The 144,179-nt window shown below is 39.4% G+C and overlaps 1 protein-coding gene and 1 pseudogene across 1 annotated transcript; both read right to left on the bottom strand.

The window, feature by feature from the left end:
* Nucleotides 1–19,457: 19,457 nt before the first annotated feature.
* LOC113185324 (growth arrest-specific protein 7 pseudogene) lies at nt 19,458–20,615 on the bottom strand (annotated as a pseudogene).
* Nucleotides 20,616–62,449: 41,834 nt separating this feature from the next.
* Barx2 (BARX homeobox 2) lies at nt 62,450–130,972 on the bottom strand. The gene is made up of 4 exons (XM_026392410.2): nt 130,445–130,972; nt 76,195–76,495; nt 73,275–73,359; nt 62,450–63,452 (listed from the first exon to the last, which is right to left on the bottom strand). The coding sequence occupies exons 1-4, from the start codon at nt 130,629–130,631 to the stop codon at nt 63,186–63,188; spliced, it is 840 nt and encodes a 279-aa protein (XP_026248195.1). The 5' UTR covers nt 130,632–130,972; the 3' UTR covers nt 62,450–63,185.
* Between the last annotated feature and the right edge of the window lie 13,207 nt (nt 130,973–144,179).

Genomic DNA, 144,179 nt, shown 5'->3' with positions numbered 1-144,179 from the left:
TCTTTTAAAAGATTGATGAAGATCAATAAAATTGACAAACCTCCAGTAAGACTATCAAAGAAAAAGAATAGAAGAAACAAAGTACCAGTTTCAGGAAAGATGTCAAATCATGTAGACATCAAAAGGTTAATAAAAAAAAGTACTAATAGCTCTACACACATGTTTGACAATTTAGACCAAATGAACTACTTAAACTCACCCAATATGAAAAAGAATATTTGAATATCCCTTTACCTATTACAGAAATTGATCTTGTAATTTAAACACTACCCAAAAAAAGAAGTCTTCAGCCCAAATGATTTCATTTGAGAAATATACCGTTAAAATAATTAACATGAATTCTATTCAATTTTTCCAGAAAAATTGAAGGAAAAGTAACAATTCCAAAATCAGTTTATGATACTAGTATTATTCTGATATCACCAAAGATAGTGCCTAAAAAGAAAAAGAAAAAAGAAGGAAAACTAAAAACTAATATTCCTCATGAATATAGACACAAAAATCCTTCCAAAATATTAGCAAGTGGAAATCAGCAATATATTAAAACAGAATTATACACCATGACCAAGTGGGCCTGACCTCAGGGATGCAAGGCTGGCCTAATATTAGGAAATTGATCAATATTATCTATGATATTAACAGGCTAAAGAAGAAAAACCACATGATCTTATACACGAAAATTACTTGATCATTCATAGTGAAATATCTTGGGAAAACACAAATAGGAAATTTCTCAACCTGATAAAAAAGCATCTACAAAAACCTACAACCAACATTTTACTTAATGGTAAAATACCAAATGCTTTCCAAGATGGAAAATAAGGCAACAATATCGGCTGTTATCACTGTTATTCAACAAAGTGCTGGATAACAGTGGATGTTTAAGCCAGGTGACACACAAATAAATAAATAAAAATTAATAATAAGAATTAGTAAAATAAAAGGAAGAAACCCAATAGTTTCTGTTTTCAGATTATGTAATGATCTATACACTCTCAAGGAATCTACAAAAAGTACTAAGGGTGTTCAGCAAGGTTGCAGAACATAAGATAAATATAAAAATTAGTTTTTTTCTCTCTCTTTCCTTCTTTTTCTTTCTTACCAGTGCCAGGGATTGATCCCAGGGGTGCTGTACCATTGAGTTAGATTCCCTGTCCATTTTATTTTTTAATTTTGTAACAGGATCTTGTTAAGCTGAGGCTGGCCTTGAATTTGAGATCCTCTGCCTCAGCCTCCCAAGTAACTGGGATTACAGCCATTTGCCACTGCTCCTGGCCAGAAGTCAAATATATTTCTATAAAGTAGCAATGATAACAAAATGGACACCAAAATTAAAACCACAATAACACTTCAATTACTCAAGGAAATAAAATATTGAGGTACAAATCTAATAAAATATGTTCTGGATTTGTACACTGAAAAGTACAGAACATTGATGAAAGAAATCAAAGAAAGTCTCAAGAAATGGACATACACAGCATGCTCATGGATTGGAACATTTAACAGAGTAAAGGGGTATATTCTCCCCAAATTGATATACAGTTTAGCACAATTCCTATCAAAAATCTCAGCAAGCTTTTTTTAATAGGTAAAAACAATTTTGAAAAAGAAGAACAAAATGGGAGGAATTAGTCTATTCGATTTCAAGACTAAAAGCTATATTACTCAAGACTTTCTAGTTCTGGTCATAGGAAAGAAACATAGGTCAACAGAAATTTAGTCAACTCAGAAATTAACCCACACAAATGTGTTCAACTGGCTTTTTCAAAGATGAAAAAACAATTCAAAACAAGTAACAAGTGGAGCTATAGTGATCGGAAATCCACCGGCAAAAACATGAGCCTTGACATAAGTCTCATACCATATCAAAACAATTCAAAATGGATCACAGACTTAAATATAAAACATGAAGCACAAAACTTTTAGAAGAATGAATAAGAATAATTGTAATGACCAAGAACTAAGCAAAGAGCTATACTTGATACCAACAGTATGACATGTAAAAGGAAAAATAGATTCAGCTTCATCAAATTTAAACTTTTACTCTACTAAAGATCATATTAAGAAGTCAGAAAGACAAATTACACAGTGCAAAAGTAAGTTGCAACTACATATCCAACAAAAGCCTAATATTTAAACCCTTGATAGCAAAAACTCAAACAATACAATTGGAACACATATTTCATTGAAGAAGATATATAGATGGCAAATAAATACATGAAAAGATGTTTAACAGAACTAGCCACTAGGGAAATGGATATTAATAATCACAATAAGATATCACCACATACCTATCAGAATGGCTATAATTAAAAGTGACAACACCAAACACTGGTGAGTATGCTGATAAATGATCATTTATACATTGCTAGTGAGACTGCAAAATAGTACTATAACGCTTGAAGAAAAGATTGCCACTGTCTTTTTTTAAAAATGCAACTATCATTTGACTCAGTAATTGCACTCCTGAAAACTTATGCCAAAGAATTGAAGATTATGTTCACACAAAGACTGTAAATGAATGCTAATAGCAGCTTTATTTGTAATATCCCCAGACTGAAAAATCTTGATGTCCTTCAACATATGAATGGACAAGCAAACTACAATAGATTTATATCATGTAATACCCATACAAAAAATAGGAACAAGGTATTGATACATGCAATAGCCTGAATGAATCTCCAAAGAAATATGCTGAATGAAAACATGGATCCCAAAGTTTGCATGATGTATTATTCCACTTATATAGCATTCTTAAAGTGACAAAATCATGGAAACATAGAGAACAAATGAGTACAAGGGGTTCTGAATAGGGATGGAGGCTGAAGGGACATGCATGTGACTATAAAAGGGTTATATGAAGGACCTTTGTGGTGGAATGTTCTGTATTTTGACTATAACCATATCAATAACTTGGCTGTGACATTGTAATTTTGCAAAACTTTTCCACCAGGGAATACTGGGTAAAGTTCATACAGTATTTTTCTGTATTAATTCTTAAAACTGAATGTAAATCAATCTCTCTCTCTCTCTCTCTCTCTCTCTCTCCAGGTATATATATACAGGTATATATATATACCTGTAGTCCCAGTTATTCAGAAGGCTGAGGTAGTATTGATTGAGCCCAGAAGTTCATGATCAATATATGCAACATAATAAGAACCCATCTCAAAAAAAAAGATTAAAAAATATTAAGTGCCTGATAAGCATTAAGAGGGCAAAAGGAACTTAACCTATGGTTAGGCAAGAAGTAATTATAGAATAGCTTCTGTAATAATAGCATCTCTTTATTGAACACTTACAATGTGCCTGTCATTGTTTAAGCTCTTTTTATGCATTCTGTAATTTAATCCTTTTAATAACCCCGAGAGATTTGGAGAGCTTAAGTAACCTGTGCAATTCATTAAGTGGTAGAATCAGGACTGTAAACCTGAATCTGTTTTACTAAAAAAGTTGTATTCTTCACCATTGTCTTGTAGATGGCAAAGAAATTGTGATCCAATGAAAACATCATGAGCTCTTAAGGTAGCCACACCTGAGTTCAATATGATTAATAGATCTTAACGAGTTATTTAACTTGACTGGGCCTAGCTTCCTGATCTGTAAAATGGGAACACTAATATTGCTTATAGGATTGTTATAACCATTCAGTATGACAATATAAATAAAACACCTGGCATTTGGTTGGTGCTTATTAAATGGTATCTATTATTATTTTCTTGCAACATGAAATGTCTTTAACAAGGAGAATATTTTAGTGACCAAAGGTAGGTATAGATTTGCTTTACTAGACTCAGAAAGCAATAGCCACATAAAAAATATTTGGTGGATTAGATATTATAAAAATTAACTTCTACTCAGCAAGGACACAACATGAAAAAATGGGTAAGCAAGTACCTTGACAAGTTCTTTATAGCCTAAGTCCTGCTATGCATCTGTTTTCTGAAGATTTTTTTCTTCTTCTTTTTGCTTTTTTTTCTTCAGTGTGAAAGCCACAGAACTCTGATTCCACTAAAGAGCTTGCTTAGAAATGTGTGCCTCAGGGTTTGTTGTTATATCATATCAGTCAGAGGTTGTTTTCAAACAATAGGATCCATCCTGGCTAGTTTACGCACAATTAAAAAAAATGAAAGTGTGGAGTTTGTTAAAGGTATTTAGCAGCTGAGGGAATTTCCAAGAGAGCCAGAGAGGCAGATTCTGAAGCTGGGCAGCAAACATGCTCCAGGGTGTCTCCAGAGAAAACATCCCTACAAATGTAGCTTGGCTTTAGTAATGCGGGAACCACCTGCCAGAAATTCTACCAGTACCTGCTCTGAAGAACCAGCTACCTTCACCAAACATGTCTGACAGATGATCATTTCCTCACATGAGGCCACCTCCTCACATAGCTCACTGGTGAATTCAAATCTCATCAAGGAAGATCGGCTGGGTAGAACCTAGATCACATGCCCACAAACATCATGGCTTCCACACTAGAATAATGTCATTAAAATATAGGAAAACTGAAAATATTGGAGGAATGTTCAAAATGCTGGCTACTGAGATGAGAAGTACTTATCCATTCCACTCTCATTGTAAAACAGAATCTGGAAAACTAAAAACAACATGTCTCAGACACCTTTGCAATTATGACTCAGAATGTAATTCAGGATTCAACAGTATGATGCTCTTGCATAAGATTTGGGAAGTGAAATTGAGGTGAAAGCCGTGCTCTTGCTATGTCTGTCAATTTGTCTATCAAGCATAGTCCTGGTGATGTTCAGAGGATTTTTGGTTTGTTTTTGGATAATTTTTTTTTCTATTTTTGAATTTGTTTCAGTTAGGGTTGCCAGAATTCCTATTATCTACTCTTTAACTTCATAGATGTTAAGAGGCAGGATTAAAAGTTGAGTATGGAGACACATGCCTGTAGTCACAGTTATGCTAGTCAGCTTTTCATTACTGTGACAAAATACCTGAGAAAAACAAGTTTAAGGAGGAAAGATTTACTTTGGTTCAAAGTTTCAGAGATTTTTAGTCCATGGTCACTTGGCTTAGTTGATTTGGGGCCTGTGATGAAGGAGAACTTCATGGTAGAAGGTTGTGGTGAAGAAAAGCTGCTTACCTCATGACAGCCAGGAGAGAGAGAGAGAGTGAGAGAGAGAGGGAGGGAGAAAGAGAGAGAGAGGGAGAGAGAGGCCAGGGACAAGAAATACCCTTCCAGAGCTTGTCCCCAGGCACCTGCCTCCAACTGGGCCCCACCTACTATAGTTTCCACCACCTCCCAAATCAATTATGAACCATCAATGGGTTAATTTGTTGATGAATTAGAATCCTCATGATCTACTTTCCCAAAACCCCACCTCTGAACATTGCTGCATTGGGGACCAAGCCTTCAACACATGAGTCTTTCAGTGACATGCCACATCCAAATTATATCACTAGATCTTCGGAAGGTTTGAGCAAGAGGACCACAAGTTAAAAGCTACCCTGGGTTGGAAATCCGTATACAACAAAATGAAATCAAACCCCTATCTCTCACCATGTACAAAACTCAAAGTGGATCAAGGACCTAGGTATTAAACCAGAGGCTCTGCGTCTATTTGAAGAAAAAGTAGGCCCAAATCTCCATCATGTTGGATTAGGCCCCAACCTCTTAATAAGACTCCTATAGCGCAAGAATTAAAATCAAGAATTAATAAATGGGATGGATTCAAATTAAAAAGCTTTCTCTTAGAAAAAAGAAACAATCAGTGAGGTGAATAGAGAGCCCACAGAATAGGAGAAAATCTTTACCACACACACGTCAGATAGAGCACTAATCTCTAGGGTATATAAAGAACTCAAAAACCTTAACACCAAAAAAAAATGAATAACCCAATCAATAAATGGGCCAAGGAACTGAACAGACACTTCTCAGAAGAAGATATACAATCAACCAACAAATATATGAAAAATGTTCGACATCTCTAGCAATTAGAGAAATGCAAATCAAAACTACTCTAATATTTCCATCTCAGTCCCAGTCATAATGGCAGCTATTAAGAATACAAACAACAGTAAGTGTTGATGAAGATGTGGGAAAAAAGACACACTCATACATTGCTGGTGGGACTGCAAATTGGTGCAGCTAATATGGAAATCAGTATGGAGATTCCTTGGAAAACTGGGAATGGAACCACCATTTGACCCAGCTATCCCACTCCTCGGTCTATACCCAAAGGACTTAAAATCAGCATACTACAGGGACACAGCCATATCAATGTTTTAGCTGCATAATTCACAATAGCTAAATTGTAGAACCAATCTAGATGCCCTTCAGCAGACGAATGGATTAAAAAAAATGTGGTATATATACACAATGCATTTGCAGGTAAATGGATGGAGTTGGAGAATACAATGCTAAGTGAAATTAGCCAATCCTAAAACATCAAATGCCAAATGATTTCTCTGATTTAAGGATGCTGATTCATAATATGCTATGAGGGGTGGGGGGATGAGAGGATTAAACGAACCCTAGACAGGGCAAAGGGGAAAAGGGGAGGGAGAAGAAGGGAGGGGAATAGGATTAGGAAAGATGGTGAAATGCGATGGTCATCATTACCCTAAATACATGTATGAAGACATGAAGGATGTGACTCTACTTTGTGTACAACCGGAGATTATACACACACAAAAAATTATGCTCTATATGTTTTAATAAAAATTGTAATGCATTCTGTTGTCATATATAACAAATTAAATTTAGAAAAAAAAACTAGCCTGGGAAACAGCAAGACCCTGTCTCAAATAACAACAACAAATACTGGGGGTACAGTTCTGTGGTAGAGCACTTACCTAGCAGGTGTAAGGGCCTGGGCTCAATACCCAGTACTACAAAAAAGAAAAAGAAAAAGAAAGGAAGTATTGGGGGCATGTATGTTTTGCTAGTGGATGTTTTGCTAGAAATCATCATTTAATTATGGGGCTACCAATTGCATATTGATGGCTTATTGTTCTGTTCCTGCTTCTTAAAAAGATAAAAACTTACCTGACTGACAAGCATGTAGTATTGTTGTAAAAGTCATTTCTTCAGTCCTCCCAATGATTTTCATCAGCACTCAACCCTATATTTAATCTCTTTCTGCATAAATAACTTTCCTAATATAGGCATGTTAATGCTATAAATTTTCTTTTAGTTACTGCTTTAGCTGCATCCTTCATATTTTTTGTTATATTTTCATTTAGTTTATTCAAAATATTAGAAATACTTTAGACCCATTCATTTGAAACTAACAGTTTAAAATAAAACTTATAAATACTTTCTAATTTCTTTTTAGTATATTTTTGTTATTGATAGCTAACTTAATTCTATTGTGGAGATAAAATATACTTTGATTTGAAATTTTTTTAATTTATTGAGACTTGTTTTATTGCCTTATCTTGAAAAATTTCCTGTACACCCTTGAAAATAATGCATAACCCTCTGTTGTTGGGTAAAGTGTTCTACAAATGCCAACATGTCAGCATATTAGTGTTGTTCATGTAATCTACATCCTTAATAATTTTCTGTTTGCTCCATCATTTATTAAAATACCATGTTAAACTCTACAATTATAATTGTGAATTTAAACAGTTTTTCCTTGAAGTTCTATCAGCTTTTGCCTCATGTACTTTAAAACTGTTATATTAGGTTATATTAGTTTCCTTCCAACTTGGAGGATTGCAATGTCATATGATGAATTAGCCCTTTTATTTTGAAAAAGCCCTCTTTTTCCCTGATAATATTCTGCCCTAAAATCTACTTTGCTTGATATCAATATAGTCACTTCAATTTTATTTTAACTAGTAATAGCATGATATAACTTTTCCTATTCTTTTACTTTGAATCTAGTTTTATCTATATATTTGAAGTGGTTTTTTTATGAGCAGCCTGTGATTGGATTTTGCTTCTGTGATCCAACCTTAACAATATCTGTTTTTTAATTGAAGTGCTAGAACTATTTACACTTAATTGGTAATTATGCTTGAAACTTTCATTTTACTATTGGTTTTCTCTTTATTCTACTTTCTTTTGTTTCATTTTTCCTCTTTCGATGGCTCATTTGTTTTTATGATTCTATCGGAGGGGCCTCTCACATGATAAAAGGGTCAATTCAATATAGGGCACTATAATCCTATGTATTTGTGAGCCTGATATATATTAATAATGTTTGATATGTTATATATAGTATGTTAAAATGTGTATGCACAATGATTTATTGTTTTTTAGGGGTTTCTTTAAGGCAAGTAGTACACCTCTTTAACTTACTACACAGTCTACCTTCAAATACCATTTTACTACTTCACACAAATTGTAAGAACTTTATTTTAATCTCCTTCTTCTTGGTCTTACAAATTATTTTTGTCATACATTTTCCCCCATACATGTTAGAAATTCCACAGCACATTGTTATTATTTTTGCTTAGTCCACTACCTTTTTAAGGGTTTTAAAAATAAGGAGAAAATGCCTTTTTTACTTATCCACACAGTTACCATCTCTAGTGCTCTTTAGTCATGTGTATAGATCCAAATTTTCATTTGGCACCCAAAGTTTTTTAATAGATATATTTTTTATTTGTTTTAATTAGTTACACATGATTTAATAGATATATTGTAAACTCTAAAATACATTATATTTTTGTTTTGCATCTCTTTTGTGGGGATTGGGGATTGCTGCGAAAGAAAAGTATATGCACCTTGTACTTACTAAGCAAAGCATGCAGCTATCACTGAGCTACATCCTCAGCTCCACATTGTCAATTATCTTCTTTTTTTGACATATTTTATTGATGCATCATAACTGTACATATTTATGGGATTTGTTGTTACACATCTGTACGTGCACGCAATATAAAAGTATAATTTTACCAATATCAACACCCAGCATTCCCTGTCTCCCTCAGGTTCCTTCCTCTACTTATCCTTTAAACACACTTAAGCAATAAGAAAAATATTTTTATTGATCTGTGAGGCTGCCATTTCCAGTGTTCTTCCTTCCTTTGTGTAGATCCTGATATTCATCGGGCCTCATTTTTGTGTCTGCCTGAAGGACAGGTTTGCTGGTGATAAATTCTTTCAGCTTTTGGAGATCTTAAAATGTCATTTTTGAAAGAGAGTTTATTTGCTGAGAGTAGAATTGAAAGGTTCTATGTTGTTTTGTTTTGTTTTCTTGTCAATATTTCAAATACACTGCTCCACTCTCATTTCTAACAAGAAATCTGCCATTGTTATCTTTGTTCATCTGTATATAATGAAGCATCTTTTAAATTTTGTTTTTAATCATGTTTTGATTAATTTAACCATAATGTGCCTTGTGCTTTGATTTAGTTTCCTTCATGTGTTTGGATCAATGGACTTAATGTTTTTATCAAAAACCTAAGGAAAATTTCTAGCCATTTTATCCTGCTGCACACCCACTCCTTTCCTTCAGGGGCTCTAATTACACATATATCATTCTGCTTGAAGTTTTCCCGTTGCTCCCTGATGTTCTGGTTTTGTTTGGTTTTGCAGTCTTCTTTTAATGTTAAGCTATCTTGGATAGTTTCTATTTCCATGATTTAAAGTTTGCCATCCTTTTCTTCTGCAATGTCTAACTTGCTATTAATCTGATTCAGTGAATTTCTCATCTCAGATATTGTGACTATTATAATGACTTCAACTGGTAAGTTTTGACTGAATGCCATACATTTCATGTTTTATTTGATGCAGTAGAGTTTTATATTTCTATAAATATTCTGTAGCTTTGTTCTGAAATTCAGTTAATCTGATCCCAAGTTGTTTTTTTTTTTAGTTTTCGGTGGACACAACATCTTTGTTGGTATGTGGTGCTGAGGTTCAAACCCGGGCCGCACGCATGCCAGGCGAGCGCGCTACTGCTTGAGCCACATCCCCAGCCCCATGATCCCAAGTTTTGCTTTCACCTTAATCTGGTGGTATCAGAGCAGCATTTAATCTAAGAATAGATTTTTTCCCCATTACTGAAGAAAAACCCTTCTGAATATCTGAAAACACATGAATTATGAAGTTTTCCACTTTGGCAGACAGGAATAGAATCTGTTGTTACCCCGGTGTTAGCTCTGAACGTTGACCTCTCTCATCCTTTTGTATGATTCCTGTCCCCACTGCCCCTCCACTGTTCTTTAGTAGTTTACTCACATGCATTCACTCACCTTTATTCTGGTGAAGACTCAGAGGGATCTTTGGAGATCTGCAAAGGTCTTTCCCTCCATGCAGCTCTTTTCTCTTGGTACTTTCCTTTACAAACTCAACTCATCTTCTCCCTACACTCCCAGCTGTGTCTTCTCAACTCAGGGACATCTTCAAATTTTTCCTGGTTTCTCCCTCCCTTTCCCAAGCGAGACTTCCACCAAAGCTCTCTCTATACTGTAAATTGATGCAATCATAGGACACTCCCCACTTCCATTAATTTCTCATTTTTAAGAATTACTTAACATCATTTGATTTTCAATTTTTAAACTCATTGTTTCTTACATTTTATTTCATTTTTTAGATATTTTGGGTGGGATGGCAAACTGGTCCTTGACGTTCCCTTCTGGCCAGAAATCAAAGTCTTCATTATTTGCTATTGAACCTTAACTGTTATATATGCCAACTGTTATATATGCCGTTGGTTGAGTGCTGCTACTTGACCTCAGCCTCCATAGTATCCCCATCATCCCCATTCAATGAGAGAGTTGCTTTCTATGGTTATATCTTCCACATACATCCTCAGCCTACAGAAAACAGCTGCTACAATACACGATACATCAGGCTCCCTTTTCTGAGGTCATATCTCAGGGATTTAGGAAATGGAGCATTTGGGTTCTCAAGGACATATTAATGGTTGTGTAAATGGGTCACACATTAAATTTACTACAACAGTCTTTTTCTTGCTGAACTAGTAGGATTTCTTCTTATCCACATTTTTCTCATGCTATTTAGCATCTCAATTTCAATTTGGCATAGATTCTACTAGACTAAGTTTTAGCAAACTAAACAAAAAAAAACATTAAAATCACTACTGTCTATTTCAACCAGCACATTATTCAAAATCTTTATGAAGTGAGTTCATATTAATGAATTTAATCAAATCTAAAATTTTATTTCTCCCCTCTATTCTCATCCTGCCCCTTATCCATTATACTGCTTATTTCCTGGATTTTGACAATATAAATTAGAAAATCCTTATATTGACTTTGTAATATCCTCTGCATATCTTCATATTTGATTTTAGGGATAGATCAGGAAAGTGCTTAATATAGTACATGGGGAAAAAAATTGGTTTCCACAACCATGTTAAATCCTTTAACAAGGTAATTACAGATATTCCATCAAGGAAAAAAAAAAACTCTCTTTGATGAAGAAGGAAGGAAGGGTTCCTCCTGTTGAGACTTGGGATTGATGTGCTCTCAAATGTCCCCAAACTAATTTTTTGTATCTCACTCTCAGTCAGTGCCCATTCATACAACAATTCATATGAATTCAACCTATCTTATAATTCAGCATTACACTCGGAGTTGGATTTTTAGCTGTTGCAGTCTTGTGGCTACAACAGGGACAGTAGAAGTAGAAGCTATCTGATTATAGGATAGTCTAAGGAGCTAAAATTTTTAACTTTTGACTTATCCTTTTTTTTCCTTTAAAACTCATAGCAGAAGGGCTGGGGTCCAGTTCTATGGTAGAGGGCATGCATGAAAGTCTGGGTTTGAATCTCAGCACCAAAAACCAAACAAACAAATAAACAAAAACAAAACTCCCAACAGAGTGAAAAGCAGCAAGTTCAATTCATAGTACTTGCATTCCCCAGCCCCTCCTTGTGGGAGGCCACCAAAGCCTTGAGCAGGTCAGTCAGGTGAAAATTTAGGTAATGTTTCATCACTGTCTGTCATAGGCTACCAGAATCCCATCCCTTAATGCTAATTGAAAATCATTGCCTTGCCTTCAAACACAGGCATTTCAGATTTCCAACCAGCAAGTCTCCATTTCCTTGAGGAGCTGTTGTTGGTCAACTTTCCAAGTATCAATAATGCATCTGTCAGGGTCTTTAGGTGCAAATAGCAGGATCTATTCTATCAACTTAAGAAGAAAAACTTAAGAATATTAGGTAACTCATAGATTCTCCTGGAGGCCAAGAGAGCCAGACTCTGTAAATAGGTAGCCAGAAAAAATGTGCAAACCCTTGGTCTTGTAACAGTTTACTGGATATTTGAAACTACACCTCTGCCACTCCCAAAGATAGGGACCTCTTCAACCACACCTGTTTCAAGACTCTTGGGTGGCTGTTTCCTCACATTGCTTACTTCCAAATCCAAGTCCCACGAAGGAGTGTCTGATTGCCAGAATCTGACTATATTATTTTACTCTATCTACATAAGCTCTGCAATTGTTAATTTTCTTGCTTCTATATTGGGAAAAGGGTATTCATAATATGGGAAGTTATCAAAATGCAAGGAGAAGTTCATAGTTATGGGATTTATAACCATTGTTACCCATAGTGTACACTTAGGAGTTAATGCATTTGTGTGTATACACACAGTAATTTCAGTTACCCAAGGGCTCTCAACTTTGGGGATCAATGAAAACCTCAATTTAAATTTTCAACCCACATGCTACTTTCCTTCACTGAGTAAAAGTGTAGAGGACATGGAAAGAAGCCAGATCAGCCCACAATACAGTCTTGCCTGAGACAGGAAGCCTATATCTGGTGCCAAAAATTCCCCTCCCCCTTGGAAATTCCATCACTTTGTCACCATGCAATATGCCTCAGTGACCCTTGCTACAATCTTGCGTACTAGGTCCTCTATTTATAAAACAGAATTTCTGGGTAGGAGAGCCCTGGCAAATATCAAGCTCTCTCTGTGCCAAGATAGGATTAGGGTTTTCTGCCTCTTGGTCATACCAATTGCTCTTAGAAGAGTCAGAGGCAAGCGGTGGCTAAAATTATAGTGTCCAGCCCCACCTGACCCCCAGCAACCAGCCCATTATGCCCCCTTTTAGAAGAGCTAATGTTCCCTGCCCCTTATGGGGGTCAGGTGGCTGAGGACTGAAGCCAGGGTTCTTCTGATGGTGATGTGGACTCCAGGGTTTGCAGCGGAAGCAATATCACCTGGGATTAAAGGATTGCCGCCTCTTTAAATCTGATCTGAGTTATTAGTAGGCTGTTCTTTGGCCCATTCTTCTACCATCATTCATTCAGGACTATCATTTGATCCAGAGAAATAGATCTCTGGGTTCAGGAGAATCTTTCCTAGTGAGTAGGCCTATGTGGAAGGATCATCATTAGCAAGACACATTCATCAAATACCTTATTATCATCTGCTCTGCCAGGACTCTATAAAAGAGAAGCAGGAGGCACAGCTCTTGCCTTGGGGGCACATAACTCAACACAGACATGGGGGCTTGGACAGTTCTGAAAAGGACAAACATGTGGCGAAAAAGAAGAACAGGAAGCAGCTGACACATAGAAGAAGCACCAGCTATGGTGCTGACATCAAACCCTCTGTCCCCCCCTCCATCCAGGTCCTCATGAGCTCATCAGGGAGCTATTTGAACAGCCTCCTCACTGTGTCTCCACCTTCAGCAGCTCCCTTCCTGGGTCCACCCTGTGCATACATTGTCTTTTACTCAGAAAGCATAGGGACCCCCCCCACCACCACCCACCCCCTCCACCACCACCCCCCCCGCCTTCCCCCTCCCCCCGCCCTCCCCCTCCCCCCCGGCTTCCAGGAAACTTTCTTAACCTTTTGGTTAAAATTTTCAGAGCCTCCCACAAAACGCAAAATAAATTATAATCTTGTGATTTGCTAAAAATAATGAAAAGCCATTTATAATTTAGGAAATCTTACAATTATATTTTATTGATTCATACAGTACCTATGTCCATTCAAAATGATACATATTTAAGTAGGATTTTATTTGTTTTGCCCAAAGACAACAGATCGTGGCCTATTAGAATTTCAGGAATCTCTTTTTCATGTCCCATTCTCCCCTGGTGTTTCTACTATTCTCAGTATAAAGTTGAAATCTGTCACAATTTAGTCATCACTTCTCTTTCCAATTCGACCTCCTGTACTCTTGTTCGCAGCCATTTATCCCATTTGGATAGTCATTCGTAAAGCTTGTGTCTCCACATCCACACTTTTGTTCATACTGCTGATGTTCTGAGAATCTCTTCCTGCCACTCTCTTCCTCCCATCACTAGTTACCCAAACTTCCCCTTAGTTTGGAACCATAACTTAAATGCCGCCCACCATCCCAATAATCTGTGGATCTCGTTAAGAAAACATGGATTTCCTGAGCTCTCGGCTCCTAGTTCCTTACATCTGAGACAAAGCCCAGGAATCTGTATTTTTAATCTCCCCTAATAGTCTTCATGGACCACAGATTTAGGAAACACCTTCTAGAGCTTTGGATTCTACACTGCTGGATTTCATTATTCGGATGACTTGAACATGTATGCATCTACCTCACAATGAGGAACTCACTGTAGCTGCCAACTTCATATTTTGCTTAGTGAGGATATTATAAAACACCAGAAGAAAAAGGACATTGCCCTTTATGTCTCCATAATAAAAGAAAAAAAAAACTTAACTCCATTAGCATTACTTTAAAGAGCCCAGTGCATGGGCATAGCCCTGACCCAAGTACTGAGAAGTGGAGAGTGTGCAGTCACAGACTGGAAGAGGAAGCACAGGGTAAGATTCACCAACTAGGAAACAACCAAACTCCATTTCAGGAGGTGGTAAGGTCAGAGCAGGAGCTGGTTCTCAAGATCCAGGCGTGTCTGGACGTCATGGAGAAGGTGGAATCCTAGCTGAATCCACTAATGGGCACACCAGAAGGCGGGGGGGGGGGGGGGGGGTGCAAAGTGATGGTGAAGGGGCAGCCTGAATTCACATGAGAAACCAAAAGAGCCTGTCCTCTCAAAAGAGAGCTTCATTTGCCTTGTCCTGAGAAGGAACGGAACTAACCAGGTAAAGAGGGAATCAGAGGCAGATTTCAGTTTTATCAACGGAACTCTAAGTTTGAGCTCTGTAACTCTGCTGTGTACTTTCCGTTTAGCCACCTGCATGACCTGAGTGCAAGTGTAGAAGAGCAGAAAGTGCAGGGGCCAGGGTCTACGCCCAACTCTGTGTGGATGAGTCACATGGCTTCACTGAACCCCAGGTTCTTTGTCTGAATGTTGGGAGTAACATCTACCTCCCGGAGATGTCAGACTTAGATAAGATTTGTGACTCAGCTCAACCATGTCCCCTTCTGTGAACCTATACAGATCCCAGCCTTCTGATCCCCTGGTCAGAAACCATCATGTGGCCCTTTGTGCTCTAGCATTCTACAGACCAATTTCTAACCCATCTTTTTTTACATGCTTCTATCCTTGTACTGGACTAAGAGCTCCTTGGGAAAAGAGCTGTCTTACTCATGTTAAGTTCTAGTACTTAATGTTCTGTCTGGCTGGCACAACTGAAAGGTAAATAAACACCCATTGGATGACTGAAAGAATTAATGCATTTTAAAACACAGGTAAAATATAATAATTCATATAAATAATATGGTATAATCAATTATATATTGTAATATATGATTATCATAATTATTATATATAATTATATGTCACATATAATTATATATAACATAATTTATTATGATATAATTAATATGACAAATATATATTATATAATTATATATTGTATAAAATATAATTATACATAATAATTTTATTATATAATATAGAGATATTAACTATTATAATCAATTACATAATATATAAAATAATATATTATTGATTATTCATTATAATAATTCATCATAATTAGTATACTAATTCATTATAATTAGTATAATGAATAACCGATGCTTTATTGATTATCCATTATGCTAATTCATTATAATTAGCATAATGAATAATCAATGCTAATATAACATGTAGTTGATGATTACTATGATTAATATGTCAATTATATTTATTTTTATTAATATATCAGTATAAATAATGTATATATGTCAACATAGTAATATTATATAAATAATACAGAATAGATTATAATAGATTGTGATATATAATATATATTATATAAATTATACAGTAATTTATATCTATAGTATATGACCACTTCCACTCCTATGAACTTCCCCTTTGTGGTATTTTTTTATGCTCTTAATGGCTGACTGAGTCTTTAAGAACCAACTTTTCCAAGAAAAAGGGAGATCTTTCCATCTTCTAAGGTCTTCTTTAATTTCTTTCTTTAGTGTTTTATAGTTTTTCACTGTACAGGTCTTTCACTTCTTTCATTGATTCCCAAATATTTTTTTTGAGGCTATTGCAAATGAGGTAGTTTTCCTCATTTCTCTTTCAGAGGATTTGTCACTGATATACAGAAATACCTTTGATTTATGGGTGTTGATTTTATATCCTGCTACCTTGCTGAATTCATTCACTAGTTCTAGAAGTTTTCTTGTGGAATTTTTTGGGTCTTCTAGGTATAGAATCATATCATCAGCAAATAGTGCTAATTTGAGTTCTTCTTTTTCTATTTGTATCCCTTTAATTTCTTTCATCTGTCTACTTGCTCTGACCAGTATTTCAAGAACTATGTTAAACAGAAGTGGTGAAAGAGGGCATCCCTGTCTTGTTCCAGATTTTAGAGGGAAAGCTTTCAATTTTTCTCCATTTAGAATGATGTTGGCCTAGGGCTTAGCATAGATAGCTTTTATAATGTTGAGATAAGTACCTGTTATACCTAGTTTTTTCTAGTGTTTTGAACATGAAGGGGTGCTGTATTTTGTTTATTACTTTTTCTGCATCTATTGAGATGATAATATGATTCTTATCTTTAAGTCTATTGATGTGATGAATTACTTTTATTGATTTCTGTATGTTGAACCAACCTTGCATCCCTGGAATGAACCCCACTTGATCATGATGCACTGTCTTTTTGATGTGTTTTTGTATTCAATTGGCCAGAATTTTATTGAGAATTTTTGCATCTATGTTCATTACAGATATTGGTCTGAAGTTTTCTTTCTTTGATGTGTCTTTGCCTGGTTTTGGAATCAGGGTGATATTGACCACATAGAATGAGTTTGGAAATTCTTCCTCTTTTTCTATTTCATGAAATAATTTGAGGAGTATTGGTATTAGTTCTTCTTTAAAGGTCTTGTAGAAATCAGCTGTGTATCCATCTGGTCCTGGGCTTTTCTTGGTTTGTAGGCTTCTGATCCCACTAACCCATTCCTTGGTTTGTACCCAAAGGACTTAAAAACAGCATACTACCAGGACACAGCCACATCAATGTTTGTAGCAGCACAATTCACAATAGCTAAATTGTGGATCCAACCTAGATGCCCTTCGGAGATGAATGGATAAAGAAAATGTAATATATATATATATATACACACACACACACAATGGAATATTACTCAGCATTGAAAGAGAATAAAATCATGGCATTTGCAGGTAAATGGATTGAGTTTGGAGACTATAATGCTAAGTGAAGTTAGCCAATCCAAAAAACCAAATGCCAAATGTCTTCTCTGATATAAGGATGCTAATTCATAATGGGGATGGGAGTAGCATGGGAGGAATAGACAACCTTTAGATAGGGCAAAGGGAAGGGATGGGGGAGGGGGAAAGGGAATAGGAAAGATGGTGGAACGAGATGGACATCATTACCCTAAGTACATGTATGGTGTGACTCTAATTTGTGTTCAACCAGAGACATGAAAAATTGTGTTCTATATGTGATATGAATTTAATTTCATTCTTCTGTCATCTATAACTAATTAGAATAAATAAAAATTAAAAATTAAAAAAAAGGAACCAACTTTTCACCTGATAAGGAAAGTTCGCTAGTAAGAATTAAGGGTGAGGACTGTGACAATAAAATTTCCCCTTAAAGAGGAGCTCCTTGAATCTCTGGGATGATGAAAGACAATTTTCTATATGAAATACACCTGATATTTTGTAAAATCATTTGAAGGAGAAATATAGTAGCTGCCTAGCCATGAACACCCCATTGAACTGTTACTATGACAAGAAATAAATCTTGTATTCGTTATCAAGGTGCTAAAATTTAAGGATATGTTATACATGTCAACCTACCCTGATTAGTTTACTTCAATTATCCCACCATTCATTTCCCTTCCACCCTGTAAGCCTAGTTCTATTTTTTTTTTCTGGTTTGCTTTAGTATATTGAACATCTTTCTAAAATAAACTATGAGAAAGCCATTCTAATGGAAGAGATGCTGAAGGATTCAAGATTAACATCCATTCTTAGCAATTAAAACGGAGGGAAAGATTCTGCCCCCATGGGAGACAGAAGGGTCAAGCCGAAAGCCATCAAGGGAAAAGATGAAGAAAGAGCAGGGGTTTCTGGCTAGAAGCTGTTCCTTGCTCACTGTGTCAATTTTTTCTCCCAATCCCCTCAGGCTGATTCTCTAGGCTAAGATGGTGGAGATGGTGTTTGCTGTAGTTGAGAAAGAAAGTGGCAGGCTGAACCCAGGGATAGTGCTGAAAAGCTTCCCGAGTCATGCTTGGCTCAGGCTTCTCCAGGGAAGATGGACAGAGGAGCTGGTCCAGGCGGCAGGACACGCCTGGATAGCAAAGAGAGTCTGCAATGCTCATACAAGGGACAGCAGTCCAAACCCTATCTTGCATAAGCAGATGGAGTCTTGACAAAGACTTGCCCCTAACCTGTCTCCCATGTGGGACTGACCTAGCCCTATTAAATCCTTGGTGGGCAGCCTGGGAGAGCGGGGGTCAGGGTAGCCCAGTGTTGGACAGGACACCATGGGAGACAGACCCCATGTGGTTTCTGGTTCATCTCCATCTCTCAAAGCTTTTGGACATGCACACAGCTGGAGGAGGTCTCCCTGGCAGAGAACTTTGGAAAGCTCCCTCTAGTGAGACTGGGCAGGGGTGGCAGGGTGGGGGTGGGGACTCCCTTGAGAAAGCAGCTGAGGAATGGAGGGATCGGGATTTCCAGAGACTTCAGAGATGATGCCTGGTCTGATAGGAACCGTGATTCAATGCTCCGACTTGGGGCTAATTTGCCAAATGAGGTAGTTCCATCCTGACCTCTCTGGGCAGGGTTGGTCAGGGAAGACAGAAAACAGGCCTTCCCAAGACCCATGGGGATGAAAAGTGGCCAAGAAAAGCCAGATTTGGGCTCCCAGAACGCAATGAGAAAAATAGAGGGCCATAAAGGATTCCAGGTGCAGGCTGAGCTGACGGCGCCTTCTATCCATGACTCTGATCCTGACATTGGCTTGGAGGCAGAGACAGCCCTTCCCTGATCTTCCAAAGCCCCAGGAGACAAAGGTGAAGGATGGGCTTTGGGGCATCCAGGGGCACAAGTGTGTGACGGCCACCCCTATGGAACTCAGCAGGGACCACAAAGTTCCAGCCTCAGTTTGTTCTCAGAGCAACAAGCACGGCACGGGGTTTGGGGGGGGCTTCAGTCTTGGAGACAAGGGCAGGGTTGCAGGTCTGTCTTCTTGGCCTGGGAATATTTGGGATTCCCCAGCTGAGCCATCCAGATCACCCTTCTGGAATTGCCAGCTCTCTCCTCTCTCCTCAGTGGACAGGAGAGTGGGTGGGAGGGCAGCTTGACCCCGGGGGAGCCATCACACCCTCTCCACAGGACCCCCAGCCCCTCTCCTGGGCAGGACCTCCTGGGCAGGACACCTGGGGCCGCACAGGCGTATCTAGGTCTCCATGTCCTGGGGCAAATGTTGCCCGTTTTGTGCTCTCTGACCCACGGCTCTCTGTCTTTGGCCGGGTCCACTTTTTGAAGCAGTTGGTCCACAGGCTCCACTGTGCTTTGGTTGAACATGTCTGTCTCATGCCGCAGCTGTGTGTACTGACACAGATGTTGCCGGATCATCTCCACCCTCTCCACCTCCAGCCGCTCCAGCTCCAAAGTGGTGGTCACCATCTCTTCAAACCACTTGGACTGCGCTTGGTTGTAGAGGTCCACACAGTGCATGAGGTCATCGCCAGCCTGTGTGGACTTTCTCCATGCCTTCTTGATGTCCTCCTCTGTCTTGTTGCTCAGCTTGATCTCCAGCTGCTGGGTCTTCATCTCCAGGTCTCTCTGCCGCTCTGTGAGGGCTTTCCGGGCCTTCTCCACCGACGCGTAGCGGCTGGCGAGCTGCTTGCGGAGGTCAGCGATACGGTGGTCACACTTTTTCATGTCTTTCTTGAAGTTCTCACAAAAGTTCATTAGGGGCTTCTCTGCCTCGCTGTGAAGCTTGGCGGAGAACTTGAGATGAACTTCTGCTTCATCTGCCAGACTCTTCTTCACCTGGGCTCAGGCTTCTCCCAAGGAGTCTTCCTCCTGTGCAGCCAAGGAGTTCTGAGAGAGCTTAGCCAAGTTCTCTGCATATTCTTCTTCAATCTTTATCCTCTCTCAGAGGAATTCAGACATTTCTTTCTGCATTTATTTGCCCTTCAGTAGCTTTTGGAGCAGCAGTTCGAACCCAGCCACTATGCCATTGCCTTGGGGATCCTTCTTATCAGCCCAGAAGTAGTCACAGTAGCTCCACTCGGTTGGCTTTAGCAGTTGCTGTTCAGGCATGGTGTCTGGGTGAGGGAATGTCACGCAATTTATCATCTTCTCTGTGGTGTCAACTTTATTTTCAAGATTATATATTTTGTCTTCATTGCCTGAGGTTCTAACTTCCAAATGGTCTTGTCTGTGGGTGATACTTTCCATTGAACTTTTAAGTTGGTGTAGTGATTCCTTCACTTCAAGGATTTCTTCTTTATTTCTTTTCAGGACCTCTAATATATCTTTACAGAAGTGATCTTTCATCTCCTGAAGCGAATCTGTTATTTTACTGAAAAACTCCTGTGCCTGCTCTCTTATATAATTCTTTAAGTTGTAGAACAGTTTTACCAAACACATCCTCAACTCCTTCTCTGATATTTCTTCGATGGATTCTCTTATGGGAGCAGCTTCGTTTGTTTGGAGCACTTATTCCCTTGTTTTTTCATTTTGTTTGTGCGTCTTCCCATCTAGCCGTGTGGTTCTGAGGCAGGATAGTTTCTACTCTGTAGATTTGAAGTGTCCCTGAAGGTTTCCAGAAACTAGCCTTCATGCGCTTCTCTAATGCGCAAACTTCAACATGCAGGGAAGCAGGACGCGTGACCCAAGATCCAGCCTCCAGTTTCTGCACTTCCCACTGGATTGCTAGGCTCAGGCCGATGCAGACCTAGCTGCAAACTCACAGATCCAGGCTCCGGTTTCTGCAGGCTCTGCCAGACTGCAGGACCCAGAAGACTCACCGACCGAGGGCGATGGATGAACTCCGGGAGAGAGCAAGCCTAGTTCTATTCTCTGGTCTCCCCCACAGCATCCAATCTTTAACGTGCAGCAGTTCAGACACTGGAAGACAACCGCCATGCCTCAACGCACTCTTTTTCCTTTTTTCAAACTAAATATCCACAATTTCCTCATCATATTTTCCATCTCTTGTGTTTGAAATCTGCTTTTTCTCTATGAATATGAAAGATGAGAGGAACTGATTCTTTGGGTTGGCTAGAATTTTTCAAAATGGTGTTATAGAAATTTTGGCTAAATAGAATACCTTCTTTTTTTTTTAAAGAGAGAGAGAGAGAGAATTTTTTTAATATTTATTTTTTAGTTTTCGGCAGACACAACATCTTTGTTTGTATGTGGTGCTGAGGATCGAACCTGGGCCACATGCATGCCAGGCGAGCACGCTACCGCTTGAGCCACATCCCCAGCCCAATAAAATACCTTCTTAAAAGACAACTTTCTGATTTTTTATCCCCTCAATTTCCATTTGAAGAAAAAAAAACCTGGGTTGATTGACACTCTCACAGCAAAATCAAAGCAAACAAGGATTCATTGTTTGAGCAAAACAGCATCAAGTTTATTTTTATTTATATATGACAGTGGAATATATAACAATTCATGTAACTATATACAGCACAATTTTCCGTATCTCTGGTTGTATACAAAGTATATTCACACCAATTTGTGCCTTCATACATGTACTTTGGATAATAATGTTCATCACATTCCAACATCATTTCTAACCCCATGCTTCCTCCCTTCCCCTCCAACCCCTCTGCCCTATCTAGAGTTTGTCTATTCCTCCCATACTCCCTCTCCCTATCCCACTATGAATCATCCTCCTTATATCAAAGTAAACATTTGGCATTTAGTCTTATGGGATTGGCTAAATTCACTTAGCATTATCTTCTCTAACTCCATCCATTTACCTGCAAACGCCATGATTTTATTCTCTCTTATTGCTGAGTAAAATTCCATTGTGTATATATGCTACATTTTTTATCCATTTATCTATTGAAGAGCATCTAGGTTGGTTCCACAATTGAGCTATTGTGAATTGTGCTGCTATAAACATTGATGTGGCTGTGTCTCTGTAGAATGCTGTTTTTAAGTCCTTTGGTTATAGACCAAGGAAAGGGATAGCTGGGTCAAATGGTGGTTCCATTCCCAATTTTCCAAGAAATCTCCATACTGGCTGCACCAATTTGCAGTCCCACCAGTAGTGTATGAGTGAGTGTACCTTTTTCCCTACCTCCTCGCCAACACTTATTGTTATTTGTCTTCATAATAGCTGCCATTCTGGAGTGAGATGAAATCTTAGAGTGGTTTTGATTTGCATTTCTCTAATTGCTAGTGAGAATGAACATTTTTTCAAATATTTGTTGATTGATTGTATATCATCTGAGAAGTGTCTTTTCAGGTCCTTGGCCCATTTATTGATTGGGTTATTTGTTTATTTTGGTGTCTAACTTTTTGAATCCTTTATATAGAATTAGTGCTAGAGATTAATGCTAGAGATTAGTGCTCTGATGTGTAGGAGTAAAGATTTGCTCCCATTCTGTAGGCTTTCTATTCACCTCACAGATTGTTTCCTTTGCTGAGAAGAAACTTTGTAGTTTGAGTTCATCCCATTTATTGATTCTTGATTTGAATTTTTGTGCCAAAGGAGTCTTATTAAGGAAGTTGGGGCCTAATCCCACATGAAAGCATCAAGTTTTGAACAAACAGAATCATATTAAGCTCTGTGATGCCTTGCAGAAACTTGAGTTGATTTTTTGCAACTATGTCAGATAAACCAAACAACCAGTGCACACAGTTCTAAGGTTATTTGGTACACTGTATAGTCAGCAAACGACAGTCCATAAGATGGATGAATAGCAAAGCCTTTGGTGTCAAGAAGATCGGAGTGGCAATCTTCTTTAAAATCCCTTCTCCACATCTCCCATATTAATAGAATTTTAGCTGGGTGTGTAGCCTCTCAAACAGTCCCTGCTATAGTTTGGATCTGGAATGTCCACTAAAGGTCCATGTGTTAAAATCTTGTTACTGAGCCCACAGTGCTGCTGGAAGGTAGCAGAACCCTTAGGAGGTGGAGCCCAGTGGAGGGAACTTAGGTCATCGAGAGTGTGCCCTTGAAGGGGATTTGAGGACTCAACTCTTCGTCCTTCCCTCTGTTTTGCTTTCCCAGTTGTCACAAGGTGAGCAGCTTCCTCTGTCCTGTGCTGCCACCATTATATGCTGCCTCACCACAGCCCCAAAAGAACATCCCATGAACTATGAACTGAAACTTCCAAAACTGTGAGCCAAAGTAAACCTTCTCACTTTTTATGGCAAATAATTTAAGAATGAAAAATATCATTTAAAAATGAAATACAACTAAAAAAAAATAAAGATACTGCTTAAGACATCAGCAAAAACTATAAAATATCAAGGAATTATTATAATATTGATGCAGTTGATGTTATAGAGAAAATATTTTTAAATTATTAAAAATAACTTTTAAAAGAAGACTATATTCTCCAAATTAATGTACAGGTCCAATACAATTTCAAATTGCCAATGCTTTTTTTCAGGTAACTTAGATCAACTAACTTTAAATTTCTTTTTTTTTTTTTTATTTTGCCCAACCTTATTTTATCCAAGCTCTTTGTAGATAACTGGATTGATTCAACCAGTTTTATTTTTTTTATTTTTTTTTTATTGGTCGTTCATAACATTACATAGTTCTTAATACATCATATTACACGGTTTGATTCAAGTGGATTATGAACTCCCGCTTTTACCCCGTATACAAATTGCTGTATCACATCAGTTACCCTTCCATTGATTGACATATTGCCTTTCTAGTGTCTGATGTATTCTGCTGTCTGTCCTATTGTCTACTATCCCCCCTCTAAATTTCAAATTTTAAAAAATACAAAACAATTGCATAAATGAAGAGGCTGTAGGGGAGAATTAATCTTACTAATTAAATGAGCATGTATCGTCACAAAAATAGATGAAAAATAAATGAAGTGAAATGAAGCTCACTACAGACCTAAAAATACATAGAAGCTTGGAACAAAATAGAAGTGTCATTACAAACCAGTGAAAAAATAGATTGGCTATTTAATGAATACTTATCCATCGGGAAAGAAACTGCCCACCTCATGTGATACACAGAAAAGTATAATGCACAGGTAATAATTCATTCAAAAGAAACATTTAAAACGTATAAAAGAAAATAAAGAGTGTATAAAACAGAGTGAAAAGAAAAACCACAAACTGAAAAAAATGGCAACATAATTATGACTCAAAAAACAAGGATTATTGCTTGTAATATGTAAGAACTACTCAAATTGGGAAAGTGGAAAAAGGACATACATGGACAATTCTCAGAGAAATAAATCTGAGCAATAAATATGTGAAAATATGCCCTACCTCACTAATAAACAGAGAAGTGCAAATTAAAATGACCACTAAATACCATGTCACACCAATTAAATCGCAAAACGTTAAGCCTGATAACACTCTCATTCACTACTGTGAATAGGTACACTTTCCAGATCGAAAAACTACCAGGTACTTGGTAGTACCTACTAAGCTGAAGATATGAATGAATAACAGCAGACGACAGGCGGTTCTTCTGGGTGGTGCTCTAGAGAAACCTGCAAACATGCTCAAGCAGACACACCCAAGCATCTTGTCTGGATTCTCAGTGATCTAAATGTGTTTGACCATCGCTTTGATATGGCTCTTGTCTTATTCATGAGCTCGGTAAACAGTAACTTCTTACTCCAGAAATTTAAGTTCTTAAATTCTTGGCAATGCCTTGTATTATTTCTGATAAACTCCTTCATTTCAGAGTCTGTGTCCACCCCTGTCCTGGCTGCCCTGAGCTGACAGTTTTTCTTCCCCACACCCTTCCACCGTGATGTTTTGCCTCACCTTGAGCCCAGAGCACTGGAGTTGGACTAAACTTTTAAAACTGTAAGTCCAAAATAATTTTTTTCTTCTCTATTAAAAAAAAATTCTTCACTTCAAACAACTTAGAAATACAGTTTTTCCAATTAAAAAAAAAAAAAAGAGGTCAGGTCCACACCTGAAAACTTTAAAAGTCCAGCAGTTGGTAATCCTATTTACAATTTCCAGTTAACTACCAGGTGCATCATTTACATAGATGGTCCAACATTATCCTCACTTGAGGAAAATTCCCCAACAAGAAAGGTAGAGAGAAAGCAAACCAAAGAAGGAAAGAAGGCAGAAAAACACAAATTCTTCCCCTTTTAGCCCCAAACTGGCAGCTGTGCATGGGACTTGGGGCCTGTTAGTCTGCTTCTCCAGAGAAACAGGATCACAGGACACTTTACATATATGTGTAGATATTTTGTGTAGTTATATATGGTATATATGATGTGTATCGTTATCTATCTTTCTATTTATAGGTGGGAGGAGGGAGAAACAATATAAATAAAATCTCCCCTTTGCATCTGTTCCTCTGGAGAATCCTCACACACACACACACACACACACACACACACACACTCTCTCTCTCTCTCTCTCTCTCATTCTCTCTCCACACACACACACACACAGAGAGATTTTAAGGAACACCTAAATCTGCAGTCCAGGCTGGCGGACTGGAAATTCAAGCAGAAGTTGATGTTGCCGTCTTGAATTTGAAGGCAGACCAAAGGAAGAACTTTTTTTCCCTTTCAGGAATGATCTCAATGGTTTTTCTTAAGTCATTCAACTGATTGGATTGGGCCCACCCATGTAATGAAGATAAAAGGCTTCACTCAAAGTCTATTGATTTAAACGTTAACCACACCTAAATAATATCTTCATAGCAATGTCTAGACTGGTATTTGATCAAACAACTGGGTACCATGGCCTAGACAAGTGGATACACAAAATCCACCAGTATAGAGCCTCACCATTATTAATGTCCGAAGGGGAGAAAATACGATTTTTGTTTAATTCTAAGTTTGCAGTTTAAATGGATTCTTGCTACAAAAGAGATTAACAAGAGGAAAAACAAGCAAGAAAAACAAGTACATATTATTAACATGTGCCATGCTCATCATGGAAGAGAAAAGTGACTTGGGGCAGTGGCTTAGAAGGCTGCCTTAAATAGTATTTCAACAAAGAACAATAAATCTCAGAGAAGTCACAAGACAAAGGAAGCAGTCCCAGGCCTCAGAGGCAGGAAAACTGTGGGAAGGTAAATTTATGGGACGAAAGTCTGCTGGCAGATTCCTCTGGCGCCACGTCCCTGAGCTGAACAAGCATTGTAAAAAGAATGTGCATTTAGTCTTTCTGTGAGAAAAAGGAGGAGGGACACAGAAAGACCTTTTGTCTTTGTGAATCTCTGTCCTGCTTTTACACGAACACAGAGAAGGGCGAGAGTTCTCCTGCATCTTGATTGCCTTGCATTCGACAATTTGGGCTGAAATTTTATATTTATGTTACATAACTTAAATCGGGAAAGAGATGTTTTGATTTCTTTTGGGTCCCACTGAGCAAACACACAGCATGTACTCAGCATTAGGCACTTTCCTAAACACTTTACAAATTCTTATAACAAATCCCTGGGGTGGAAGTTGAGCATCCCATCCCTCGTCTGAAAATCTGAACTTCAAAATGCTCCAAAATCTGAAAGTTTTTAATTATTCCCATGTGACAGCCTGAGTGAACTTCACATCGTCAAACTTTGTCTCACACACAAAATTATTTACAATATTATATAAAATTATTGATAGGTTATATGTGTAATGTGTGTATGAAATATAACTGAATTTCACCTTTAAACTTGGGTTCATCCCCAAGATATCTCATTATGTACATGCAAATATTCCAAAATCCAAAACACTTTTGGTCCAAGGGAGACTCCATGTATATTTACTATTATTATGCCACTTTTCAGAGAAAGAAACTGAGGCACAGAAAGTTAAAGTTATACAGCTAGGTATGCCCAAGGTGTGAGCGCCTATTCTTAACCTTCAGACTATGCTCTTTCTAAAAGGATGAGCCAATTCTTTCTGTAATGGATAGACAATATCTCTTTTAGACTTTGTAGGCCACATGCAATCCCTGTTGTAGATTTTCCTTCTTTTTCTTTTCTTCCTTTTTTTTTTCTTTACAACTCCTTCAATATGTAAAACTACACTTAGTATGTGATCAATACAAAAAACAGAGGTCCAGGGCTGGGGACTGTAGCTCAGTGGCAGAGTGCTTGCCTAGCATGTGCAATGCCCTGGGTTTAATCCCCAGCACCACAAAACAAAAAACAGGCCCAGACTTCACCCACCAAAGATTTGTATCTTTTATCTTTTATTTAGAAGGTCTGGCAGTTATATGCACCTTTAATGTGCTTGTAGGTGATTTTGTGGTGTTTGTTTGTTTTTGAGCGGAGTCTCACTGTGTTGCCTAGGCTGGCCTCAAACTCATGATCCTCCTGCCTCAGCCTCTGAATCACTGGGATTACCAGTGTGCACCACTAAGCCTGGCTTCAACCTGTATTATTGAGCTTCTGTCTGAGGCACACACAAGTGAGGAAGGCAGACATAATCCTTGCCCTGCAGTTGGCCACCTTGTCAGAGAGACCAGGCTTTCAACATGAGAACTTCTTCAACCTGGAGCTTCAGACCATTCAGGACTCAGCCCATGTGGACTGTACTCCTGAGGTGTCAGGAGCTCTTCAGGCCACCAGGATCCACACTCAGGCCCTGCTAGATTTCTGCTGCTCCCTCACTGTTCATGTCGCGATTTGCATCTATTATTTTAATACATAGGGTTCTGGGATCTTCCATTCCACTTTGCTGTTCAACTTGATCTCCATTTCAGATCTGCCATAAGCCTGAAGGTGGTATGGTATGATTTGAAAAGAATTCTACAGAGTGTGTGTGTGTGTGTGTGTGTGGAAATGGCCTGAAGTAAATTCATGTGAGATGTAGAATTTAAAACCAAAACACCTCATTTGTCCTGTTAACTGTGATCACTTCTGTTCATCCTTGGTAGTCAGGTTTTCATCCATTTTCTTTCAGTTCTGAATAAACCAGGTAAAAAGACCCCACATAGCTTTCTGAGGGTCTCATGAAGGTGGCTTCTAAGCAGAGTAAAGTACCTGGTTATAACTTTCTAAGCCCTTGCTTTACCCAGTCTGCCCTAAGGCTAGCTTTGAAAATCACCAACTTCCCCTTTAAAACGTGTACATTAATTATAGCACATATGTAGTCTACACTCTCATCCAACTGAGGGACAGAAAGGAACATCATTTCATTCGACTTTGTTTGAACAGACAGTCTGGAGAGTGAGGTCAAAGAGACAGAGGGACCTCACTCTGCTGGAGATGCTTCCAGAAGAGCTATGTGCAAGTCAATTTCTTCTCAACCCAGGGTTCTTTTTCCCTTGACTGTAGAGTGTCAGGGTCATCTTATTCTTTTATCTTCACGTAAAATCCCTAAGTGCTCAGGACACAATGGCCCACAGTGGGGTCATGGTAACTTGGCTCTGTCTGGTTGTCTTTGTAACCTGACCTTTATTCTTTGTCTGCAGTATTCACCTGGCTATTAGTCAGAAGGTACAGCCCAGGAAGGTAGCCAGTGGCCAGTGCCTCACATGCTACATTAACTGCTTGTTATTCACTGAAGGTAAGTGGTCAGTCTGTCCGGGAGCGAAGGGGAGAGCCTGCTTTTAGTTCCCTCTCTTTAAGTTTTGCTGTTTCCACTACAAACAACATTAGCACCGAAACAAAACAAAAACCAACATCACAGCGTTCCGTTTCTGTGCTGCTAGTTCACTATCCTTTTCACCAATTAAATTTTTAAGAACTTCCTCTTCTTCCACCCAATCTCATTTTAACCTTTTCTCCGTCTTTTTTTTTTTTTTAATTAAAGCATCAAAGGTGTACGTAGTAGCTGGGTTTATCCCAACAAAATCATACACACGTGGAATCGGTCCCCTGCCCCACCACTAGTCTTCTCATTCTTTAATCCATCCTTAATTGGTGCTTTCCACATACATACAGATCTGCTCCTAAACCTGTTTTGAATTCAAACTATGTCTTTCTCTTGCCTCAACCCTCACTTGCCTTCTGCAGAACAACAAAAATATCAAACCTTTATCACTGCATGTATACCTCCTTTCTTCCCTCTCCCTTCTAATTTCTTTGCCCTTCTATATGGTTCACATCTGAGCCACATTTCTCTCTTCTGTATCATTCTGTTTCCTGTTACAGAAAAAAAATACACTGTCGTGATCGAAATGGAGCTAAGAGATTCACTGGCCCAATCTCCTTAGTTTAAAATGAGGGCTCTCAGGCCGCATGACAGCCACCACTTTTAGGCAGGTAATTGGTGGAAGCAGGATCAGCATTCCCGTGTGTGTCCTGACTGCCATTCTGCCCCAGGCTCTCTCTGCACAATCAAGGACTGGATTTAGAAGGATGGGATATGCTGAGAAAGTGTGGGAGACTCTTCCCAGTGCTCTTCCCACGCCTCTGCCCAAAATAATTCACCATCTCTCATCTGACATCAACACCACTTTTGTCCTCAGTAAGGGGTATCACTGTCACCTTGTCCCATTCACTTATTCATTATTCCTTCAGCAAACATTTCCAGGCATACACATGTAAATAAGTAATGGAGACACTGGAGCCCAGCAGGTATTTGAGGCAAGTCAGGTATCTTAAGATAATTGAGAAGCAACTTAGACCTGAAACTATATGGATATTCAAGGAACTCCAAATAGTTTAGTGTGGCTGGATCATGGTGCGGGTTGAGGAGTGGGATGGGATAGGCAAAGTATATAAATCCAGGAACAGGAAGCAGGCAAATCATGAAGGCCTCATGAGTCTTGCATGGAAATCTAGACATTACCTTGCAGTGTTTCAGGAGCCTTAAATGTATTTGAGCTTTAGAGTTATGTATCCAGATATGTATATTAGAAAGATTACTTTGGGGGAAGAGTAAAAAATGAATGAAAAGGCAGTGAGACCAAAGGCCACAAGACAAATTGGCAGGATACTGTAACACTGAAAATTAATGAAGGTCCAGATAGACATGAGAACCAGCAATTGAAGGTATATTTAAGAATAACTGATGGCATTTGGTAGCAATTTGGATTTGAAAATATAATAAGTAAAGAGGATTTGAGAATAGTACCCAGGAGGGGAAGAAAAAAATCATCTCAAACTTAGGTACCTGTGGGACATCCAGCTGAAGATATCTAATGAACAGATGGACACAGTCTCTCAAGAGCATGATCCAGATTGAAGATGCTGAATTTCAGACTCATTGTAAAATGGATCATTACTGTAGTTTTGGAGAAGAATGGAATTATCCCATAAACAGAATATTAAGGCTGAAAGGGCCAACATTTAAGGTGCAAATCAAAGGATAAGATTTAGAGAGTGTGGAGGAGAACTAGGAGAGTGTGGGTGTGGAAGAGTTTCAGGAAAGAGATTGCTGCCAATGATGTGCAAGGAACTAGAAGAATAGATTTGAGCATTAGAAAATCACACATGACCTAAGTAAGAACTCTGACCCCTGGGATCTTGGGAGCAAAAGGCCAAATGTAGTAGATTTTACAATGGAAGGGATATGAAGATGTGGAGACAGGGAATCTAGGCAACTCAAGAAATTCGGGTTTAAGGGGAGAAATGAGAATCATAGCAGGAGTATAGAGGCAAGATCAACAAGTTCTTCTTGAAGCAAGACCACACCCTGGAGCACTTCCCTAAGGTCTATGTTCCCCCCAACTCAGAGACACTTAACTAATAATAAATACAGCTTTGGCCTTCATCTTCAAATTTAATGGATCACCAGAGATCTCTCCATGGCCATTAGTACACTCTTAAAAACTTCCCAACAGATCAATCCTTAAAATTCCTCTTCATATTTAATCTTTGTCATTTACAAAAGCAAGAACCATACGTTTATCCATAGGTTCAATGCAATCCCAACCAAAATCCCAGCAAGCAATTTTGAGGATATTACCAAACTGATTCTAAAGTTTACATGGAGAGGAAAAAAGAATAGCCAACATATATTAAAAGAACAAAGTTGGAGGACTGACACTTCTCAATTTTAAGACTCACTGTGAAACTGCAGTAATCAAGACAATGTGATACTGGTGAAAGAATAGACAAAATGGAACAGAAATGGACCTGCACACATGTAATCAACAGATATTTGGCAAAGGAGCAAAGGCAACACAATGGAGAAAAGATAGTATTTTCAAGAAATGGTGCTGGACATCTGCATGCAAAAATATAAAAGGAAGAAAGAAAAAGACCATTCACAAAATCTAACTCAAAATGGATCACAAACTTAATATAAAATGTTAAACAAAAAGCTCCTAGAAGGTAAAATATGGTTACCTAGATAACCTGACATTTGGCAATAGCTTTTATATGACACCAAAGGCATGACTCATGGATCAAAGAATTGAGAAGCTGGATTTCATTCATTAAAATTAAAAACCTCTACTCTGTGAAATACTGTCAAGAGAATGAGTAGATAAACCACAACCTAGGGGGAAAATGTTTGCAAAAGATGTAACTGATAAAAGAATGTTATCAAAATATATAATAAACTCTTGAAACTCAGCTATAAGAAAACAAAACAAAAAATAATTAGGGGCTGGGGTTGTGGCTCAGTGGCAGAGTTTGATCCTCAGCACCACATAAAATAAACAAATAAAATAAGTAAAAGGTATTGTGTCCATGTTCAACTAAAAGAAAAAATTTTATTTTATTTTTTTTTTTTTGAAAAAATTTTAAATAATAATTAAACATGGCCAAAATACCTGAACAGGCATCTCACCCAAGAAATTAATATAATTTACATTTAGCCATATGAGATACCCAACACCTCATAAAATTTAAAAATGACAGTCTAATACACACTTATTAGGATGGAAAAAAATCCAAAACACTGACAACCCCAAGTGCTGACAAGGATGGAGCAACAGGAACTCCTATTCATTGCTGGTTGGAAAGCAAAATTATATGGTCACTTCGGAAGACAGTTTAACAGTTTCTTACAAAACTAAAAACACTCATACCATATGCTCCAATAACCATACTCAGGAACTGAAAATTTAGGTCCACACAAAACCTGCACATGAGTGTTATAGCAACTTTATTCATGGTTGCCCAAACTTGGCAGCAATCATAATGACCTTCAGTAGCTGAATATATGAACTGTGGTATATCCAGATAATGGAATATTATTCGGTGCTAAGAAGAAATGAACTGTCAAGTCATAAAAAGACATGGAGGGAACTTCAATGCATATTCTCAAGTAGAAGAAGCCAATCTGAAAAAGACACATGCTGTGTGATTCCAACTACATGACATATTGGAAAAGGCAAAATTATGGAGACATCAAGAAGGTCAGTGGTTGCTAGGGGTGAGGGGAAGGGACAAATTGAATAGGTGGAGCACAGAGAATTTTAAGGCAGTGAAACTACTCTGTATCCACCATTAGGATAAAATTTCTCCAAACTCATAGGACACACAACACCAAGAATGAATCCTAACATAAACTATGGATTTAGGTGATAACTATGTGTCAGTGTAGATTCATCGGTTGTAATAAATGTTCTGTCCTGATGTGAGATGTTGATAGTAGGGAAGACTGGTAGGCAAAGGAGCACTCTCCATAATTGTCATTCAGTTTTACTGTGAACCTAGAACTGCTCCAAAAAATTTAGTCTACTTTTTAAAAGTAAACAAAAAATGTAAAGCAAACAAATAAATAAAGCAATTACCAAGTAGACAAGATGGTAGTGATTTTCTAACTTCTAGTTTCCTAAATGTTATAATTTAGACCATATGAAATTATATTGTTATATCATGTGCATGTCCAAAAATGTAACCACAAATCCCATCAATATGTACAATTATTATACACCAATTTAAAAAGTGAGAGTGGAAAAAAAGCAACTATGCTATCCCTCTATAGGAAATAGCAAAAAAAGCCCTCTATTCGAGGTATTGAGACTATAATGATAAGTTAGTAAACTTTGATGCAAGATACTGATTTGACATTTCTTGGGGAATCAAATTTGGCTGAAGATAGGAGATCAATGGTAGTGTGACCTGCCAGAGATTATGTCTTCTCATTTGTTTCCACTTTTTATAGAAAGACTCACATAAAATACCTTGGACCCACTAATGTTAGCTTTTATTGAAGAGGGTGGAGCACCTTAAAGAACAAACATTCACCGCATATAGAAGGTTGGATTCACAGTGAGTGACCCCTTTTTCTTAGGGAAAGGTGTAGCAGAATCTCTCTGCTCCCCTTAAAAAGGCAAAATCATCCTCAATGCACTGAAGGGGGTTCAGATAGCTGGGTGAATAAAGGAACACTGGTCTTAAGGAAGAGTTTTTTTTTAATTTTGAGAGCTTAAAGAAAATAGATGTCTTTGTTCAAAGGGAAGTCTGAAGTGGAGGACATAAGTTGAGTCTTTGAAGTAAGTGCATTGAACTTGGCTGGCATTTTAGGATAGCATTTTAGAACCCAAAGCAATGCCTGGAATAGGATCTTCAGACTCACCTGGTTTTGCCTGGCTCTTGCATGTTACCACCAGGCCACTAGGCTACTCCCCAATGTGCTCTTTAGGGAACAAAACTTTCTAAAACCTCTCATCTCCATGCAGGTCTGATGCATGACCCACGTTGGTGCAATGAACATGACTAGTCCTGATTGACTTCTGCTAGCAGGAAACAACCTGCTCTATACAACCATGAACACTGATAAACACTGTGGCAGAGCCTCAAAGCCATATTTTCTAGAGAAACTGACTCCCTAAAATAATTTTAAATCAAATATATTGAGAGACACTTTAGATAGCTTTAAAAATCATTCACATTGAAATATAATTTATATATAACAATATAAGATTTATATTGTATTTTCATTCTGATGACCCTGGATATAACTTGCTGTGGGTGCTGATATGTGATCTCAATGGTCATGGTTTTTTTCATGGGTGTTTACTTTTCGAAAGCTCTATGGTGCCTAATTAATTGCCTGTCATTCCCTCTATCAGTTATAATCAATTTTTAAAAGTAGTCACAGGGACTAGTCTGGATTAAAATAGTACCATCTTTAAACAGAATGGATAGAAGCATAGAAGTCTCAGAAAACTTGCCATGAGACACATAATGGGGAGGTGAGTAGTTCTTTATTTCCTGGAATTAATGATAATTAATGGGAGGCCTTAGTATTCACTCTCTGGGAACAGATGGAGGCATTTGGTTTCATTCTGAACAGTGGTTACACGTGGGGAGATTCTGATATTGTTATAATCTGGGAAACTGTGCAATTCAGGATGCATCATAGTCACAGTAAAATCAATTTCTAGACTGAAACCAAGACTATAATTACCATTTGGCTCGAATTATCAAAAGATGGGTCCTAAATTCTTATTCATTCACTTATTCAACAGAACATTAAGAGCCTACTATGTGTTGGGGACTATTCCAGTTATTGAGATTATAATGATAAGCAAAAGCAGATAGGTTGTCTGCCATCAGGGCCCTTCCAGCTGATGGGAGACAGAAATTTAAGCAAGTACACATACATATATAATTACAAACCATGTTAAGTAATTCAAAGGCAAGATGAACAGCAGATGAAAGGATGGCCTGGTTTGTGAAGTCTGTGCTGGTTTCCCTGAACTAATGAAGACTGAGCTGAGAGACAAAGCATGAGTAGGGCTTAGCAGGGAAGGAAAGACGGAAGGAGGATCCTAGAGGAGGGAATGGCATGCACAATGAAGAAACAGAGCATGGTACTTCCAAAGAATTGAGATGTGGTTGGAGTGCACAAGAAAGGGGGAGAGTTGTAGAAGTAGGAGCCGGAAGTGTGGCCAAGCCAGGTAATGCCAGGCTTTGTAGCATTTTGGTCTTTTAAGAACAACTGGAAGCCACAGATGTGTTTAAAGCAAGAAAGTAATGTAAAAAGAGTTATACAGACAACTCTTCTTGGATTACCATTTGGAAAGTAGATTGCAAAAGGAAAAGAAAAAGTTGATGTGGCTACACAGAAATGCAGATGAGAGAAAATGAGGCTTTGAAGTACAGTGGAGGTGCAGAGTAGGTACATTGGACACAGGAGAAAGGGTTGAGAATGCTTTCTGGATTTCTGACCTGTGTAACTGGAAAGATGATAATGCCATTCACAGAAACACAGAAAGATTTACCTTTGTTATCTTTTTTTTTCTTTTTAAGAAGGAAGGAAGTGGGTTAGGGTTGTGGCTCAGTGGTAGAGCAATTGCCTAGCATGTTCAAGGACCTGGGTTCAATCCTCAGCACCACACAAAAATAAATAAATAAAATAAAGGTATTGTGTCTAACTACAACTAAAAAAATACATATTTAAAAAAAGAAAGGAAGGAAGGCCAGGTTGGGGGAAATATCGTGAATTTAATTTTGGATGTGGAGTTTTTGATACACTTTTCAACAGCTAAGTATACATGTTGAGTAGACAGCTAGATTATCTTTGAACCTGGGGCTCTGTAGAAGATGGCTCAGGAAATAAATACACATTATAGAGAAAACAGAAGACTCAGAGAACTGCAAGAATTTAATGACCTTGGTATATGAGGGTGAGCCTTCAAAGAAGCACCCCCTCTGCAAAATATGCCAAAGTGGGAGAAAAGAAGGAAGGTCATCAGATCCAAAGAGAGAGGACTCAAGAATGAGGGGTGTTCAGACATGCAGAAGGTCACATAAGTTGAGGACTGGGAATTGTCCCTGGCTTTAACGTCATTGCCAGGAGCTCGCCACTCTCTCGTGAGTGTGCCTGCGCGCGAGCCGGCGAGCGGCACAAGGGCGGCCTGAGCCTTGGAGGCGGCAGCAGCGGCACTGACACCTCCCACCATGGACAGCTTCGACTTAGCCCTGCTCCAGGAATGGGACCTCGAGTCGCCGTGTCATTGTTTCAGAGGCAGACCTGCGACCGAGCAGCAGAACAGGCCCAGCGGCCCGCCAGCATAGTAGACACATCACCCCAATTGGAGGAAGGGCCCAATTGGAGGAGGAGCACAGCCGCCTCCTGCGCCTGCAAGGGAGACTTTGCAACTATACAAGAGCAATATAAATATATAGGGGGAAAATTCAATAACACAACAGTTTCATCAAGCAGAAAGAAACGCGAGCAGTATGAAAAGACAAGGAAAGAAAGGACCACAAGCAATGCAGGTCAACTCAACTTTAGAAGAGGTAATATCTGCAGCAAATGGAATGTCAGATAAAGAATTCAGGATATACATGCTTCAGATGATCTGGAGTCTCAAGGAAGACATTAGACAGCAAAATCAGACAATGAAAGATCACTTCGACAATGAATTACATAAACAAATCCAAGAAGCAAAAGATCAACTATACAGGGAGATAGAGGTTATTAAAAACAAACAAACAGAAATCCTAGAAATGCAGGAAGCAATAAACCAACTTAAAAACTCAAATGAGAATACTATCAGCAGAGTAGAACACTTAGAAGATAGAACATAAGACAATGAAGACAAAGTATTTCAACTTGAAAAGAACATAGACAGCTCAGCAAGACTGTTAAGAAACCATGAGCAGAACATCCAACAAATATGGGATAACATAAAGAGACCAAACTTAAGAGTCATTGGGATACAGGAAGGTATAGAGGTCCAAACCAAAGGAATGAGCAATCTATTCAATGAAATAATATGAGAAAACTTCTCAGACTTGAAGAATGAGACAGAATCCCAAATCCTAGAAGCCTACAGGACGCCGAATGTGTAAAATCATAAGAGATCCACACCTAGACACATTATAATGAAGATGCCCAACATACAGAATACGGAGAGAATTTTCAAAGCTACAAGAGAAAGGAAGCAGATTACATTTAGGGGTAAACCAATCAGGATAACAGCTGATCTTTCAACACAGACTCTGAAAGCTAGAAGATCCTGGAATAACATATTTCAAATGCAGAAAGAAAATGGGTTCCAACCAAGAATTGGGTATCCAGCAAAATTATGCTTCAGGATGGAAGATGAAATTAAAACCTTCCACGATAAACAAAAGTTAAAAGAATTTGCAGCTAGAAAACCATCTCTTCAAAACATCTTCGGCAAAACATTACAGGAAGAGGAAATGGAAAATAACAATGAAAACCAACAGTGGGAGATAGTACAGTAAAGGGAAAAAATAATCAAAGAGGAAAAACAAACCATGTTAAGTAACATAAATAAACAAATATGGCTGGAATAACAATCCATATCTTAATAATAACCCTAAATGTTAATGGCTTAAACTCACCAATTAAGAGACACAGGCTAGTAGAATGGATAAAAAAAAAAAGATCCAACAATATGCTGCCTACAGGAGACGCATTTGATAGGAAAAGACATACATGGGAAAAATCATATCACTCATATGGACTTCGGAAACAAGCAGGAGTGTCCATACTCATATCAAATAAAATAGATTTCAAGCCAAAGTTAATCAAAAGGGATAAAGAGGGACACTTCATACTGCTCAAGGGAACCATACACCAACAAGACATAACAATCATAAATATATATGCCCCCAAAAATGGTGCAGCTATGTTCATCAAACAATCTCTTCTCAAGTTCAAGAGTCTAATAGACCACCATACAATAATCATGGGAGACTTCAACACACCCCTCTCACCACTGGACAGATAATACAATTAATAACCTAGACTTAATTGACATATATAGAATATACCACCCAACATCAAGCAGTTACACTTTTTTCTCAGCAGCACATGGATCCTTCTCAAAAATAGATCATATATTATGTCACAGGGCAACTCTTAGACATTATAAAGGAGTAGAGATAATACCATGCATCTTATCTGATCATAATGGAATGAAACTGGAAATCAACGATAAAAGAAGGAAGGAAAAATCATGCATCACTTGGAGAATGAACAATAGGTTACTGAATGATCAATGGGTTATAGAAGACATCAAGGAGAAAATTTAAAAATTCTTAGAGATAAATGAAAACACAGACACAACATATCAGAATCTATGGGACACATTGAAAGCAGTTCTAAGAGGAAAATTCATTGCTTGGAGTTCATTCCTTAAAAAAAGAAAAAACCAACAAATAAATGATCTCACACTTCATCTCAAAATCCTAGAAAAAGAAGAGCAAAACAACAGCAAAAGAAGTAGAAGGCAAGAAATAATTAAAATCAGAGCTGAAATTAATGAAATCAAAACAAAAGAAACAATTGAAAAAATTGACAAAACTAAAAGTTGGTTCTTTGAAAAAATAAATAAGATCGACAGACCCTTAGCCATGCTAACGAAGAGGAGAGAGAACTCAAATTACTAGCATACGGGATGAAAAAGGCAATATCACAACAGACACTTCAGAAATACAGAAGATAATTAGAAATTATTTTGAATCCTTATACTCCAAAAAAATAGAAGATAGTGAAGGCATCGATAAATTTCTTAAGTCATATGATCTGCCCAGATTGAGTCAGGAGGATATAGACAACCTAAACAGACCAATATCAATTGAGGAAATAGAAGAAAAGCCATCAAAAGACTACCAACTAAGAAAAGCCCAGGACCAATTGGGTATACAGCAGAGTTTTACAAAACCTTTAAAGAGGAACTAATTCCAATACTTTTCAAGCTATTTCAGGAAATAGAAAAAGAGGGAGAACTTCCAAATTCATTCTACGAGGCCAACATCACCCTGATTCCTAAACCAGACAAAGACACTTCAAAGAAACAAAACTACAGACCAATATCTCTAATGAACCTAGATGCAAAAATCCTCAATAAAATTCTGGCGAATCGGATACAAAAACATATCAAAAAAAAATTGTGCACCATGATCAAGTAGGATTCATCCCTGGGATGCAAGGCTGGTTCAATATACGGAAATCAATAAATGTTATTCACCACATCAATAGACTTAAAGATAAGAATCATATGATCATCTCGATAGATGCAGAAAAAAGCATTCGACAAAGTACAGCATCCCTTTATGTTCAAAACTCTAAAAAACTAGGAATAACAGGAACATACCTCAGTATTGTAAAAGCTATCTATGCTAAGCCTCAGGCTAGCATCATTCTGAATGGAGAAAAATTGAAGGCATTCCCTCTGAAATCTGGAACAAGACAGGGATGCCCTCTCTCACCCCTTCTGTTCAACATAGTTCTTGAAACACTGGCCAGAGCAATTAGACAGACAGAAATTAAAGGCATAAAAATAGGAAAAGAAGAACTTAAATTATCACTATTTGCAGATGACATGATTCTATACCTAGCAGACCCAAAGGGTCTATACAGAAACTATTAGAGCTAATAAATGAATACAGCAAAGTGGCAGGATATAAAATCAACACGCATAAATCAAAAGCATTCCTGTATATCAGCGACAAATCCTCTGAAATGGAAATGAGGACAACCTCTCCATTAACAATATCCTAAAAAAAAAAAAATAAAATACTTGGGAATCAACCTAACAAAAGAGGTGAAAGACTTATACAATAAAAACTATAGAACCCTAAAGAGAGAAATTGAAGAAGATCTTAGAAGATGGAAAAATATACCCTGTTCATGGATAGGCAGAACTAACATCATCAAAATGGCGATATTACCAAAAGTTCTCTATAGGTTTAATGCAATGCCAATCAAAATCCCAAAGGCATTTCTTGTAGAAATAGATAAAGCAATCATGAAATTCATAAGGAAAAATAAAAGACCCAGAATAGCAAAAACAATGCTAAGCAGGAAGTGTGAATCAGGCGGCATAGCGATACCAGATTTCAAATTGTACTACAGAGCAATAGTAACAAAAACAGCATGGTACTGGTACCAAAACACGTGGGTGGACCAATGGTACAGAATAGAGGACACAGAAACCAATCCACAAAATTACAACTATCTTATATTTGATAAAGAGGCTAAAAGCATGCAATGGAGGAAGGATAGCATCTTCAACAAATGGTGCTTGGAAAACTGGTAATCCATATGCAACAAAATGAAACTGAATCCCTTTCTCTCGCCATGCACAAAAGTTAACTCAAAATGGATCAAGGAGCTTGATATGAAATCAGAGACTCTGTGTCTGATAGAAGAAAAAGTTGGCTACGATCTACATACTGTGGGGTCGGGCTCCAAATTCCTCAATAGGACACTTATAGCACAAGAGTTAATAACTAGAATCAACAAATGGGACTTACTCAAACTAAAAAGTTTTTTCTCAGCAAAAGAAACAATAAGAGAGGTAAATAGGGAGCCTACATCCTGGGAACAAATCTTTACTCCTCAGACTTCAGATAGAGCCCTAATATCCAGAATATACAAAGAACTCAAAAAATTAAACAACAAGAAAACAAATAACCCAATCAACAAATGGGCCAAGGACCTGAACAGACACTTCTCAGAGGAGGACATACAATCAATCAACAAGTACATGAAAAAATGCTCACCATCTCTAGCAGTCAGAGAAATGCAAATCAAAACCACCCTAAGATACCATCTCACTCCAGTAAGATTGGCAGCCATTAGGAAGTCAAACAACAAGTGCTGGTGAGGATGTGGGGAAAAGGGTACACTTGTACATTGCTGGTGGGACTGCAAATTGGTGAGGCCAATTTGGAAATCAGTATGGAGATTTCTTGGAAAGCTGGGAATGGAACCACCATTTGACCCAGCTATTCCCCTTGTCGGTCTATTCCCTAAAGACCTAAAAAGAGCATACTACAGGGACACTGCTACATCAATGTTCATAGCAGCACAATTCACAATAGCAAGACTGTGGAAGCAACCAAGATGCCCTTCAATAGATGACTGGATAAAAAAAATGTGGCATTTATACACAATGGAGTATTACTCTGCATTAAAAAATGATAAAATCATAGAATTTGCAGGGAAATGGATGGCATTAGAGCATATTATGCTAAGTGAAGCTAGCCAAGCCCTAAAAAACAAATGCCAAATGTCTTCTTTGATATAAGGAGAGTAGCTAAGAACAGAGTAGGGAGGAAGATCATGAGAAGAAGATTAACATTAAACAGGGACGAGAGGTGGGAGGGAAAGGGAGAGAGAAGGGAAACTGCATGGAAATGGAAGGAGACCCTCGTGGTTATACAAAATTTCATACAAGAGGAAGTGAGGGGAGGAGCCCAACATGGCCCCCGGCGAAGAGGCAGCACATTCAATGCGTCCGTGGTAAGGGGATCAGAGAGACTCATTAATACACCCACATGCGTCAGGCTGAGAAACTTCAAGCAAAATTCCACTGAAAGGAGACCTACCGGGAACTAGTAAGTTTAATTGGAGGTGTCTGCTTGTCACAGACTACTGAATCTCGGCAACGCAGAGCAGGGGCACAGCCCCGCCAGCTGCCGCCAAATGGCTGCTGCTCACTGATAGCAGCAATCTTAGGAGCGGGCGTGGCCTGCCTGGGCCCACACCGGCCGGCTCCGGGATCCACCACCGGCCGCTGCTGGGTGGCTGCAGCCCACACGTTGCAGCGAACGTAGGAGCAGACATTGACCACCTGGGCCCCCGCCGCCCGGTTCTGTGAACCGCAGCCAGCCGCTGCTCACACGTAGCAGCAATCTTAGGAGCGGGCGGGCCTGCCTGGGCCCACACCGGCCTGGCTCTGTGAACCGCTGCTGGCCGCTGCCAGACGAGCGGCCCACAGGGTGCACCGAGCTTAGGAGCGGGCGCGGCGTGCCTGGGCCCACACCGGCCAGGCTCCGTGATCCACCACCGGCTGCTGCCGGGTGGTTGCAGTCCACACGTCACAGCGAACATAGGAGCAGACATTGACTGCCTGGCCCCCCGCCACCCGGCTCTGTGAACTGCCGCCGCCCACACGCTACAGCAAACTTAGGAACGGGCGCTGCCTGCCCGCCGCGGCTTTGTGAACCGCCGCCGGCTGGCGCCAAGCAGCCACTGCCTGCAACCTTGCAGTGAGTGGGGGAGCGGGCGCTGCCTGCTCGGCCCCGGCCGGCCCGACTCTGTGAACCTCCTCTGGTGGTTTGGAGCTACAGACGACCACCCCCCACCTGCCAGCCCAGTGCTGCAAACGACCCCTGACCAGCTCTGCAAAAGGCCCCGCCCACAGCAGGAGTGGAGACTCGCCTAGTCCGGGAGGAAGAACTGCTGCACAGTGATTGACTCCCGCCTACTGAGAGGAGAGACTTGGCCCGGTAGGCATAGCTCCATCTACTGGAAGAGCAGTTAATCGAACTCTAGGACTACATTTATAGTTTTTTTTTTTTTTTTGCTTTCCTTTTAAATGTTTTTTTAATCCATCTTATTTTATTTTATTCTATTTTTTTAATTTCATTTTTCATTTCTACTATTATTATTTTTTTAAATTCTTTTAAATTTTCTATTTTGTTCGTTCCTTCTTTTCTCCTGCCTTTACATTTCTTTTCAATTTTCTTATTCCCCCTTCCTTGAATTCTACCTGCTTACTCTCATTCTCTTTAGTGACTTCTTCCCATCCCTTCTAATACCTTTCCTCCCAAGCATCAAATAAATTTATAGGAGTAAACAGTAACTCAGCAGTCAAACAGAACAAGAAACAATATGAACAGCATGAAAAAGCAAGGAAGAAAAGGAGTGCAAACAATGTAGGGCAGCCTAAATATTCAGGAGGATATAGAGTCACCAGAAAAATGGTCATATAAAGAACTCATGGATCACCTGAGACAGATGGAACAGAACCTTAAAGAGGATACGAGACAGCAAATTCAAGCAGCAAAAGAACACATTGAGAATGAATTACATAAACAGATAAAAGAAGAAATTAAGCATCTTTATCAGGAGATAGAGACTATAAAAAAGAATCAAACAATGATCTTAGAAATGAGGGAAATTATAAACCAAATTAAAAACTCAAATGAGAGTATCATTAATAGAGTGGAGCAAGTAGAAGCCAGAACGTAAGATAACGAAGACAAAATATATCATCTGGAAAAGAGTCTAGCCAACTCAGATAGGCTGGTTAAAAATCACGAGAGAAACCTACAAGAGATATGTGATAATATAAAAAAAACAAATTTAAGAGTCATTGGGATAGAGGAAGGGATAGAGATTCAAACCAGGGGAATGAGTAATCTACTAGATGAAATAATTGCAGAAAACTTTCCAGAAATAAAAAAGGAAACAGATATACAAATTGTAGATGCATACAGGACACCGAGCATACAAAATCACAGTAGACCAACGCCAAGACACATTGCTATGAAGATATCCAATATACAGAACAAAGAGAAAATATTAAAAGCTACAAGAGAAAAGAGAAAGATTACATTCAGGGGTAAACCAATAAGGTTAACAACGGACTTTTCAACTCAGACTCTGAAAGCGAGAAGATCCTGGAACAACGTATTTCAAACACTGAAAGACAATGGATGCCAACCAAGAATTCTGTACCCAGCAAAATTAAGCTTCAGATACGACAACGAAATAAAAATCTTTCACGATAAACAAAAACTAAAAGAATTTGCAGCCAGAAAACCAGTGTTGCAAAGCATCTTGAGCAAAACACTTCATGAGGAAGAAATGGAAAACAATAACCAAAGCCAACAGTGGGAAGTACCTCAGTAAAGACAGACGGAGCGGGGAAAGCTAATCATGGAGAAACAAACGAAATATTGAAAAAAAAAAGGAGATAAATAATCAAACATGGCTGGAAGTACAAACCATATATCAATAGTAACTCTAAACATTAATGGTTTAAACACTCCAATAAAGCGACATAGGCTGGTAACATGGATTAAAAAAACAAATCCAACAATATGCTGCCTCCAGGAGACACACCTGACTGGAAAAGACATACACAGGCTGAAGGTGAAAGGTTGGGAAAAAATATACCACGCACACGGTCCGCGCAAGCAAGCAGGTGTGGCCATCCTCATATCGAATAAAATCGACTTCAAGACTAAGTTAATCCAAAGGGATAAGGAAGGACATTATATACTGTTAAAAGGAACCATTAAACAACAAGATATAACAATTATCAATATTTATGCACCAAATAACGGTGCTGCGAAATACATAAAACAAATTCTCCTCAAGTTCAAGAATCAAATAGATCACAACACAATAATTATGGGTGACTTCAACACACCTCTCTCACCATTGGACAGAACCTCCAAGCAAAAGTTGAATAAAGAAACTATAGAACTCAATACCACAATCAATAACCTAGCCTTAACTGACATATATAGAATATACCAACCATCATCGAATGGATATACTTTTTTCTCAGCAGCACATGGATCCTTCTCAAAAATAGACCATATATTATGCCATAGGGCAACCCTCAATAAATATAAAGGGGTGGAGATTATACCATGCATTTTATCTGATCATAATGGATTGAAACTGGAAATTAATGATAAAAGAAGGAAGGGAAAATCCAATATCACATGGAAAATGAACAATATATTACTGAATGATCAAGGGGTTACAGAAGACATAAAGGAGGAAATCAAAAAATTCTTAGAGATAAATGAAAATTCAGACACAACATATCGGAATCTATGGGACACAATGAAAGCAGTTTTAAGAGGGAAATTCATCGCCTGGAGGTCATTCCTCAAAAAAAGGAAAAACCAACAAATAAATGAGCTCACACTTCATCTCAAAGCCCTAAAAAAGGAAGAGCAAAACAATAGTAAATGCAGCAGAAAGCAAGAAATAATTAAAATCAGAGCGGAAATCAATGAAATTGAAACAAAAGAAACTATTGAAAAAATTAACAAAACTAAAAGTTGGTTCTTTGAAAAAATAAGCAAGATTGACAGACCCTTAGCCATGCTAACGAAGAGAAGAAGAGAGAGAACTCAAATTACTAACATAAGGGATGAAAAAGGCAATATCACAATAGACGCCACTGAAATACAGAAGATAATTAGAAATTATTTTGAAAACCTATATTCCAATAAAATAGAAGATAGTGAAGACATCGATAAATTTCTTAAGACATATGACTTGCCCAGACTGAGTCAGGAGGACACACACGATTTGAACAGACCAATATCAATGGATGAAATTGAAGAAGTAATCAAAAGACTACCAACCAAGAAAAGCCCAGGACCGGATGGGTATACAGCGGAGTTTTACAAAACCTTTAAAGAAGAATTAATACCAATACTTTTCAAGTTATTTCAGGAAATAGAAAAAGAGGGAGTTCTTCCAAATTCATTCTATGAGGCCAACATCACATTGATTCCAAAACCAGACAAAGACACTTCAAAGAAAGAAAACTACAGACCAATATCTCTGATGAACCTAGATGCAAAAATCCTCAATAAAATTCTGGCGAATCGGATACAAAGACACATCAAAAAAATTGTGCACTATGATCAAGTAGGATTCATCCCTGGGATGCAGGGATGGTTCAATATACGGAAATCAATAAATGTTATTCACCATATCAATAGACTTAAAGATAAGAACCATATGATCATCTCGATAGACGCAGAAAAAGCATTCGACAAAGTACAGCATCCCTTTATGTTCAAAACATTAGAAAAACTAGGGATAACAGGAACTTACCTTGATATTGTGAAAGCTATCTACGCTAAGCCCCAGGCTAACATCATTCTGAACGGAGAAAAATTGGAGGCATTCCCTCTAAAATCTGGAACAAGACAGGGATGCCCTTTATCACCACTTCTATTCAATATAGTTCTTGAAACACTGGCCAGAGCAATTAGACAAACGAAAGAAATTAAAGGCATAAAAATTGGAAAAGATGAACTTAAATTATCACTATTTGCAGATGACATGATTCTATACATAGAAGACCCAAAAGGGTCTATAAAAAAAAGTACTAGAACTAATAAATGAATTTGGCAAAGTGGCAGGATATAAAATCAACACGCACAAATCAAAGGCATTTCTGTATATCAGTGACAAAACTTCTGAAACGGAAGTGAGGAAAAACACTCCATTCACAATATCCTCAAAAAAAATAAAATACTTGGGAATCAACCTAACAAAAGAGGTGAAAGGTTTATACAATGAAAACTACAGAACCCTAAAAAGAGAAGTAGAAGAAGATCTTAGAAGATGGAAAAATATACCCTGTTCATGGATAGGCAGAACTAACATCATCAAAATGGCGATATTACCAAAAGTCCTCTATAGGTTTAATGCAATGCCAATCAAAATCCCAATGGCATTGCTTGTAGAAATAGATAAAGAAATAATGAAATTCATATGGAGAAATAAAAGACCCAGAATAGCAAAAGCAATTCTGAGCAGGAAGTGTGAATCAGGTGGTATAGCAATACCAGATTTCAAACTATACTACAGAGCAATAGTAGCAAAAACAGCATGGTACTGGTACCAAAACAGGCGGGTGGACCAATGGTACAGAATAGAGGATACAGAGGCTAATCCACAAAGTTACAACTATCTTATATTTGATAAAGGGGCTAAAAGCATGCAATGGAGGAAGGATAGCATCTTCAACAAATGGTGTTGGGAAAACTGGAAATCCATATGCAACAAAATGAAACTGAATCCCCTCCTCTCACCATGCACAAAAGTGAGCTCAAAATGGATCAAGGACCTAGATATCAAATCAGAGACTCTGCTTATGATAGAAGAAAAAGTTGGCTACGATCTACATATTGTGGGGTCAGGCTCCAAATTCCTTAACAGGACACCTATAGCACAAGAGTTAACAGCAAGAATCAACAAATGGGACTTACTTAAACTAAAAAGTTTTTTCACAGCAAAAGAAACAATAAGAGAAGTAAATCGGGAGCCTACATCATGGGAACAAATTTTTACTCCTCACACTTCAGACAGAGCCTTAATATCCAGAGTATACAAAGAACTCAAAAAATTAGACAATAAGACAACAAATACCCCAATCAACAAATGGGCCAAGGACCTGAACAGACACTTCTCAGAGGAGGACATACAATCAATCAACAAATACATGAAAAAATGCTCACCATCTCTAGCAGTCAGAGAAATGCAAATCAAAACTACCCTAAGATACCATCTCACTCCAGTAAGATTGGCAGCCATCAGGAAGTCAAACAATAACAAGTGCTGGCGAGGATGTGGGGAAAAGGGTACTCTTGTACATTGCTGGTGGGACTGCAAATTGGTTCAGCCAATTTGGAAAGCAGTATGGAGATTCCTGGGAAAGCTGGGAATGGAACCACCATTTGACCCAGTTATTGCCCTTCTTGGTCTATTCCCTGAAGACCTTAAGAGAGCGTACTACAGGGATACTGCCACATCGATGTTCATAGCAGCACAATTCACAATAGCTAGACTGTGGAACCAACACAGATGCCCTTCAATGGATGAATGGATTAAAAAAATGTGGCAGTTATACACCATGGAGTATTACGCAGCTCTAAAAAATGACAAATTCATGGAATTTGCAGGGAAATGGATGGCACTAGAGCAGATTATGCTTAGTGAAGCCAGCCAATCCCTAAAAAACAAATACCAAATGTCTTCTTTGATATAATGAGAGCAACTATGAATAGAGCAGGGAGAAAGAGCAGGAAGAAAAGATTGATATTAAACAGAGACACGAGATGGGAGGGAAAGAGAGAGAAAAGGGGAATTGCATGGAAATGGAAAGAGACCCTCATTGTTATAAAAAACTACATAAAAGAGGTTGTGAGGGGAATTGGAAGAAAAAACAAGGAGAGAAATGAATTACAGTAGATGGGATAGAGAGAGAAGATGGGAGGGGAGGGGAGGGGGGATAGGAGAGGATAGGAAAGGTAGCAGAATACAACAGACACTAGTATGGCAATATGTAAGTCAGTGGATGTGTAACCGATGTGATTCTGCAATCTGTATACGGGGTAAAAATGGGCGTTCATAACCCACTTGAATCAAAGTGTGAAATATGATATGTCAAGAACTATGTAATGTTTTGAACAACCAACAATAAAAATTAAAAAAAAAAAGTCATTGCCATCCTTCACAAACTGCTTCAGTGAAGTGGTGGAGTACAACCAGATTAGAGTTAACTAAGCAATAATTGGAAAGGAAAGAAATGGAAACTGTAAGTACAGACAACTATTTGGGGGAAGAATGGATGGGAAAGAAAAATCCATGATAGAGATAAAGTTATGTTTAAGATGGTTATTCCTTACAGTGGGAGAATTGATATTTAAATATTTATGAAATAGAATTTTACTTTGGCCCAAGATAGATTATAGGGACCAGATTTACCCTCCTGCCTGAAATGACAAAAACAACAATCAGACAAAATACAGGTGGATGTGCCTTATCTGAAATTCTTGGGATCAAAACTGTTTCAGACTTTGGAGTTTTGGGGTTTTGGAATATTTGTAAATACATAATGAGATACTGGGGATGGATCCCAAGTCATTGAGGCAAAAGCCAATTATGTTCAAATACTTCATACATACAGTCTCAAGATGATTTTATACAATATTTCAGTATGCCTGTATTTTGACTATACATGAGGCTAGGTGTGAAATTTTCCACTTTTCAGGGTCATGTTAGTGCACAAAATGTTTTGGATCTTGGAGAATTTCAGATTTTGGATTTTCAGATTTGGAATACTCAACCTGTATATGAAACAAAGGTTTTCCAGATGTTGGAAATTGGAGAACAAAGGACAGAGGGCTCTGAAAGATGAGAAAATAAACATGTTGAGTTATGGATTGCCCCAATTTACTACCTTGAGAGAGTTTCCAGACTGTGGTGCAGAGAGGGTATCTCCATCCAGGTGGATTTCCTGAAATAGCCAAACAAATTCTGCAAAAGGGTGAATGTTATTTCAACACTTATTATAAAGCTACAACAATTAAAACAGAGTGGCACTGGCTTAGTGATGGAAAATAGATTGTGAAACAGAATAGTGAGTCCATAAATAGAAAGTCTAGACATATACAGACAACTGACTTTTGACAAAAATCTAAAGGCACTTAGTGGAATAAGTATAACTTTTTTCACCAAATGGTTATGGAACAATTAGCTCTCAGCACACAAAAAGAGAATGAAAGTAAACAACTTTGATCTATTCCTTGCACCTTTACAAAATGATTTAAAATAGATCAGAAACTAAATTAATATCTAAAGCTGCAAAACTTCTAGAAGAAGACAGGATAAAATCTTTGTGATCTTCAGTGAGACAAAAATTTCATAGATATGATACTAATCCATAATAATAAAGCTTCTGCTTATCAAAACACAGCTAACAGAATGAAAAGACAAGACATAGATTAAGAAAAAGTATTTGCAAAGCACATGTTTGATAATGAATTTGTACATAGAATATAAGAACAAAAAGAAATCTCAATCCTAAGAAAGCAAGCAACCCCATTAAACATGGCCCAAAAGATTGAACAGTCATTTCACAAAATATGGTACACAGATAGCAAATGGCCACATGAAAAGATGCTCAACGTAATTAGTCATTAGGGAAATGCATATTAAAACCACAGTGAGAAACCACTACACAACTAAAATAATCAAAGTAAAAAGAGTGACCATCCAAAGTGCTAGTGAGAACAAGGAGGAACTGGAACTCTTGCCCACTGCTGGTAGGAGCGAGAAATGGTGCAGACACTTGGGGAAATGGTTGGGCAGTTCCTTAAAAAGTTAAACATAAGTTTATCTTTTAACCAGTCATTACCCATGAGAAAAGAAGCAGACATATTCATTCATATTCTAATCAGGCTTCAATTGTAATAGCATAAAACTGGAAACAATGTCCATCAGTGGGTAAATGTATAAATAAATTTTGTTTTTTACACACAACTAGAATACTATTTAGCAATTTTTAAATGAACTATTTGTATACACAACATAAGTGAATCTCTAAATAATTACACTGATTAAAAAAAGAAGTCAGACAAAAAAAGTACATAGTATATAACTCATTTATATAAATCTTTAGGAAACATAACCTATAATGACAGAAAGCAGATCAGTGGTTGCTTGGGAATGTGGGGCAGGAACAGGGAAGGATTAGAAAGGGGCAAGAAGAGACCTTTCAGGATGATGGATATGTTCACTATCTTGACTATGGTGAAGTTTTTTACATGTATATTCTTATATCAAAAGCTTATCAAATTATATACCTTGAATATTTCAAATCTGTTGTATGTCACTTATATATCAATAAAGCTATTTAAAATAATGCTTAGAGGATAGATGCAGAGATTAAAGAGGAGGGAATGAGAAAGTATCGTCTTTAAGGTAAGCTTCCAAAAGTTGGGGAAGAAGTAGTTCTGCTTCGGGGTATGAACACATCTTCAGTAACAGGAGAAATAAAAAGGGAACATGGGGCAGATGTGTGGGCTTGTCGGCTTGGTAACAGGGATTTGAGGGAGTCCCATCTACGGCCTGTTTTAAATGGAAAGCTGGAAGCAAAATCACCTGCCAAGGGTGAGGAGGAGAAGGTGGAAATGGTCACTGCACATGAAATGCAGTGTGTCTAGAAAGAGGAAAATGGTTTCCATGAAGCATCCAGGACACCGCAGAGGCTGCTCAGCCTGCAAGGATGGTGGTGCCCTGTGCTCTTCCACGCAATTTGATGAAGAAAATAGTCCAGGTCACCTGGGATTGGAGATTTTTCTAGACGGAAATGGATAAAAACAGAAATGGAAGGAAGTCAAGGTATCAATGTAGTATAAAATCTAAGGTGAATAAAGAGTGAAAGGAAGAAAGGAGAAAAATAATATTTCATGAGAAAATAAGCCTATGGAATGGAGTTTTGTAGGCATTTAAAAATAGTTGTAGGGTAAATAGTTGAATTAAGAATGGGAAGAATTGAAAGTCATGATCCAAGAATAAGATGTATAAAAATCATTTTCAAGGTAGATAAGTTTCAGATGTTGACAAGGTTCCAAGTGTGACTGTGGACTTCGACAATGCTAAGGTTTCTATGTGGTGTATGTGTGTCCCGAAAAGATTTGTATGTTGAAAGGTTGGTTCCCAGTTTAGTGGTGCAGAGGTGGAGAGGAAATTTTAACAGGTGCAGATGAGTCCTTAGGTCAACTGGGAGCATGTCTGTGGTATGGATTGTTGGACCCTGACCACTCTCTGGCTACAATGACTCCTGCCATTGCCATCCACTATGAGGTGACACAACCAAGGCAAACTCTTGAAAGGGCCTGCTTCAACTGTCAGCTTCCAAAACTGTGAACAAAATAACAAAATAAACTTCTTCATATGTATTCCACCTCATGTCTTTTGTTATAGTAACGAAAAATGGACTGTTACAGACCTCAAGGATGACTTACCTTATGAGAATGAAATTTAAAAAGTCAATACCCATGAGTTATTTGAAATATTATTCGGATATTGTTGATGTGTCCCTGTCTTTTGTCTTTTTATATCCTTATAAATTGATATTTGATGTAGAAGTGTGATCAAGGTTTGGCTTGATATTTTTTTCTTTTGCAAGATTCCTTCATATGTAGTGTTGTGTATTTATTAGGACTTACATAAAGTTTGATTGTCGCTCTGTGATGCTAAGATACACTGGTGATCATCACACAGATTCATTAATTCAGTGAGGTTCTGAATGGCAATATTAAAAATCAATCATTTTGGGCTGGGGTTATGGCTCAGCGGTAGCCCACTTGCCTGGCATGCATGAGACACGGGGTTCGAGTTTCAGCACCACATATAAATAAATAAATAAAGGTCAATTAACAAATATTTTTCTTAAAAAATCAATCATTTCTTGTTCAATTATTATCATATTTAAAGAGCAACTTCCCCTCATCAACTATTTAGTTACCTGAAAGCATATTTCATATAGGATAAATGCCTGATGCTTTCCTTTATTTATTAGTTTTCAAAATCATGACTTGATTTCCTAGCATCCTTCATAAAGTGGTGAATGACTTTTATTGTTAAAATTCTGAACACATGGATTTACACATATTTGATGTGTTTCACCCTATTGCACTTCTCTTTCTTACTGACACTTGCATTGTTTACTTTCAGTAATCGAAAGCCTCTTTGAGCCAGCTTGTGTGTCCGTAGGTGTCCTTTCCACAGGACCTACTAGTGTGCCATGGCTTCACTGCTCTCTGTACTGACAGGAGGATCCAAGCACACTTATACAGGTTCTGCCCCAGACCTAATTATTTAAGATAAAATATATCGTGAGTTCATATTGATGTCAGTGACTTAAATGTTCATGGAAACAACACATCTAGTTTACAAATAAATTACAAAGGGGGAAATTATGGAAGAGAAAGCTATAGATAAAAAGAGACTCAAGGACATAGCAGCTCTTTACTTAGGCTTAGCCCTTCTTCAGCCAAAAATAGCTCTATTTTGCTACCCATCTTCTAAAATTGATGTGGCTGCTTCTGAATGTCCAGAATTAATAAACCAAAAATAAAAATACCTTTTTCCAAATCTATAAAATTTTACTTCTTAGTTTTATTGACATAAATATAACTCAGAAAATATTGAGAATTCCAAATTGACTGGTTTGAAAAACATCTGAGTGATTTAACAAGATGGTGGAGGCCATTGCTATATTTGCCAATTCATGTTTTTTTGCACAAAACTGGAAAAAACTGTGAATGTCTTAAATATGGCCTAGGAAATATGGACACAAGAAAACTCTCCTTGGGAATAAAAAAAAAGATTTTACCTTGATCAAAGGTAAAAAAAAAAAGGGGGGGGAGGGGGGTGTACAGAATGGAGACTCAGTTTTCACTTTTTTCTCCTAAAATCTACAAAGTGATAAAATTATTAGATAATATGAAAAGTTTCCATATTTCTATGTACATTATAGTACAGGGAACCTCTAGGTTCTACTGAAAACTCTCTGTATATTATTTCAACAACTCTGATTTAATGCTGATGGATTCTGAAGTTTCTCATGGCTAAGCCCTCACTGTTCTCTTGGGAACTCAGTTGTCTGCTCTTGAACTTGACTTGGGACTTTGCACTTGACTTGCCATAAGTAATTGAGATATGCCAAGATATAATCATGACATCTTGCTTTTGTGCTAAAAAGATCAAAAGCTGGGCATTTCTCCTCACATATTCCCAAAGATCAAAAGAGAGTCAAATGTTTTAGCCATGGGAATATGACTCTAAATAACTTTAAATTTGTACTTTGTGTTTTAGTATTTGTAAAATTGTCAAAGATCCACTTTGAGCACCTATTTACAAATCTTAAAGAAATAAAAATTAAGGTGTATTGAGCATTGCAAACTCACCTTAATTAAGCTCACAAAAATTCTGTTTCTGAAATACCTTTTATTCACCATTATGAATGAAGCCAGCTGCCTTTGCAGCACTCTATAAGGTATTTTAAATAGAATCTGACACCAAGCCTAAAACTGGCTTGGTCCTGGAAAATAAGTTTTCCAGCAGCCTCTGTGTAAAAGCCTTTTTTAGAAATATGCACTCGTTGAAATCTCTGATTCCTGTGACCACACACTGTGTGCCAGGGTCCAGACAAGCACAGGAGCCTTGCTAACAAAGCCAGTGTTTGCCGTCCTTAGAAAGCAATACAAAACAACCAGCTCCAACACATGTCAAGTTTTCGTATATGTGAATGAACACCCCTTCTTGCTTCATATTTGCGTGCAAATACGTCTGTTTTGATTGGACATTGTGTGTGTTATAATTGTGCTTTATTCATAGTAACTTTTTCATTTTTATGGATTTTATTTGCACTGAACCCAAACTGAAAACAAAGTGCAAAAACAAAAAGAAAGAAACAGCTGAAAGAGAAACCAAAAAAGAAGAAAAGGTGGATGAGGAACAGGAACGGGAAGATTAACTCTGGGACTACTGAGGAGCAGAAGCAAGGTGATCCTGGTGCCAGAGTCGGGGCAGAGCACTAAGGCTCCTTGGACTTTAGATGTCACTCCAAGAATGGCTGAGAAGCAGCATCATCCACATCTGTAGCTAGGAGAGGGGATTTAGCATTTCAGCTATCCCTGAATATTCCTGGGTATGCAACAGAAGAGATGGCAGGGGCCCTGGACTCCGTGTTAGTACTGGTGGGTGGGTGGAGGCCTTGGTCATTTGCATTTGAGGATCAGACTGTACCCCAAGCTGTAATGGCATGCTGTGACAGATGCCCCAGTTTCAGTGGTATGGGAGCAGAGGCAAGGGGCACCTGCTGGGGAGGCAGAGGGTAAGGGGCCTGCCTGCCTTGATGCTTTGCCCTAGATCAGGCTTGGCCTCCTCATAAGTAAGTGTAGGTCCATTTGGGGGATACAATAGACCTTCAGCTATGATAAATAGCTGTGCAAGTGGCCTAACTACATTAGGTTTCAGTTTCCCCACCTCCAAAATGGAGACAGTAAGAATACCTCTGCTAAGTAAGTTAATACGACGATGTAAAGGCCTTAGTGCACTACCTGGAATACAGTTGGAAAGAAAGTCCTTTAACAGTGCCTGGCTTATGCATAGTCAGGATACATTAAAAAGACTGAAAATTGCTATTTTAGACTGAGCAATTTATATGTGTAAGGAACCAGGTGTTTGGAAAGAAAGGCCACCTGAAGGAGAGAAGCCCTGGCAGAACCAAGAGGGTTTGGCTCAAGGAAGTTGATTTCAGATCTCAAAGGGGCAAGGACTCGGCCTGACATGCCTTGAGGTTCTTGGCAATGGTTTTGAGCAGGTGCACGGTCGCCACTCGGCCTGCCCCAAACTGTGTTCTCTCTGGCAGCCAAGACAAAGGAATGAACTCTAGACCTCAGCATCCCGCAGGAGACATGACACATGTCTTGATGAACAGGGTACATTCAAGGCAACTCTGAGAGCCCTTGTTACATTCTTGAGCTGCAGGAGAAGCCACCACTGGGTTTCGGTTGTTCTTGGCCTCCTCACTGACCTGGGGCACTATTTCCTCCTCCTTGCCTCTCCTCTCCCCCATACCTCCCCCACCTTCTTTAAAAAAAAAATGTTTAAAGGGTTTTGTCAGTGAATGATCTTATTCATGAAGCAGGCATGATGACAGTTCACAGAGCTAAATGGGCACTTAACTGTGTGTCTAATAAATCCGCAACAAAAATAAACAGAAGGGAAGAGGGTTTGGGAAAGAAAGGAGGCAGGTTGGCAGGCATAAAAGGAGCCTGTCGTGGTGATTTACACAGACCCCCTCCGCAGACAGTGTCTGCCCCGGCACCTCCTGGCTACACCTGACCTGCAGTCCCTAACTTGACAGCTCAGAGCAGCCATGTAGAGGCCAACTCTGGAGCATACCTGGATGGGGCACAAACAGTGGGTGTGAAAGGCAGCAGGAAGGCCACTCCGTCCACTGTCATCCACTGCCTTCCACTGCCCATTGGTGAGGCAAGGTCAAAATGCAAAGAGGCAAAACAAGACTGGTACTGAGCTATACCTTCCCTTCGGTATCCACGCCCAGATTATAAACGGCATTACTAGGATCTTTCTACTCACCCCAAACTACCCTCCACCCAGGATTTGGGAGACAATCTGGGATTAGAGACATATTCAGGTGAACTTAACAAACACCTGTTGTTCCAGTGTTAATCACCCTTCCAGGTGTGCGAGGGGCCTACTTAAGACATTAACTGTCTCTTAGCTGGCCCAGCCTGGCAAGGGCATGCTTAGGGATGTATCTCCCATGAATCACCTTCCTTGCCCAGAAAGAACTCCATTTCACAGGGTTAAGGGAAGGTGACTGGAATCCCCAGCCCACCCCAAACTTACTAGGTTATAAATTTCTCCAATAAATATTTAGCTTGAGGGCAGAGACACATTATTTTGCCCTCTCTTTTCTCTCTCTTTCCCCCAGAACATCCCCGCAGTGCTAAATAAGACTAGGCACAAAACGGATGTTGAGGAAATGCTTGGTGACTTGCATTATAGCTGATACTTCTCATTCTTCTGTCCCAAGCATTCTCCTTCCTTAGGGCATGACTGCTCTTGTTTCTGACCTTGGAAGGCCTTGGGGACATATCTCAAGGCACTGCCATCTCTCCCAGCTTCCACTTCTAAAAAATGGAAAGGATGTCTCTGGCTACTGTCCTCCTGAGTTTTCAGATCTGACTCCAGTCCACAAAGCTGAGCCCCCAGGTACAGCACAGAGCTTCTTGCATTTGCCCCTTCAGCCACTCCACAACACTTAGACTAAACTCATCTCCCCTCAGCCACCTCCTAACATCAAGGTCAAACCAGCCTCGTGACCCACCACTACTGCCCTAAATCATTTTGGTCTACACAAGACTTTAATTTTAATTTTAGACAGAGGTTTTTCCCCAGGCTGCCTACTGCAACAGTATATAGGGTCCCCTTGAGAGACAATCCTACAAGGGCATCTTCAGAGCCCTGTCAGTACCTTTTCTAAAACTAGCACAGTCACATGTATGAATTAAATCCCACTACTATGTATAATTATAATGCATAAAAGTTTTGTAAAATAGCAAACGCTAAGAAAAATTCAAGTTTTTTAAAATAGCAAACTCTAAAAAGTGAAAAAAAAAAAAACAAACAAAATGAGCCCAACGGGTGGCAAATTGCCCCTTGCTCACAAAGGCCTCAAGCATGGACTCACCGACCACCCTTGGTTCTTTTGCGGCTTGCCTTGGGAAGACTGGCCCAGCCTTATTTCCCTTGGGTGCTATTTTGCTCTGCCATCCTTTTTGTCTCTGGAAAGTCCTAGTAATGACCAAGGCTCAAGAGAGGCATTTTATGATTGGGGGCCTCAGACTTTGTGACAGCTGTACCCACTATTCTGCTGAGAATGCAAACCCCTGGACCACCAAGAAAGAAATGGGCAGGAAACCAGGAGAATCCAGGTCTTCTAATTGCTTATGTATAGGCCTTTGGAGACCTCAGCAGAGAAAGAGGAACTGGGAACACACAAACTAAAAAATAGCCTCAAGGAATTCACGCTCTAATAGGGAAACAAAAGGAATCCAAGTCCTCTTTGGAAAGATGGCAGAACCACAAGGGCAGTTACAAAATGTGCATTAAAAGGAAGAGATGAGAGAGGAATTAACAGGTTGGATTGGAGAAGAGGCAAAGTTAATTGAGGAACACATGCAGGAAGAGGTGTCTTTAGAGTAGTAGGCTAAGAGGTGCAAGGAAGAGGAAAGGGGAGGCGAGCAGGAAAAAGGACTTTGTTTCTTGGACATGGAGCCTGTGGGGGCACAGCCTCCCAGAGCTGAATTCAAAGGGTCTACAGAAGAGGAGGGATGCCTCTGTGCCTGGAAAGGATCCAGTCGCAGCAAGGGCAACGAAGGAAGAGCAATGGGGGGCTTGGAAGGGAGATATTAATACCAAGAGCACCAGGCCCCCTGGGCTTCAGGCAACACAGACGGTGAAGTGCACAGAAATCGTGAGAAATGAGTTTTTGTGCAAAGCACATTTCAGTTAACCCTGCTTCTTGCCCCTCTACAGTTCCTTTCAAATAGAATGGGGGTAAGATTGAAGTAGCACCCACAGAAAATTTCCAGAGGATCCAGCAATTAAACTAGCCATTGACTTGGGTAGGGGAATAGGGAGAACCCTGGGACCGTCTGTCGTGCAGACTGTGTGGAACTGAGTGATTGCTACATGCCCATTTTCTGTGGAATGAACAATCCCAGAGTAGGCTGATATAGCACTACTTTTATTGAGTACAGACCTCCAGACACTCCAGTCCAGTTCCAATCCGAACCCAGCCCTTGGGCATGGGGCAAGGCCACACTGAAAATTTGAAAGGTTGGGATAAGGACAGTCAACTCTACACAGTGTGGAAGGAAATAAAACTCATGGAGGACTCAAACCTCCTCTTCAAGACAGTTCTAGAAGAACTCAAAACAGACCTCTTTGAGGCTTATTTCTTTAATTTATCAGTACATCATAATTATACAAAATAGTGTGACTCATTGTGGTATTTTCGTACATGTGCATATATGTCTGTGTAAGGCACATATTTGTGCACTCAGGAGGATTGCAAGTTCAAAGTTAGCCTGAACAACTTGGCAAGACCCTATCTCAAAATTAAAAATTTGGACTGGGGGGATAGCTCAGTGGCAGAGCACTTGCCTAGCATGCACAAGGCCCTGGGTTCAATCCCCAGTAAAGGAAATAGAGAAAATCTGCCTTCTGATAGGCTAGCTTCTGATAGATGTGTTCAAACTAGTTTGAGGGCTCTTGGCTCATACTTTGAGACATATTTGGTTACTGTCTGTGTCAAACAAGGGCTCAGTGTTGTGTTTTTAACACACCTTTGTAATTGACATGAAGCAATCTGGAGTGCACAGTGCCCCAGAACACGAACTCGGAGGCACACTTGGAAGCTTACTGAGAGTCAGGAACCTATACCAGGAATCCTTTGCTCTCTGACAGAGAAGAGGCATGGAGTCAGGGAAACCCCTTCCCTCTGAGCCCCTGCACTGGGACTGACGGCCCGCCGACCACAGGTCCGTGTGCAGAATAAAAGGCATGCCAGCAGTGAAGACTCTGTAGGACATCTGGCACCCGACTTGGTTCTCAGCACAACTCCTCAGTGACTGTGGGACCCAGGGAAAGGCATGTACTTCTTTCTGAATTCTGGACTTGTGTAAAATTGTAAGAAGTGGCCCATTTCACAGTCCAACAGAGCAGCAGGGGACCAAAGTGTGTGCTAAAGTGCTCACTTGCCATGCCTCCCAGAGCAGAGACATTCCTAAAAGAGAGAAGGCCAAAGTCTCTACCTGGTTAGCTTCTCAAAGCAGAGATTGAAGGACTTTCCTCAGTTCTCTCTCCTGCTCTGGAAAACTTCAAAAATTGGCCAATGATGGAACCCTCAAATAAAACCCTGAACTCTCAAGGGTCACCATCCTATGCCAGAAAAGGGAGAGAATGCTTTTATTTAGCAAGGCCTACAAAAAGAGGTGACCACAGGAGAATGAAAGTCACAAGTCCCCCAAGAAAGATGAGATGCTAAGAGACAGAGGAGTTCACTGAATACCCAATTACAGATCTCCCATGGAATAATCTCCAATTCACAACTCAGAGGAAACTTGTGAAGTTGGTTCTGGATGTCAGTCATAAGCCTTAGGAACTGGAGACAAAATGGAAAGATGCCTTTGGAGAAGGAGCAGAGCTTGGTTTGCAAGCAAGTCACAGGCAGAAGGGAACAAATTGCAAGAGGCCTAGCCCTTCCCTCCAAAAAAAAAAATAGGACTATCATATGATCCAGCAATCCTACTACTGGTGTATCTCCAAAGGATATGAAATCAATGTGTCAAATAAACATTAGCACTTCCTGTTCACTACACTCTTATTCACAGTAGCCAAGATATGAAATGAACCTAAGTGTCTATCAACTGATGAATGGATAAAGAAAATGTACTACATATACACCATGGAATACTATTTCAGCCATTAAAAAAAGGAAGGAAATCCTGTCATTTGTGACAACATGGATGAACCTGGAGGACATTCATATTAAGTGAAATGGGCTTCATTCACACAGGGACTCTAAAATAAGATTATAGAACTGTGGTTAACAGAGGCTAGGGATGAGGACTGATGTATCATTTCTGACAAGGAATAAAATGTGGGTTGGGTGAAGGATACAAACTTTCAATTAGACAGAATAATTTCAAGAAATGTATCGTATAACATGGTGCCTAAAATTAATAATCTATTATGTACTTGAAAATTGCCCAAGTAGATGTTAGGTGTTCTCACCAAAAATAAATGGTTAAGTATGTGAGGTTATGCATATGTTAATTTGCTTGATGTAGCCATTCCACAATGTATACATATTTCAAAACATTATACACTACAAATAGATTCAATTTTCTTTTGTCAACTAAAAAAAGTATCTGTGGGTGTGTGGGATATAACTCAGTAGTAGAGCCCTTGCCTAGCATGTGCAAAGTCCTTGGGTTCAATCCCCAGCACTGCCGAGTGTGTGTGTGTGTGTGTGTGCATCTGTGTGATCCATCCTGGCCCCTTTTTGAGTCACAGGGCGAAGTCATGCAGAGCTGAGGCTAGAGGATAAGCTGAGAGCTTGTAAGTGGAGGTAACCTTGGGCTGGGCCTTACAAAACACAAGGAAAGATAATCCGAGATCTTAAATTCACCAGTGAAATACCTTCAACCCCTAGGGCAAGAAACAAACTAAAGAGGATGAGCCAGCGAGTAAAAGCTGGAAGTCAGAAACACCTTGAACCAGGCACTCAGGAATACCAGCATGGGTGTACGTACACAGAGATCCCTGCAGTGACAGTCACAGTCAAGACAATGCAGAAAACAACGCATGAGGGCCCAGGGCAAGAGGCCAAAAGCCAGCATAGGAAACCTCCATCCAAATAAAAAAGTTGTCTGGGGTGGGGTGAGCAGGACAGAACAGCTCCTGAGGAGTTAGACTCACCTGGCACAGATCCATCCACCTTCTTACCTTGGCCACTGTGCACACTCTGGCTCATTGTCACACCACCTGTAGGAAGATCATAAAGCTGTACTGTGGGGTGGGGTGGGCTGCAGGTGAAGCAGACAGCACTGTGCTGGCTTGGTACAAGCAACCTCATACAGGCAGCTAGGTGTGGTCTGTGTGAACTGGTTCTCAGAGGCCAAATCCTTTGTCTATTCACAAGAGTCCAGAGAAAGACTGCTTTCTCTTTGTTGATTTCTATAGCAAAGAGGGCGAAGGCACTGCGTTGGCAATGTCAAAACTGCAGTCACTTTCTGATTGCTTGCGTTAACGGAGAGAAGCAGGCAGCCAGATGATGGAAAACATGCCGATCTTTCCTGTTTAACTTTGTAATGAATTATTTGATTGTTTCACAGGACTAGTAACAGGTTCTGCTTCCCAGTTCAAGCCCATGTTAAAGCTGGCCAGTATTCTCTAGGCCTGAAGCGTGGCAGACTGACTGTTAATAAGTGGCTGACCATCTGCATTATACCCTGCAGGGCACCACAGAGAAAGGACTCTAAAGGTGACCCCTGGGTAATCAAGTGTCAGAGCAAAAAAGTGGAAGAATCAGACAAGAAAAAAGGTAAAGTCCTCCTCTGAGGACATCTGGTGGCTACCTTTTTCCTATACTTATTAAAAGTAGGACATCAATTTCAATTAATTAATTATGTTGGTGGTAGGGATGGAACCCAGGGCTTTCTTTGCACTTACTAAGCACACACTACCACTGAGCTACATCCAGTCCATCTGGGACATCACATTTAAATTTAAAATCACAGAACACATCTAGCCAAATTGTTCTCAAATCTTCTTTTGTCAAAAGTTGCAAAAAAAAAAAATCATCCAAATGGACACTTAATAAAGAGTAAATGGGGGATCATAGAGAATAGGATAGACAGCAGAATACATCAGACACTAGAATGGCAATATGTAAATCAATGAAAGTGTAACTGATGTGATACAGCAATCTGTATACAGGGTAAAAATGGGAGTTCATAACCCACTTGAATCAAACTGTGAAATATGATATATCAAGAACTATGTAATGGTCTGGGGATGTGGCTCAAGCGGTAGCGCGCTCGCCTTGCATGCGTGCGACCCAGGTTCGATCCTCAGCACCACATACCAACAAGGATGTTGTATCCGCCGAGAACTAAAAAATAAATATTAAAAATTCTCTCTCTCTCTCTCTCTCTCTCTCTCTCTCTCTCTCCCTCTCTCTCTCTCTCTCTCTCACTTTCTCTAAAAAAAAAAGAACTATGTAATGTTTTGAACGACCAACAACAAATAAATAAAAAAATAATAATAATAAAATAAAATAAAATAAAGAATAAATGGAAGGACAAATAAGAATCCAATAAAAGTGATTACCTACAGGGGATAGGACAAAAGTGTGACATGTTTTTATGCTGTTTTGACTTTTGAAGGATGTAAATTTATTACCTCTTTAGGAAAGTAAAAATTGTTAGAGTTGGAAACCAAAAATGTCAAGTGGCTGACCGCGGAGATGCTCTGGTGGGGAGAGCACAGCACTCTGCTCCTTCCTCGCTCCAGGGTTTGGCACTGTTTCCATGTTCCTGCACCTGGGCCAGTGGCCTGGGCTAGTCTCATTTCATAGATGGGGAAAGAAAGCTCTGAGAGTCAGTGCTGTCTCTGGTCTCTCCTTCCACTGGACACATTCAGATAGGGTCACATACACTTCCCAGAAGAAACAAAACACTGGATCCTTTTGAAAGATTTATTTTTAGTTAAAAAATAAAAGTTATCTTAACATATCTGCATTTGCAGCTTCAGGGTTGGCAACTTATGGAAGCAAGAAAAACAAGGCTTATCAGTTTTTGGGTCACCTGACCATTTTATAATGGGTACCAAGGCACACGTGTCTCCAAATAAACAAACGGGATTCAGAACATTTCTAATAACTCACAACTCTCTTACTCTGAACTTTTTTTTTTGTCATTGTTGCCTGTGCTCATCACCCCACCCCACCCCCGCAAAAAAAAACAAAACAAAACAAACAAGAAAAAAAAACATTAAATTCTCTTTTAAAACTACAGAAATAAGTGCTGAGTCAGCAAGGATCCTGGGCAGGCTGCCCAAGTGCCTCCATCTCTCTTTGCTTTGATGACTGGCTGCCCGGGGGTGGCAAGGAGGAGGCAGGGGCCACCTTCCTCTGCACACTGGCATGGCGCTTGTGACAAAAACAGGCTTCTGGTACCCAGCCCCATTGCCGTCACCCTAGCTAGGACAGGCAGCTCCAAAGCACTGTCTCCCTTAATCAAGGGCATCCGTGGCTACACAGCCTTCCATGAAGAGAAAGGACTAAGACAAGCAAGTCTTCTCAGATGCTTGTGATGGAGACAGCACTGAGAACTGTGGGAGGGGGGGGGAGAGGTGGCTCTCTTCTCCCCCCTTTGGTTAGAAGTTTTTCTTCTCCTAGTCTCCCTGCCTTCTCTCTCTTCCCTTCATCCCAGTCTCCCCCTTCCCCCAAAAGAGTTTTATTTTAGCTTAATGGTGGGGGTTCAGAAGAGGCTACTGGTGACTCCTGGGGCTGGCCTGGTGGCTCTGCCACCTCCAAGGGGACATCGTGTGCTTTTGGTTCCTGTGCTTCCCAGGGCTCCTCCTGTCCCTGAGAGGGGTCCAGCTGCTCCTGACTCTGGGCCTGATTGTTCAGTTTCTCTTCAGCTTCAATCTCTTCTGACGTAGGGATAGAGTTCTTCTTGGGACGACCTTTTGGCTTTGTGGGAGCTTCCTGTCCACCTTTCAGAACCTATGGGAGAGGAAAACAAGTGACTGAGTCTAAGAAATAACTCCTTCCCTCCACTCTTCTGCTCTCTAGGATGACTTTACACAGCATCTAAACCCTCTCTTAGGGCTGGCAATGTGGGTGGCTCAGTGGTACAGCACATGCCAATCACATGAGAGACCCTGGGTTCAATGCAAAAAAAAAAGGGAGAGACAGAAACTCTAAGTTCTCCCTTCCCAGCAGCAAAGTTACAGGGTGTGGCAAAATGTATTCTAAACCTCTCTCTTCTGGCCTGCAAAAAGTGCTTCATTCAAGCTTGATGCATTTTTAGTCAATATCATATATTTTAGCATTTATAATATGATTATAAACTCATTAAAATCAACCTCAGTAAGGGAAAAAAATGAAAAATTAAATGTCAATATGGTAACTATCACACTAACAAATCAGAAGGATAATATTATTTGTGGCAAGCAGGAAAATATAAGTGTAAACAGTACAACCTTTTCAAGACAATGTAAGAATTCAAATCAAAGCCTTTAAATGTGCATCCCTTTTTTGACCCAAATATTCCTTAGGATAAATTCTAAAAAATCATCTAAGACTAAAACAAAGGTTGATCCACACAAATATTCATCATAATATGGCTTATAACAGCAAAAGTTGGGGTGTGTACTCATTCAGCCACATAATTGAGTAGGTAATGTAATATATCCTGAAGAAAGAATACTTGGTAACCATTACAAATATTACACAGGAGAGTATTTAATGACACGGGAAATACTAAGAATGTGTTTTTGTGAACAACAGGTCATCAGATAAGCCTAGTTCAGTTTGGAGACAAGACAACCATATACCACCTAGTTTGCGGTGCTGAAGTCATGCATAATTTTTATCTTTTTTCTTTGTGTTATTTCTGTGTCTTCTAAATTTTCAACAAGGATCATGTATGAGTATTTTTGTTATCATGAAAAGAAAGATGTTATAAAACAGAGTCTTGTATTGTTCAGAGAAGTAGTAGGACATAGCAGAAAGTCTTATAGCTTTGAAGGTGGGAAAACTAGGTGAAATTCTAACTCTGCCACTTATCAGCTTTGCCTTTGGAAAAGCCCTTTAAAGTCTCTGAGCTTCAGTTTTCCAAATACATAAAATGGAAACAACAATGCCTTATCTCACAGAGGAAAGATGAGAGTGACCAACACAAACTGGATATGAGAGACCCAGAACTGTAATTGGATGGTAGATTTCCTCTGAGCAGAGCATGCCTCTTCCTGGCTGACTTCTTCTGGAATCCTGCCCTGTTCCCCTAAATAAGTCAACCTCTCTCCACCATGTACACTAGGAGTGCTTTTCATGAGATGCTGTCACTGTTGTGTTTACTTGCCTGCCCCTCACCACTAAGTCCCTGCTCATAGCAGGCATTCAAAGACTGTTACAAAATAAACCAACTTTTCTCAATAAACATTTCCACGGAATTGAAAAAGGATATAAAACATGCAAAAGCACACTCTAAATGAGCTTTGATGCCATCAAAGGACTTTCACACTTTTTATCAAAATTGTGACCTTCCTAGGAATCCTATGAGGTAGGCAAGGATAATTTTAAAAATATTTATAATTTACTTTGAAATGTAACATTCCCTCCTCTGCTGGCTCCAAATTTCAGCTTGGAATAGTTCTGGGCAGCTACAAAAAGGGGCTTTGGGAGGACTTGGATTCAAGAGAAAATTAGGGATGAGAGATATTTTTGCTACTTATGTATAGTGTTAGTCATAACACCTGTGATAAAATACCTGAGATAAACCAACTTATAAAGAGGAAAGGTTATTTTGGCCCATAGTTTTGGAGGTTTCAGTCCATGGTCATTTGGCTCATTGCTTTTGGGCCTGTGGTAGCACAGTACATCATGGCAGGAATGTGTGGTGAAGGAAGTCATTCACCTTGTGGTGGTCAGAAGCAAAGAGGGAGAAACAGGAAGGATCTGGGGACCCAATGTCCCCTTCAAGAACATGCCCTGATGATCTGACTTCCTTCCATTAAGCTCCACCTCCTAAAAGTTTCACCACTTCCCAACCAAACCAAGCTGATCAGCAAGTCTTTCAGGGACATTCCAGATTCAAATTATAGCACATGCCCCACTTAATGTTATCTTCTCCATTTGCATAAAAGCTCCTTGAATGCCAATCCTGTATCTTTCTTGTGAACACTTAACTTCCAAGAACTTTCTAGGCAGTCACTAAATTATTATTAACTATGTCTCTTTCTTTCAAGAGCAGCAGAAGACCTTCAGGTGCTAAACTTTTAACAATGATATAGTAATTCGTCAAACCATAAGCTCTTTTTGTGATATAATTCACATGTCATATATTTCGTCTTTTTAAAGTGTACAAGTCAATGACTTTTAAGATAGTCAGAATTGGGCAACAGTCAGTGTATGCATCCTGATGTCTCCCAAATTCCTTGCCCTCAGCCCTAGGCAACCACCAATCTGCCTTTTTTCTTTATAGAGAGGGCTGTTCTGAACATTTCACACAAATGGAATTGTAATACAAAGACTTCTGTAATTGGCTTCCTTCACTTGGCATCATGTTCTCAAGGTTGATCCATGTTGCAGCATATGCAGGAAAATAATACCTCATTTTAGGTATATACCACATTTTGTTTATTCACTCATCAATTGATGGACATTTGGGTTACTTCTACCTTTTGGCTAGTGTAAACAAAGCTGCTATAAACATGGGTGTGCAAGTATCTGTTTAAGTCCATGCTTTCACTTTTTAATTATTATTATTATTTTATTTAATTTTTATTCTGATTTGTTATATATGACAGCAGAATGCATTACAATTCATGTTACACATATAGAGCACAATTTTTCATATCTCTGGTTGTATACAAAGTATATTCACACCATTCGTGTCCTCATACATGTACTTAGGGTAATGATGTCCATCTCATTCCATCATCTTTCCTCCCCCCATATCCGCTTCCCTTCCCACCCCTCTGCCCTATCTAAAGTTTGTCTATTCCTCTCATGCTTCCCCTTCCAACCCCACTATGAGTCAGTTACCTTATATCAGAGAAAACATTCGACATTTGATTTGGGGGGATTGGCAAATGCCATGATTTTATTCTCTTTTATTGCTAAGTAATATTCCATTGTGTATATATACCATATTTTCTTTATCCATTCATCTACTGAAGGGCATCTAGGTTGGTTCCACAATTTAGCTATTATGAATTGTGCTGTTACAAACATTGATGTGGCTGTGTCCCTATAGAATGCTGTTTTTGAGTCCTTTGGGTATAGACCAAAGGATGGGATAGCTGGGTCAAATGGTGGTTCCATTCCCAGTTTTCCAAGAATTCTCCATACTGCTTTCCATATTGGCTGCACCAATTTGCAGTCCCACCAGCAGTATTGAGTGTACCTTTTCCCCCACATCCTCACCATCACTTATTGTTGTGTGTATTCTTAATAGCTGTCATTCTGACTGGAGTGAGATGAAATCTTAAGAGTAGTTTTGATTTGCATTTCTCTAATTGCTAGAGATGTTGAACATTTTTCATATATTTGTTGGTTGATTGTATATCTTCATCCGAGAAGCATCTGTTCAGTTCCTTGGCCCATTTATTGAATGGGTTATTCTTTTTTTTTTTTTTTTTGGTGTTTAGCTTTTTGAGCTCTTTATATACCCTAGAGATTAGTGCTTTATCTGATGTGCGAGTGGGAAAAATTTGCTCCCAAAATGTAGGCTCTCTATTCACCTCACTGATTGTTTCTTTTGCTGAGAAGAAGGTTTTTAGTTTGAATCCATCCCATTTATTGATTCTTGATTTTAATTCTTGTGCTATAGTCTTTCACACCCAGCGGAGCTGCTTTCAACATATAAATTCTACCTTGGCACATTTAGGTGCTTTAAAAAGCCTGGGCTCATGCTGAAATCAAAATCAGATACTGACTTACTTGAAAAGGAATATGGGGACCTCTTCTCCCCAGAGGTGGTTTCTGTCAGCATCTATGCCTAGTGTAAACAATGTTGCTATAAACATGGGTGTGCAAATATCTGTTTAAGTCCATGCATTCACTTCTTTGGGGTATATTTCCAGAAACGGAATTGTTGAATCACATGGCAAATCTATGATTAACATTTTTAGGACTATTTTTCCAAAGCAGCTGCACCATTTTACATTCCAACTAACAACATATGAGGATTCCAATTCTCCACATCCTCATCAACACTTGCTATTATGCCTTCTTGATTTATAGCCATCCCAGTGGGTACAAAGTGGCATCTCATTGTGGTTTTGATCTGCACTTTCTTCCCTGATGACTAATGAAGTACAGCATCTTTTCATGCACTTACCAGTAGGTTGTATATCTTCTTTGAAGAAAGGTCTATTCAAATCCTTTACTATTCCTTCTAAATTTGGATGTCATTTTATTATTGGGTTGTAAGTGTTCTTCAAATTTTCTGGACACATGTCCTTTATCAGATATAAGATGTGCAAATATTTGCTCCCATTTGGTGGGTCGTCTTTTCACTTTTTTGATAATATCCCTCACATCGCAAAGGTTTTTAATCTTGGTGAAATCCAATTTAATATTTCTTTTGTTACTTGTGCTTTTGGTGTCATATCTAAGAAGGTTTTGTCTAATGCCAGTTCACAAATATTTACTCTTATGTCTTTTTCTAGTATCTGTATAGTTTCAGCTCTTATAATAGATCTCTGACTCACTTTGAGTTAATTTGTGTGTGTGGCTGTGAGGACAGCCAAAGGTTCTCAATAAACATCGCCTATTAGCTGTGAATCTTCTCCATCTATTTGAATCCACCCAAAAAGCTAACACAGAGTTGTGAAGGGACCTTTCACAAGGCATAGATGCTGACAGAAACCACCTCTGGGGAGAAGAGGTCCCCATATTCCTTTTCAGGTAAGTCAGTATCTGATTTTGATTTCAGCATGAGCCCAGGCTTTTGAAAGCACCTAAATGTGCCAAGGTGGAATTTACATGTTGAAAGCAGCTCCACTGGGTATGAAAGAGGTTATACAAAAGTAAGTTGCCCCATGGAGTAATCAAGTTAGAGAAGGGCAGGTCTAAGGAAGCCACCTAATTGGCAAAAGAAAGTCCAGCCCAGCAATTAGAGAACACCACCCACACAGCTTGGATCGACCCCACCTGGCTATTTTCCTACAGCACAGGAAAAAAAAATCAAAACAATCAGACCATTTTCTAAATGGAATAAAACATTCCAGTGCAAGCAATAATTAGGAGATAACTACCCTCCTGGCTGCTTTCCACATCGACCTCTGGCCCCCTGTCTTCCAGCACACCTGAGACATGCAATTATCTCAAAACCGCCCTGCACCAGGAGCTGCACACATGCATGCACCCTGTGGCCCTCCTCTCAAGAGCCCTCCTCCCCAGTTATTCCTCTAGGCGATTTGTCCCCTTAGTTCAGAGAGGCTAGACAACTCCTAACACGAGAGGCCACACGCTTCCCTCTGCCTCTGGGAGCAACACCCAACACACCACCTACTTTTATTAACGATGCCTGCTGACAGCTCTCCTTCGAACTCTAAAACTAGGCATTCAAATGTTCTGCTGCTGAGCATGTCAAGATGGGACCTCCTGCCTCCTTCTGGAGGTGTTTGGGTCTGGGACAGGCAGTTTGACTAGACAGCACAGAATGTCAGTGCTGGGAGGAAACTTTTTCCTCTCTCCCCTTTCAGACAGGAAACATCTGACAGAAAGGGGTTGTCAAGGTCAAAGAGTGAGCCCAGGGAAGAGCTGGGATTTGAACACAAAAACTCTGACCATTTGAATCCAATACCCATATCAGTACTTCATTCTGAGTAATGTGCAAAGACACGTAGAAGGTTCACTGTTTAGTCTGTGTCTAATGTTTATCTACAATTACCCAAGCTCCCTCAGACTCCAGGCAGCAGTAGGCTGCTGAACTGAGCCACTTTTTGCTTCTTTTTCTCCCTCTCTTTCTGTAGCTTTATAGAAAAGTGACAGCCATATAACTGATAACAATTTCCATAAAGCTGAGAAACAAGTTTGGATTCTCCAGCATGAACCTCCTCCCATACCATTACTGCTCACATTAGCTGACTGTCCCAGCCTGAAGATGGCATGTTCCATTACACCCCAAGCAGGGCACAAATACCAAGGCTCTGACAGACAAAAATCCAGGACGACTCTAAACCAAAAGAAAAAGCACAAGGTCTCGGAAACCTGTAAGATCTACTTTCAATTTATCTATGTTGGCCTTCAAAAATCTGGATTCTCAGCTGGGTGCAGTGGTGCACACCTATATCCCCAGCAGCTCGGGAGGTTGAGGAAGGAGGATCATGAATTCAAAGCCAGCCTCAACAAAAGTGAGGTGCTAAGCAACTCGGTGAGACCCTGTCTTTAAATAAAATACAAAACAGGGCTGGGGATGTGGCTTAGTGATCAAATGCCCCTGAATTCAATCCCCAGTACCCACCCTCCAGGGAAAAAAATTAAAAATCTGGATTCTGTAGAGATACGCAATTTGTAGACAGATAAATGACAACAATAATGACAATAATAGCTGCATCCTGTGTTGCAAGAATCTAAATGTTTTAAAGAAATTAGCTCAGTTACTACTACAGCTCTGTGAGGTGTATGTGAGGGATTTTACTGATGAGGCGCACTGAGGTTAAGTAACCTATCCAACCAAGATATATAGATAGCAACCAGTAACAATGTCATGGAATTATTTGCTATCTGGAGACTTTTGATGCAAAAGATAACGATGGTGCTTAGTGTGTGGCCTACCCAAATTCTGTGAGTGGGATAGGAAGACCTATCCATTTGGATCCTTTTGAAGAAGAGAATTGTATTTTAAAGCTGAAAAAAAGACCACTAAATAATGAGGCGCTTTCAGCCTATTGTGAAACACTGTGGATCCTAATGGAACTAATGCCAACAGAAATGGAATAGAGGGTGAGTGTCCTATCTAATGTGCAAGATTAAATTTACCCAACCCGCTATAGGTTACAAACGCTGACCAGTCAAAACTAGTCCAAGATGCTATCTTGGTTTTGGCAGCGTTGTCCTTGGCAGCTGTGTGAATAAGTCTGAGAATCAAGTGCTAATCTTTTTCCAGTTCCAATTAGGTTACTAGCCTTGAGACATCTTTATTACCCAATTATCTTTCTCTTTTCCTCTCAGTACCTGAAGAGATAGCCTTGAAAGAGGTTTACCAGCAAAATATATGAAGCAATTGGATCTCAACAATGCTGTGCTGTTCTGAGGGAGGCAGAATTTAGACTTCCAACTGAAAGAAGTCTTCACATATAGCCCACATTTTGAAGTTCTTAAGCGTCCCCAAGAACTTCTGCCCCTTTTTTCTGCCTGTGATTCCCTTTTCCACCTTCACTGAGTCTCAGTTTAGATGCTGCCTCTTCTGTGAAACACTTCTTTCTCTGTTCTGACTCTGAACCCTCTCTTAAGTGTTCTGGCTGTTGCCCTGATCAGTCTGGATAATTTAAATTTCAGGTCTGTTTCCCCCACTTGACTGGGTACCTTTTTAATTCTATTTTTTAATTGGACAGATTCATAGCTTGTCTTTGCATTTCCACTGCCCGATGCAATGAAGTGCTCAATAAATTATCCCCAAAGTGAACTGAAAGCTCTTGTTTCCTAAAGGAACCTGAATTTGGTGGGTCCTGATTTTAACCCTCTCTGAGGTTAAATCTGCTGAGGTCCTTCCATCTTGACCTAGATGGCAGAGATAACCATCAACCACCAGCCCACAACTGTGCCCCAGCAGAGTGGCTGGGGAAAAACAAGTGACATCAGAGGCTCAGGCACACGCGCTTGCTATTCTGCGAGTACTGGGCGGTACTGGCAGAGCGGGCTGGCTGTCAATTCGTTAAGCATCTGACTCATGAGAAGATTGCTGATAACCAATTTGAACAATGCCTCTGCTACTCAGGAGACATTGATTTCGATGACGATGATGATGATTGACGAGGAAGGAGGTGGGTGGTGGAACTTGAAGGGAAAACACTGAAAGGACTTGCCCGAAATCAGTCAGGGAGGGGCAAGCATGGGAACATGGTTGGCCTTTCTCACTCCCAAATCTGGTTCTTCCAGAGAATAATCCCCCAAAAGGTTTCCACCATAAGTTATATGTGTGTAGCCTTGTACAGTTTTTGGAATGGCTACCTAACTGAATCTCACTTGTCCTTCAATTTCATCTTCTCTGAAATTCACTACCTCTCCTCTGAACTCATGAGCTTATCAATCTATAACAGCCAGCACTTACTCAAAATGTACAACCTTACTGCTTCTCAGACCTTCTTTCTCCAACTAGATCATAAATTCCAAGACAGCTGGGGTTATATTTTATTTCATTTACCTCCTATAGTGCTCAGGACAAAACTTGGTTCATAAGAGACATCAAATATATACTTGTTTCATAAGATATATTATAGTTTATACATGCAACTGGCTTCTGCCTTACTTCCTGCGTAATTCATGAGCCAAGTCACCTCTATTGAAAAACCCTTGCAAAAAAATCTCAAGATCAGGTTCTCCCAGAAGGAATTATGTGACCTGCTCACAGATTCCTTTCTAGGAATATAATAGCTGCTGCTTGTTGGCTTTTCCCCTGATTTTCCCCATTCATGTTTATTTGCATTTTATTTACTTCGGATATTTTCCCCTTCATTGCTAAGAGACAAAAGCAATAAATAGCAGAACTAAAGGTTTAAGAAAAATATTAATAGACAAAACCATGCATTTGAGAAAAATACCTTCCACTGATTTTTTTTTAAACTGAAGAGAGAGACATCTCAGTTATTTGATTATTGTGAAAAACATCATGTCCCAGCCCTTGAAACACCAGGAAATGTGGCTTCTGACCAGAGAGATCAGCGAATTAGAATTTCATAAGGAAGGCATAATTATGCCTGGTCCATCCAGGAGGAAAAAGAGCCATTAAAATTCAGTGAGATTGTGAGTGAGGCCCTTGTCAGATTACATAGGTACCCAGTATCTAAGGATAGAACAGGGCTTCTTCCTTCATCCCACTCCTCCTTTCTTCTCTGGGCCTTGTTACTTGTGATTTATAGAACTGGGAAAGGTAACATTCAACTACTTTTGATATTTTGGATTTAACATGGCTTTTCAATAAAAAAGACAGGAGAGGGGGATGGGAAGATAAATAATAATGAAATAAAGTTCATCAAAATGTAGAGTCATTTAGTCTCAGTACATGTAAAAATCAAAGATGAAAATGCTTATTTGCAAGACACTACAGCCATATTATGTAAGCTGTGATCATTAGACCGTATGCTTCCTAATAACCTGGGTGCCTATTAACATGCCCATTCCCAGCCTTGTCACAGGCCTCTGGAATCAAAACCCTGGGAGAGGGCTAGAGCCCTGCATTTTCACCTGCTACTCAATTGACTCTGACACCCACCAAGTTTGAGGATCCCTGCTTTAGAAGACAACAGTAGCAGAACAGATGTGCTTTCTCTGTCACTATAACCAGAGGGTACTGATTTCTATTCTTAGCTCTTGGTGGGGGAGGAAGGAAGTTATTTGAAGAGGCGAGCAGGTGGGGTTCAAACTGGCAGCTGAGAAGCTTGTGGCCTTCTTTGATTTCTAAGGAAACTGTGAAAAAGAATACTCCCCTTGTTAAGAAATCCAAGTCAAGTTCAAGCAGCCTTCCTCCTAGCCAGCATCTTAGAAACCCTTCCCATCTCACAGCCCAAACCTTCCTGCCTCCCAACAGCCCCATGTTAAGAATTCTTCCCATCAAGATGAGCACATGGTTAGAACCACTCTCTCCTCTCTTACCATTTTCTTCCATTTCATCCTGCGGTTCTGATACCAAGTCTTCACCTGCAGCTGAGTGAGTCCCAGAGACTGGGCTAAGTCCAACCTAGAAGGCACAAGATACAAAGGAAGGATGAGGAAAATGGGAGAGGGCAAGACAGACAGACAGGGGTCCTTCTAGCTCCAGGAACGTGCTACCAAAACTCAAACCTGCCCCATTAAACCAATTCTTCCTTAAAGGGTTTTCCTTTCCTTCCAAGAATCCTATGGAGAAAACTTTGGGAAACAGAGAAACAGGTGTCCACACCTAAGGACACCTGGGGCAGGACCCATGCCAGAAACATTCTCTGTTTTTCATGGACTTGAAAATATTGTCTTATTTTTTGTTTACAAGGTCCTTTTCCTAATCCAATGGTCTTTACTCTGATCCTCTACAAAATGTGAACTCTTACCCAAAATCCAAACCTGAAATGAAAGGTAAAGCATAGGTCTATGGCAATGCCTTTCCTGATCCAGTTCAAGTTATAGCTCCCCTGTCCTGTGTCCTCTGCTCCCTCCCACAGACCAACAATCACCACAGTGGCCCCGAGTTCTCGACTGTCCTCTAATCACTTCACAGGTTATTTCTCTCTCTAACTCAACAGCAACTCCTCCACTTTGTTTTTATCCACAAAAGTACATCTCACATTGCTAAATCCAGAACCAGTGCTCAAAAATACAGTGGCAACCCTAAGCTGTTATAATGATTACATTGTTTAAAAAAATTAGACATTATGAAATTCCAAATGAAATGTTAATTCCTTAGCCCCTTCTGTTTTCCACGCTACTGCTCATCATGATCCTGCATTTCTCTGTGCCCTTCTGAAAAGCCCTAAAAGTCAAATCTGTTCCCAGAGAGTATGCAGTTAGGGCAATCTGCAATAACACAGTGACCTGAGCACACACCAAGCCCCTGCTGTGTGCTATCATATGTTTTTCTTTCACCACACTGTGCTGTTGGTATAATTATTCCCATTTTATAGATGACAGATTCAAGGCCTGAAGAGATATTAAAATCTCTTACAACTATGACCAAAAGCTGCATGCCACCTGAGTTTTACAAAGGCTTAATTGAACAGTCATGTTCATTTGTGTCTGTACTGTCCGTGCCTACCTCTGTGCCACAACATCAGAGTTGAGTAGTACTGACAGACCATATGACCCATAAAGCCTGAATATTTACTACCTTGTGCTGTACAGAAAAACTTTTCTGACCCCTGGTAGATGATCCTGGTGTAATAGGTAGAGACAGGATTCAAATCCACTTATGTCTGACTTATGCTACCTCTTGGACAAGGGTTTGTTCCCACTCATAATAATTTTGTACAAGTTGGATCTGTCAAAGGGAAGTGCAGGGAAGCTACACCCTAGGGAGGAGCAACCAACCCCAGTGGAGAAAATGGAATGAGAAGGGAAAGTTTGTAGCCAGGCTCCCAGCCTCAGTCTTGCTCAATATGTGGATAAGAGTGGAGGTCTACCTGAGCACCAACAGGAAGGACCACCTCCTGAGTCAACACCAACCACCTTCCTGCAGCTCCAAGCCTGCTCTGTGTAAAGCAGCTCAGACAGTGACCACTATTTTTTTTTTAACCACTACTTTTTGAAGGTCCCCAGGTTCCTAAAAATCCACTTGTGGATTTAAGGCCCACTGTTTCCCACAAGCCTGAGCCATGGGGATCCTCAGATGCAAGTTCTCAGTTGCAACCTTCTCTACCTGATCAGATCTAACCATCAGCAGCACCCATGGGTACTGGCCATGAAGGTTCAGGATGGTAACTCAGGTGCTAGCTACCTAGCCCCCCTGTTCTGCCCAGAGCGCACAAATTAAGTCTCTTATAAGAAAAATGGAGCCTGCCTTCAAGGGACTTTAGAGATTTTCTTAAATCTTTATTCACATGTAGCCAGTCATTCCTGTAGAGGGACTGCCAGCAGCCAATAGTTTTATTGGAAGTAATTAACAGACTGAAGCCAATAAATTCCCAGCACCAACAAAACTTAGCTCTTCTAGTTAAGAAGCACTGCATCCCAAGCAGTCATTCATTAAGAACCAGGAATCCAGGAGGGCCATCCCACAGACTTCAGGTCTCCAGGGCCTTTCAGGGCTCTGTGTGCCTTCCCCAGTGTGGGTCACCTGAGGCCATCAGGTGCATTAGTCAATGGAAGATTCACAGCACTGCCACTGCATTAGCAAATGGTGTTAGCTCACTTGGGAAAAATGCATCCTTGACTCACTCCTGGCTACAGAAACACACTTCACTGTCATCAGCTTTCTCTCATTACCTGCCACCGTTACAAATTCTCACTTCCCTGCATCTTCGCTTAAATGAAGTCACCTAGGAAACTAGAGAAACAAACACAGAGGAGGAGGGCAGGAGCTGTGGGAGGAGGGAGCGCTCATGGCCCTGGTCACGTAGGGAGGTAAGGAACATCAGAGAGGGCGGGTTCAGGCCAGTCAGATGGTGTCCTCCTCCCCAGGCAAGTGAATCAATCTTGTGTAGGTCACCTAAGAGATGCCTGGGCAGGTATCAGGAAGTCCCAAGAGGTTTATTAAAACTAACATTTCTGTAAAAACATTCTCTGGCTTCTGAAATATAAGCCTAAAATTTTACACACGTATGCTCAATCTCCTAACTAATGATGCCCACGTATTCTGGCTGCATAAGTCCATGAGGCTCCCTGTTACCTGCTGAGGGGATCAAAACAGTCACTTAATATTGGGGAACCCCAGTTAGTAATCACCAATTCACAGTCCTGTCTCTACTGTCCACCCAAAATGTGCACATCCCAAACAGAGCTCCATTTTTTCCATCAAACCCAACCTGTCCACAGCCTTCCCACTTGAGTGAACAGCATCCCCATTTACTGATAATACTTGCAGAGAGTCCCCTCCTTGCATCCTCACCTGTCTGGGGTGGACAAGTACTTCTGTTTCTGGAATTTCTTTTCCAGGCCCATGAGCTGCAGCTCAGTGAAGATGGTTCGACTGCGTCGGGGCTTCTTCTGCCGGGGAGTGGGCTGCTCTGTCTCCGACTCGCTGCTGGCTAGAGCCTCACCACCAGGGCCCTCAGCAGAGGCAACCTTTGTGGCTGGGTGGTGGGATAACACAGGGGTGATTCCCGGGGTGGTGGGGACCAGGTGTGAGATGACCGTGGGCTGCCGGGTGATCACCGAGAGGAGAGGATATGCCCGAAGGGAGGGGGAGCCTGCAAGACAAACAGGGAGGAAGGTCACTGCCAGGAACAGGAAGCAGAAAGAGGTTGGGAAGCCAAAAAGGACCACTTGCTGAGACCTGTCTGACGGTAAGGTCTCCTGCCCACGCGTAGATGTAATGAGGAAGGGGTGCAGAGAAAGCAACTCGAGACCTACAGCTGCAGGGTGGGCAGGCATCAGGGAGATGTGCTCAGCTTGGTGTATGAAAACATCCATTTCCCTCTCAGCCTAGAAGAGGTTCCTGCAAGTGCTCCAGTTTAAAGTAAACCCATTCCCGACCTCTTAAATTCTGGTTTCATGGATACAGGTCAATAGCAACAGCAGATGAAAAGAAGTAGTCAGAAAAAGCTAGAAATGCACACTTTTGAATTCCAAAGTAGATGTAGTCCTAGAAAGGTTAAGTGACTTGCTAAAGATAAAACAACTAGGAAAAATCAGATTGAAGGAGACAGACTAAGTTCTGGTTTTTTGATCCTGTCCTGCTAGCACTGCATCATGAATCACTTGGATACAACCTTTAAAGGAAGGGGACAAAGAGATTTTAATTCATATAAAAACTTAGCTTAACTATGACGAGCTGCCTACAGCACGGTGTTTAAGAGGGTCCTCAGGCAGGGTGAGAGCTTAGCTGAGGAAAGAATAGTCAGGCTGATTAACAATATCTGCCATAAACATGCAGGGGGACAGTGGTATGGTGCCACTCCTGCTTAAGGAATTTCAAAGCAAGAGTATTTTTCCTTCCAACAATAAATCTTGAAAGTTCATAGAAGACCTCTTTCTTTTCATTATTTAACAGCATCAAGTTTTAAATGCCTTGATCATGATTTATGTACCATTTTGTCCCTCTGGTCCTCAGTTTTGTCATATGAATAGTGAATAAGAAAAGCTACTTCCAAGGAAGACTTCAAACCCTAATACACTCATGCCAAAAAAGTACCCATCTTCCCATTGTTTGAGAGTTGATTAAAATTAAAAGACACAGGGCTGCCCTGGCAATGGACTTCAAGGCCAAGATCACAAGAGCCAACCAACATCCATACTGGTTTGGGCTGAAACTGACTAACATCATAGAAGCCTCCGGGAGCTACTTGTGAACCAGAGGTTCTTTCTGGCTTGGCATTGCTCTTCTAATTCATTCCCATATCTCTGTTCTGGATGCCAGTCTTACTTATTAAAACAGATAAAACCTTTTCTTGTTCTTTGAGTATCCTTCTAGCAAGCCCAGAAGAAACCACAAAGTTGTTGAATAATGATAAATCACCAAATGCTACAACTTCCATTAACTCTCCAGCCAACTCTGAAACTTGAGGTTTTGTGTTATGGATTCTTTTGTTAAAAAATCATCTGGGGAATACTACTTTATATCAAGAGAATTAGGATATGGGGCTTGTGGTTTTAGATCTCTCAGCATACAACGTGAGTTGACATCAAGTGAAAAAAAAATTTCTGAAAGCTTCTTACACAGGCAGAAGGTATTTCTCATCTCAAATCACGTTACTCCTTTAAGTTTGCCATTTCTTTCAGAATGGATTTTATCAGACCAGTTTATAATCTAGAAACTCAGGATTTTACCAGGCTAGGAAATGGCTAACTGCTATAAGAAAGGCTTTTTATCACCTTTCTCTTTTGTAATCTTTTCTGGCCTATCATGGAATACTATTTTGAAAATGTGGTAATATCTAGTGTTAGCAAGGATGTAGGGAAATAGACACTCATATATTGTTGGTAAGAGTGTAAAACAGTGTAATCTTTTTTAAGAGGAGAAACTAAGCAGCATCCCATCTACACATCCATCTGCCCATCCATCCACCCATCCATTTATCTACCCATCCACCCACCTATCTATCCATCCACCCATCCATTCACCCATGCATCTAGCTTGCCAGCCATCTACCTACCATCCATCTATCCATCCATTTACCTGCTCATCCACCTATCTATCCATCCATCCATCTGCCCACCTATCCACTCACCTATTCACCACCCATCTGCCCAGCCAGCTAGCCAGCCTGGCAACCATCTATCTACCACCCACCCACCCATGCATCCATCCACCCGGCCCACCAGCCATCCACTTACCATCCACCAGTCCATCCATCTACCCATTCATCCACCTATCTTTCCATCCATCCACCCAGCCAGACAGACAGACTGCCAGTAATCCACTAATCCCGCCAGATATTAACAGGCAATTTCGTAGCTTGAGTTCTACTTGCCTATGTGTACAAAGACTTATAGACAAGCATATTCACTGCATCCTGGTTTATAATAGTGAAAAAGAGGACATGACTCACATATCTATTAACAGGAAAATGATGAAAAACAATGTGGTATATTTATGGAATGGACTAAAACGTAACCATTAAAAAGAAATATCTATATAAAGTAATATAAGTAGATAAGTACATATATAAACTAATATAAGAATCTATCTAAAATATATCATTAAGATAGAAAAAAGTATGATGTAAGTCAATTTGCATTATCATAAAAAGAACGTGGGTGTCTGCATTTATAAACGCATTTTTAAAGCTCAGAAAACCAGTTACCAATCTATTAACAGTGATAACCTCTGAGAAAGTGGTGGAAGTAAAATATATGAAAAGGAGTCTACATATAATGATCTCATCCTGTGTTCAATCCAGCCAGGAATATTTACTGAGCATTTTCTATGGGCTATACTCTGCTCTGGAAGCTGGGGATACAGCAATGAACAGGGTAAAGTTCCACCTATAGAGAGCTTACAGTTAAATAGAGATGACAGACAACAAACGAATAAAAAATAATATAATGCCAGAGAGTGATAAATTCTATGAAGAAAAAGTGAAGTGAAATGTGGAGATGGGCAAGTAGGGGGAAGGCAGGTACTTGAGAGAGAGGTGCCAGAAGACCTCTGTGAAAAGGTGATCTTTTGGCAGGTCTGTGCCTCTCTGCACAATAGAGCCTTGAGAAGACACAGGGATGAGTTCCCCAAGAGATGACCACCACACGCCAAGCCCTCCAGGGGGAACAAGCCTGGCTTCAAAAAATAGCCAAAAAGCAGAAATAAGAAAGGGCAGAAGTTTCAGGAGAGAAATTCTGGAGCAATCTTCTAAAGTTAGCTCATGAGGGTCAGGGCAAACAACTGATTCGGGGAAAAAAAAAATCACTGGCAAGAGTTGAGCCAGGGAAGGACATGATCTGATTTATGTCTGTAACAAGCCTTGCTGCTACTGTGTGGCTGGGACTTCAGGAAAAGAGTGAAGGGCAAGGAACCAGCAAGGAGGCCAGGCCATCTTCCAGGCTAGAGAGGCAGCAACAGTGGCAGTGAGAGGCAGTCAGATTCGGGGTATATTTTACAGTTTAAGTGAGGAGAATTTGTAGAAGGACTGACTGTTGTTGGGGGCGGGGGATACTGGGCAATGGCTAGGATTTTGGCCTTATTGCTGGAGGAATGGAGATGCACCTTAGTAAGATAAGAAAGGTTGGACAAAGAGCAAGATTGAGTAGGAAAACCAAGATTTTTGTGCCAGACAATGTGTTATTATACATCCTGGATGTGTGGAGGAGGCAGCTGGATAAACCAGTCTGGAGTTTGGGGATAGAGAGGGGTTGGACACAGCTTTGACTCATGGACTGTATGTGGCATTTTGAGCCATGGGATTGTGTGAGATCACCTAGGGAGTGAGTGGAAGAAAGAATAAGTGATCCAAGGATCGAGGCCTGGGGCACACCCACATCTGAGGTCATAAGGAGGAAGAAGAGCCAGTCTTCCTGGCTGAGAAGGAGAGAACAGAGAAGCAGGAGTAAAGCCATCATACCCCCGTGCCCCAATACCCAATGATACTTGGGTATTATTTACATTTTGTAACATCTATGTTATTTTTTTAACTTGAAAAAAAAAAGGAAAGGGGCTGGGGGTACAGCTCAGTGGCAGAGCACTTGCCTCACATGCACAAAGCCCTGGGTTCATCCCCAGCACCACAAAAACAAAAACAAAAAAAAATTAAATGAACTTTAAGGTTTTGAGTTTCATTTTCTTTCTAAAGCTCTAATAGAAGTTCTATTTGTCAAAAAAGAATTATCATTTACTGATCCTTGAACCTACATATAGTTAAAATTTCTAAAAAGCTGGGCAAAGAAAACCAATGTAACAATCCTTGAAATGGAATATAAAATATGTTTAAATTTCTGACACCACTAGTAAAACATATATTACATGTTCTCTTGGGTAAAAGAGACTCTTAGTCACTTCTAAATCAAAGAATCTAAAGCATTTCTTTTTCTTCATGTTGGGAGACATTTGGGTTCTTATGCTACATAGAATCACACCCTTTTCTTTCAAATAAACATGGTTCAATGTGGAGAAATTGTAGTCTTTTCTACAAATGGTGCTAGAAAAACTGTACATCCATACAGAAAAAAAAAATGGGTCACAGAGCCCAATGTAAACTGAAACCTGTAAAACTTTCAGAAGGAAATCTTGTGACTTTGGGTCAGGCAAAGAATTTTAGCTATAATACCAAAAGCACATGCATAAAAGAAAAAAGGCAAACTGGTCTTCACCAAAATTGACAACCTCAGCAGCTCGGGAGCCTGAGGCAGGAGGATCAAAAGTTCAAAGCCAGTCTCAGCAACTTAGTTAGACCCTATCTCTAAATAAAAAATAAAAAGGGCTGGGGATGTGGCCCAGTGATTAAGCACCTCTGGGTTCAATCCCTGGTACAACACAACAACAAAAATTAACATTCTTTTCCCTGAAAAAGATACAATTAAGAAAATGAAAAAATAAGCTATAGAGTAGCTATATTTTTGCAAATTTCACAACTGCCAAATGATTTGTATCCAGAATATAGTTATTAAAAAAAACTCTCAACGCAGGACAATCAAAAATAACCCCATAAGAATGTGCAAAAGTTTTTTTTTAATTTTTTTAGTTGTAGATGAACACAATATCTTTATTTTATTCATTTATTTTTATGTGGCGTTGAGGATCGAGCCCAGTGCTAGGTAAGGGCTCTACCACTAAGCGACAACCCCAACCCTGTGCAAAAGTTTTTAAAAGACACTTCACCAAAGAAGATATATAGAGGGCAAATAAGCACAGTGAAAGATGCTTAAGATGATTAGTCATTAGGAAAATAAAACCACAATGAGCTCCACTACACACCTGCCAGCATGGTCTAAAATGTTCTATAAACTGATGGTATCAAGCACTGGCAATGATGGAGAGCAACTGGAACTCTCATACATTGCTGGTGGGAATGCTATTAAAACAGTGCAACCTTTTTGTAAAGAGAGTTGGCAGTTTCTTATGAAGTTAACCATGCAGACACCATATGAATCAGCAAAAACAACCCATAGTGAAAACACAAAAACCTATAGGCAAATGTTTACAGCAGCATTATTAGTAATTACCCCAAACTGGAAACAATCCAGTATTCTTCCATGGGGGATGGATAAACAAAATGTAGCATATTCATATGATGAAATATTACTCAGAAACAAAAAGGGATAAAGCTGTGGATAAACACACCATTGTGGCTAAAAACTTAACATACACACACACACACACACACACACACACAACTTCTGATAAATTATAGTGATTTAAGGCAACATCAGAATCACCAAAGTCTATAGTTCCAAGAGTCTTACTTAACCCAACATTCTGGTGCAAATTCAGTGACAAAATCATACTTTCCCCCCATCAGCTGAGAGAACTCACCTGAATGGGGAAACACACACAAAGCCTTTATGATGCCAAGAAATATTTTGGGTTTCAGGAGGGCCACCATTGCAAATAAATACAATGACAGCATTTATAATTAAGAAATATAACATCATATAAAGTATAATTTCAGTAACTTAGGTTCCAGATATTTGACATGTGCCTCTAAGATTCGGAAAGAATAAGCATGGCGGGAATAAGAGTCAGTGGGTCACAATCATGTGACAAAACACTGAATCTCCTGGAAGGCAAACCCACAGGATGCAGAAAAACGAGACAAAATATACTTTAGCCAGCTGTTTCTTGTCTTTCCACGTTTTAATATATGAGCAGGTTTTCGACAAAATAGCTTTAGCCCAGAGCTTTAATTTCACAAAGCACTTGCACATTACCCCTTCCCATATTCCCACCAAAGCACTGAGTTATCCATGTATCTTTTTGTGCCTAAAACCCAATCAAACCTCAGTTTTTAAAAATAGAGAAAAAATGAAAATCAATGCATAATTCCCAGGAATTATCACTATGTGAAAATGTTGACTGAAGACAGCTGCCCCTCTACTCTGGATCATTTACATATACTTGTGAAATTGAAACACATTATCTGCTACTGAGAGGGAGTGATGATGATAATAAACCAGAGACACTGTTTAAACAAACACGTTTTCAGTTGACAAAAAGTAGTGTAAACATGACCACACTGAATTAATTTTCTAAGAGTTGTTTTTCTGCAGCCAATCCCCTTAACCAATGTTTTGCTATAGGATAAGTATCACATAACTGTGTGTATCAGGTACCTAGAAATACTTCCCTGCCAAATGTTTGGCCTTTTTAAAAATCTGTTCTTAGATCTTAAAACCTGAGTACATTAGTGGTTGGCTGATGTCGAGGAACATGCAGGGGGCTTAGGGAGATGTGGGACATTTGATGGACTAAATGCAACACAGTCACCCTTCACATAGGTTTTTGCCTCTGTGAATATAACTAACCTCAGAATGAAATTATCTTTTCAAAATCACCTCTGTGCTAGATGCATACATATTCTTCCCCTTATCATTCCCTAAATGATAAAGCGTGACAACTATTTACACAACATCTTCATTGTGTTATATAAGATTAATCTAGGATTGATTTGAAGTTTCTGGGAGGATGTGTCCAGGTTCTCTGCAAATACTATGTCATGTTATATAAGAGACTTAAGTGTCCATGAGTTTTGGTATCTCAGAGAGAAAGTGTCCTAAAACCAATACTTCATGGATACCAAAGGATGCCTGTATTTTCTGATTCTGTAAACTATAGGTAAGCTCTAGCATGTGAGTGTGCTTGGGCCAGGCACATGCATCATATTCAGGGTTACTGATTCCTGACACCTCACCTCAATTTATGTCCTATGTCACAGTAGAAGCCAGTCCCCTTCAGCTACATCTGTATTTGAACTTCAGAGCTATTTTAATCAGCTTTTGCATCACTGTGACCAAAACACCTGAAAAGAACGACTTAAAGGAGGAAAAGTTTATTTGGGGTTCATACTTTCAGAGGTCTTAGTTGATAGATGGCTGACTCCATTACTCTGAGTCCAAGATAAATCAGCATATCCTGGGGAAAGGGCCCAGTTGAGGGGAAGAAAACTGCTCAGCTCATGGTGAAGTCAGGAAGTGGTGAGAAGAGAGAGAGAGAGAGAGAGAGAGAGAGAGAGAGAGAGAGAGAGAGAGAGAGAGAAGGGTGGGGGAGGGGAAGGGGCCAAAAGAAGGACAACTCCGAGGGCATACCCCTAGTGACCCACTTCCTCTAGTCATGTCCCACCTTTCTACAGTTACCACCCAGTCAGTCCACTCAAACTAGGATGGGCTGATTAGGTTTCAGGTCTCATAATCTAATTATTTTAATTCTAAATAGCCCTGTATTGACAGAGGCTTTGGGGAACAACTTACATCCAAACCATAACAAGAGCAAACAACCAAACAACCGTGTCTGCTCCTACAAATCTCCTGTGGGCTTCTGTTCCATTTCTCCAAAATACCCATCCCCTAATTGATTCTCCATGCCCATATTTCTGGTTAACGTAAGCAAAGGCCAAAGGCCTGAGTAGATGAGAATCTCTAAAGTGTCATCTTGAATGATTTTTGTCCCTGGAGCATGTGACCTCTACATGAGCAGAAAGCTTCAGAAGGACTCAAGTAACATATACAAAGAATACAGAGGTATGAAGATAGCCTGAAAGAGACTTGGGGAAACAACTAGGTAGTGACCACTGAGTTCCTTAGAAAAAAATTAATTATAAAATATCCACACCAAGTTATTTCCATGGGATTACATTCCTACCAATTAGCTGGTAATGTTGGATAGAGAAAAGAATAGATACTCTACCACTGACTCTCAAAGTGACTTTGCATAGATTACCAAAACTTTCAATGTCCTCATCCATACAAACTCATCCAGTAACAGTCCTCCCTCCTAAATTACTGTACATTAAAACATGTGAAATGCCCAGTGGGTGCTTTATTGCTTTTAGTTCCTTTTCTTTTCCTCCCTTTCTTTTCCTTGCTTGGTGCCCTGTGACTGAACCATATTAAAGGGATTTGTTTTCTTATCAAGAAAGCAGACCTACCTGTGAACCACATATGTATCTCCTTAACTTCTCCATTCATATGCAAAGCAAGAATCAACAACACCAGAATTTGCCAGTTTCTCCTTGCCCAGTGGAGGTCTTCAAATGTACTTGCAACCATGTACTGAAATTGACAGCAACCAGAGAGCTAAGAGAAATCAGTGCAAAGGCTAACCTGTCCAGGCATCCTTCTAAAACAGCCAACACTCCAGAAATAGTTTGGTTTTGCAAATCTGTATTAAAAAAAAAAATAGTGCCAGGAGCGTAGAGAGCCTGCTTAGCATGCCAGGTCCATGGCTTTGAACCCCAGTACCACCACCAAGGTCAATAACAGGCAAGAAGAATGGATTTGGGGAGACACCAGATAAAACCAGTTAATTTCTAAAAACTGCAGTGAAGGCAGTTACAGGATAGTTAAAATTACTTTGCCCTGTTTTATGCTGAGAGTGAGCTGAGGAAAGCTTGCCCTGAGGATAGGCAGGAACTGATGGTGAAAGTTCAGTGACCATAGGACACAAAAGTGGGGGACAAGAGGAGAGAAGACACAGAGGCTCTGAGTGTTCTTTTAACTTTATGACACACTAAATTTCTGGTCCAGGAAGAGTGAATGAAATGGAGGCACCATATACACACAGGTGATAGAGGGGTGTGGCTAAAGAAAAGAGAAAACATGCTAAGAGGCCAACTCAAAGGCTGCAAAATGTCTTAACAACCTTATTGAAAGGTATCAACCTCATTAAAAGTTGTTGAATTAAGTAAAAATGAATTAGAAACACCGAATAAATTTATTCCAAAATCTGCATGGGATTGCTATGATGTGGATGTCAGAATAAACCACCTACTTAAGGGAAAAAAAAAATCTTTTCCCAAACCTTAAAAAGGTTTAAAAATAAAGGGCAAAGAGAAGATGGATAGGGAAGAAATATTGGGGAGATTTGGAAAAATAAACAAAATTTGGAAACTAAGCAGAGGACTTCAGAGCAACCCTGGCAGGTTGACTGCATAGACTTTTCAGATTTTTTTTTTACTTTGTAGAGACAAGCTCAGTCTTATCACATTTGACCTGCAATCTACCTCTAGTCATCAGGATGGTGTACACCCTCATAAATGCTAGGCTTTTCTGGGAGCTGAGATCAATTAAGTTGGCTCAGCAGAATGATCTCCGGACCTTCTCCAGGCTGCCTAAAATGCCATAACATCCCCATGCCATCATGTACCCTGAGCCTCCACTGCCCCTCCCCCTGAGCTCCCTCAGCCAAGGAACACACTAGAAATGGCATGTTCTTTCTCCTCCCAATCATTCTGTTGTCTATATTCACCCACACCCGCTTTCGTCCACACCTCACATGCACTCATGGACGGAAAGCTGCACTGCACAGCTGTTGTTTATTACAAAGACAGAATTAATCACTCCTACCTCTGGGCACCCACACTTTTTGTTTGTGTCCTTATTCACCCTTACTTAATTCAAACCTTAAATTACAAGTTAAGTTGTCTACCCATCTGTTTCTCACCAAATTTCAAACTTCTTTAGGACAAGTCAAAAGCAAAAATAGCCATCTTCCTAGCACACACCATGTGCCTTAAATGGACTAATTTTAATAGGAATCCTGGAGACTCGGTTCTGCAATTGGGTTCAATGGCCCAGGTCACGTCATACTTCAAAGTTTCTGTTTTGTCATCTATAAGATGGCAATAATAATACTTCTGTGTAAGCTTGCTGGAAGATAACAATTGGATAACAAGTATGAAAGTCAGTGAGGAACTAATCCAAAAGTAGCACTAATTTTTTCAAGCACCCATTTAGCAAGCCAACTGAAGTTCCAAATTTTACACAAGCCTCTCTTCACTGAGAAGTCAGAGCCCTGCTTTCTTGTGCTAACCTAACCCTGCTTGCTGCCTCATGCCTATGCTCAGTGATTGCTAGTTAGGGTTCTGGTGTTCATGGGCTCTGAGTTTGCATAGCATTTACTACCAGGAATACCCTGGTTCACTGTCCCCATCATTAAAGAACTCAACTAAACTGTCACTCAGTTCTGCTAAACTTATAGGAAGAGAGGTAATTCTGGATCTCTGCCCTCAAAAAGCTAATCATCTAATGGGGAAATGAGACATTAAACTAAAAAGTAAATAGGAAAACAATGGGAACCATAGGAATTTAAGACAGAATGTGGGTTTTTGAGAGCACACCATCAGGCAATGGAATGTTTGAGGAAAGAAGGAGCTGGGTTATAGGAGGGAAGGAAGGCATGAATTCCAGAGGTATTATCAAGGAAATTCCAGCAGGATCCAGAAACCTACCTGACTGGGGTGGGAAGAAGGGCAGGAGCATATAAGGAACTGGAAAACCCAGCACCCTGGTGGTGACTGCTGGACTTGGAGAACCATTGACAAGTCTGAAGTCTGCCATGTGGGAATGTGTGGGAGAAAAGATGAAGCTTGCAGTTTGAGGTGAAAATCAGATATCTACATTGCAGGGACAATCACAAACCAGTTCTCCCCAGAAAGGCTCTGAGATGGCAATGCAGGTTTTACACAGAACCGGAGTTGAAGGGTTGAAAGTAGAATTCATCTTCCAAAAACAAAGCCTTAAGAACTCCAGAGGACAAAGAACTGGGCCTTGGGGTACATCTTCATCAACAGGGCTGAAAAAGGAAATAGAACCAATAGAAGAGACAGATGTTATCACCTCCGAAGCAGGAACACAAACAAAAGGTACAGCTCAATATCCAGGGCCAAAGAGAACTTCAAGAATGATAAACTTTCAGCGAGGTTACTCACTAATGAACCTTTTGACTTAAGTTTTAAAACAAGTTTCTCCTTTTCCAACACTTACAGACCTATATTCTAGATGGGATTCCAACTGGGAAGGTGTGCATAATGCCATGCCACAGAACAAGGTTTCCAGAAAAAGCTCCAAGACAGAACCTTTCTGCACGTGGCCCCATGGGCACACAGGCTAGCTCCCAGTCACCCAGAAGGAGACTACATTAGGCTAAAGCTCAGAATATCTTATGCCAAAATATCATTTTAAAAATCCAAGCTGACTTCTTCATTCCTTTTCTCTACCCATTCTAATCCTGGTTCGATATCTCTATGGCTTGCCTTAGCTGTGAAGAATTAGAAACAAACTACATAAAGGAGAATTTAAAACAAAAAAACAATTTTCACAAATTATAGAATATCTAATGTAGATAAGATGCCAAGAAGTGAGGATAAAACAATACACAAAACAAGCCAGGTCTTTGCCCAGCATATGGTCTGGCCAAGAAGACAATTAAGAGTAGATCAGGGTTTTTTTCAAAAGAATTTTCAGCAAGAGGATCCATCCAAACAACAGGCAGTCAAGGATTCCTCTAGAAAAGCAATATTAAATTGAGTTTTGAAGGACAAGTTTGGCTTAGATGCCAATTCAAGATGAACCACAAAAAGGAATAGTTAAAATTTTTAGAGGGAAAGGGGAAATAGTGGGAAATGATGTTGGCTAAACTATATTGTTATACTATATGCACATACAAATATACAATGCATCCCACCGTTATGTACAATCACAATACAGCAAAAGGCCTTTGTATCTTACTGAAGAATATTTAGAGAACTTCTGATGTTGAAATTGGTTTCCTTGAGCAAGAAGTAGAAACTCTGGAACCTGAAGGCTCTAAGTCAATAAAGTGAGCATTCTCAAGGAAACCATTGTCTAGTGAAGTTCCAAAAAGACAGCTAATGGTCAGAATATTTCCCACTGCTGCCATGATTGGCACCACATATTTCCATCAGGATACTTTGAGGTCATACTTCCAGTTGGATGATTCCTGGTTAAATCTTCTCTTCCTGGAATCCCATCATTCCCCGATAAAAGTGTACCCTTAAGGCAATGCAGCTAATGTGGTCAGAGGAACACAGAATTATGTTGCAAAAAGATCCAAACTTTGGAGAAATGTGCCCTGTTGAAGTGAGGAGGAAAGACAATCTCTGTCTTTGATGGAAGGATCTTGTTGGGTAGAATTAAATACTTCCTCCCTCTTCCTCTCTTACTCAAGTTGTTAAGATCAAGTGGCAACCTGTGTATCCCCAGTCATGAAAAACTGGACATCAGATAAATATTTTCTCATGTGTGAGTCTTATTCTGGAAAGCACTTACTATAATAAGAAATAACAGCAATAAGATTTTGCAACACAATGAACATCAATTGTGCAGATAATGGTGTCCAACTGAGCAACTGAGACCAAAGACCATTGCTCTCTACAGGAAAAAGGCCCTGAGCTAACCCTGAACTCAGCCAATTCCACCCACAACTCCATTAAGCTTCTTTAGCCTCTGGTACCTCATTAGGTCTCTCTCTCTGAAATTTCCTCATCTGTAAATGAGAAAGTCGATGACTTTTTAAGGTCCCTTTTGGTACCCCAATGCAGCACTATTATGAGTAAAATCCCACTGAGAGGCAATGTATCTTTCTTACATTTCTCAATTCAAAGTCTTTGCTTTGTCTTTCTATCCATCTGTTCTTCTTACGCTTTGCATAAGATATCAACTGAACAAATATTAGTTGAAATAAGTGGGCGAAGAATAAGATTATAATACATGTATATAAACTACTCCAGCTCTACTAACTCTTCTCAGTTCACAGGAAGTGGGGTGATAAAACTATTTACTTATCTGATATCCCTCCAGGTGATCCAGATTAACTACTGAAGGCAAATGACTCTATTTTGCATAATCCTCACCTTGCACAATTAACACTTTGGAGGCTGTGATTTGTAGCTAATGACATGTTGAAAATAGAACAGAGATTTTTTTCTAATCTTGCCTTTGATAGATGAAGCAGAGAGTATTAAACAAAATCACCAAAAAAGTCACTGTCTGATCCAGGACCAAGGCTCAGACGTCCAGAGGAGAGGACAAATGTTCTATTCATGCACTGCCTTTCTAGGCAAAGACCACCAAAAGCTGAGTAATGTTTGGTGACAGGCACTACTTTTCTCTTTCATGTGATCTATTTTACGGGGAGCTTGGGTGTGTCACAGATTCACAGCCGATAATCTGACACATTACCAACCAATCCAAAGAACTTCTATTTGGAAATTTCTACTAAACAGGGTTAATACATGCTTTGGAAGAGTGGAGGAAAGAAAAGGTAGACCTGTGACTGCATGATAACCCAGCAGCCCACATTACTGACACTGATATGCTCACTAAAAACTAATAATGACGATAATAGCAAACACCCACTGTGGTAATGGTCTCAGGAAAGGCCAATCTCTCCAAGAGAAGAGAATTTCAACAAGCCACTAAATTAAATCATGAGACTCTTAAGTGTCTCCCCTAATCTCAAGGCAATGGAGAGAGAGAGGAAGCAAAAAAAGGAAATGTGTTGAACACTACCACAACATGTTTCCTATCCTAACAGACACTATCCAATGACTACAGCGTGTATCTGGGATTTGACTCATGGCCATCCTCCTTCAATGATACCATGCCACCTTACAAAATTCTAAAGCACAGTTTACCAGGGATCTTCCTTTCTGATACTTTAGTATGCCAGGCAACTGATGTATATTCAGACCTTATTAAAACATTCTGCTTCTTCTAGGATGTACTATGAGCCTCTGCCAAGCATTGGCTTATGCTGCTTAAGAACAATTCATACTTATCTCAGGGTCCCCATAATTTGTGTTACATGGTGCCTAATTCCCAAAAGAAAGAGACAATCAAATAACCTATTGTCATTTCTTCTTAGTTCACAATTTTTTCATAATAGAAAGCAATATGTCTCAATGCAGAAAAAACTACAGAAATATGTATAGCCAAAAATAGTTATGTACATCCACACATAGAAAGACCAGCGAAGTCCACAGGTTTCTAAAACATAAAGGAGTCCTTATTTGGAGAAGCTCTGTCCTGACTGGGAAAAACCTCAGGTTTCATTCCAGGTAAAAAGAAGGCAAGTAGCTGTTTCCTGGGGAACAACTTGAGGTGAAAAACACGACATTCTGAAATCCCTCTAACACAGAAATAATGACCCCATTACCAAGTCCAAAGAACAGAGCCAAGACACACACACGGGCAATGAACTCAGATTTGCAGCCAAATGCTCAGGTCTTTCCTCATTTTCCATGAGCCATTTCCCCACTGACCATGTGAGAAGCACAAAGGCATTTTTATAGAACTTGCAACCATTATTCCTGGAGATACATATCAATATTGCTTTGTGTTTCCCTTAATTAGTCAAGTGTGCTTCCCTAGGTGGTAATAAGCTACCAAATGAAGTAGAAAAACAAATGTAAAAACAAACACCCTCTCCTCACTGGACTGAACTCGGGATTATAGGCTCAAAAATTGTCATGCTCCCCACAAAAAAGAGAGAGTTGATGAATTTCAGTGTCGTGTCAAATTTTACCCAGATTACTTTAAAGCATATATTTTTAAAATTTAGGATCTCTTCTACTTTTAAAAATGGATTATAGAACAAGGTTTTGAAAGTCTACCAAAAATGGAAAATTATGAAAATGTAATATAATACTTGAAATATTTTACTTCACAAGTACTATTATAAACTGAAAAGGGCATCACAAATGTAGGCTGTTACTATTATCTGACACAGTACAGGGGACCTGTGGAGGAGCACAAGCCTTCCTAGAACACACCCCTTCTTATTGTCAACATTAAAAAACCCAGTTCCCACACCAAAAATAACCATGCCCTAGACCACATCCCTTCAACTGCTAGGTGTGTTCATTTCTGCTATTCACTTTCAGCTTAGAAAAGAGGGGTTTTGAAAAAACAATTCATAGGTACCAAAAGCAAAGAGTTTAAACATGCAGTTAGCCCTGCAGGCATGTGTTGCTTGAACTGGGCCATGACTCTCTCCATCCAGCTGCCCACCGGCCATTTCCTGACAGATCCTGCCTTCCCTCTCTTCCCACACACCTGAGAGCAGATGAGACTTATCCAGGGAAGTATCCCCCTGTACTGTGGAATGAAGGCAGGTAGAGCTTTGACCCTCCCTTGCACTCCATCCATGTTATTACCCCACAACTCAGCAAAGGACTGGCAGAGTCAGGAGCACTGAAATGTCCTTTAAAGTAAAAATAAAGATACTGGCTAGACACACTCCTAGGACTCAAAAATCTCCAAAATTAGCCAGGCACAGTGGTGCATGCCTATAATCCCAGTGGCTTGGAAGGATGAGGCAGGAGGATGGCAAATTCAAAGCCAGTCTCAGCAAAAGCAAGGTGCTAAGCAACTCTGTGAGACCCTGTCTCTAAATAAAATGGGGATGTGGCTAAGTAGTTGAGTGCCTCTGAGTTCAATCCCTGATAAACCCCCCAGAAAAGAAAAATCTCCAAATTAGCCTCAAGCAGCAACAGAATTATAGCATACCAAAATCTCAGTAGAAAACTTCCATTCCAGAGGAGAAGAAAAACCAGTCAGTCTTTTACATTTTTAGATCTACACTGAAGTTATTAGAGTCAGGTTCAAGTTGTCACTTTCCTAAGGTAACAATTAAGTATAAATTAGTGTTGTTACCTTGTCAACCCACTCACTTACTGGTTAGGGTTTCTGGTTGGTCAGAGTTCAAGGGGGGAAATGATCCACCCCCACATACTAATCCTAAGTATTTTTGGGAGACTCCACAATTTCTTAATACTTTGAACTACTGAAGAACTATGTAACCCTCAAGTTTCAAAATTCCTCAGGCATAACAGCCAAAGATAATCATTCGGAAACACTGAGTCAAGTCATTTCTCCTGAGAAACTTCTGAGAAAGTTTCTGTAGGAAGAGGCTGTCTTGCCAGATTCCTCCATACCCAAGCACTGTCCCTCCTACTTCTCAGCACATGAATATGTGCTAGTCTTTCCTAACCAACATTCTGGCCTCCACCCCTGACCACACCCTACTCTCTCCACAACAACCAGAGTGTCACCCACGGGTAAACAATCTAAGGCCCAGATACCTGCACAGTTCCCAAGCACTGCAAGACAAAATGGCAGATCTCAATAGTCAAGAGTGTGAAGACTGAAAAAATATAGACTCACTCTACATATGAGGCCTTGGCCATGAACCCATCTGCAGACCAGATGTAAAAGCCTTTCATTTCCAGAGCCCATATGGAAAATGGACAGCCCATCCAATCCAGTCTTTCTATAAAAGACAAAAATGAAGCAAGGGACAGGAGATTTCTAAAGAAATCCTTATCTCTGGGGTTAGATGAGTCTTTCTGGACATGGACTTTGAAGAGCCTGAGAAGGGAAACAGAAGCCCAAGTCATATCAGACCCAATAGTAAGAAGCAACAGGAAACAGCACCACTTGAAAGACTAGGCACATTAGTGGTAAATCAACCACCAATTTACTTCAAAATCAAGGGTCATCTATGGCTTCAGATAATATAAACATGGCACGTTGGCACCTTTTCCTCAGGAAGAGTCCACAAAGGAAGGTGGAAGCTGGGGAGAGGTGTTTTATTAAACCAATTTTCTTTCAAAAATTAATTTTTAAATTGATACATTAAAAACATAAAAAAATTGTATATATTTATGGGATACTATGGGATGTTTCAATATACGTACACATTGTGCAACGCTCAAATCAAGGTAGACGTTATCTTCTCAAATACTGATCATTTCTTTATAGTGAAAATAATCAAAAAAATTTTTATAGCTTTTTGAAGTCTACATACAGTACATGATCCTTATCTATACTCAACCTACTACACAATACCACACCAGAACTCCTTACTCCTATCTTAACTTAATACCCATTGACCAACCTCTCTCTTCACTATCTCTCCAGCTTCTAGTAACCACCATTCTATTATACATTTTTATCAGATCAACTTTTTTATATTCCACATATACCCCAAGGAAATAAAATCAACATTTTGAAAAGAATCTACACTCCCATATTTACTGCAGGCCAATTCACAGTAATTAAGAAATGGAAACAACGTAAGTATTTATCAATTGATGGATGAATGGATAAAGAAAATGTGGTATGTATACACAAAGAAATACTGCTCTTCCATAGAAAAGAATGAGGGCCTAGGGTACAGTTCAGTGGTAGGGCACTTGCCTAGCTTGCATAAGGTGCTGGGTTCCATTCCAGTATCACAAGAAAAAACAGTGAATGAAATCCTGCTATCTGCAATTATGTGGATGTAAACCAGGGCTTGATAAACGTCTTGTCCAGACATCATATGCATGGAAGGATACATTCATTCCTCAGCTTACAACTCCTTGAACAATTTAGGACCAAGAAGAATCTAGGTTCCAGAACCAAATGCTCTGTGATCTGCGAAATGGTTTGCAAGAAGCTAATTTTTCCTAGGGAGAAGGAAAGATACTAAAGGTGATGGGAAATGCATTTAACTGACATGTCAAAAGCCACTATTGCTCATCTGAAATCTCTGGACAGCTATAGGAAAGAAAGTTTTCTGCCTAGACATGACATTCTGTAGGTTTTGCTGAAAAAGTAAGATGAAAGGCTTTTCCTGATGCTTCTGGGCTAAGAATGACTGACCAGGCTGACCCTGTACAACAAAGTCAGGGAACACATCAAAGAGTCTGTCTTATTAGGCAATACAAACACGCTTAAAACTCATTACTCTCATCAATAACATCATCAAACCTTTTTTCTCCCCGTGGTGGCGCCAGAGATTGAACCTAGGAGCACTCTACTACTGAGCTACATGCCCAGCCTGTTCTATTTTTTGAGACAAATTCTTGCTAAGTTACCCAAGTTGGCTTTGAACTTGTGATCCTCCTGCCTCAGCCTCCCCAGTAGCTGGAACCAGAGGCATGCACTACCACGCCTGACTCATCAAAGCATTTATTAAAAGCCTGATTATGGAGCCTATCTTAGGGAGTGAACTGAGGGAGTTCCAAGGTACCTAAACCACTTTTGCTCATAAAGTTTATAATGTGGGAAAGGGCATTGAGGGATCATCTAATTTTAAAATGAAAAGATTTGGTTAAATAAAAAAAATTGAAAGCTAAATAAATTAAAAATTAAAATAACACTATTAAATAAAGGTATAAATAAGCAAGATTACACTACTTATCATGAGAAGCTGATGGCCTAGAGCCAAAGAGAACAATGAGTCCATTCATTCATTAATTGCTATCTCATTATTTGGGAGTGCTGTTGACAGTGCTATTGTTCACTTTAATTATTTTTGGCCTAAACTCTTTAGCCCTTGTGAAAATCATTAGTAAGAATGTGTTTGAATTTCTCACACCTAGCTCAGGTAGTATCTCCACATACCTTTGATACTACTAATGAAGGCCCAGGGTCTTTCTTAAGCGAACATGTGATTACAGTCACAACAGAGCTATAAACAAGACTCTGATTCATGCCTGGCTTCTCCCCACTGCTGTCCTTGGCATGCTGTGCTAGCATTTGATTTAAAGTCATAGGTCAGGTATACAAACACAGCCTTACAGAAGCCTGGGGAGAGGATGTGTGGAAGTTTCTCATCCAAGACTTGGAGAAGATCTCATTGGTCAGATAAGGGCCTCCAGTTGCTAAACAGCGAGCTGTACTCAGCCAGTTGCTCCAATAACACAAAAGAAAAGAAAGCAGAGAAATAAGAAAATAGTTTATTGGCATGCTAAGAAATCTCGCCAGGGTCTGATGTTAGAATCCAAGATTGTGTTAACATAATTCCCTTATCTCAGAAGCTCTCAGAAAAGTCATCTAAAATAGCTTAGTCTCAGGCCTAAATTAAATCATGTCTTGAAATGAGCTAAATCAAAGGTCATTCAATTCTCATAAGTCTATAACTAATCTATACAAAACGTAATTTCAGAAAAATCATCATTTGATTTTTTCTTATTTAAGTCTCTGAAAAATATACATTCTCAACTCTGAACTACCACCCCCTTCCTTACTGTAATGTAAAGTTCAAACTAATACCAAACCTAAATAACTCATGATTTTCTGTCCATTCGACTTGCCCTACAGTCTCTGGACATAAAGAACCACAGCTCTTTTCCAAAGTGCTCCCATCCCACACTGCTTAGGCCCCTCAGCTTTGTGCTGGAACACTCAGGCATCTTTTTAGCTGGTCTCCATGTCTCCAGGCTTTATTTTACAATCTTTCTAAATATACTTTCCATCTTCTCATTCTCTGACTCAAAAACCTTCAAGGACTCCCCAGTATCCAGAAAATAAAGTTAAATTCCAGTCAGTACCCCTGACAAATTAAACTGGGCACCAACTCACTTTTCTGATCAAATATCTACTCAACCCAGACTGCCATGGAGCCAATGTACAAGAAATACACTCCTCTGTCCACTTGGGCCTCTCTTCTCTACTTACCCTATTCCTACAGCTGGTGGTGACAAGTTTGGCTCAAGAGCCAAGCAGCCCTGCTTTTGATTTTAACTCCACCACTAAATAACTTGTGTGACCTTTGACAAATTTCTTTAACCTCGATAAGCCTTGGTTTTTCCACCTGCAAACCAGAGATAATAATAACACATATCTCATAAGGATACCAGGAGAATTAAATGAGATAATCCACGTAAATGCTTAGCCTGCTGCCTAGAAAGTAGCACACACTCATTGCTTACTTTTTAAATTATTAAATTACATTAATTCTTTGCAGTTTTTTAAGGCAAGACTCAAAACTGTACCTATAACTAGGAACTTAAGAATACCTCTTCAAATTTCTACTGCACTTAAATTTCCAAACACAATTTAGCAGTAAATAGCTCTCTGTTTTTTTCAAGCTCATTATTCTTGTTTTTTTCTACCTAAAATAGAAGTTTCTTGAGAACATGAACTGTGGGTTATTTTCTGTATCCCCTTTAGAACTTATTTCAGGGCCAAGTACATAACTGGCACTCAATTAATAGTCTCTAACTATCCCAAGTACAAAAATATCTCCCTATTCTAAGCTCCTCTGTCCATTCCATTAGATTCTATAAACTACTTATTTGGCTTTTACAAATGCCTTATATCATCATTTAAACTTTGAGTGTTAAAATGAAAGCTCAACTGAGTACCTTAAAAGGACAGGAGTTCTATTTTTTTATCTGATTCTCTTCCGTGGAGGCTTCAATCAAAAGAACCTTGGGAGCTTTTAACAATGATTAATTCCCAGGCCACACTCCCAGGGGTTCTGATTTAATTGAGCTTTGGTGGGCTTGGTTATTTGATTGTGCAGCCAACATTAAGCAGTAACTCATCACCAAGCAGAAACTGTAATTTACTACATCCTGGCTGATTCCTGGCTGGTACACCTGTGAACTATAATGAAACTGTTTCTGGATTAATAAATCTATTTTTTTCTGAACTTTCCTTTCCAGGGGCTTTGTCTCATTTCTTACTGTCCTCTTCCTGAATCCACCCACCATATCAGCCCACAACTCAGTTACAGAGTTGCCACTGAAGCTTGGCTCCCCAAAGATGCAAGTGCTATTTGCTGACTATAACTTCAATCATATCTATTCTCTGTCATGCCTTTAGACACTCCGCTCCATGTGGCATGTCACCAGAGCACTGAGAGACTGTGGAATCCACGAACTGCAGAACCAGTTCAAGCCAGTCCAAGAATGTACTTGGAAAGAATCTTGTTATAATTCAAGCTCGTCTATAATGTAGTCACACAGCTTATACCGTGCTGAGAACATGATTTCAAAAGTCAGGATCCCCAGGAGTTCTGGGTTGGGCACAGCGAGGAGGAGCAAAAGGCAGAGAAGTTCAGTAGACTCCCGGGTACCCCGAAATCAATCCCCCAGCAGCTCAGCTCTCCCAACTCCACCTACCAGCAGAAACGTGGGAGATTCTTCTCCAGAGAAATAAAACTGCCACAGCAAAAGATCTACTGGCATTGTATTTATGGGTCCTCCAGTAACAGCCAGCCATTGAGGGGGTGGCAGGTATACACATCCATTCAGGCACACAGACCTTCCCACTCAGTGGCTTAGAGCTTCACTTTCGACTATGAAGAGACAGTCCAAGTCACTAAACTTTGTGGAAAGCCTCAAACATGAAAGACCAAAATCAAAAGAAGGGTGGAGGGATTGGTGTAATTACAAACAATTCAGGGAGTAAAAGGAAAAACTGATAAAGCTATCAATAGCCAAGCACAGTGGGGCACACCTATAACCCCAGCTACCTGGGAGGCTGAGGCAAAAGGATCACAAGACCAAGGCCAGTCTCAGCAAATGAATGAAACCAATCTCATTCCCAAATTAACAATAAAAAGGCTGAGGAGGTAACTCAGTGGTAGAGCACTCCTGTGTTCAATCCCTACTACTGCAAAAAAAAAAAAATGTTTTAAAAAAGAAAGAAAACTATCAGTAATATCCTCCAAGAGAGGGGGAAAGAAATAGACTGTATTCATGTAATAGGATGCTATTTTACAAAAGGAACAATTAGAAAACAAGAATGAACTTTTGAATAAATAAAAATATGATAGCTGAATTTTTCAAAACAGAAAACAAGAGTTAAAAAATAAAGTTGATGAAAAACATAAAAAGTGACTAAAAGTACAAGGATAGATAATATAATATTAACAACAGTACAGCCAATATATATATATATATATATATATATATATATATATATATAAAATAATATTAACAACAGTGTCAGGTACCATTATAAACATTTGTATTTACTTATGAATGTACATTCTATTGTTTGGATCTGGAATGTTCCCAGTGGCCCTTGTATTGAAGGCCTGGTTGGTTTCTCAATCTATGGTACTATTGGGAAGTAATGCGACCTTTAGGAGGTGGGGCCTAATGGCCTAGTGTAATTACAAGGAAGTTAGGCCCTTGGCGGGTATACCCTTAAAAGGGATATTGGGTCTTTGGCACCTCCTCTTTCCCTCTTACCCTCCTGGTGCCACAAGGTAAGAGTCTCCTCTACCACACGCTCCCACCACAATACACTGGGCCTCCACATGCCCCAAAGCAACAGGCAAACCAATCATGGACTAAAACCTCTAAAACCATGAGCCAAACAAACCTTTTCTCCTTATAAGTTGTTTGTCTTAGTTATTTTTGTCACAGTGACAGAAAACTAGCACAGTACATTTACATTTTCATTTGATTCTTATGACAAGATAACATCAATACCTTCATTTTATAGATGAGGTTATGAAATCCCAGGTAAGTTAAATAACTTGTCTAAGGTTCTAAGATAGCACACAGTAGGGTCAGGATACAAAGTAATGTGAAGATAAAGGCAAGAAAATTAGTGGATCAACCCAGGACTTAAAATATCCAACTACTAAAAGTTACAAAAAGAAAAAAAAGGAAAAGGAATGGAGTAAATTATAAAAGAAAGAGTGCAACAAAATGTTTCAAAATTGAAGATGATTTAGAACTATACCAGATGCCCTTCACAATGAGTGAAAATAGTTACTGAAAGTGCACAACTATTCTAAAATTTCAGCAAACTGAGAATATAAATAAAATCCTAAAAGTTTCCAAGGAGATGGGGACAAACCAGGCCACATGCACTTTTGATATAATAATACAAGCATCATTAAAGAAAACAACTACTGGTAAAAGTTTCCTTAAGCCAGAACTTAACTTTTACCAGCTCTTCCAAAGTTATCACTTCCCAAAATGGTGACCGGTGAGCAAGTACTCCATCAAACATATCCCATTGTTGCTGAAGCAACTAAAAGATGTTCTGGTTTTCAAAAAAGACGAGTCTATGGTTCAGTCAGCTTAACTACCAAAACCTTGGCATGTGATGTGGTAGCGGGGAGGGGGTTGTTCCAAAACAAACTGTCAAAAAATTGTACTTGAGTCTGTCTGAGAGAGCAAGAGTGAAAGAGGGGATTATTAGTAAATTGAAGAATTCACTAAAGTGCTCAGTTCCCCCTACATTTAGCTTGCCTTCTGATAGAATATACAAACTACCTCTAGCATCCTTAAACTCAAGACAGGGAAAGACAGGCAGGATGAAAAACAAGAATCCCGCCCTCGAGAATAGCATGAAATTCCAGAGTTTCGTGTCTTTCAGAGCCAAGGAAATTTTCCCATTCTACTTCAATTTGTGAGACATAAATTATTAAAGGGAGAGAGGTTGCTCAAAATTTACCTGACTCCTCTAAAATCTCTTGCAACATATGTCCCAGCCCCACTAAGTCACTCCAGATTCTAGATAGTGAATCTAATTCCCCTTTGATTAGGCTGAAGCAACAAAGGTCACTGCCTATCTCTCAGGGGTCATGTTCAAACCTATCAGTGGGAGTTCATGTGGAAGGAAACCCTCTCATTTAACAAATAGTCAGAAACACTCATTGAGCCCCTCTGGTAGGCAGAATAGACATGGTCTCTCTTCTCAGGGAGCTTACTCTACAAAGAGGGAGTGGGAAAAAAAATAATCCAATAAATAAGTATGTAAATAAACGTAGCTTCACAAGTACCATGAATGAGATTTCTATGGTTTGGATAAATATCTCACAAAGGTCCATTTGTTAAAGGATTTGCCCCTACAGGGTGCCACGGGAGCCTCTAGGAGGTGGGGCCTTGTGGGAAGTGCTTAGGTGAATAGGAGTGTACCCTGGAAGAGGAGAATGGGACTCCTGTACCTTCCTCTTTCTCTCTTGTTCATACTGGCCAAAGTTTTGCTATGCCACATGCTCTGTCATAATTCCTCCACCTGTCTCACCACAGGTCCAAAGCCATAGGATCCACCAATTATGGACTGAAAACTCCAAAACTGTGAGCCAAAATAAACCTTTTCTATTTATAAATTGATTATCTCAGGTACTTTGTTATAGTAACAGAAAGCTGACTAAGGGCTGGGGTTGTAGCTCAGGGGTAGAGTACTTGCCTAGCACATTTGAGGCACTGGGTTTGATTATCAACCCCACATAAAAAATAAACAAATAAAATAAGGTTATTTTGTCTGTCTACAACTAAAAATATTTTAAAAAGAAAAGAAAGCTGAATAATACAGAGATAAACAGAGTTGAGTGATAGAGAACATCTTGAGAGGTTAAGTGAGTGGGAAGGCCAGGATAGATAAGTCTCTACCTTGAGAAGACATTATAGAAGAGATTTGATGGTTGAGAAGACCCTGCCAGAGAAAGACTATTCCAGACAGTGGAACAGCATACATAAAGGAGCAGAAACAGAGAAAATTGCAAAAGTGGATGTGAATGAACACAACAGGAGTTTGGAGAGACAGGCAGGGGTCAGGCCACACAGAATCAGGCAGGTACTGTGAGACCAACACATTGCTCACTGACCATCCTAACCCAAGCTGATTAATAGCTATCTTTCGAGGCACGTTAGGGGGCTTGGTCATTGTTTTATGATTCCTTTTTAGATATGTTTATCTTAAATTTGTGTAGAAACAAAATGGTATCCTTAATCAACTCTTCCATGCTCCAAACAAAAGTAGACATAATCAGGATTTTGACACCTGGACAATGGGCTAAATCAACAGATCTGAATATCTCCTCCAGTGGCTTTGGGGATACAATGCACTCTCTCGAGCACAGCCTGCACTGCTCTTCCAGCCCCTCTGGTTTCTCCACTCATCATTAAACCTACTGTTCTAGTCACACATTCAGTTCTCCAGATACCCCAGGCCTTTTCCTGCCCTGTGCTCCCGCAAATGTTCTGTTTGCCTAGTTCTCCTTCTTCGCCTGGTTAGCGTTCACTGGGGTACGAAATCCAGGAATGCTTCTTTGACACTCTCCCCGTCCTCTTCCATTGCAAGCGGGGGAAGTGGCCTTCTCTGTGGTTGCAGAGAACCATGCATACATTTCCATCGCAGCACTTAGCACAATCTATTGGTTATTTCGGTTCATGTATCCAAACTGAGCTTGAATCCAGAAATTGTATCTTGATCCAGAAGTATGCTCAAGGTTTACTACATGAGTAAGTCTATTAAATAAATATAACATGGAAAGTATCTGATTAAACATCTGTTTATGAAGTGAGGGTGGGTGAAAGCAGGAAGAGAAAGACAAAGGAAAGCTACATGGTTTATGGAAACTGATCAGAGTGAGGAGCGAGGGAGACTAAAATAAAGGACACTACGAAGCTCCATGAGTGTGTGAGGAGGCAAATGGTGGCCCCATTAAATAACTGCTAGATGTCAAAAAAGAAAGGTCCTTGGGAGAGAGGGGACAGGAAAGAAGATGTTTGGTTTCAGACTTGCAAACTTGATTATCCAAGTGTAAACTCCTGCTGTCCTCCCTGCTCAGCGAGGGCAGCCTCCTCTTGGCGTATTAGAGAGGGTATTTTATTATACTCTGCAGATGATACCTGACTTACAGTGCAGTCAGGTCCCAATCCCACCATCATAAATGGAAAATATTATATCAGAAATGCACTTAATTCACATAACCTACCAAACATCAGGCCTAGCCTAACTTGCTTTAAATGTGCTCAGAACACTAATGTTAGCAAAATCATCTAATGTGAAGCATTTTTTATTATTTATTTATTATTTAAAATAAATAAAGTAGCTCCTGTTACTTATTGAATAGTGTACTAAAAGTAGAAAACATGGGGGCTGTAGCTCAGTGATGGAGCACTTGCCTAGCATGTGTGAGGCACTGGGTTCAATCTTCAGCACCGCATATAAATAAATAAATAAATGAGTTACTGTGTGTCCATCTACAACTAAAAAAAAAAAATTTTTTTTTAAAAGAAAGAAAGTGGAAAACACGATGGTTGCATGAGATAGTTTTTGCAACACTGTAAAGTAAAAAAAAAAAAAAGTCCTAAGTCTGAACATATAAGTTGGGGGCTTTCTGTAACTGTAATATCTCCCAAATGATCCATGTCCATGGGAAGGAAATGTTTTTGCCCAAATACTCTGAGGCCTTAAACCCCTTGGGTCATTAAAAGACTGGATTTCACTGTATTAGATGGAAATCACTCTTGGATGAAGTGATGGTCAAAAGGATGCAAAAGACAGATCAAGAGGGTCCGTGTATGAATGTATATATAACCCACATATTTTTTGCATACTTCCAAATTGCATTGTTTATGCAGCTGTTCGCAAACTCAGCTTCTCTGTTTATTTTTGTCCTTAAAAGAAACAGAGACGAGAGTTCTGCCTATTAGGCACAAAGAGATCAAAGGGTCCCCTAACCAGCCTGTGAGAGGGCCCCACTCAAGACTTCCATCTGAGCAGAGATCAAAACGAGACTGCTGCCCCCGGAATGGCTCCCCCACCAGAAGGCCTGGGGTGGCACCTGTTGGGATCTTCCTTTCACTGCTCCCACCAAATGGACGGCTTTGTGCTTTCCTGGGAGTGAAACATGAAATAACATCGAAGCTCTCCAAAGAGAAAAAGGCGCTCCCACCAGGTTTATTAAGACAACATTACTATCACAAAGCAGGTAGCATCAGGGTTCCTTTATAAGCAAAGGGGAGTGGGGTTAAAAATAAAAGAAGGAGAAGAAAGAAAGAAACCAAAAAGGTCAACTGACAAACTAAAGGTCACCCAGCAATTTGTAGGAGGGACCTGGGAAGTAGGCGGATGGCAAACACTTGCTTTCTCTCTTGGGCCAAGAGGAAAAAGTTGACACCCTCTGTGTTTTCTTTCTCCATCCCTAATATGTCACCCTTTTAATTGGCTCTAACCACCTGAAGCAAGACTCTAGAGTGACATTTATTCCCAGCACCATTTTGGTTGGCGCAGGAAACAGGTGTGCCCTTGTAAGCTGTGAATGGCACATTGTTCATCCCTTCAGCCTGTGGCCTCCGTCACTGCTCTCTCCAAGCTGATTGGGGTTTGCTTCAGGATGTGACAGTGGCAATGAGTGCTAGAACAAAAACAGCTGTGCAGCAGCATGTGTGGTTTGGGGTTTTGATATCCCCTTTTTGGAAATTTCAGAGTGAAATCCTAATGGATTCTCTCTCATGGAATCTGGGATTGAATTGTAACGTAGAGTAGGTTTCCAATCCAGAGCCCGAACCCTTGTTTTGGTGCTGTCCTTAAACCCACTGACCTTTCTATGCCTTTGGAAAACAAGTTGTCATGTGATCCAAACTCCAACTGCAGTGGAAGCAACCAAGACTATCTCGGTAAGAAACAGGGTGAGGGCTAAGTTATTGCTTTCCCATCCAGGTACCGAAAATTCCACCTGCAGGTAGCAGGAAATGCTAGTCCATTATATGATAACCCTAAAATGGACAGTGAGGTGGGAAAACATTCCCAGAATGCATTGGCAGGACATGTGGCCAGACCCGGTTAGGCAGGTTGAGAAATGAAAGTCCAAGAGTGAAGGCTTAGAAACCAGGAGCCTAACACAGCCTCGCAGATGGACTGTGAACCATCCAGGGACAGACATGGATTCCACACACTCCTTTAAATATGAGCTAACTCAAGGGATCATGCAATTTCCATGATAAAAATTAAGTTTGCACACTGCCCTCTTACATGCACCCCTGTCCTGTAGAAAAGAAGTAATGGAAAGAAACAATTTCTAAGTAAATGATTGACATGGACTACCATCCCAAATAGCCAACTCTTGACTAAGAAACCTAAAGAGACTGAAAGACAACATCAAGCTGGGAACTGTGTAAAGCAGTGGATCTGCAGACCAGGTCTTCTCAACAGAAGTATTGCTGCCCATTATTCCAAGGACACCTTAGCTTCCTACCACAGTTTTATTATAATGACTATTTCTCCAAACACGCATTTGCACACAGAAATCATTTGCAAGTGCTCTCTCCTCCTCTGAGCAACTTATTTACTGCTTCTGTTTGGTCTTCATTTGGCCTAGTCACTTCCTTCCTGGAAGGTCTTAGTTTTTGATAGACTTTAAGCTCCTCAAGGACAAGGACTTGACTTGTGGAGTTTTTGTGGTGGCTGTGTGCTTGTTTTGGATCTCTCAGTGTCTACAATGGTGTCTTAACCTCCTTCAGACAGTCAGTGAGCAGCTGTTGAGTGACTGATTTCTCCTGCAGAGGGCTCACTGGGAACCTGAGACAAAAGGAGTTAGTTAAACTTCTGACTGCTGATGTCTCTCCCTCAGCACTTACAAACATAGTAGAGTGATCCCTTTAACTTCTGAAACACTGAATTTCACAAAAATGGTTTTTTCATAAGTAGCCCACTTTTCTCTTTATTAAAGCCTCTAAATGAAAGGGCACTATTATTGGTCCTTTCACAGAGATAGGGAAGTCATGACATTCTGATATTAAATGGCCTTCCTATCCTGCACTGATTTTTGCATTCACTTTTCCATTCACTCAAACATCTGCTGGCCACTTGCCATGTCTATATGTCCGGGTACAGTACAGCTGATAGCTTACTACACACTTTCTCATCGAATAACCCTAACGATCCTGTGTGTAGTGGGTATTAGTGTGCCCTTCTCAGAGGTGAGGAAACAAATACTCAGAGTGTCTAAGTAATCTGCACAAGTTAACACACTAAGGGACTGGGAATTCAAACCAAATCTGTGCCTCCAAAGCTGTAGCTATTATTAACGCACAATGATGCCTCTCAAAGAAACCTCAGTACAGAATCTGAAAGCAAAGCTTCACGACTCCAGAGCAACAGTCATCTCACAACATCCAACACTGCAATAATTTATATTTTTTCAAACACTTCTATGTAAATAGATTGTCTCTGCATGTTTGTTTCTTCTTTTAACAATAAATTGTCTTTGACTGGGGTTGTAGTTCAATGGCAGAGCGCTTGCCTCCACACATGAGGCATTGGGTTCAATCCTCAGCACCACATAAAAATAAATAAATAAAATAAAGATATTGTGTCAATCTACAACTAAAAACAAGATTTAAAAATTAAATTTAAAAAAAAGAAGAAAAATAAATTGTCTCCCAGCAGCTCAGGAAGCTAAGGCAGGAGGATCTTGGATTCAAAGCCAGCCTCAGCAATGGTGAGGCACTAAGCGACTCAGTGAGACCCTCTCTCTAAATAAAATACAAAATAGGGCTGGGATATGGCTAAGTGGTCGAATGCCCGAGTTCAATCCCTGGTACTCAGAAATAAATAAATAGTCAACCACATGTGGTAGAAATTAGCCTTTATTTCTTCAAATGCTCATTCTACTCATTATAAACTTTCACCTACAAGATGCCCTGGCTAATTCTATTCAAATGGATCAAACTTGCATTAACCACTATGTATAAAATGCAGGCTAGAGTTAGTTGCTCTTTCTTCTTTTTATGTGTCTTTTATCACTCTATAATCAATATAACCTTTTTCTGTCCACAAAACTTCATCATCAAGTTATTGAAGCCTGAAATATTTATTTAACCACTCAAAGAAATAAAGCCACTTTATTGTGACCTTGATTGCAATCCCTCTGGTCTCTTCTAGGGCCCACTATTATCTATTATCCAACTTCTTCATAAACCTCAACCACTCTACATTTCTTCAAGCCAAAAGGCAGATGCTCAGCTTTCCGCCGTACTTAAATATGCTTTCTTGACTTATATCCCTATAAACAATTTCTATTTATCCTACCTTAGCCAAGTTTTTGGCAAGTCTATATTATTTCTACTTCCTCAATTCCCATTAACTCCTAAATTTACGGCAGTGTTGAGTCTGTTCCAATCATTCCAATGAAAATATGTCAACAAATTATATTATTATATTGTGTGTATATATGAAATGTAACAACAAATCCCACTATTATGTACAATTATAATGCACCAATAAAAAATGTGAAAAATGAAATGTGAAGGTCACCAACAACCATTTCTAGATCCAGGAGATATCTGCAAGAGTGCAACGTGGGTTTGCATTTCTCACAAGCTCCCAGATGCTGCTAGGGCTGCTGGACCCTGGACCACACTTGGAGTAGTGCTGCTCTAAACACCTTCAGTCTTTATTCAGTTGAATCCCTCAGTTGCATTTAATCGATTGGTCATTTATTCTTTTTGAAATTTTCTTCTTGAAACTCTTCTGGTTTTCCTTTAATCTCTCTGGCTGGGGTCTTACGTAGACTCCTAATTCTTTTCCTGTTTGTTAAATTCTGGGATTCCCCAAGGTTCCATCCTTGACCCACACCACAGCCCTGGTTTATCATCTCTTGCTAGAATGATAGCTAAAGCCTACTAACAGGCTCTCCTGCCATCAGTCTTGTCCTCGCCAAAGTCATCCTCCACAATGATTCTTCACAAACCCAAATCCAATTATATTATTCCCTTGCTTAAAGCCATCTGGTGATTCTCCAGAGTCTGTAGAACAAAACGTCCATGGAACAGCCCCTCCTTTCCAATCTCACCTCTCAACACTTTCTCTTTATACTTTAGGTTCTATTAATATTGACCTGCCCCTAGTTTTCCAAAACACATTCTGCTGTTTCAAGTCACTTCATCTTTGGTCACATTTTTTTCCACTTCTCAGAATGTGCCCAGATTTACCCCCAGGAGTCTTATTCTCCTGGCTAATTCTTATTCATCCTATAAGATTCAGCTCAGGTTCTCACAACCAGAAAACATTCTGTAGCATCTTCCTGTTCCCTCCTGCTCAGACTGGATTAAATCCCATCCTTTGTACTCCCTCAGGACCTCTGTTCCCATTGCCTCTTTGACAGAACTCTCCAGAGTAGTTACACAGACTTCTAATGTGCTTGTATCCCTTTACAACTGCTAAATTCTATGTGGAAATAATTCATCTTTATAGCTGCTCCCTCAACCTGGCATAGAGGAGGCACTCAACGAATGTTTTCAGAGCTGATCTAAGCCTCCATTTCTCCTCTACCAAATGAAAGTGGTTATGAGTCATAAGTGTCCTTCAGCTATCAAGGTCTGTGGTTTCAAAGAACCAACCCTACTTGGAGAGGAGAAGCTGGCTTATTACTGAGCTCGGGCTGTGGTTCAGTTGTGGGGTACCTGCCTGGCAGTTCTATTTCCAGTCCCAAGAGAGAGAGAAATTTTTTTTTTTTCCAAAGAAGGGAAACCCATGTCACTCTAGGTTTCATTACACTGGTCATACCCTGACCTTCCAAGGGAGCAAAGATGAGAAGAAAAAACATGAATTTATAAAGCAGCAATAAGTCAATACTCAAAAACTACAAAAATATACAGCATTCACCCTAACAGTCTTTACTATACAAATATTAAGTTGAGTTTGTGTAGGTTTAAAAACAACTCGTTAAACATGAATTTGAAATTATATTATCATGAACGTATGTCATGAATACTACGTCAAACACAAGGACATATATGACACTATATATGAGACTATATGTATATATATATATATATATATATATATACACACACACACACATATATAGTGATCAATATATATTTATTTTATCACTAAGTATATTTAGTGATAAAAATAATTACCTTGCAGGTCAGGAGATCCTCAGCCACCAAGAATTGTTCAATTATATTCATCACAGCATTCAGGAAAAGAAACTTGATTTAGAAATGTTCTGCCTCTGCTAGAGCATTCGTTTTATCCTGCCTGTTCATCTCACGGGTCTTGGTTTTGAGGCTGCCTCCCCTAACTGTTCCAAGTCCCAGTTGGATAAGGTACCCCTCAGTACACCCACCTTCCCCCATCATGGAATCTGTCATATGACATTTACTTGTCTCCATCTCCCACAAGAACCAGAGCAGGGACTTGACACTCATATCACAGTCACTTCTCTAGTCCTAGCACAGCACCTGGGAAGGGGTTAAATACTCAAGAAAAAAAATTTAATAAACTCTAGTTGAAATGATAAGGGCTATTAGCTTTTTGTTGTTGTTGTTTTAATCATAAAGTTCAATGTGGATCACTCCATCACTCAAGGGTTAAATTTAATTCACTAAGGTTTTAATGCAAGTACAGTTAAGAATCTCTTTACTAAAAATGTTTGCAATCAAAAGTGTTTTAGATTTCAGAGTCTTTCAGATCTTGGATCATTTGCATAGGCTTTACCAGTTGAGAATTCCTAAATCTAAAATACTCTAAAATCTGATTTTTTTTTTTTTTTTTTGGTGGTGGTACACTGAGAATTCAACTCAGTAGTGCTCTATCACTGAACTACATCCTCAGCCCTTTATATTCTTTATTTTGAGACAGTCTCTCTCTAGTTACTAGGCTGGCCTCAAACTTGGCAATTCTCCTGTCTCAGTTTCCCAAAGTAGCTGGATTACAAGTATGTACTGCCAAGCCCAGCTCAAAACCTGAAACTTTTTTAAAGATTTTTTTTTTAGTTGTAGATGGATACAATACCTTTGTTTTATTTATTTATTTTTATGTGATGCTGAGGATCAAACCCAGTGTCTCACATGTGCTAGGCAAGTGCTCTATCACTGAACTACAACCCCAGCCCTAAAACCGGAAACTTTTTGAGTAAATGTTTCAGATTTGGAGAATTTCAAATTTCAAATTTTCAGATGGTCAATACATTTTTGGTCAATACATTTCTCATGGGGGATGGTATGCACTTCTGATAAACGTTTAAAATTTGGATTTTGTATGAAATCCCCCCAAAAAACTTAGTCATCTATACAATTTCCTGTGCATAAAAAGAGGCAAGCTAACTCACTAATAATTTTATTTCCAAATGAGTCAACACTTTTAAATAATACTATAAATACATTTTTAGAGCATTTTACAGTATCTGCAAGCCTAGGTCAGATTTTTTCCAAAAAAGATGTTTAATACGAGTTATATAAATATTTGGTGTCTAATTCTTTAAGTTTCATATCACTTCCAACTCTAAATGTTTTTAAAAGTTTTGCAGCTCTTATCATCAATCTTTTGGGACAGCCAAGTGGCAGGAACTACCCTGTCTTTATGAAAGTTTAACTTGAGAAGAAAAGAATGGCTGATGTTCCACAACAGGGTGTAAAGCTCTATGAGCTGGATGGACTCTTGCTGGTAATTCCACCAGTCTTTCTTCTGGGGTATCACAGGGCTAAAGGTTCAAGGGTTCCGGTCTTAGAAGACATAGTCATTGTCTACAACTGCAAGTTCAAATCCCATGTCCCATAGCTCTCAGGGTCCTCATCAAATTCCAGCATATTCTATTACTGCAGTTCCTTTTTCATGTTCAAGCTGTTGTGAAGAGTTGCTATGCACTGTTTAACAGCTGCCATATAGCCCCCCTTCCCCCGCCCAATAGGTTACACTTCAGTCTTGTAGATTAATTTGAAATGAACCATTATCCCTCATGACGAAGCACAATCAAAAGGAACTTAAAGAAATTTAAAAAAAAAAACAGCAAACATTTTATGATCCATAAATAAGAACCTAATTTTAAGAATTCTCAATCTGGAGCAGATTTTTCCAGATAATATAGTCTCTTAGCTAAGTGTGACATATTAGGAAGTCCTTAGATGAAAAAAAAAAGTTGTTGAGGGGCTTGGGTGGAGCAGCAACTTCTGAAAACCTCAGGCTTGTAAGGGGGACCCCTAGTCAGGAGAAAGTTCAGTTGCACACAGGAAGCAGGGGGATGTTAAACAAGAGAAAAACAAAGTGCCTACTCAGCAAGAAAGGTATTATAAAGGAACACTATGTAGAGACAAATCTCAACAATTTAGTAAGGTTCAAAACCACATTGTTTTTAGCACCTACTAAGTGCCAAGATATATGCTAGATGCCAGGAATAGGGATTGAGAAAGGCATAATCCTTGCCTGGAGGAATCTCAGAGGCCCATAGAGGAGACAATCAAATAAAAAAGAATGTCAATTTAGTGTGTTAAATAAGCTGGTGCTGCTGACATCCAGGGAAAGAGGATGCTGGTGTATGATTCTGGCAATCACTATTCTAGATTCTTGCACATTGTATTCTCTGCCTTTTGTTGCAGAAACATAAGTAAATATGTAGAATTTTTTTAAATTTTATTTCACAGACAAAATCTTTTCCAGAGAAGATTCAAGAGATTTGACTCATTCGATGCCTACAGCAAACCCAGGAGCATAGGTGATTTTATACCTATTTCACAGTTGAGAAGGAAAAAGCAGCTTGTCAAAGTTTTTGAGCTGCTTCCCCAGGTCACCAAGTGTATGGCAGGCTGGAAGTTGAATCCTCATCATCAGGTTACATTCCTATTAAGTTCTTAAAACACATTTTAAGTGTTTGAAGATTTTTCCTGAAGGAGAGGAGAAAGTCAAAACCAATCTCCTGGCAAATGCAGAGCTCACCAGCTCCCGAGGGATTAGAGGAATGAATTTCTTCCATGCTGAACCATAGCTATTTCAGGATGGGAGCACAGGGAAAGAGCTGGATATGGCCCTGGAGGGGAGTGACAGGGAGGGTCAGGGGAGATTCCAAGAACATGAAAAGCCTCAGACTCAGCCCCAAACACATGGACCTCTTTGCCCATTAACCCAGCCTAATCCAAATGACCACATTAAGATCTCTCTTGCAAAGCTGCCATTTCCTTAAGAAGAAAAGCCCCAGGACAGTGTGTGGACAAGCTGTGGAGATGCCTGTGCCATTATTTGTTGACACAATAGCAGAATCCCTCAAGCCTGGTGCTTGTCTTGAACACCCCTGGCGGCAGGCGAGCTGTAAAACAATGGAAATATTGTCAATGCCAGAAACCAAGCTACCGGATCTAGCAAGATCTCTCTAGTCAATTGGGTGGAGAAGAGCTATTTTTTAAAAATTGGACCTCAAATTGTCACTATAGATTTTATTAGTGATTTTGTTTTTCAAATGACAAATAATTTAAATTATGATGCACTGAGCAAAAAATATAATAAAGAGAAGCTTTGGGCTTTCTAATTTAAAAATGAAATGACAGATTCCTAGAACTATTTTAGAGAAGTTATATTTAAAGGGCAGAGAAAGACTTCGTGTCATCTTTGTTAAGTGATTTCATTACTCTAGGCCTTGGTTTTCTTTTCCATCAAAAAAAAAGTCTGAAAGGACAATAAATTCTTGCCTACCCTAAACCTCTATGCCTTTGCATAACTTCCTATATTATTTCAGAATGTTTCTAAGGTTTATATTTTTAAGCAGAAAAAATGTTTAAAATAAAATTTTGTTTTCCACTCTACAAATAAACATGAGAAAGGAATTATCTTACCTACATAATGCAATATCTTATATTTTCTGCTTCACATGAGAAAGGTTATTTAGTTTAGAGAAGAAAGTACTTTGCATTCTAACTAAAATTACTTAATATATTTGAATGCATTTATTTTGCTAAAATATTTTTAAACCTTCACTGTTAAATTGTAAAGACTTATGTTCCAATGATTTTGACCATAAATGTGTTGAATGACTCTCAAAAAATAAAATAAACAAATCACAGTTCACTTTTGGGGGGAAAAAAAACTAACAAATAAAAGCATTAAAACTAAACCCATGTCCCAAAATAAAAACTATACCTATTTGTGCAAAGAATAGATATTACAATTTTAATTAAATTGTAGGAAAAGCTATTTCATTTGAGTCTTCTACACCATTGATTGAGAAAAAAAATTGGCAAAAATGTTCAAAGCAGCAATATTCATAACAGCAAAAACTGAACAAATCCCTAAGTCCATCCAGAACGAGTCAATAGAGTGCTGTGGGCTTACATATTGTACACCATGCAGCAAAGAAAATGAGTGAGCTGCAGCCGCACATGAAGCAAACAGGAACCTTGGAATTGCAAAACTGTGTGACAGAGAAAGTCACAACCAACACCTACAGTATGATTACACCAATAAATTAAAAAACAAGCAATACATGATTTAGGGATACAAACATGATGAAACTACAGACAAAAACAGCCTGAATGCAGAACTGAGACACTGAGACCTATAACTGGGACAGTGACAGGCAGGGGCACTTGAGCAACCTCAGAAGAAATGTTCTTTATCCTAAACTAGGCAGTGGGTACTTAAGTGTTCACTGTATTGGTACTCTTTATAGACTACTTGTATTTTTCCAATACTTTTACCTATTCAATATTAATTTTTTTTTTTTTTTGGTGCTGTGGATTGAATCCAAGACATTGTACAGGCTAAGCACGCCCTCTACCACTGAGCCACACCCTCGGCCTCAATGTTTCATTTTAAAACATATTAACAATGTGATAAAATTTACCTAGTCATATCCATCCTGGAAAGTGCTTCAGACAGTGAAGTACAATGGGTAAGACTTTGAACTATGTCCCTGTCATGAACTCATTTTGCAAATCTGGACACTAATAAATTCACTCAGACTTCATGAGAATTTTACAGCTCCAGAAAAAAAAACAAAGATGTCTTAATCATTCTAGGTATAGTTTGATATAGCCTAGAAATTTAAAAAAAAAACTAGGTAAGAAAAATCAAATCAGTAAAAATTAAAGAAAATCAGGATCACTTTTTTAAAATATTGCTATGGATCTACTCTTTACCTAGCACTGTACTTTTTAAAATAAATTCTTCAGGAGACCAAGATCCAAATTAGACAACAGAGTTCCCTATGTGTGACAAGGTTTAGATTTTTTTCTTCTGCCCCTCCACCCATATATTCTAGTAGGATTTTTTTTCTATATTAACACTGTAGAAATTTGGAATTAACCTCAATGTAGCTATCTCTATATAACTCAGAAAGTTAGCTCTATCTCCTCTTCCATACTATCCTTCCCAAGGAGATGTCTACCCCTAACCCCTGCATCTGTTTCCTTCTTTATCTAGTGAGAAGAATTATCATATCTCTCCATGATTGTCATAAAAATTAAGTAAGCTAAGTCACATATGGCATTCATAATATGGCCTGATGTAGAGTAAATATTATATAAGTATTTCTGTGATATGTGCTGATTATTGTTATTATCACTATTTTGGAAACTTCATCTTAGATTTAGAGTAAGAAAATCTTTAGTACCATGCACCATGTATACTTCTCTTTGAAGCAGAATTTTACTGACCAACATCAATACTTTCTTTCTCTGCAATTGATCCAATTTCCATTTGTGCAAACCCCTCTCCAACTCCATTTTAGTGGTGCAAACAAAAACCTTAAAATTCTTCGCCTATTGGCTGGGTAAACCCAACAATGCATAGGAAGTTGTAGCCAAATCAGATTAATCTTGCATTGCCCACTCCCCTGTGAACTTCACTGGCTCAAAGGCTTCATCTTGACCCAAGTGCCTGAATGTAAATAAGAAAGCAACTGAGGCACCTGGAGAATCATGCTTCATCCTTCTTCAAATCTGGTATCTCCCAACCATAGGTAAGTTGAAAATCTGTGGGCACAGAGAGATGGCATTTCCACAGTAGAATGGATGATATCAATGAAGTCCTTTATCCATCCATGCAAACTCTTTCTGGGCAGGGCTGTGGTGGTGCGATTGTGTAACTTTTATTTTTATTACTCTTATTTCTAGGGATGGGCAACAAGTTAAAGTCAATTAAGAAGCATATTAACTGCCACCCAAACCTCAAATGAAAAAAAAAATGTTAGTAATGTTAATATTCCCAACCTTTTCAACTGTCATCCTCAGATTCCTTCTGCAAAAACCAGTGTGGGGTGCAACAGCAAAGAAAAAGTCCCCAAACCACTTCATTGTATTCTAACCATTGTATTGTGGCTGAATCCCAACCACCTTATTGTAAATATTTTTGATACACCTCACTCACCAGGTGCAAAAAAGAACTTAAAGTTATTTCTAGAAAGTCTTGGAAATTTATCCATAGAGCAAAAGCCTGATCTCAGTTTAAGAGAGTCCTTGCAAAATTCCCCACCAAACTCCCACTTTTGGTCCTTTCACACATCAGAGGATGACAGCAGAATTCTGGTCTGTGATGGATCAAAGGAGGTATTTTTGTGGCCTGGAATGACATAATATGTTGTGTTATTTCACAACTGAGGAGCCTTGCTTCCAATAGTCTAGTTCAAGGGTTGGCAAATTTTTCCTGCTAAGGCCGGAAAGTAAATATTTTAGCCTTTACAGGCCATACTGTCACTGTCATAACCAGTAACCTCTGCCATTATAGCAAGAATGCCATATTATAATGCCATTATGGCAATACAAGAACCAGTGCACACAGCTGTGTTTCAATAAAATTTTATGTATGGATACAAGTGAATTTAAATTTCATATAATTTTCACAGGTCACAAAACAGTCTTTAGATCACTTTGTAACTATTTTAAAATGTAGAAACCATGCTTAGCTTGCAGCAGTAGGAAAATAATGGGCCAGATTTAGCTAGCCTCTCTGTCCAGTTGTGTACAAAACACAGTAATAAACACAATTCCCAAAGACCACTCAGCTGCTGTCCCACTAAGTCTCTGTATGTTCATTATATTTTGTCTTTTTTAAGCAATAAATTTATACTCCTTAATCATCTATTCCTCCCCAGAAATTATGGATGTGGGTCTTGTTTTATCAATAGTAGAAAATGAGGCATGGAAACATCCCAGAATGAGTCAAGGAAGGACCCAAGAAGAGGGGGGTTTTGTTTAGTTTAGATATAGTTTTGTTGTTTTATTTTGTTCTAGGTGCTTGGGATCAAACTCAGGGCCTTGTAAATACTAGGCAAGGATTCTAACACTGAGCTGTACCCCATCCCATGAAGAAAGGATTTTTGACAGAATTTCCTCTCTGAACTCTGCTTACACACTACCTCTCCACATTAAGCGCACATTCATTAAGTCCTGTGTGGACTGTATGAATACCATGATTGTATTATAACCCAATCATAATGATCTTTTGTGACCCAGGATGATGACACTCTTTAATGTATCATTAATATATATGATAATAAGGCTACATGTGTGGCTCGGCAGGCTGTTGCCCAATCAGAAGTCATTGACCGCTGTTGCTTATGAGGAACGCCTCTGAAAAACAGCACGTACTCCTAGGGCCATTTCTAAATGCAATATCTCTTTTTCTTTTTTTCAGTCCTGGAAATTGAACCTAGGGGTGTTACACCATTGAGCTACATCTCCAGACCTTTTTATTTTTTATTTTTGAGACAGGGTCTTACTGAATTGTTCAGGCTGCCATCTATCTTGTGATCCTCCTGTCTCAGTCTCCCAACTCACTGGGATCACATATGTATGTCACCACACCCAGCCATTCTCTCATTTTTCAATTTGTTTTTCTCCTGGGGAAAACAAATGCTGAGCAAGCATCTAAGGATCCACAGTCCTGTAGATCAACTTGTTTCCTTATTCCTGACTCTTCACTCTCCATCAGCCAACATTCCTTCTCCACCCAACCCCCACCCCATTCCTGTCTATTCTCCTAGGGGAAGACAAACACATGTACTTTGATTTCTCTGAATTCATAGGTTTAACAGAATACTCCCCCCCAAATGGCCAAAGACCTATATCTTCAACTGATTACTATTTCATCAAGTCAGAAAATTCTGACCCTTTAGTCTGAGGACCCTGAGTCAGTCAGTTTTACTCTTCACAGATGAATGCTACTCTGCCATAGCCATGACACACCCAAGTGTCTTATCCCACCTGCTTCCTTCCACTTGCCCCCACCCACCCCTGAACCTAGATGAGGTCACTGGAGATGGCTTATAGGAATTATAAATGATCCAACCATTTATAATAGTACTACCCTGTTCACCAGGGCTCCCTTTATGCCACAAAAGGTAAAAGCTACACAAGAGAATTTTCTCATCCTTCACCAATTCCAGTTTTTCATCAGCAGACACAAGACCTCATTAGATACTAGTGATCAGCCCAGAAACACAACTCCAGAAGTATCCATGCAGAACCCCTATTCAGGCAGTGCTTCCATGTAGCAGTCACTCATCATTACCACTTAGAATGGCACCACACACTAATCCTGATGGCAATTCAAAAGCTGTAAAATAGGGACTTCATCTAGAACACACTCTGATCACAGAGCCAACCAGGAAAGTAATTAATCCTCAAACATCTACTTTTTTTCCACACCATCTAATTAGAAAAGGAAGTCGCAATAGAGTTATTTCTCTCCCCCTCTCTCTCAATGCTCTGAGATAAGAGAATATGAGTACTCTGATTCTCCTCTAAAGAAAAGACTACCTTTAACTCTACTCTTCAAATTGGAAAAGAAATCAGACTTCTTGTTGAGAAGTTCGACCACTTTTCTAAGACAGCTCTTGAGAACCTTACAGTTTCATGATGCAACATTTCCCAAGGGCACTTAATCTTGAGCAACTCTTGTAAAAAATAATAAATAAATAAAGCAACAAAGCGTGTTTTGTGATGCCATAATGTTGATCTGTTTGTGCCACTCAATTATGAATTTACAAAATTCCAAATTCACATTGTAAAACAGAAAGGTGGGAGGAATGAAGCATAGCAATTCAGGAAGACTTGAACTCAAACACATCCCAGACCACCCAGGCTTCCTTAAAAGGCAGCTAGCGCAATGACATAGTCCAGAAGAGTGCCCTAGAGTGTGTGGGGAGGTTCTTTTTAAAGATTTTTAATTTTGCTTGAGTTTAATTTCACCAATGGCCGTAATTTTTCCCTAAAGGGCTATGCTTCAGTCAACTAAGATGATGTTATTATTATAATTCTTTTAATAGAAGCTATCAATTACTAAGCACTTTGTTGCCAGGAACTATGCTAAGAGCTTTGTATACATTATCTCATTTAACTTACACAACTAGCCTTATTATGTAGTTATTATAATCTTCATTGTACAGATGAGGAAATTGAGTGTCAGAGAGGTTAAGTGATTTATGTAAGGTCACAAAGACAATAAAAAACAGACAAACCCAGAACCATCTGACCAAAACCTGTCTACCAGGATCCTTCCACTAACTGATTCCATGCATTTGAGTCAAGGGACGTAAACTACAATTCATCTCATAATTAAGCTATTACCTCCTCTACAGTGGTTCCCAAACTTGACTTTTCATTGTCATCACAGAGGAAAGTTTTTAAAAATAGAAATTCCCTGTATTAAAAAAGAAAGAAAGAAATCTTGTCATGTATGATACAATATGTGAAACTGGAGGATATTATGCTAAGTGAAATATGTCAGATGTGGAGAGACAAACACTGTATGTTCTCACTTCCATGTGGCAACTTAAAAAGTTGATTTCTAAGATATTAAGAAAGGGAAGGGGGGAATAGGAAAGTTGGATAATAGGTATCAAAATAGATAGAAGTTCCAGTGTTTGACAGCACCGTGGGTGACTACATTTTAATATTAGACTATTTGGTATTTAATCACAGCCATCCTTAGACAATTTTTGTAAATTATATATTTTACTTTATAAAGAATTAGAAGATGGGAGTTCAAAGGCTCAAGACAGAAAGGATAATGCATAAGAAGTGCTACTTTGTGATCTGATCACTAGACACTGCATAATGTATTGAATTACCACACTGTACCTCATAAATTGATACCATTATGTGTCAATCAAAAATGAAAACAAAATAGAGATTCCCAGAATCCATCCCAGCCTGACCAGATATAAAAATATTAGTCTTATATTTAAATGATGCCAAACAAATGGCCAGACCTTTTTTTTTCTCACTAAACTTAATAATGAGTATTCCATGATAAATATTCCAAGTCTTTAACTCCCAAGGCATTTATTTGGTTGGTTCTTAGTTGTTAAGCATTTTCTCTCCAGTTCATAATAACAAAGGGATGAGAATTCCACCCTTGACTCCCTTAAAAAACAAAGCTTTACTCAATGACTCACAGCTCACAGAAGCACAGTAACCAAAAGAGCCTTAGCAAATGTCACAGAGATGAGGACACTGACATCCAGAGGCAATGAGACGAGAGTCACACAACTAGATGGCAACAGGTCTACCGCCTCCCATCTACCAACTACCTCATTTCCTCTAAAAATCATGCTACCTCTTAAAACTTTTCTGGAATCTTTCAGAAACCCAAATCATCACAGGAAATGAAAGATGACTGGCACAAATCAAATGACTATAAATATGGCATAAAAATTGGAACTTGCTGTAGTTACATACTAACACATACTTTATACACACACACACATACATATGTCAATATAAAAGAACACGTGTAAATTCCAATTAACATCCGTTTGCGTTATCATAGACAGTATGGAACTTTATATTGAATGAGGCATGAGTTCTAAGCTAAACTCTGCAACTTACTCAGGTAACCTTGTTGCCATTTCTTGACTTCCCTGAGTTTCACTTCTCTCACCTAAAAGGCAGTGGTAATCATAACTATTTTGTATATGATCTCCACTTAGTTGAAATGCACTTATGCATAAAAGTACTTGCACTTGGTGATGGTGGTGGTGGTGGTGGTGGTGGTGGTGCTTATTATTATTTCTATTTTGCAGGGTCCTAAACAGTAAAACCGTGTTCTGTTTAGACAGCTAATTTATCTAACCACCAAAGGCCTAATCTCTCAGTGGATAAACAAAAAACTAGGACCCTGATAGGATGTTCCTTTTATGCTGTGCTCCAAACTGACTATTGAAAACGTGATTCCAATATACACAGCTGTCTAATGTGCTAAGAGCATTAATGAGTTACCATGATATCCAGGGATAACAAAATTAACAACACCCTCCTAAAATCTCCTCTAGGGTAATAGGCCAAATATTTTAGCAAAATTTTTTTAGCCCGTCAAAAGAAGGGACTTAGATTAGAACCATATTAAAATGCCTTCTTCTCTCTCCCTTAGTGAAACTTGCTTAAAATCTACACTAAATATCCTAAATCTCCACTGGTCTTTCTCCAAGTAATCGAAAAAAAATGATTCAAAACTGAACCTATCAGATGTGTGGCCAGTAAGCAAACTTTCATACTTTGCAGGAAAAAGTTTTTCTTACACATATATGGTTGCAAAGAAGCTCTTTGCAATACAACAGTCCCTCTCATGCATGGGGAATATGTTACAAGACTCTTAGTGCATGCCTAAAATTGCATATAGTTCCAAATCTTATAGATACTCCTTTTTTTCCCCAAACATACATTCCAACCAAAAAGTTTAATTTGTAGGTTTGGAATGTAGCTCAATGGTAGAACACTTGCCTAGCATGTGTGAGGCCTTGGGATCAATCCCCAGTCCTGCAAATAAATGAATAAATAAAACTTTATTAAATTATGCAGAGCAAATGATTAACAATAATAACTAATGATAAAATAAAACCAATTATAACAACATACTGTAATAAAAGTTATGTGCACGTGGTTTCTCTCTTACATTCAAAATATCTTATTATGCTGTACTCACCTTTCTTTTCCCTGTGATGATATAATAGGGTGCCTAAATGATGAGATAAAATAAGGTGAAAAAGGTATTGTGATGTAGCATTAGACTACTATTGTCTATCATCTGCTTTGGGTGATCCTGGATCACTTGAGACGTGACAAAGTCAGATGAGTAGTACATATAATGCAGATACACTGCACAAAAGGATGATTCGTGTCCTGAGCTGGATGGAGCAGGACACCATGAGATTTCATCACATTGCTCAGAATGGTGTCCAATTTAAAACTATGAGCTGCTTGTTTCTTGAATCTTCTATTAAATATTTTCAGATCTTGGTTGACCTTGGTAACTGAAACCACAGAAAGCAAAACTGTGGATAAGGGGGAACTATGGTATTTCTTTATAATGTTTCCTCCATTCAAGCACCCAACCTGATTAGTCCATTTTATAAGAAATAAGGTTTCACTGGAGAAATTCAGAAATTTGATGGAGCAAGCCATAAGCGAAAGTTTCAATCTATTTAACTGATCCCAGTCATCTTGGACAACTACACGGACAAGATAGAATGCAGAAAGACCTTCTCCCACAACCAACAAAAGTCTAAACAGTGGCAACAAGGCTGACAGATACATCATCTTTTCAGTTGGCCACATCTTCTAGATGTGGTCATTCATTCCTGATGACCAGGGTTGTATAGTCAAGCACCAAAGAAAGTGCAGAGACCTGGTCTACAGGCCTGGGTAAGATGAGGGTCCTGGAGTGCTTTGATTCATTTGTTTCCTTGCTTAAGTATTTATTTGGGCAAACAGGAGTAGTCTAGGGAGGAGAAATGGTTTAGCAAACTCAGCTGTAACAACTGTTTCTTCCACACTAAAAAGGACTTTGCCTGGGGGGTGGGGGGGGAGAGACACAGAAGGACACATTCCCCAAAGGCCAAAGTCTCTAAAAGCAATATTTCTAAATTGGGACTATTTTGCAGAGAAAATTAAAATGTCTAGGTTGTTAAGATAGGCTGAATAAAGCATCTGCCACTACAGTTGTCATTATGGAAAAATGTGGTCTAGATTAGCTCTCCAAACAACAAGATGACCATTTATTACCGGTAACAGATATCTCTTTGTGGATCACCATGGTAACAGCTCATCCCTTCCAACAATCCCTGACACCACACATCGAACAAAGTTTTTAAATCAAATCATATAAAGACTATAAAGAGAACTTGGATAGATTACATATCAATGTCAACATTCTTCTCCCTATGAAGAAGCTACATTTTAATATTAGATTATTTGGTATTTAATCACAGCCATCCTTAGACAATTTTTGTAAATTAAATTGTTAGTACCAATGGATCATTGATCTAACAACAAGGGTAAAATATCACCATATCAGCAAACACTTATAAAAATAAGACACAATGAAAGGCAGTATATTATGGTTTAAAACATCATTAAAAGAGAAAAATCCTAACAATTCTCTTTTGCATGATTATTGATGTATATGGGTGCGACACTTCACCGATACTTCCTTCAAGAGAAGTGCCCCACTCAGAGACCAATTATTCAAATGCCAAAGCATTATGTGGGAAACAGCAGTTATCTTAGTGATAAATATTATCCCAAACCAGCCAGGGAAGGTTAGTTAAGATCCAAATGCCAATTACTGAAGCCACAGAGGTTGTTTTAATGTAAGCTGTACATGTGACTAATTAAAAAGCATTCACAGAGGAGTCTGTGAATCAATATACAATAGGCTTTATATTTAAAAGCTTATGCTTCGGGACAGAAAGGCTATTTAAGAAAGCCATCAAAAATTCTTCAAGATTAAGAGTTTCATGGGTCTGTGTGATCTCTCAGCCTATCACTTTTCAATGTTTATGTTATGAAAAGTTTTAAATAGAAAAGAACAAAGAATAATATCATGAACATCTGTGTGCCCATGATCAAGTTTTGTCATATCATAATGCTTAGCCATACTTGCATTAGATCTTTTTATTCTTATTAACTAATTATTAGGAAAATAAAAACCTGTAGGTAGCTCTCCCCAATTCTATGCCCTGCCTCCCTAACCTAATATCAGTTTACAGGCTTTCAACCATTATATAAATGGTATCAGATTATATATATATATATATATATATATATATATATATATATATATTTACAACTTATTTTTGCCAGCATTTGCATCTCTAAAATTTATCCACATTAACACAAGTGGATCTGGTATTCCTGTTTATAATCACTTTATAGAGGCTTACTGCACACACGCACGCACACCCACACACACAACACACACACACACACACACATACAGAGCACAAGTTATTTTATCCCCTGAAACAGCAGCTACATCGTTTTGACCTAAACAACACAGAAATGAACATTTTATACATGTATCCTTTTGCATACCTACAATGATTTCTAAAGGCACAGTCACAAAAGTGGAAATGCAGAGCTGTGATATGTTCTTCTGCAGCTTTATTCAATGTTGCCAAACTTCTCTTTAAAGAAATGATACCAAATAACCCTCCCTCCACCAGCATTTGAGAATGTCATTCCACATCCTTGTCATAACTGAGAATCCTGAATACTTTAATTTTTGCCTGATGAGTGTGAAATAGTTTCTCACTTTAATTCAGGTTTTCCTGACCATAGTGAGGCTGAACATCCTTCCATTTCTTTGGCTGTCTTGAGCTTCATTTCTGTGAACTGCCTGATTGCAACTTTTGCCCATCTTTCCACTTACCTTCTTGCTTCTTGCTTATTGATCCCCTTATGGAGATCTCTACATATTCAGTGCCTTTGGTAAGGTTACTGAACCTCTTAGTTTTCCCATTAGTGAAGTGGAAATAATATTTACCTCTTAAGGATGTTTTGAAGCTGATCAAAACACACACACACACACACACACACACACCTAGTCCAGTGCCTATTAATGTTAAGCAATCAAAAAAAAAAAAAGTCTATGAAGAGGAAGGAGATCATGGGGAGTCATGGGGAGTAGAAAGGGGAGGGTAAGGGTGAGTAACAAGGGGGTAAAAATTATCAAAATATGGTATATGCATGTATAAATATGCCACAAGGAAACCCACTATTCTGTGTAATTAACATGCATTAATAAAAATAGTATCATGATTATTGTTATACATATGAATAAGAAGGTTTGAAATATAAAGTATTTCTAGCATTCCCATGTTTGTGACTCCCTTTGGATAAATACTGTAGGACTTGCAAAGAGGAGTTCAGAACTCTCCTTGCCCAAGATATTTCCCATAGATAAAAAGACATATTATCAGTGTTCTGCTATTTGTAAGTTCCCAGGAGAGAAATGCACAAAGTTGACAACCCAAGGTATCATTTAAACTAAACATCAAAGTTATGCTTCTTTCAAACCACATGTGACTGTGACCTTTTTTACAAAATGATGCTTCCTTATCCTGAGTCTAGGAAATAGTGAAGTCACAGAGTAAAGGGAACTCCCAGAAAGAGGAAGTTGGCAGTGACCATCCCAGGAAATACATCCAGACCTTTATAAAATTCGACCAGGTCCAAGGCCATTCCATTCACCCCATGTCACCACTAATCCCTGAATAAGAAAAGTGGATGATTGTATCAGTTATCAAAGACCTAAGTTGGGGATTTTTAAAGGAGTAATCAAAAGTTCACCACGGAGGCACACTCTGAAAGTACTGATCACTCCCCCATATCCAGAAAAACATGTTCCTATGGACAGGTAGATAAGCTGGAGAAATGAGATAAAAAAAAAAAAAAAAGAATCCCATTAGCGTCTGCTTGGACTCACAATATATTTAGTTTGCTGTGGAGAGCCTTCTAGACTGGCCTCTTTCTGCCGCATCCTGACCTTTCCTTGGAGCAAGTGCTCTTCTTGGCGACAGAAGCCAGTGCAGTCAGGAAGCATACGTAGCTGTGCTCCGGGCTGATCAAGTAGTCCTGACGTCAGCTTCCACTGGCGACTGGCAGAGGCCCCTTTCAGATGTACTTGTACATCATCTAAAGTTCAGAATTATCCTGCTCCGTGTTCAATTTCAACTGACACTACAGAAACCAGAGACTTTCCTTAGTCACTATGGACAGAGACTCTCTCTCCTCCTCTCTTCTTCAGAAAGTCATATGCAAGACTCAACTCCAGCCCAAATATAATTAGACCATCTTGTGAATCTATCTAGGTGCACAGCTTTCTTCCTTACATGCGTGCCAAGTTTCCACTTTCAAGAAGCTAAATTGCCACATAAAAATGCCCTGACGATAGTGAGTAATTAGACACTGTAATGGAAAATTAACTGTGTTTTTATTTAGAGCATTTTAACAAGACTTTTTTTTCTTTATTAAACTGCAGTAAAAATAAATTAAATCCTGACGGTTTACAAAGGTTTTTCTGTTTAAAAAAAAAAATCAAACACTACCTCTCTTCCTGAAGAATATTTATTTTATTAATGCCACCAAGTTTGCACAAGGTCCTGGTCTGAGCCCCGTTATTAATAAACCGGAATGCTGATCCTAATTCTGCTCTGTATTGTAGAGGGGAAACCACCATTCAGGCAGCTGAAACAGGGACACTGATGAAGCAGCCCAGTGGACTTCTCCACATGTGGGAGTCTTCACTAAGATTCTCTCAATTCTTCTCTTTCTCTTTCTAGGTGCTGCTTCCAGGAGAATCATGCCTCTGCATTCGAATGGTTTTTGACCATTCTGTGAGCACCTGAGCCTTCCTAAGTTCATGTGAGAAAGCGGCTGGCTAATCCAGCTATGAGTCCACCTGCAGAATCACACCAGCAACACCAACTCAACAAGACCAGAGTGTCAAAATGTATCCCCCAAAGACAAGGCAAAGAGGCTTAACTCTATGCATTCCATCCTAATTCTTGCAGCCCTCTAAATACATTCCAGCCAAGAGTCGGTCAATGGACTTAGCCATGGGACCCACAAAATTCCCTTTGGGGCAGAACAAATGGCAAGTTTGGCAAGACGAACTCAGCAACACCCATAAAAAACACCCACAAGCCTAATACACATGAGGGAGCCTGCGACCATTTGACCTACATGGCTTTTCATCTCTGTTCCTCCTCCTGCCTGGACTCCAAACGAAGTGCAAATAACACCTCAAAATGTTTTTGGTTTAACATTTATTTAGTCCTCCACAGTGAATGCTAAATGCTGGGCAGTGCTCAGGCTCCAGGAATCTCCCTTAAGGGGCCTCAGTGTGTGTCTATGAAGAATTCTCATTAGTCATTTATTATCTGTGACTAGACAGAAGAATTTCAGAAGCTACCTTTATTTTGCCTGTACAGCCACTCTGAGGGACAATGTGCTACAAAGCTGAATCTGAGCAGCCTCAAGAATTTCAAAGAAACCCTCTCTCTTTTTCCCTGTTTCTTTTCCCTGACTTTGAATCTCTCCTTATAGTTTAAACAACCTTTGCAGTCCGTATTGCTTCTCATATAGATGCCTGGTAAATGTTAAGTTTGAAAATCTTTTCACTTTGATTCCAGGAGATGCTAAAACTAGCAACTTCACACTGTCCACACTTGCATCACAAACTAAGTCTTCCATTCAGATGTACAACTGGCATATCCATAAGAAATCAGTCTCGTAAAATAGTTTATACATACTCAGTTTCATCTGAGTTATATTTAATGAGGCTAATTTGACAACTTTGCTACTGATAACGCTCTGTAGGTAGAGTTCAAAGAGAAAAACTCCACATGGAAAGCAAAAGTGTTAGATTGTCAAAATGTTCCCCTATCCCAATTTCAAACTGCTCATCATACTCTAGAGAAAAACAAAGGAGGGCTTGCAATGGCTCTCCAAGTAGTTCGATAGGGTTTGTAAAACACCCCAAATGCTAGATTTAAAGACCTAGAAAACACTGAAAAATAATGGACTCAATGACAATGCAAATATAATATACCAAGAAAATATGTTTGTGTTGATTAAATTATTAAATTAAATGATACTGAAGATGGTAGACATTTGGAGAGACATTTCAACTTGTGAACAAAATTTCTGATCATTTTTCCATTTGCTATGAAAAAAATCAGAGCCACTGCTGATGAACTATTTGCGAGTTAAAACTGACTCCCAAGAGCTCCTCGGCATCTCAGTTTAACAGAGGAGTTACAAAACTTAACAGGTAATGAGATAACTGCTCAGCTCCAAATATATTCTGACCCCTGTGGGTCCCTCAATTTATTTACCCTTAGAATGGGAAATGGAGAGGCAGTTCTGAGTAATTGCTAATAAAAGCCTATTTGCCTCTGGCAGAAATACAAATGTGAGTTGATAATGATCATTTTCCCAGACCCCGTTTACATGTCTCCATTAACATTCCAGTGCCCAACTCTCAAGTTCCCAAGATCGTACCAGTTTTGGTCCCCAACTAAAAGACCAAAAACTGAGCTGAGATTTGGGGAATCAGTGGAGCTGACTTCATGAAGCAGTAGCTGGTTTGTTAACTCCCAACAAAGTCATTTTGCGTGTCCACACCTCATTTAATTTTCACTGGGATGACATACAATCTTTATGACAAAAACGCACTCAACAAACACCCTAAAGAACATGTTTCTCGTGGGTCCACCAAAGGATAAAATGTTCTCAACACCACCTCCTAAGATAATCACCCTTCCCCAAAAGCCTCTTTTAATTGGCTGGTTGACTGTTCCCCTGGGTATGACTCAAGAGTTTATCCCCAGTGTGTAACCAATATGGAAAAGTCTTACTGATTTCTGAGAATGCTGACAAGGACCATGGTATGGAAAAGTGGACTAAGATTATGTTGAAGCACTAGTGTAACCCTGGCACTTCGGGGAAAAAAAAAAAAAAAACAACTTCTACTTGAGGAGATTGGCCTCTATGACCTCTTCCACCTCTGAAGTCCACAGTCAGCCCATAGGAAAAACTGCTGAATGTTGCAGAGAGATTTAACAGAACCAATCTGCCAGAAAAGGGGAAAGAAATTAGACTACAAATTTTTGTAAATTAAGTAAAAGTCACAAGTTATAAAAAGTACAAATCTACACTTACCTCGCCCCCTAAACATGCTTGTGCAAATGTAGGCTGTAAGTATAAATAACTACAATAATTTATAAGCTGATTAGCATCACAGGTCTGTTTATCATATCTTCATATGGAAACCCTTAGGATAAACTATTACATCCTTGTTTTTGTGAAGCAAGTGTACCCATTTCTCCTAAACATTGTTCAAATGTAGAAACTCTGCCTAATTTCTAAAGATTAAACTTCAAAGCAGGGTCTTCAAAAATGACCATGCCAATACCTGCAGTCTCCCCAAGCCTAGGAATCCAACTTCACTCAACCAAAGTTTCTACAAAGAAATATTAATCACAACCAGAAAAAGGCAAGAGTGCACCCTAAAGTTAAATAGCATTGATGTTATCATAGACTACACCTCATTTGAGAACCCTTTCAATCACTGTCACCATTCTAATGTTCGTGAGAGATGATTACTGATTTCTAAATGGCAGTATATTTCTATTCCAAACGGGGATTACTGTCATCAGATTTAAAAATAAGACCAACATGTCATACACTAAATTAATTCTAAACATATTCCACACCTCACCAATGCCCTCAATAACAAATGCTTTTTAAAAATGGAGGCTTTTTTCAGGATTAGTTATTTACATTTTATTTTAAATTTAATGATAAACTTCCCTTTAGTTTGGCTTAGAAGGAAATAATTCTCTTTCTCAACCCCTATTAAAGAAATTTAGGAGTGAATCAGGGAAACTTAAAAGAATTTGAAAGATAGCTTTCTAGGACTAATATTACTGCCTTTATAATAAGGATGTTTAAACAATGGCTTTTTGAAGATTCCATCAAAGTTAGAGTGCTTAATAATAAATTATGGTCAGTGATTATCTACCTAATGAAAAATATTTCCATTTCCCTGTTTACTTGAATTCATGCTCTTCTGCCTGAGGAAATTCAGTATTATAAATTGACATTTGGATTACTAAATCTAAACAACAAGGACTGCTTAATTATGTAGAGGTTTTCTAAATGTTGTAGCTTTCTTTCCATCCCAACCATGTGTTCTTATTATACATAATGGTAACTTTTTGAGTTTTAAGGACATTTTAAACAAACATTCACTTATGTTGCAGTTACTTAAACTTGAAGTCAGGAAAAAAAACAAATCTATTTCAGTAACTTTAATTCCAATTTAGGCCTTTGATTTGAACCTTTTGTGTATCAATTCTACCAAAAGTGCTAAACATTATTTCTACCCACCAAAAATTTAGTATGATTAAAGATGTCAGCAACTTGTTGTCATTAGTTTTAGTTCATTAAAAAAGATTACATTCATTCAACCTAAGATTTTTTGATCCAGAATTTAACTGTTAAAAAACCAACAAAAATGCTTTGAAAGTATGGAATTTGCAAAACGCCTGAGAAGTCACTAATGGGATTCCCATGATCTAATACATGTAAGGCTTTAACTGTAATCGTAAACCCACTGAAAGCTTATGATCTGAAAGTATGGACTATTGTAGCCAGTTTTTATGAGTTTAATTCCACTCGCAAATCCTAGTTTCTATATTTTAAGTCTCAACTAGAACAAAATCAAGAAACGTTTTGAAAGGATCAATCTAAAGAAAGGAAGCACTGGAAAAACAGGGCAAGAAAATCATTGCCAACATCCACCTTCTGCCACAAACCATGAATGAACTTCTAGAAGCACAAAACTGAGCAAAAATTTAGCTTGAGATACATGTCAGTTCACTTTTAACACTCACAGAACTGCATATGAATCATTATATTTTCCTGTTTCATTTCCCACACAAGGCTCAATAAATCATAAAACTTACTCAGCTTTCACGGGCTGGATGACTATTTTCTGAGCCTATTTATTGCTCTTTTACTGGCATATTTTCTTCTATGATCCAAATCTTTGACTCCTATACTCCAGGAAAAGCCTTCAAATTAATGCAAAGTCATTAAAAATTATGCTGGTACTAAGCCATGCCTAGGTGCTTTGGAGAAGTGATATTTTGCCCTAGAAACATCTCTAATATTCAATGATTGCATTGGTTACACCGAGACTTGGGATTGAAATGAAACCTCTCTTTTTCTTCAAAGGATTTGAGTTATTGTAGCAAATGGTTGTTCTGAAAACAAAATTTAGCCTATTTCTTAAATCAATATATGTGCAAAATATTCATTAAAGGCTCAACACATGTAAAAATAACATCAAGGATATCTATCTTATTACTAAAATTCCTTATTTTTATCTTATTTCAAATATTTCTTAGTTTGTAAAATTTGGTATTACAAGGTTTATTGTGGAATATCAGGCCCATCCTACCTTGCAGACAAATTGTACTTTCAGTGTAACTGAATATAATATTCATTTTATAACTAAATGCATGTAGGAACAACTTGATTTTAAAAAGCTTTACTTATATATATTTATTATAGATTTACTGACTGTCTTATAGGGACTACCCGTAGACTTAAGAGAAAATATGGGATTCCAAGCATTATGTGCTAACAGATTTCAGCTTGAATATTCCAAAATATTCTCTCAAAACTGCTGTTGACTCGTCACTTCGCTTTTTAAATGCAAGCACAATTTAATTAATTTATTTCAAGTCAACCATACAACAAACAAGCTTCAAAAGCTATTTTGATTTGAAAGTACTAAATGTTTGCCTTTAATGGAAAGCAGAGTCAATAACTTCTTTGATATAAATTGCTTCAACTTTTTTCCTACACTCATGTTTCCATAGCCTAAATCCTAATAATGTCAAAGCACTTTAAAATTTGGAACTTCTCATAAAGCACTCAAAGATTTTAAAATAACTTTGTATTTATTCTCTATACAAACCTGTAATTTTTTTTCAATATATTTATTAAGTTCTTTTTTTTTTTTCTTTCTTACTGGTCTTAGCTCTGGTGGAAAGAGAAAAGCAGATTGGAAGAATGTTTCTATTGTTATTATGATTGGTTTTAGTCACTTGGACCAACAGAATTGATCCCCTCAGCTTGTGCCACAAATGCAAAATGCTTCAAAACTACTTTCCCGGAGGGAGATGATTTTAAGTGAAATGCAGTGAATTCAGGTTTTGTTGTGACCCTCAGGGCATTGATTTAATTCTAAAAATTCCCAACGGAGACAGTAGAGATTGGACAAGCTAACTCAAAGTAGAAAGTAAGGCCACCAAACTCAAGCTGACAATCCCACTTCCTGAAACAATGACTTAGGCGCTCAATCAGGTCAAGGGTTTGAACTTTCCAACTCAGAGCCACAGAGCAGCGGGGAAGGAGGAAGCATACTTCGAACAGAAGACCTGGCTCTGCAGGAGCGTCCCGCACCTTGGCAGTCCTGCCTTTACTTAATTTCCAATGGTGTGATGAACACCTTGCCTGGCCCTTCCGGGTCAGGTTGCAGACGCCTTTGCAATGCCCACCGCTGGAGAGTCTAGTCTCCTTGTAGGAGCGCAGAAAAAAAACAAACAAAAATCCCTGAGCCTCTTCCTCTCGCTCTCGCGTGGGAAATCAGAAGCGACCCATACTGGTGCGAAAGCTACCGAACTCCACTTATTCACTAGAGGGGCGTCTTACCCGTACAGGAATGCAGGGGCTTGGGTCGCACCACCAGAGACGGGCACACGGAGTAGAGGGAAAGTTTCTCAAAGTAGTCGCAGGTCTCCTTGGAGAGGATCTCGTCGATCATGAAAGTCTTGTAGCGCCGCCTGGCTGCTTTGAGCTGGCCGGGCGAGCTCACCCTCAGTTCGGCGTGGCAGTGCATGGTGAGCCGGGACCAGCGCCCGCCGACTTGAGTGAGGTTGCGAGTGCCCGGCCGTCTCGGTACGCGGGGGCTGGCGCGCGGGCGGGGGCCTCAGCCCCGCTCCTCCGCAGCCAGAGAGGCGGCGCGGCTCGGGAGGCGAGCGGAGGGGAGCGGGCACGGGCGCGCCTGCTGCGCGTCTACACCCACCCGCAGATCAGCATCTTTGGCGAGCCTTTTTGGGACAATGCAGCTGTCAATCAGCGCGCACTTCCTGCAGGGCCAGGTGCGGAGTGCGAGCCTAGGGGCGGTGGTGGCCCACACCCCCGCCCCTGCCCTCCCGTGCCCGCCCGTGCTACCGGAGCGCTGACCTGAGCGCCTAGTGCCCAGCCGCTCTCGTCGCGTCCTCCCGCCTCTTGGTGTCTAGCGCTCCTCTGCCGGCTCTCTATTTTAAGACACTCGCTTTGGCTCTCCTCCCCGCCCCCCACCCCGGGACAAGCTCCAGGTGTGTGTATGGGGGTGCGCGCGCTTGTGTGCGCGTTTTGCTGGCAGTGCGCACCACCCATCCCAAGGCCAAGACCTCCACCGGTTGCTTTTCCAGGCGGCGTACCCCGAGCGCACTTAGGAACCAATCCTGCACCCGCAGGCCCGGCTCCCAACCCAGGTCTCTTGTTAGAAAGAGAGTCCTCACCGAGGGTATACAGGCCACCGCACAGGCTCCCGTCATGGACCACTGTGCCTTTCTCCTTCCCCGCGTGGACCGTTTCTTCAAGTCCACGGCTTTCCTTCCCTCCTCTTGCAGCCCCGAAGCCCCAACGAGCTAGTGCTCTCGTAGCACGGGGAGTTTGTGCCATGGTTGTAAACTTGACTGCTCCACCACGATCACAAACCATAAATGACCATAGCTCAGTCCGTTAACCCAGTAATAAACTGGAAAAAAAATAATAACAAAAGCGCTCATTCCTTTTTTTTTTTATGTTTAAATTCTGTTTGTGAAACGTTTTTCCTAGCTGGAAAAGAAGAGCACAGCGCAATTCCAGTGTACTGGCGGACTTTCAAGCCATCAGCACAAATTCGGGCTTCTAGCGTCAAAACCTGCTGTCTTCGCAGCTTTCATTCCCGGGTCCCTCGCAACACGATAGGGTCCCGGTAGCCTCAAAAATATTTGTTTATTGAGTAATTTGCCTTCTTCCTTCTTGGCTTCTAATCCCCGAGTCTGCCCCCAATGAATATCTATTAAAAACTTTTGTTTTCAATCATAATCCTTGAGTTAGGGACCCCAGCTGAGCCTCCGCCTCCCGGGACGTCTCCAGTAACCTGCCCCGCGCACCGCTGTTGATGGAACCCCCGGGGGCACAATAGTTTCCACGGTTTTATCTCGGAATTTGGTATGCGCACGGCTGGAAAGAAAAAGCACGATAGGGACACAGAATTATAGCCACGGCCGGCCGATGAGATTTCCTCGCCGCTTGTAACCTGAAAGTGAGCGCGAGTTGGCTCTCTGCGGAGCTGCTTGCTTGCCCTGGAACCAGCGTAGTCGCGGAAGCAAGTGAACGCGCGTATCTGAGAGGGTGGTTAGACTCAAGGAAAGGAACGTGTCTGAAGGACTGATCATTAGGCACTTAGAGAAAATAAATATTAATAGATCAAGACCTACTCTCGCATTAGACATGGTCCGCAATCCGTATTTGAGGAACTTCATTCCCCAAGTGTTTGTAGGTGCCTCCCCCTCCTATTTAAAATTGTTTTTTATTATTCTCCTTCATTAAGCAGAGTCAGCTTGAGGGCCCATGAGCACTGCCGCCAGGTGTCACAGCGGCGGCGCAACTCCAAACTCCAAGCCCTGGGATCGCCTCACTGGGCCCATGCGCGCCCCCTTCTTTTGCTGTTGGACCCTGCGGCCTGTGGGCTCTCAGGGCTCAAGACTAGGGACGGCTCCCTACTCAGCCCGGCCCGGCAGTCCCGCAACACTGCCAAAGTGTTGTCCTGGTGGCAGGTGGAGCTGGAACCCGTTGCGCAATGAGCCAGGGCCGGATCCTAAGGGCGCAGCGCTCTCTCAGAGGGAATTCCTGGATGGTGGGTTTGATTTGCCCTTAGAAAAGGGTACAGCTGTAGGCAACTGCGAATAAACAATGTTTGGCAGGGTCTGAGAGCGCATGGAGTCGGAGCGACCCTACCCACAGACGCGACCGCGAGCTGCGCTAGGAGCTCTCAGGGCCCAGCACCTGGGCAAAAGCACCGCTACTTGATTCTTTGCGAAGGGCTGAGCTTTATGCATTTAGGGTTTGAAGGCCCCTGAGTGTGCTCACGGAAGGGAGCGCTGTGGATCAGTCTTCCTCGCCCTGTGTTTGCTCTATCATCTTTTCCCTCAACTTCTTCTCTCCTGCTCTTCCCATTTCTTGCACTGCCACTAGCTCTCTTCCTTTTCCCGCTCCCAGTTCTCCGGTTCCCCAGTTATTTCCCGCACTTTTGGCTTTCTCTCTGTCCAATTTCTCGCTTCCCTTTTCTCTTCCTCCTTCTATAGACCACTCGTTTCATTTTCTTTCTTGCTTTCTTCCCTTCTCTTCTGCCTCTCCTCCTCCCCTCGCTCCAAACCGGGTCTGGAGTTGCCACGGGTGCCCCTGATGGTGGCGCTGAGGTGCAGAAGGCTTTAGCAGCTCTAGAGCAGGGGTCAGCGCCCTAGACTACTGGTCCTGCCAGGTGGAAATCGCCTTCGGACCAGGCTCCGCTCTCAGACCGACCTCTCCTCAGCTTTCCGCATCCCTTAGCTTTGTCACGCAGCCACACGCACTAAAGAAGTAAAACATTTCAACCAGCTATTTGGATTTTCCATCTTTTCTATTTTCCACTATAGAGGCAAGAAATTTCAGAGGGGGTCAGTAGGCAAAAGTTCCCTTGAGTCACTAGAGAAGAGATTCCAGATTTTGGAGTCTGGAACTTCCAGCTCTCCCTACTTCATAATAATATAAGCTGAAACTCAGGATGGTTTTGTTTTTTGTTTGTTTGTTTCAATTTTAAAATGATAATCGTAATACTACACAGGTTGGCCTTTATAAAAAATTGTTTCCTTTCATTGGAATGTCCTTTGCATCCCATATTCTGCCTCTTCTGCCCCCAAACTAGTTGGAGATTCATCTCAAGTGTTACCATCGTGGTAGAGATTTCCCCTACTCCCCAAAGCTGTATTGTCTTTTGCATGGTTATTTCACCCATTGGATAATGAACTCCTGGTGGGGCAACAGCCCCATGCAACACTATTCCTCTTGTATCACCAATATACCCACCTAGCACTTGGCACATGGTCGGTTCTCAGTAAATGTGTCATGAATAAATGAATGCATGACAACTGGGAAAACTAAATTATATAATGTGTTTGAAGGGACATCAAATCTTAATTAGTTGTACTAAATTTGTCCTTCTCTTTAAATGAGTGTCTCCTTCTCTTTCCTTGATAATTTTGGGTTTTTCGCAATGGCATCTAGCCCAATTCCCTTTTTGCTCCCATTTCCCTCTTTTCCCTCCCTCTCTGCACTCTCAGACTGCAAAGCACTTCTGTGGGAGGAAGCACACCCCAACTGTCAATCACAAAGTAGAACTGCGGTCAGAATAGCCCAGGGTTTTGTTTCCAACATTAATGAAGTGGCTGGAACAGCAAACATCTGCCGAAGGGGCCCAAACCCTTTCCAGCAGCTGGAGACCCACAGACACTTCCCAGCCTCCTGTGACTGTACCCAGGCAGTGTCTGCTCCTGTGTTCCTGGAACACACAGAGAGAGGAAAGCACTGGTCTGCCTTTAGCTACATTTAGGCAGGCATGGAGAGGAGAAAATTTCACAAGACTGCAAGTCATCAGTCCTCCTACCCGCTTCAGTCTAGTACCTGATTCCTGAGGACAAACCCCTGTAGTGAGACAGGAACATAGCCAATACCTTTGCAATGTTAGAGCTAAAGGCTCTAACAACTAAAAACCAAAGAATCATTCTTTCCCACCTCACACCCAATAGCTTTACTTTTCTAGAACTCTTGAAATTTAATTAAAAATGGTTTTTACTGATGCATTATAATTACATCAGTGAGATTCATTATTATGTATTCATACATGCACACAATATAACAGTACAATTTGGTCAATTTTATTCCACTATATCTCCAAAGCAAACGGATTTTAAAAAATCCTAGGGTGACTTTTAAATTGCATATATGATATAAACCTAGAACTTGACTCTTAGTTTTACCATCCTTTTAAAATCTTGAGATATGTGTTGATGTGAATACTCAGAAGTAGCCAGGACATAAGTCTTTTAAGTACAGTAATTCTTTTCCCAACCATCTTTTCTCCAAAGAGGAAAGAAGGGGAGAAAAGCATTTCTTACATTCTCATCAAGTGTACTTAGTAACTTATATTTCAGCCACCAAGTTTTGAAATAGTTTCAGACATGTAAAAGCAAAATAGGGAAAGGCTTGTAAGTTAATATTCCCCTGGGCCCCAGGGCCATGCCAAAACTGCTTGCTGTCTGCAGCCGGGCACAGCAGCCTCGAATAACAAGTTAAAGGAGGTGTACAAGGAGGCCAGCTTATTTTTAATGATGATATTAATTTACAAAAACTGCTCTCATACACTGGAAGGCATCTTTTTAAGAGAGGGCACAAATGCAATCCACTTGACAAATGGTCTTGGGAGTGACTAGCACCTTATATCCTTTCTCAAAAGCCAGTTTAAATTGAAAAAAAATAAATAAAAGATAATGGCTGTGTCTACAAAGCACTGAATGTTTATATAAAGTTGGGGAAATTCAGTAAATCATCCAGATGTTGCCAAATTTTGAGAAGCTTGCTGTACAGATTAAAATTTGAGCATTATTTCTCTTTTTTAATTGTGCTATGCTGACATCAAACAGCTATATTTCTGCCAATATCCTTTGCACCTCAATTATCCCAACTGATGTAGCCGGGAATATAGAATTCAATTGTCTGAACTTTATCATAATAGTGTGGAAATACTGGAGCATCACTGGTTTTGACTTGTTTCCCTTCCATCTCATATCCCTTAATTAATAATGCCTCAAAAAGAGAGAAGCAGCAGTGTGAAACATGTGATGGAATAAGGTCCTGGCTGTCTCGGGGTAAGGGAAATGAACTTTGAGAGTCAGGCAAACCTTATGTTTTCCCTACCCAATCACTGAGTAATTTCCCCTGGTCCCTAATCATAACTTGTGAGTAAGGAGAGCCAACTCTCTTTACTCCTTGCTAAAAAATTCTCTCCCCATCATCTTTGTATTTTCAATAAAATGAGCTATTTGCTATCAAAAACCATCACAAAACAAAAACTGCACTTTAAAAAATAGCAGCCCTGGCCTCTGCTGTTCCATGTATTTGGGGCTGGATTTTCTCAATGTTCAAAACTCAGGAACCAGCCAAGATTAAGAATGGGAGAGCAGGACTAGGAAGGCAGGACTATGGTTAACTAAAGAAAGTGGCCCTAGCCACCTAAGGTCCTTAAGTGCCATATAACATCTGGTCCTACAGGCATAGACTCTGCACATCTGTAGGTGTCAATCAGTCTGACCAGCACTTTACAGAGACTGGGTCATTTATGGTTCTCATATTTTTTAATCTGCTGGAGGGAAATAAAAATGCCATAATCCTACATCCACGGGTGACATCTCATCCAAATCATCTCATAAAATATTTCTATTCTCTCCTCGGCCTCAAGCACTTCTTGACTAAGATTCCCTGTAGTCTTCTCCAATGCAGGGCAAGTTAGCAACCCATGAGGCAGAATTTCAGAGCAAACATGGAATCAGTGGGTCCTTAGCATCGGTTGTTATCAAAGACAAGAAGGCTCCTGTGTCTGCCAATACAAGGAAAGACTTGTGGAGCCAGTCAGCCTTCTAAACACATGAAAGGGAAGCAACACTCTCAGAGAGCTTTGGATGATTAAGGAAATCTGCTGGCATGATTGTTACTATGTTAATACAGAACAATATTTACCAAGAACATTGGGTGCAGTATGCCAATCAGGGAATGCAATGGTCTCTGCTCCAGGTCTTTAAGAAAGAGGAAGTTTGTACAAACTCCTGGACACAGGTGCTAATCACCTATTTAAGTCTAAGTGCAGGGTGTGTGTGTGTGCACTTGTATGTTGCATGTTTGCCTGTGTTTATATGTGTGTTTCTCTCTGTGTGCCTATGCATGTGTACCTGTGGCCAGCCTATATAGCTTTATGTTGTTTATTTGCTTTGCTTTTTCTTTCTTTCTTTCTCTTTTGAATGAAGAGAGGAAAAAAGGGAAAAGAGACATTTTAAAATGTTATTTAGATAAATTCAAGAGACAGTCTTAATCCTACAGGAGGAATAAAAGAAAAGAAAGCTGAGCAAACTTTCCAGACAAAAGTTTCACAATTATAGCATTATTCTGTCCTGGGCTATGCAGATTATTTCCTTTTCCAAGAAATACTTCACAATTTGAAATATTTCTTACAAACATGAGCTTTTAAGAGAAAGTTGACCTCTGTGAGCTACTTATCAGGAATATTTTTTATCATCAATGGAAATTACAGCACAGCAAATGTACTCAAAGCAAAATAGAAAAAAAACAAAAAATATGGAAATTTCTGGTATTAAATACTTTCATATGAACTACTCCAAAACTAAAGAAAATGCTAACATAGCCTTTTGGGGATAATCTGAGACAAATGAACTCTTGCTGCTTCTTTTTTTTTTTTTTTTTGGTCTGTGGATATTTTTATGCAGAGAAATAATTTACTTCACTCTGAGCAGATAGCCTCAAGGACAATTTTTATAGACCTCTAATGTTGTGGGTTTTCCTGCATTACTTTCAAAAGTTATAGGGATGCACATATCTAAATAGGCTGTAAACCACTAAAGTAAATGAATGAAATGGTGCCAATCTCCATGCATTTCAATTACGCAAGCAGCCTGCCTTTTTAAATGGAATTCTAAGTCATCACAGAACAGAGAATCCCCAATTCCGTTGCCAGTCCACATCCTGATACGTTTACTTAAGTCGATTATTGAGTCTCTTAGATTATGTCTACAAAAGCTGCCAAAACATCTGGTCATTTCAATCAGTTCAATAAAAGATTCTGCCAAGTCAGGGGGGGAAATTAGTCAAATTATTCATCTGTATAGACAGAACAATAGGTTGTTTTCTTCAAGTAGACAGTAAGTGGATATAGCTCCAAAGAGTTCTCTTCTGAAACCAGAATACAGTCCATAATTCCTGAAGGAGGTTGTGATTTTTATCATCTAATGTTTGGGAAGTATTCTGATAGATCTTTAGGCCAAAATTTAATGGGTATGAAGATGACTTATCCATGTCTCTGAGACAATTCTGTGCTCATTTGAATTCTATGTTCTAAAGTTTGGGACCAAGCCAGAACTAAGCCAAACTGGCATTTGCTAAATGTTGAAAAATAAAAGTAGCAGAACTAGAAATCAGAACATAGTGCTTATTCCCCTGGAACCCCCATTTTAACAAAAATTCAATACATGATTTAAACTGCCAAAAACAGATGAATACTCAGCTTTTTATCAGACCCTCTGCGCACAAAATCCTGCTCTATAAAATCAAAATAATATGGTTACTTGATTTCCTCAGTTTCTTATGTGGTATCTTCAATAACTACTTGGAATTTCAAATCGTTATCTTTATGGACCATAGAGTCAGAGCCCAAAAGAGAAACAAATACTCAGAAAACGGGAGGGAAAGATGCAGGAGTCCAACATTCTGATTGTATTACCCCACTTTTATTTCCCATTAATGTAATAACTCATGGACTCAAAAATCCTCTGATCTTAAACATTCTTTAAAATTTCTTTGTTCAGAAATCTGCACTAGAATACGATCCTCCCCTTGAATAAACCCAGAGGAAGAAGATAAAATTCCCATACTAATTTGGAGCAACATTAAGTACAAATAAGCTACCCATGTCTCATTTTTATGGCTTTGTTCTCTGTGCATAGTTTTGAGGTTTAAAAAAGAGCCAGAGACAATTAGAAACAATTATTGTCATAACAATAATATAAACTTTATGTGAAGGTCTGGGATGACTCATCTTCATATTGAATGTTTCATAGGACATGATTTCTGAGACTGAGGTCTGTGTATAACTTGTTAAATGTCTATAGCTTAATTGTTAAAGGTTGCTAATAAACTAGCCAAAAAAACCTTTCTGTCTTCTTTAGGAGATTAAAACCATTCTTTGTTTCCAGGACAAAAAAATTAAAAGAAACTCAGTTTTCTAGGTAGGAGCAAGATGATTTTTTAAAAAGTAAAGTTTTGTTTAGAATCTCACTAGGAGCAGAATCTTGCTTTATTAAAAACAAAAAAAAAACTGAAGTTTTACTAATTTTTAACCAGGCTAAAGGGAAAATCTGGGGTCCAGAAAAGGAATGATATTCATATATAAAAGGAATATTTTTAGTTTTGATGAGGGCAGGTTGGAAGTTGGTAGGAAAAAGACTTTGTGGAGAATTAGGCAGAAGGACCATGAACAAAGAATGGGATTAACTAGGATGATCAAATATGGCGGTAAAGGGTAGATCATATTTAATTTCTTATAGACAGAGCTAGAATTTGTTTTCCCTCTGTAGGACTAATTACAAAGAGTTGTTTTATTTTGTTGTATTGCTGTTTTTTAAGATTTTTTTATTTTTTAGTTATAGATGGACACAACACCTTTATTTTATTTACTTATTTGTATGCAGTACTGAGGATGGAACCTAGTGCCTCTTATGTGTTCGGCAAATGCTCTACCACTGAGCTGCACCCCAGCTCTGATATTTTTTTGTTGTTGTTGTTGTTTTGTTCGTTTGTTTGTTTGTTTGGTTGGTTGGTTTTGGTTTTTTTGTGCTGAGGACTGAACCCAGGGACTCATACATACTAAACACACTCTACCATTGAGCTATTCCCTCAGTCACTGTGCAGTATGAAGTTTCCTTTCACTTATCCAGTTTGATTTTGCAAAAGCAGGGTTTGCTGCCCTGAAGACAATGGTATGGAGAACAGAAAGGGAGCAGAACATGAAAGAAGGTGTTGAAAAGATGAGAGAGTGTATCATTAAACAGAACATGCCAATCAGCTCCTGAAATCCTCAAAATTATTAACAAATATAAAGAAAAGAACCCACCCTTTAGAATGCACCCACCCCCACACACATCCACACAGGCTAAAAGCCTTCAAATAAGTCACTGTCATGATGACAAACTAAGAAGCCATTTACAAGGTAATATTTTGGAGCACAAAGAGACCCACATAAAAGAGTCAAAATGAATCACATGTTGTTTGTGGGAATGTAACCTGCTATGACATTTCTGGAGGGCAGCTTGGCATTATGTGTCAAACTCAAAATTCATTCAGCAGCCCCAATCTGGGAACTGAAACCAAAGCTGTGGTTCTTAAATATGATAATGCATATAACCTCATAGAAGAACATGTTTAAAAACTGTCAGCTCTTGGGTTTCCTCCCTCAGAATTTGTGGGCATGAGCACTAAAAATGTTAAACAAGTAGTCCTCTTGGTTTTGCTTCTGATTAACAATCAGATTACCAAGGAGATAATAAAACTGAGAAAGGCTGTAAGCAGAAATAAATATGGGAGTTAAGATTCCTTAAAACTATAAAAATTTGTTGTTTCACATCTCTGAATCTTTCACTGAAAAGACAATTTCCTTGTCTTTTCAATGAAAGTACATATCCATGTAACTATTGTGCAATTACAGAAGAATATATGCATAAATGACTTAGACTGTGCCTGACATACACATCAATAAATGTTAACTATTACTACTGCAATGCTGAATGGGGGGGAATCCATTTAAATAATAGAATGTATAATACAATTCAGTTTTTGAAACATTGTTTATATACACACACTATATATGTGCATATAGAGATATCCTAAAGTGGGCTGGGGTTGTAGCTCAGTGGTTGAGTGCTTGCCTTGCATGCGTGAGGCCCTGGGTTTGATCCTCAGCACCACATTTCAAAAAATAAATAAATAAAATAAAGATATTGTGTCCATCTACAACTAAAAAATATTTTTTTAAAAAAGAGATATCCTAAAGCATATTCAAATATTAACAGTGACCATTTTTTAAGAATAGAATTTTGAGGGATTGACTTCTCCTCTCTGAAGTTTTAAATATTGTTTTAATATTAAAATGTATCATTTCCCCCCAAAAAACTGTAATATTTAAGTTTAAAATATGTAAGGCTGAAAATATAAAGTGTACTTTAATAATATCTTACATTTGCATAACACATTTACAGACATTTTTACCTGTATTACTTCATGAATGCCTCAAGCCATCCCTTGAATGAAAAATATGTGTTTTCCTTGAAATAATTCACCCACAGATAAATTTGCAGAGCCAAGTTTCAAATTCAAATCTTTCAAGTCCAAATTCAGCATTCCTTCTACTGGACAATGTTTTCTCACTGATCCCAGTTATATGTTTTCAAAAGAAATGGAATTCCATCTTTATGAGTTTCTGTTGTGTGCTATCCACCTTATTTAAAATTTTAAAATCCTAAGCATTTGATAGCACTGAAATAAATTAAACATTAAGACTGATGAAAATATATTAAAATAAGGAATCTCAAAATTTAGGTTTCTAGTAGAAACTTAGCCATCTCATGTATTATGAAGCTTTATGAGTACTAGGTAATTTTCTAAATATAGACAGTCCCAATCATCTATTAAAAGTTAACTGATTTCACGAGGGGAAAAAATATGAGTTGATAGTAATGCGGAAAGCAGAATGACAATGATATTGCTTGGGTTTTCGAAAGTTTTTTAGCAGGTTTAGCTGCTAACCGGGCTGTACGTGGAATTAGACGGGATCCGAAGGTAGCCGCAAATTGTCAGGGTCGTGGCATGGCCGTTACTGCCCTCTACCGGGAGAAAAGGAACATGACGCCTCTCCTGCGAAATCGCATCTCCCTCTCTTGGCAAGATACAAGAACGTCATGAGACAGGCTTCTATGAGGTGAGTGTTACTGTTCCAGAACATAAACTCTCAGAAAGTACATTCGGGGGCTCCTCGGCCTCAGCCCTGAGTCAGAAGCATTACTAGTTGTGATTCTTCCCTAAAACGGTGAAGCAGATCAAGGGACACTTTTTAGATGTGACAGAAAAGACTCTTTACTGATTCTTTATCCTAGTTTTAGTTTTGATAATTCTCACCAGCAAAGATTTGAATTCTCCACCTCAAATAATATGAGATGATATGAAAACAGTCAGTGATACAAGTAAAGTCTACACACAAAACCGCAAGACCCAGGACTGTGCCCAGAGGTCAAGGTATAAGAGAGAACACAGCATAAGTCCAACCTGGGTTTGTGGACCTCAACCATAACTAACTAGACTTCCCTAAGTAACTCTCAGAGATCTAATTAGTCCATGATGATAAATCTCTATTGATCAACTGATTACATTTTAATTAACTCCAGTATACATTTATCTACTCTAGACCAGATTTTAACATACCCAGCTTTTATGGATTTGTGCACTCACATTTCCCAGAATTTATAGATACACCTGGTCTCCTTTAACTTAGATTGTAAACCCTCTTGAGAAAAGGGAGTGGGAAGTCTGGCTAAAAAAAGAAAAACATAAGAGGTAAATATTAAAAACAGGAAGAATGTTTAAAAAAAACTCAAAATTTCAAACTATAGACAGAAAGTCCTGACCCATAAATTATAAAGCCACTGACAGTAACTTTATAGGAAAATATCTATGGTATAGGAAAACATCTATTTTCTTATATTTTCCAAACAGTATTTCTGGGTATGAAAAACAAGTTTGTACATGACTGCAACAGCCACTCTTCTCCACCTAAAAAATTTCAAAACAAAACTCCAATTCATGGGACTAACTAAAACCACAAACTACCACAGAACCATGGACAGTCATTAAGACACTGGCCCAAGTGCTACATTCCCAGTGACCCACTAATCAATCAGATAAATGAATTTATGATCAGAACATTCTTTTATTTCTGGGTATTGAATACCACACTCTGGAACAATAACCTCTTTTTTTTTTTTTCCTGTGCATTGCACTTCATTTTCTTAACTGTAGCCATGTGATATAATACTGTGTTGGAGATAACAGTATAAAAATTAAATAGATCATTTTATCCAAATATTTATTGAGTATTTGGTTTGTCCCAGGAGCTGTGCTGGCCCAAAGAAATACGGTGGTAAACAGTACATATTCTCTTTCCTCAGAGTAGCAGACCTATAGTGGAGACAAGCAAACTTCCCCCTAGACGATGCTTTGGGAGTTAGTACAGTCTTAAAAGGGATCAGGGAAGGGTTTCAGAACAACTGTGAGCTGAGCTTAGATCTAAAGGAGACTCTAAGTTAGTGAGGGGTAAAGGAACTTGAAGTAGACAATAGACAAAAGAAACACCCAAAAGCTAAAAACAAGTGAAAGTGTTTGGTATCTTGGAATCTTCAGTAGTCAAGTGTGGCTGAAGCATAGTTTTAGAGAGAAGAATGTCAAGAGGGGGAAACAGAAGGAAGTCAGGCCAGATCAAAAAGCATCTTTTAAACTATTCTTTATTCTGGAGATAGACGTGTTGTAGGATTTGTAGCAGGAGAGTGACATAATCAGCCATGTGCTTCTAAAAGGCTAGACATGATGTTTGTGGAATATGGAGTAGAGGAAAGCAGAATGAGACAGGGAAACCAGGTAAGAAGATTCTACATTCATCTGAGTGAGCTGCAGCAGTCTTATTAAGTAATAGAGATGAAGAGAAAGAAGGGATAAAAGTAGTGTTGAGAAAATTGAATAACCAGTCGCAATGGCTCATAAGACTGAGGAGGGAGGATCACAAGTTTGAGGTCAGCCTCAGCTTAGGCTCTAAGCAAATCAATGAGCCTGTCTCAAAAAAAAATTTAAAAAGCTGGGGATGTGACTTGGTGGTTAAGTGCCCCTGGGTTCAATTCCTAGTACCAGAAAATAAAAAAATAAATAAAAGAATACATGAGATTCAGGGCTATTTTAATGTCAGAATATAAAGAAATTAAACTCAAGGAGTGACATCATTTAATATCCAGAATATAAAGAATGCCCACAATTTAATAACAACAACAATAAAATCTTTAATGAGACAAGAGCCAGGCAGAGTGGCACACACCTGTAATCCCAGCAACTGAGGAGACTGAGGCAGGAGGATCACAAGTTCAAGGTCAACCTTGTCAACTTAGTGAGACTTATCTAAAAATTAAATTTTTAAAAAGGGCTGGGCATGTAGTTCAGTGGTCAAGTACCCCTGGGTTCAATCCCCAGGACCACCTTCCCCTCAAAAAAGTGAGCAAAGGACTCAAATGGAATTTTCTCTAAAGAAGCAATACAAATGTCCAATAATCACAAGAAAATATGCTGAATATTACTAATCACTGGGACAATACAAATCAGAACCACAATGAAATACCCCTTCGTACCTATTAGAATAGCTACAATCAAAGGAAAAAGAAAATTACAAGTGACAGTATGGCTATGAAGAAATTGGAAACCTGTACTTTGCTGGTAGGAAAGTGAA

The sequence above is a fragment of the Urocitellus parryii genome, chromosome 4 (genome assembly GCF_045843805.1).
Source record: "Urocitellus parryii isolate mUroPar1 chromosome 4, mUroPar1.hap1, whole genome shotgun sequence".
Taxonomy (NCBI): Eukaryota; Metazoa; Chordata; class Mammalia; order Rodentia; family Sciuridae; genus Urocitellus; species Urocitellus parryii.
Note: the sequence above shows the minus strand (reverse complement) of the source record. Positions and strands in the feature narration are given on the sequence as shown.

What these genes read in the sequence shown, in the direction of transcription:
- Barx2 (XM_026392410.2), bottom strand. Translation starts at nt 130,631, where the DNA reads ATGCACTGCCACGCCGAACTGAGGGTGAGCTCGCCCGGCCAGCTCAAA. An exon ending in GCCCCTGCATTCCTGTACGG is followed by an intron (nt 76,496 to 130,444) that starts GTAAGACGCCCC and finishes TTTGTCTTGCAG; the next exon opens with GCTCCCCCTCCCTTCGGGCA. An exon ending in TACTTGTCCACCCCAGACAG is followed by an intron (nt 73,360 to 76,194) that starts GTGAGGATGCAA and finishes TGTGCCTTCTAG; the next exon opens with GTTGGACTTAGCCCAGTCTC.